The sequence below is a fragment of the Oncorhynchus gorbuscha genome, linkage group LG22 (genome assembly GCF_021184085.1).
Source record: "Oncorhynchus gorbuscha isolate QuinsamMale2020 ecotype Even-year linkage group LG22, OgorEven_v1.0, whole genome shotgun sequence".
NCBI classification, from domain to species: Eukaryota; Metazoa; Chordata; class Actinopteri; order Salmoniformes; family Salmonidae; genus Oncorhynchus; species Oncorhynchus gorbuscha.
In genome coordinates this window covers 6,042,151-6,186,329 of record NC_060194.1, presented here as the reverse complement: position 1 = coordinate 6,186,329, position 144,179 = coordinate 6,042,151, and the positions used below count along the sequence as shown (strand labels likewise).

The following is a 144,179-nucleotide window of genomic DNA, read 5'->3' as shown; positions in this document are numbered from 1 at the left end:
TTATGGTCCTCTCTCTCTAGTCTTTATCGTGTACTATGATATACATGATAAGGTCCGGCAATGGTCTAGAGAGAGAAGAATTTACGTAAACATTGTTAGGTCGTCATTTCATAACTTTACACCCCCAAGACCTTGGCTGACACACAGCATGATTGCATCCATTTGTCAGCTCTTGACCTACACAACTACAACAACAAAAAATAAGCTTTAGTCAAATTTGAATGACATTTATGGATGCTAAGTTGAATGAAATTGGGTTCATATTCAATAGACATCAAACGGTCGAAAATGGACTGAAACGGGGGGAGGACTAATTTGTTTTCTGTTTCCAAACAATTTATTTTTGTTACGTGCCCTGATGAACACAACCCAGATGTATGAGAGTAAATTATTCTCCTGTTTTGAATGAACAGAATGAATGCGGAGGTGTGTAGTTGATGTGTTAAGTTGTGTTATCCTGTTCTTCAGGGTCTACATGGCCTGGAGACGTTCCACTTCCACAAGGTGGGGAAAAAGGGGGAGTTGACTCTGGTGTGGGCCGCAGAGGAACCCGGGAAGCCTAGCGTACGGCAGGTAAGACCTAGGGATCGTGCCAAATGACTTTAAATAAAAATGTAACCGCCATCTAATAGTTTTCCTATAAAATGATTGGAACATTTCATGAACATCCAAGTGAAATCCTGTTGCGGGGCAATGAAGTTTGACCGCAGTCGTACAGTGGGATTAGGCATCTTCACTCTGCTTTGCCCCGACTGGGCAGGTGACACTTTGTCCCGAAGACAACCGCTAAGTGTTCCTTCCATTTGTTATGTCCATTAGTGACTCGCCACAAAAAAAGAAACCTAGCCAAGTGATCACAGGCCTTCTTCCCTCCATTCTCTTTTCCCTCTGGTACGTCTCACTAAATCTCTATCCGACCGCTCCCTCAACGTAAGATCGACTCACCCAAGCTCCCATTAGCCTTTCGGAAATGACTGCTTACAGAATGGGATGTAGCTTCCCGAGTGGCGCAGCGGTTTAAGGGACTGCATCGCACTGCTAGAGGTGTTACTACAGACCCGGGTTCATTCCCGGGCTGTGCCATAACCGGCTATGGTGGGAGTCCCATAGGGCGGTGCACAATTTGGTCTGGGTTAGGGGAGGGTTTGTCTGGGGGGGGGGGGGGGGGGGGGACTTGGCTCCTTGTCGTGGGCCATGTTAAGCTGGCAGGTGTTAAGGACCGCGGTTAGGCGGGTCATGTTTCGGAGGACGCGTGACTCCACCTTCGCCTCTCCCGAGCCCGTTGGGGAGTTACAGCAATGAGACAAAATTGAGAAAAGTGGGGGGGTTTAAAATAAAAGTATTGATACACAAGCGAAACTCTAGATGAGCCATGTTCCAACTGCTGTTTCCAGAGGTCCCAACCATGGTACATTGAATGATTAAGCATATTTGCTACGATAACAGTTCTCTATACAAATCCAAGAGCTCAGCTGAACAGTGTTTTGGTTGGATTGTTTTGAAGGCGCTAGACCGCTAGGACATTTTTAAGCAGGTTTTCTTAAACAGTAGAGCATTGAAGCCCAACCCCATGTTAAACTAGCCGCTGAATGCAAACCGAATGTTATTATTTTGAGTGTCTGTCACTAACAGAGGGTTGTCCTGTTCCGGCCTCTCCTTCTAGGAGATCTCCATCTTTAGTCTGGTGGATGTGCAGCTGAGGGCAGACGGAGCGCCTATGAAATACAGCGCTGTCATCAAGAGGCCTAATGAGACGGCGTAATGAATACTCTCATGTGTCCTGAATAACACACTCGCACACACGCACCATATCACACATTCTCTGACACACACACACACAGCGCTGCCGAATAAGTTTTGCCAGTATTTTGACATTGACTACACAAACACACACGTTCTTGCACATTTTTTTACATGTATTAGAAAAGCAACTTTTTTGTAGTTAAACTTTACAGTTCAGTTACCATTGAGGAGCCGAGGCTGGACCGTAGCACTGAAGCAGTGGTATTGTTGCAGGGGCCTGGCTGCTTAACTGTAAAAGCGCCAAGACTGTGCAATGAACTTTTTATTTTGCAGTTTTTACCTTTTTTTTAGGTCATTTTTAGATATTATAATTATATACACAGTCAATGTGTGAAGATGATGGCTTAAACTATTTTAGGTTTCAAACCAGTTTTATTGAAGCTGTTCCATTAATGTCAAGTGTACTGTAACTGGTCATTTCAGTCGCAATGCAATTGTCATTGTTTATTTGTAGCTGTAACCTTTAGTAAGAGCTTGTGTGCTTTTCCACTTCATAGCATTAATCTACTTTAAAGGCTCGGCGACGCGTTCATAAACCTCTTTCTTGTAGAGGCTTCAGTTATTTTAAGTGAATTCGCACAATGAGCGACATCTGACTTTTTGCCAAATGCTTTGCCACCCTTTTTATATAGCAAGACATTTGCTTATAAATTGTCTGTGAAGCATCTACAGTGTCTTGTGAAGTCGTTTAAAGTGAGACCTGAAATCCTTGTTGACAGAACTTTTAGTTTTTCACTAAGGAACAGATGAACCTACCCTATCCGCTAATATACCGCTGTTTATGGCAGTGCATGCTGGTATTTACAGTGCAGATTCTAAGCATGCTAATCCATTGTGTCTCAAAGTTGTCAAGTGTGTGAAATGGACTTTTATCGTGACAGTTTTGACAGTGACTCTAAAATGATGGCGTACGATGCTGCTGTTGAGAACTACCTTGTGAATGTGAGGCCTTGACCATTTTGTCTCCCATAAAAATCCTCCTAATGGCCTGCATGTCCAAAACAATACTGACTTTTTTCTTTGTTTTTTTTTGTCTTTCATCTCAGTATTGTACATGACCGTAATAATATGATTTATAAATCTCGTATTGTTTTGGAGGGCAGCCATCTTATTGGTCTTGCTCCATAAGCAGGTGTGCCTTTTTCCGTAACATTGTTTTACTCTAGAAGCAATCTTTATCTGTTTTGGTTTACATTGTAAATGACGTTAAGCAAATATGATGTAAGACTATAAATGTTCTGCAAATTGTAAGGTGCCAGTAGCAAGGAACTCCTTTAAACTCTTGATACCATGTTCAAACTCACAAATCAGATGTGTTGTAGTATATTTCTAACGAGTAGCTGTAGCTCACTCCTAAATTCAGTTTTGTCTTTGTGACCAGATGGAGTTACAATCTGGGTTTTAAAAAAAACTACGTTTTTTTCTAAAATAACTAAAACCTTTTTGCCTTTTTACTAAGTAATTACAATTTTGGAGTCCGTTAAATATTAGCAAAAACAACCAATTTCCAGAGCTTTTTATTTAAAGGGGGCTGTTTTGTTGGTGCGATTTAAAAAGCTTGTGATTGTCTTTTGTAATCGGGTCGCCGAGAGCAATTGAGTAGTGGGCCTTTAACAGGAAAGGGAGAGCTAGGCCGCCAGTCCACCCAATACCTTTCCTTTGCGCTTGTTTTACGTAATATATCCCATTCATTTTGCCCACGTAATCTATGCCTTACATGAAAATAAATTGAGCTTTCAGTTGTAAGATTTAGGATTCAAGCATCTTTTCATTTGATTACATTATTATTATTATTATTTTTTACTGTTCCATTCGTGACGTTAGTACTGTAGGTGTACTTGCATTGCCTTGCTCATGGTGATGCCAATGTATAGAATGCAGTGGTTGTCAATGTCTCAAACCTGTAACAGGGTCCACTATAACGAGGGTTATGTTCAATAGGAAGAAAATGTAATAAAACAGTGAAACATGGATATACCACAACTTGTCCAATAAGAAGAAAAAAAAGTTTGCCTTAACAAAACGTTTTGCTTAATTGTGCTCTACTGAACATGACCCAGGTGTTGTCCTGTTGCTTGGGGAATGGGAGAACTGTGCTGTGTTACCATGTTATAATATCCAACTGGACACACTATTAATGTATTAGCAGTGATCACATAGGAATTGGTGTAAAAGTGTACTTGATGTGGCTGGCCCCTGTGAACCAAATAAACATCGGCTTCACTAAATTGTTCTAGTACTGTCCATTTTGTACATTTTAAACATATTAATTTAATAAAGGGTGTACCTATGTGAATTTTTACCAAATCAGTTATTAGATGGCTCTTGTGCAATAAAGATGGAGAAATGAGTGTGTCGAAGTTGAAATGGTAAAGCATTGGTATTTGTCTTCACAGCAATCCCCACACCCTCTTAATCATCATGACAAGGAAGGAACGTTACTAGTTACTACAACGGACTGCCTGCTTAAAGGGTAGTGACTATTGAGGTTAATAGCAACAACGACTGATTTATGGTTCTCTTACCTCGGCTTCGTTCACTACATCGCTTTGGATAAGAATATCTGCTAAATGGCAATGTCATTTTAGAAAACTGACAAATTTGGCTGATTTTGTGTTTTGAGATTAGTGGTATTCTGGCATGCCATAGTCTCTAGTGGGAGTCAACTAACCCTTTCCAGTCTTCACATTTTGCTGCCTTAATTCTACATGTTTTCTTATTGGTCTACACAACCTACTCCATGTTTTCTTATTGGTCTACACAACCTACTCCATGTTTTTCAAAGTGATTAAAAAAAAATGTATTTTCCAAATGACTAAGAAATACAAAATGAGTGTGTCTTGCATAGGTCCAGTGCAGCCATTTTTATCTCTACCAAATAATATTTTAGTTACAATTTTTAAGTACCTTAATGTGATTGATAATGGTCACAGCTTCTCGGCAAATGGAAATTTCTCAACGAATACTTTAGTTTGGACTGTCTGGGAGTGGTCTGAGTTGTGAGGGGAAAACTGAAAACTAGCTTTAATTGGCAAAAAGGTTTGGAACTCTTATTGGTCTATAAACTAATTTACCACCTGGTCACCAGACAGTCCAAAACTCCATCCCACTAAACACCTCTTACCATATAATGGCATTATCATTTACTAAATTTCACAGTATTATTCCAACCTCATAGGGTGGAAATGTATACAAAACATTAACACCTGCTCTCCATGACATGGACTGACCAGGTGAATCCAGGTGAAAGCTATGATCCCTTATTGATGTCACTTGTTAAATCCACATCAATCGGAGTAGATGAGAAGATATTTTTTATGTAATTTAAAACAATTAAGCCTTGAGACAATTGAGACATGTTTTGTGAATGGGCAAGACGACGTGGAAGTGCCTTTGAACTGGGTATGGTAGTAGGTGCCAGGCGCACCGGTTTTGTGTCAAGAACTGCAACACTGCTGGGTTTTTCACTCAATAGTTTCCTGTGTGTATCAAAAATGGTCCACCACCTAAAGTACATCCAGCCAATTTGAAACAAATGTGGGAAGCATTTGATTAACATTGTACCTACCTTACACAACACTTAAGACAACATATAAATTGTTCTTTGTCAAAATGGCACTACCTCAGTCAATTTGTGTAATCATACAATGCTGTGTTTTGCATCATCTGACACAAAATGTATCATACAGGGATGATTTCAGTATTTTTAAAGTTACATATCTTGAAAACATGAGTACTGACAAGCAAAACATTTTTGGGAGTATGTCAATAATGGACTAGTGAAACAAATACCTAAACAAAATATAGGTTTTTGAGAATTTTTCTTTAAAGGTTTGAATATTGCTGTCCATCAGTGATGTCCAACCAAATTTATTGAGCTTGAGCAAATTTGTCAAAAACAATGGATACAGTATGTTTGCACAACGTTGGTAGAATATTACTCAATTATTCCCAGCTGTAATGGCTGCCAAAGGTGCTTCCACCAAGGATGAACTAATATACACAATCAAGACCATTATTAATTTTTATTTTTTATTTAATTAACTTTGAAAATGTGGAATAGGTTGTGTAGATCCGTAGGAAAAACTACAATTGAATCCCTTTTTAGATGTAATATTTAGGCAGCAAAATGTGAAGACTGTGCAAAGGGGTCTATAGACTTCCACTAAGTATTAACCCTTGTCTGTATTAAGGGACAGAAATGACCCGCCACTATGTTTAACAGCAGAGAAAACCCCCTAAATGATATTTTTTCACATTGAAATTTGATGACTTTTCCTAGAGTGACCACAACATTAGAAAAAGTGAAACATCACCTTTGTTCATATTTCCATGAAAGCTGTACACCACCAGGGTACAAAGATTGCCTTAGGGTCATTTCTGACCTGGCAGTTCTAAAATAATTTACACACCACAAAAACCACAAAGAGAGACACACACACACACGACAAATTGAGATTGTGTGCTACTGATTAAACTCAGACAAAACTACATCTTCCTTGTGTCATGTCATAAGGATGACCCCAGGGCCCACAAGACGTGCAGTTGCCCATGCCCAGGACATCGCCTCAACCAACATTCTACATGCTCATCACACCAGCCATCGAAAAAAATCATCCTGGAGATGACACATTTGGAGGGTTTCTGTAAATATGGAGACAACTGGAAAATAATGGATGAGATTGACCTGCGTGCCTACATAGGGCTGCTAATCTTAGCGGGTGTGTATAGGTCCCGAGGCGAGGCTACATGTAGTCTCTGGGATGCAGAGAGTGGAAGTCATTTTCCGTGCCAGGATACCACTGAAAGTCTTTCACACTTTCTCAAGAATGCTGCGATTTGATCACCGTGAGTTAAGACCTGCAAGACGTGTGAGAGACAAACTGGCGGCCATAAGAGAGGTCTGGGAGAAGTGGGTGGAGCATCTGCCATACCTCTACAACCCTGGGCCTGAAGTAACAGTGGATGAGCAACTGGTTCCCCCCTGCCCTCCTCGCAAGGGGGAGAGGGGTCTTCTCATCAAAGTTTGCCTTCACCACCACTCTAGTTTCTTACCTCACAAAGAGGAACAAGAATGTGGTCGTCCTGAGCACACTGCACAAAACGTCTGAGATCAGTGATCGTGAGGACAGGAAGCCAGCTATCATCCCGGACTACAACCACAACAAAGGAGGTGTGGACAACCTGAACAAGGGGATTGGAACTTACAGCTGCAGGAGGATGACTGCCCACTGGCCCCTGGTCATCTTCCATAACATCATTGATGTGTCCTCATACAATACCTTTGTGATATGAAACAAGATCAACCCTACCTGGATGTCTGATAAGTGGAACAAGAGGAGTGTTTTCCTGGAGCAGCTGGGAAAGGCACTTGTAACCCCAAACATTCAAAGAAGGGAGCGCCTCCCCCGCACAGCAGCCTCTGCAGCGCTTGTGAAAGCTGTTCAGGGGGCTGAATCTTGTCCTGATCCACCTGAGGCTGCAGCTGGGGCAGGCAAGAGGAGGAGATGCCAATTCTGCTCCCCAAAGGACTGTAAAGCAAATCCTATGTGCTGTGTGAGAAATACATCTGCAAAGTCCATGCACACACACATGCATACTGTCCTACATGTGCTAATTAGAGTTGATTGATTTATGTTTTTCACATTTTTTTTTTGTATCTCATTTTGTTATTTATTGGTGTTGTTTATACACCTTGTGGGTGGTGGCAATGGTTAAAGTTGAATTGTACAGTATATAAGAATATATCACTATGTTGCCAAAAAGGTTCAATACTATTCTTGTTTCCCTTCAATAGAATGCATTCAAAACTATTTTCTGCGCATTTCTGCTACTTTCGTAGGCTATACAAGTGCTATATCTTGCTAAAAAAGTGTATGTTTACACCTATGCAGTACCTTTAGCAATAATAATAATAATTAACCCCTACTCTAGTAAAGAAAACAATTATGACAGGTGTGTTGTAATAAAAAGATGTGGTGTCCACTGATTAAATGCAGTCTTTCTGAATTGTGAAGATGGAAAACCCAGATATTCACAAAGTTTGTGATGAATGACAGGTTGTTTCTTCATGCAAAATAGATTTGGGGTTTAAAATTCAATTAAGCTGCTTTACACAAGGGTTAATATGACATAACCGTAGAAATCTCTAGAAAGGATGTATTACCCTATGGATACACAGCTCAGTAAAATGTCATAATCGTAAAACGATACTGAATTGTGTAAACAATTTATCAAGATGGCAGATTGCCGAATCTGTTTTATCAGGCGTTTTGTAGACAACGGGGCTTTTTTTTAGGAGATAGAAATACGTTGTACAGAACTTACATGACTCTGAGAGCTTTATATATTTGACTCTGACATGATGGTGTGAGGGATATTTTTTTTTTATCTGGAACATTGTCAAGGTTTCACCCTCATAAATCATGAACCGACAGGGTTCCATGACATCATGGAGGAGGAGACTATCAATGTTAAATTAATAAATGAAAGATTGTATGTAGCAACTCCCATGTATACACCCAGGCCTATCTGTATGTTTCCTCCGCCCCATTGCTCACACGCACTCATTTACTGACCATATCCACTGTGTACCGCTCCTAGAAACTCCATGCAAAGATGACTATATAAACTGGAGAATCCTCCCTGGAGATAAGCACAATATGAGCCTGATAAGATGATTTGGATTGTAGCCACTGACTGTATATCAAGGTAAAGGTCAATGGCAGCAGTGCACTGGATGAACCCATAGCCATAATGAAAGTGGACTCGATCTTAACGCCGCGGCTTAATATATTGGCGTCTTGCAGTTTTCACAATTTCTTCTCAAATAAGTTGAAATATGAGAATTTAGGGGGGGTGGTCTTCAGACCTTGTTATTGGATTTGGAACATTGCCGAGCACATTTTTTGTTGTTGTGGGGGGTGGGGGGGGTGACTTAAAGGGCAATCAGCAGTCATCCATTTTTGGACTGATACATGAATAATATGTACCCATTGATTCTTGAAGAATATAACTTACAAATGCTCAGTTCGACCATCGTACACTGTATCTCCAAACATGGTTAAAACTACAATTTTGATATCATTGATTATCAGTTCTTGCTTCCATAACTCTGTTCATGAATTTGAGAGTGGTTACATTTCTCCAGCCACAACACTCAGCTTTTTTAATTTAGAAAGTGAAAACTAATGGCATTGACAAAATGATTGGCACCGAGGAGCTAGTGCTTGGTTGCACAGCCTTTGGCTAAGATAACTGCCTACAAACATTTATTGTAGCCAAAGAGCTTTCTCCATCTTTCTTTACCGGCAATCTGGCCCACTCTTTAGTGGCAATCTGGCCCGCTCTTTAGTGGCAATCTGGCCCGCTCTTTAGTGGCAATCTGGCCCACTCTTTAGTGGCAATCTGGCCCACTATTTAGTGGCAATCTGGCCCACTATTTAGTGGCAATCTGGCCCACTCTTTAGTGGCAATCTGGCCCACTCTTTAGTGTCAATCTGGCTCACTCTTTAGAGGCAATCTGGCCCACTCTTTAGTGGCAATCTGGCCCACTCTTTAGTGGCAATCTGGCCGACTCTTTAGTGGCAATCTGGCCCACTCTGTAGTGGCAAACTGCTCCATATCTTTTCAGACCTCTCCATCGTTTTTGATGGGATTCAAATCTGGACTCATCGCTGACAAATTTCTTCAATTTCAACTTATTTATTTTATTATTATTATATATTTTTTATTTTACCCCCCCTTTTCTCCCAAATGTCGTAGTATCCAGTTATTATTAGTTACTATCTTGTCTCATCGCTACAACTCCCGTACGGGCTCGGGAGAGACGAAGGTCGAAAGTTATGCGTCCTCCGAAACACAACCCAACCAAGCCGCACTGCTTCTTAACACAGCGCACGCATCCAAGCCTGAAGCCAGCCGCACCAATGTGTCAGAGAAAACACCGTGCACCTGGCGACCTTGGTTAGCGCGCACTGCGTCCGGCCCGCCACAGGAGTCGCTGGTGCGCGATGAGACAAGGATATCCCTACCGACCAAACCCTCCCTAACCTGGACTACGCTAGGCCAATTGTGCGTCGCCTCACGGACCTCCCAGTCGCGGCCGGCTGCGACAGAGCCTGGGCGCGAACCCAGAGTCTCTGGTGGCACAGCTAGCGCTGCGATGCAGTGCCCTAGACCACTGCGCCACCTGGAAGGCCAATTTCAACTTATTTGACAAAAAAATGGGAATTATTTAAGAAATGTGCGATTGTGCCATATTGGACCGCAACTGTATACTTACATTGGTGAAAACACTGCATCAATTTGTGTATCAGGATTTCAGCGGTAAAAAGAAAAACAGCTGATATCATAGTTTACTTACAGTAAACACAGCTTACCCTGACCCTTTTTCAGAGGTGGAAGAAGGAGAGGACCAAATCGCAGCGTGGTTAGTGTTCGTCTTTTTAATACGAAACTGAACACTTCACAAATACAAAACAACAAAGTGACAACTGAAACAGTTCTATCTGGTGCAGACACACAAAGGCTGAAAATAACCACCCACGGAACACAAAGGAAAACAGGCTACCTAAATATGGTTCTCAATCAGGGACAACGATAGACAGCTGCCTCTGATTGAGAACCATACCAGGCCAAACACAGACATAGAAAATATATAAAAACTAACATAGACTGCCCACCCCAACTCATGCCCTACCATACTAAATAAAGACAAAACAAAGGAATAAAGGTCAGAACGTGACATACAAAGCTGATTAAGGTCAGGGCAGTGACTAGAGGCACAGGGAGTTGTTCATTTCGTTTCCTAATTTAATTTCCTTCCAATAAGCAATCCAGGAAATTGACATACCTTTATGATGTCCTTATCAGAACTGGTTACATAAACTTGACTCATTTGTATGTAATATGACTCGTGTGGCGCCTCATCAGGTGTATATCACCTGTTTTGTTTTCTAATTCCACAAGGAAATCTGCTCTCAATCTGGACCCCACTTGTTTCATATCATTTGTGTTCAGTGAAGAAACAATGACTATTTTACGATCATGGACAAAGGGCACAGCAGAGTTTAGATGTCAGTCTGGAGTAGTTTGCCGTTGCTCGGTGAGATGCGCTCTTTGAACGGGACAAGGCGCTTATTGTAGGAAATAAATGTCTTATTGTTGTACAGCCAATGACTGTCCGTGTGTGTGTCGTGACGCACAAGTATTATTAGAGGGAATTCCTCAACTAATCGTTATCAGAGTGACACAGGCAGGTGTGGGGACCGGTCTCCCTCCTAGTACTGTATGAGATGGCTAACTATCTCAGTGCTTTACTGCGTCATTCGTGTTGTAATACTGAGACCAGTGTCATCTGACTTCAACCCATAGGTCCAAAGGGCACTCCCATAAGTGGCGCTAACTCACAAACTCTATCTAACATGTTCTGTAGTTGGAAGTTGTAGCTTTTTAAATATATTATTACGGTGTTTCCACTGTTAATGGTTGGAAGCAGGCCCAGAATTGAAGGGCGAATTGAGCCAAACGCATTATTAGGAGAATGAGTGGGTAGGAGGTGACTTTGCTCCGCTCTTCTTGAGCTGTGAGTCTGCAGCATGACAGATCAAAGTCAAAGTGCCATAAAGGATATGTGTCAAGGGTGCCTCCCACTTCCTTGTTCCTTGTGGCATCCAGGTGGGTTGGAGTGAACGTCAGCTAACAATCATTTGAGCTCCACAACAGCTGCACGGGACTTACTAAAGGACTGGGATTTCAATGAGGACCATCACTTGAGTTGCTATAAGTAAGATGGCTGATGTGTTTTTTTTGTGTGTGTGTGTGTTGGTAACGATCTGCAGTCGTTTCAGTCACCCTTATAGAATCGTTAGGCTGAAGGGTGTAGAGTAACGATGTGCAGTCATTTCAGTCATGCTTATTTAACGAGAAAGGTAGCAGAATTATTGACTTAAGTTCTGTATTGTTTGCCATGTATAGTATGTTGTTTGTATGGATGATTGTAGTCATTGTGCACCATTGTCACCATATAATCACCATTGTCACCATATAATCATCATTGGATCTTAAAAATGGAGTGACAGCGAAGTCTTTCATACATCATTGAGAAGACACACTGAGATCACACTATGTCCAGACTTTTGTCGTCCACAGATATGTTTTAGAAAATGCATGACTTTTGTCTTTCTTGTTTCTTGAATTTAGGGAAAAGGAGGGTTGTAATTATGGTGATGTTGAGAAAGGTAAGATCCTCCACATAATCTTTGTTGACTATTTGATCAATGTAACCCGAATGCCATCCTTTGATTCTAAAAGGTTTTTGAAATGTAATGTAATCTACACTGCCATTGCCATTCATTCTATGGAGAATCTCCAGTTGTGTCTGGATGTGATCATCTAGGGTTTGGAGTCAATGCCATTGCCATTCATTCTATTGTGTCTGGATGTGAATCAATGCCATTGCCATTCATTTGTGTCTGGATGTGATCATCTAGGGTTTGGAGTCAATGCCATTGCCATTCATTCTATGGAGAATCTCCAGTTGTGTCTGGATGTGATCATCTAGGGTTTGGAGTCAATGCCATTGCCATTCATTCTATGGAGAATCTCCAGTTGTGTCTGGATGTGATCATCTAGGGTTTGGAGTCAATGCCATTGCCATTCATTCTATGGAGAATCTCCAATTGTGTCTGGATGTGATCATCTATGGAGAATCTCCAGTTGTGTCTGGATGTGATCATCTAGGGTTTGGAGTCAATGCCATTGCCATTCATTCTATGGAGAATCTCCAATTGTGTCTGGATGTGATCATCTAGGGTTTGGAGTCAATGCCATTGCCATTCATTCTATGGAGAATCTTCAATTGTGTCTGGATGTGATCATCTAGGGTTTGGAGTCAATGCCATTGCCATTCATTCTATGGAGAATCTCCAATTGTGTCTGGATGTGATCATCTATGGAGAATCTCCAGTTGTGTCTGGATGTGATCATCTAGGGTTTGGAGTCAATGCCATTGCCATTCATTCTATGGAGAATCTCCAATTGTGTCTGGATGTGATCATCTAGGGTTTGGAGTCAATGCCATTGCCATTCATTCTATGGAGAATCTCCAGTTGTGTCTGGATGTGATCATCTAGGGTTTGGAGTCAATGCCATTGCCATTCATTCTATGGAGAATCTCCAATTGTGTCTGGATGTGATCATCTAGGGTTTGGAGTCAATGCCATTGCCATTCATTCTATGGAGAATCTCCAGTTGTGTCTGGATGTGATCATCTAGTTGTGTCTGGATGTGGGTTTGGAGTCAATGCCATTGCCATTCATTCTATGGAGAATCTCCAATTGTGTCTGGATGTGATCATCTAGGGTTTGGAGTCAATGCCATTGCCATTCATTCTATGGAGAATCTCCAATTGTGTCTGGATGTGATCATCTAGGGTTTGGAGTCAATGCCATTGCCATTCATTCTATGGAGAATCTCCAATTGTGTCTGGATGTGATCATCTAGGGTTTGGAGTCAATGCCATTGCCATTCATTCTATGGAGAATCTTCAATTGTGTCTGGATGTGATCATCTAGGGTTTGGAGTCAATGCCATTGCCATTCATTCTATGGAGAATCTCCAATTGTGTCTGGATGTGATCATCTAGGGTTTGGAGTCAATGCCATTGCCATTCATTCTATGGAGAATCTTCAATTGTGTCTGGATGTGATCATCTAGGGTTTGGAGTCAATGCCATTGCCATTCATTCTATGGAGAATCTCCAATTGTGTCTGGATGTGATCATCTAGGGTTTGGAGTCAATGGTTTGGAGTCAATGCCATTGCCATTCATTCTATGGAGAATCTCCAATTGTGTCTGGATGTGATCATCTAGGGTTTGGAGTCAATGCCATTGCCATTCATTCTATGGAGAATCTCCAGTTGTGTCTGGATGTGATCATCTAGGGTTTGGAGTCAATGCCATTGCCATTCATTCTATGGAGAATCTCCAATTGTGTCTGGATGTGATCATCTAGGGTTTGGAGTCAATGCCATTGCCATTCATTCTATGGAGAATCTCCAATTGTGTCTGGATGTGATCATCTAGGGTTTGGAGTCAATGCCATTGCCATTCATTCTATGGAGAATCTCCAATTGTGTCTGGATGTGATCATCTAGGGTTTGGAGTCAATGCCATTGCCATTCATTCTATGGAGAATCTTCAATTGTGTCTGGATGTGATCATCTAGGGTTTGGAGTCAATGCCATTGCCATTCATTCTATGGAGAATCTCCAATTGTGTCTGGATGTGATCATCTAGGGTTGGATGTGATCATCTAGGGTTTGGAGTCAATGCCATTGCCATTCATTCTATGGAGTCAATGATCCATTGCCATTCATTCTATGGAGAATCTCCAATTGTGTCTGGATGTGATCATCTATGGAGAATCTCCAGTTGTGTCTGGATGTGATCATCTAGGGTTTGGAGTCAATGCCATTGCCATTCATTCTATGGAGAATCTCCAATTGTGTCTGGATGTGATCATCTAGGGTTTGGAGTCAATGCCATTGCCATTCATTCTATGGAGAATCTCCAATTGTGTCTGGATGTGATCATCTAGGGTTTGGAGTCAATGCCATTGCCATTCATTCTATGGAGAATCTCCAATTGTGTCTGGATGTGATCATCTAGGGTTTGGAGTCAATGCCATTGCCATTCATTCTATGGAGAATCTCCAATTGTGTCTGGATGTGATCATCTAGGGTTCGGAGTCAATGCCATTGCCATTCATTTCTTGAAATGGCTTGAAATGGGAAATCCTTAGTCTTTTCCCATATCTGTTTGCACTGTACATATAACCAACTCCTATGGCCAATAGGAGTTGGCGAGACAGCACAAACAGTGATCTTTAGCACACTTGGAATCTTGACGCTCCACAAATGATTTATTGGCTCTCATCCTCGTTTTACATTTGAGTCATTTTAGCAGACACTCTTACCCAGTGCGACTTACAGTTAGTTCATTCATCTTAAGATAGAGTGGCTAGATGGGACAACCAGCTATCTCAGTCATAGTAAGTACATTTCCCCTCAGTAAAGTATCAGCAGTCAGAGCTAGTAAGAGGTGAACGAAGTCAAGTTCTCGCGTTAGTTCACGAAAGGCTCTTTTATTTATCTTTACTTTCACCAGTTTTGGTGGAATTACAAGCGCACTACTTTCGTCAATTGAATTAAATGAAGAGTAAAAGCGGCATTCTTTCGATGTATGACCCTGACCGTGACCCACTGTGCTTCTTGCTTTCAGGGCGAGTGGGTATGGGTGGACCCTGGTATCGGGGTGCCCATCGGAGCCCGGGTCAAATTGACCGATACTGGACACCAGCTACTGGTGGATGATGAAGGAAAGGTGACCATGGCATTTCTTTATTACATGTGTTGTATTGAATTGTGTGTCTTCTGTATTTGAATATACTGTTGGTCCCAAATGTAAATGCATGTAACCTTTATTTAACTAGACAAGTCAGTTAAGAACACAATTCTTATTTACAATGACGGCCTACCCCGGACGACGCTGGGCAAATGCAACAATATAATGCCAAACCCGCCCAGACTTAAATGGGTGGTATAGAACCAAATCCTTAAGTTTTCAGACCTTCAGACCTCAAAAAAAGTCACGTTGATTTGTAACCAAAGATTTCGAAACAAATCCTACATTGATGTCAATGGAAGATTTGTGCAAAGGTTCACATCACACCGCCATATAACTTCCGGAATTGTCCTATGTTCCATTCCAGGAACACAAGCTCACCCAGAAGGAGGAGGGCTCCATCAGAGTGATGCACCCCACCTCAGTGGAGGGGGTGGACGACATGATCCGCCTGGGGGACCTCAACGAGGCCGGGCTCCTCAGGAACCTGCTGGTCCGACACAGGCAGGGCATCATCTATGTGAGTCCCCTAATGGATTATGATGTACTACACCCACATGAAAAAATACTATAGTGCATTACGGTATGAATATTATTGTATTCACTGACAGCAAAAACACTATGTTGAATATTGTAGTATACTGTAGTATTAACAGTTACCTATAGTATACTACTGTAGTAAAATACAACTGTAGTATATACTATAGTAATTCATGTAGTATTTTTGCGGATTGTAGCATACTGTGAAAACGTGATCACATGTGAAGTGTTCCAAAAACACTATTTTTCACATGGTTTCACGTGAAATTTTGTGTGAAACCATGTGGATTTTATGTAAGGGTGTACATTTCAATGTGTGCTTGTGAGTGTCTCTATGTATGAGCATTCATGTATGATGTGCATGAGTTTGTTTGTGTTGTAATTGCCTGTAGGTGGTGGCATGTGCATCAAATTGAGGGAAGTACTACATAAAAACTATTACATGACGGGTTGAAGTTATTACACTACTCATCAAAAAAGTAGTTACTCACCAGTTAATGTAATAACCACCGGTTAATGTAATAACGTTACATTTAGCTGGTAAAGTTATTACGTTAACCAATCAACATTTTATTACGTTACCCAGCAAGTTATTACATTAACAGGTTTTACTACATAATTTAAAAAAAATGTATTACAAATAGAAAAGTTATTACATTAACTAGTGTTATAACATTAGCCGCTGTTACAGGGTGCTCCAAAACAAATGTGGTCGGCACAAGCCTAAATCGCTGTTATTGTGCTTGTGTCCAGACCTACACAGGCTCTGTGCTGGTGGCAGTCAACCCCTACCAAGAGCTTCCTCTCTACACAGCCGACCAAGTGAGGCTGTACCACGGGCGTAGGCTGGGTGAGCTGCCCCCGCACGTCTTTGCCATCGCAGATACCTGCTACTTCAACATGCGCCGCCACAACCGGGACCAGTGCTGCATCATTAGGTGAGGCCAAAAGTACAATCCATCCCAGACGGGCAACGTTCCCGCTTTTGACACCCAAGTCATTCGGTTGGACAAAAGGAAACCAAGGCAGAAGCGTCACATTCCAATGTTGTGGAAGATGCTCTTTGGAGTGGTTCAGTTATACTTTTTATATTGACATTTACACTGGAATTAAACTGAAATCCAAGAATATGACACACTATCTCTTTCTTCCTGTTAGTGGAGAGTCAGGTGCAGGGAAGACGGAGAGCACCAAGCTGGTCCTTCAGTTCCTTGCTGCAGTAAGTGGACAGCACTCCTGGATAGAGCAGCAGATACTGGAGGCTAACCCTATACTGGAAGGTAGGATTTCTTTACTATTAAAATATCTCTCTCTCTCACATTATCACAACTGTTGCTACCCATGACCCACTTCCCATTTCTGTGTTCCCCCAGCATTTGGGAATGCCAAAACAATTCGCAATGATAACTCCAGCCGCTTTGGGAAATACGTGGAAATCTTCTTCAACAAAGATGGCGCCATCGAAGGGGCTCGCATGGAACAGTACTTACTGGAGAAGTCTCGTGTCTGCCATCAGGTGTGGAAGCGCAGGCTGTAAAATCAGAACAATTGCTGAAACAGGATATTTTGCTGTTGCCCTTATATTTGAATGAAATGTAGAAATCTCATAGCTAATTGCCTCAAAGTGAAATGCCTTCAGAACTATCTCTCATAAACAACAGGTTTATCTCATTTAAGTCTCATTGACATGCTTTGTTCGTACATGGAAGAGGGCCAAATCCATTGCTAGATTGTTCAGTCACCAGGCAAAATGGTGTAATGTCAAGAGATGTTGTCTCTCATACTCGTTTACATTTGAGTCACTTAAGCAGACACTCTTATCCAGAGCGACTTACAGTTAGTTGTAACACTACTGTTCCTTTGAACTGATTAACTCTAGGCCATGGAGGAGCGGAACTACCACATATTCTACTGCATGTTAGCGGGGATGACGGCAGAGCAGAAGAAAACACTGTGTCTGGGAAATGCCGCCGAATTCAGCTACCTCAAGAGGGTAATAGCAACGCACTACTAAAACATCATCCCTGACAGGTTTTACCACTTATGTCTTCCTCATTAACGACATTTTTACTGAGTACAACTAAGTTCTACTGACGTCCTCTTTACTGACGTCCTCTTTACAATGCCCCTAGGAAACTGCCCCAGAGCTGGAAAAACAAACTCCTGTATGATTTATGATTTGCTTTCGGATCACCATTTTCAGAGAGATTGGGTGATTTGTAGCTACAACTTTACAGAACGCTGTAGCCCCTGACAAATATGCTTTGCTTTCGGATCACCATTGAAGAGAGAGACGGGTCGATAGTAGGGCTGTTGTGCTGACCGTATTACCACCACACTTGCAGTCACCAGTCACAAAGGCAGTCAAATTCCACATGACCATTTAGTCACAGTAATTAGGCTTCTCCAAGCTCTGATGCTGCTGCTGGTCATTAGTAGCCTACCAAACTTGCCAACTGCCTCGTACTCGGCACTCTATTGTCCCTCGAATCACTCTGGCATCAATTCAAATGTAATCGAAAATCTAATCAAACACTTCATGAGAGCCCATGAGCTCATGTTGTGCAACATTTCTATAGGCTATGCAACTGCGTGAGAAAACAGAGTGATGGCCTCTATTAAAAAGAGGAGGATCCCATCAGTTCTCTATAGGCTAGGCCTACTATATTTATTTCTCAACTTTCCTAATATTAAGCACATTGCTTCTCTTTACAACAGGAGTATGGCTTACCGTGAAAATTAACCACATGAAAAGCGTCCTCCATTCGCTATTTAAGTGCAGAGATGACATGTATTTTTTTCCCTGCCCCTGTTTTGAGACAGGTGCATGATAATGGTCTATTCTAAATCAAAACAAATTTCACACATATATTATTTAGTACATGTAAAGACAAGATTAGATCAAGATTAGTCTGATTGGGGACAATATTAGCCTATCACTTGTGAATGATAAATAATAATAATAATATATGCCATTTAGCAGACGATTTTATCCAAAGCGACTTACAGTCATGTGTGCATACATTCTACGTATGGGTGGTCCCGGGGGATCGAACCCACTACCCTGGCGTTACAAGCGCCATGCTCTACCAACTGAGCTACAGAAGGACCCCAATGATATATTATCACTTGTGAATGATGCCCAGCTTAAGGCAAGAAACAATTACTTAAAAAAAAAAACATTTTCGAATCATGTAGCCTAGCCGGTAGACCTATACGTTTTGATAAGGTTTGTATCACAACTAAAGTGGTCAAATAACTTAACAAAATTAAGCACATTCATCTGCTTTTACAAGGGGTGTAGAGCCCAACTGTCATTCATAAGCAGCGTGTGAGTTTCAAGTTTGGGGAAGATAATTTTCACCATAAAAATGCAACTTTATAATATAAGCATTACATGCATAATTGCATTTGTGGTCACATTTAATAATGGTGTTTTCCAGCTGATGGAACATTCACACTTATAACCTACGGCCGTGTGCACATTGCTGCACTTATCGTGTGAAGAAATAGCCTAATAGTTTAAGAACGTTCCGATCTGTTGCGTCTGCCTCATTGCATAAAAAAGTTGTATTTTTTTATGCTAACGGTTGTATTCATTTGGGATTTATCGCATCCCACAACTTTCTCAGACTATGTTTGGAATATTTATTTCTTGCACAGAATAGAATAGGTCAATATTGTACTATGGGGGATAGTAGACATAGGCTAGTGTTTTTGCTGTTTGTTTGGCCTACTCATCCTGTTGGTTGATGAAAAGTAAATGTGGACAGTTCTTCCAATATCTTCAATATGCGTCCCTGATGTGTTTGTCTTCACTTGTAGCCTGTGAGAAAGACCCAATCACGTGACGGAGAGCCACGGAATAGAATAGGTCAACCTTTGTATTATGGGGGATAGTAGGTTGACATAGGCTAGTGTTTTTGCTGTTCGTTAGGCCTACTCATCCTGTTGGCTGATGAAAAGTAAATGTGGACAGTTCTCCCAACATCTTCAATATGCACCTTGGATTTGGATAAGGATGCGCACACTTGCGCCCCCATTGTGTCTGTCTTCACTTGTAGTGAGAGTGTGAGTGAGAGGTAGCACTCAGGTTGAAGGGCTTTAAAAGGCATGGATCTTTTTAGGGTGCATTATGGGAATGCCGGCCAGACAATTCACGGCATTATCAAGTTTTGAATGAGAGACTGACAACGTGTGTACAGCCTGCGCCAAAAAAAACAAAACAAAGCAGAGCTCGTGCCTTTTCAAGCAACTTTTTTCTAATCGTCATTAGAGTCGCATCATGAAGCCTTACAATGTATTATTAATCAAAACATATAGCCCTAAGTTTGTAGAACAACTAAAGTTACATTAATAACTCTAAAGTAAGCATATAGGAGGACCCATTTCTCTGTTAACCGCTCAACACAGAGTGCATGTGTGCATTCCCTCAAATGGTTTGGAGAAAATATCCTTTCTATTTTATTCAGCTTTGTTCCATTGTATTCTTCATACTATCAAATAATATAAAATAATGCCACGGAATTCTAAGCAAATGTTGACTGCTAAATGAACTAGTGTAGCCCACAGCCATATGGCATAGCCAGATCAAGGCCTAACATAAGGACAACTCAGAGGATGCTATTCTGTTCTTCTGAAATAGACTACATTTTCTTCATATCATGCATCTTTAGACCTGTCTAAAATGAATAATTGATTTTTTGTGAAAGTGTAGGCTACATGGATTTATTAGACTCTTTAAAATGTAGACGTTCCAAAGGTCCACATCAGTGGCTCGTGTGGAAGCCAGGAGACGCTAAATGTGTTTATGTTAATTGACGGTAATTACCGTGAGACCGATAGTTATTTGCTTGACAATCACCGGCTGTCGTGACCGCCACAGCCCTTGTCGATAGTAGCTGTAATTAAGTGGAGAGATGGGGCAATAGCTACAACCGACAGTATAACCTCTGACCCTGTGTTCTATAGGGTGACTGCATTGTCTGCGATGGACGTGACGATGCTAAGGACTACACCCGTATCCGCACGGCCCTGAAGATCCTCGCTTTCACTGAGACCCACTGCTGGGAGATCCTCAAGCTGCTTGCTGCACTCCTCCACCTAGGCAATGTCAGCTTCGAAGGTGGGGTCCTCTCTGGGTGACTCGGTTACTGTCTGAGTGTATGATCTATGACCGGAGTTCTTAGGGAACATGACCTGCGCCTTGTCACCCCCCCCCCCAACCCCAATGGCCAAATGTATTGAGACCCTGAAATACTTCAATGTTGAAAGGAAAGGGGGCTGGATACCTAGTCAGTTGAACAACTGAAATGTTTATGTTGTAGATTTGTTTTCTACATGAAAGCTGTGATTGACCAAGTTTTCTTTTGTTATTTGCCTTGCAGCCACCATCTTGAATAACATGGAGAGCTCTGATGTCAGTTTGTCGGATCACTTCACCTTTGCTGCCAAATTGCTGGAGGTATGTATGTTTATTGGCATTTTCATTCTTTGCTGGTACGTTCTGTAATAACTTATGAACTGGGAAGTTCGAGCCCTGAATGCTGATTGGCTGAAAGCCGTGGTATATCAGACCATATACCATGGGTATGACAAAACTTGTATTTTTATTGCTCTAATTACATTGGTAACCAGTTTATAATAGCAATAAGGCAACTCGGGGGTTTGTGACATATGGCCAATATACCACGGCTAAGGGCTGTGTCCTAACACTCTATGTTGCATCATGCATGAGAACAGCCCTTAGCCGTGGTATATTGACCATGTACCATACCCCCTCGTTCCTTATTGCTTAAATATACAGTAGTTTATTTACAGTAGCTTTATTTAACTAGGGAAGTCAGTTAAGAACAAATTCTTATTTACAATGACGGCCTACTATATACATAGTCTTTGTCTGTTTCCTACAGGTGCAGCCTGCGGCTCTGGCTGTGAGCCTGACCTACCGCTCCTTCATGACCAACAGAGAGCGAGTGTCCAAACCCCTCAACTCTGAACAGGCGGCCGACTCCAGGGACGCCTTCGTCAAGGTAATGAGGCCGCTCCTTTTTGAAGTTACCAAGGCAAGATAGACAATAGGCTGAAACAAGAGAGGAGCCATAAACATAAATATTCACAAAGGCACATAGGCCCCGAATCCTAACTTGAGATCTGTGTGGGCGAATGGACTTAACTCAAGTCTTCCATTGACATCAATACATGATTTATTTGCACATTTCAAGTTAGGATTTGGCCCATGTTCTACTCAAGTGTGTCGTTTGTGTCGTGATTTCGTCAGGCGATATATGGCAAACTCTTCATCTGGATCGTTGGGAGAATCAACAGTGCCATCCATAAGACTCCCACCAACGGTCCCAAATATGTCCGTAACTCCATCGGATTGCTGGACATCTTTGGTTTTGAGAACTTTGACTCAAACAGGTATGCCAGCCAATGTCAAATACTAATTCGCCTTGTCGTTTGTGTGGGGCAATATACTCCTTGTATGTCCTTCATCCTCTCTCCCTGATGGCATATAACCAACCAGTCAATAACACAAACCTTTCCCCCACGCTTTTTCGCAGCTTTGAACAGCTATGCATCAACTTTGCCAATGAGCAGCTGCAGCAGTTTTTCGTGCGCCATGTGTTCAAGCTGGAGCAGGAGGAGTACACTAAGGAGGACATTGTTTGGAAGAACATCACCTTTAGCGACAACACGGACACCCTTGATCTCCTCGCTGTGAAGCCCCTCAACGTGTTGGCCCTGATCGACGAGGAGAGCCACTTTCCCAAGGTGAACGATCTCGCGTTCCTCTAGTCAACCATGTTCCGGTGGCAGTTTTGAATTGGCGAGGTTTGTGACAACCTTGAATGTTTCTTCCAGGGCACAGATGTCACCATGCTGAACAAGATGAACAGGGCTCATGCGAAGTGCAACAAGTACATTCCGTCCAAAAACACCCACGACATGGAGTTTGGGATCCGCCATTTCGCTGGGGTTGTTCACTACGACTCAAACGGTAAACGGAAGAAAAGGGATCACACCTATACAACATTTAGTTGACTCGCTCAAACATAGGAGTGCGATCAATTGGATATTGTCACGTTTTTTTAGGAGGGGGGGGGGAGGCACCATTTGATCCTGTCTGCTTTTCCTCCAGGATTCCTGGAGAAGAACAGAGATGCTCTTAACTCAGGCATCCTCAAGTTGATTGAAGCATCCACCAACACGCTGCTGCAACAGCTCTTCGAGAAGGAGCTCTCTGCGAATGTGGCGAAGAACCTTGCAAGCAACAACAGGATCGTTATGACACCGAAGAGCTCTCTACGGGTTCGTAGCTGTTGTTCCTATTACGATTCTGACTCTCACGCCAACTCCCATTTAGCTATATCCACCAGTTTCTTCACATAGCTTTCCTGCAGAGATAGTCACTGACAACGGTCCAAAAATCCATGCAGTTGATATTGTGGTTTTTCTCCCCGAAAGGTGGCCCAGACGGACGGCAGGAGGCAGGTGTCCACGCTGAGCGGTCAGTTCCGCCAGTCCCTGGACTCCCTCATGAATGCCCTGTCCAAATGCCAACCCCATTTCATCCGCTGCTTCAAACCCAACGACGATAAGAAGTCCATGGTGAATAAGCAGCCATTTTGTAGCACTGGGCCAGATACAGGAAGACATGATTCATTGTTTTGTAGCACTGGGACAGATACAGGAAGAAATGATTAATTGTTTTGTAGGACTTGGCCAGATACAGGAAGACATGATTCATTATTTTGTAGCACTGGGCCAGATACAGGAAGAGATGATTAATTGTTTTGTAGCACTGGGCCAGATACAGGAAGACATGATTCATTGTTTTGTAGCACTGGGCCAGATACAAGAAGAGATGATTCATTGTTTTGTAGCACTGGGCCAGATACAAGAAGACATGATTCATTGTTTTGTAGCACTGGGCCAGATACAGGAAGAGATGATTAATTGTTTTGTAGCACTGGGCCAGATACAGGAAGACATGATTCATTGTTTTAACGGTGCAATGTCACAATCGGTAGAGGTCAAACTCCCACAAAACAGAAACAATATAGGCCGTTATACAGAATGAAAATGGGACAATTCCACGAAAGTCCAATTTGTCCATACTACAGTGCACTCCACTCTACTAGTCAAGCTTAGGAATGTCTCTGTCTTCAGGTTTTTGACAGAAACCTGTGCATACGTCAGCTGCGGTATTCTGGAATGATTGATACCATCAGAATCCGGAAACTGGGATTTCCGATCCGTCACACGTTCAAGCAGTTTCTGCAGCGGTACAGAGTGCTTCTGAATACAACCGTCTGTGACCCCAAAACTGTGAGACATACACCTTCATTATTTTGAATATGATGATGATGATGAAGATGACAACAATGATGATGATATTTGTTAGCACAAAAAGCTCCACGGTTACAATTGCTTTCTGTGGGGTGGATACGGTTCCCAATATCCTCCTCCTTGTCCTAACTCAGGAGTCAGCCGTAGCCTGCTGCAATGCCGTCTGCAAGGCCGTGATCACAGGGCAGGATGGCTGGAAGATCGGCACGACTAAGATTTTTCTAAAGGTACAGTTATATCTACCACACTAGACAACCACAAACATTGGCATGTTGTAACAGTAGTGATGGAATCCACAAATGTCAGTCACAAGAAGCAATTCAAAGATGCTGGAATGATGTCGGTAAACCCTCACCCAAAAAAGGTCATATTCACCCTCTATAACCGGTTTCTCACTTTCGTCCCACTCAGGATGCCCATGACTCCCTACTAGAGCGGGAGCGAGAGCGAGAGCTCAATAGGAAAGCCCTCATCATCCAGAGGGTCATGCTTGGCCAAAGAGACAGGTAAGGGATGAACACTGAGACACACCGCTTGGGGCAGAACCCAGGATAGAGAATGACGGGGGACGTGTCATAAACCTGACACAGGTTTGGGATGTCTGTTCTGCTCTAACACCCCAATCTAAAGCTTTACCCCAGAGTTGCTTCAGTTGTTCCTATTGCAATACAGTAGGTGTTAACAGTCAGTAAATATTCCAGTTTGGTTTAAATGTATTCCTCTTGTAGGAAGAGCTTTGTGAAGAAAAGGAGAGCTGCCGTGGTTATACAGAAGCGATGGAGAGGTTATAGAGAGAAAAAGGAATACAGAAAAGTAAGTCACTGGCAGTCAAGGTCTACTAATATCACGTCAACATGGGCACGGTAAGGAGTCAACTCAGATACACTTCTGAAGACAAACGGAGATGATATTGATTCATTGCCGTAGCTTAGGAGTGCACAGTATTGTGCTGATGGAGATTTGCTCATATTTACTTTTTTATTTTTATAGACTAGATCACATGTGCCTGCTGCTTCTGGAATCATTTCTACTCCTCTCTGTCTCGTTCAATCAGCTCCAGCTTGGCTTTGAGCGTCTGCAGTCTACGATCCGTGGCCGTCTGGCCCGAGGGCGTTACCTGAAGGAGCTGGCGGCGGCCGTCACAATGCAGTCCCAGGTGCGCGGGTACCTAGCCAGGAAGAGTTATAAGAGCAAGAGAGAAGCTGTGACAGTCCTGCAGGCCCACACCAGAGGCATGCTGGCTAGGAAGACCACCAACAAGATGAAGACAGATGTGAGTGCTGTCATTTGAGAAAAGTGGGTTTGTGCACCTGTGTGTGCAATTGTGTGAGTTCAATATTTATGTGTGCTTGTGTGTGTTAGGTCTTCCTATCTGCCCAGGAGCGGATGGCGAGGGAGCGGTCAGCCGCGGAGCTCCAGCAGAGGCTAGAGGACGTCCTCAGCCAATCACAAGAGGCTGCTGCCAAGCCGGAGCCAGTCAGTGAGCAGGAAATGGTGGAAACTATGTTTGGCTTCTTGCCCAACACAGTGGCAGTAGGAGGACGGGAGGGAGCAGCTCCCGAGGGCTTTGAGGTTAGGCTCACAACCAATGGTGGATCTCCACAGTATATCAACAAAGGCTTCTTGCTCAATGATTAACACTGCTAATAGAATGACCGAATTGTTTCTTCTCATTGAAGAAGCATTATACTATTTTACTATTCCCTACCACTTAAAGAAAACAAAAAAAAATGAACTGAGTATCCAACTGCACTCTCTCTACCCGTCCTCAGGACTTGGAGAGAACGCTGACCGTCCCAGAGGTGATTGAGGAGAGCCGAGAGGAGAGTCCAGCTCGAGAGGAAAGCCCAGCTCCAGTAGTAATACAAGTACCAGTACCAGCACTAGCTCGGACTGTACCAGCTCCAGAACCCGTACCAATCGCAGTACCAGAGGAGCCACCAGTGGTGGACTACGATGATGAGAATGAGGAGTTCTCCTTCACCAAGTTCAGTGCTCTGTACTTCCAGGGCTCTGCTACCCACAGTCACATCAAGCAGAGGCTGCGACAGCCCCTGCTCCACCACGAGGACGAGGGAGACGCACTGGTGAGTACTCAATATCAGGCTTCAGTGTGCTAATCTCAGAGGAATCCAAAGCAAGTATGACATTTTTCTTCCTCAATGACGTAGTCCATATTTCCCCTCCTCTTTTCTCTTTGTGTACCTTACTTACTCCTCTCCTTATTCCCTTTCCTCTGCTTTCCTTCCTAATTTTTTGCATTTTATTTTTGTTCCTCACCCCTTTTTTTCTCCCTTTCTTTTTTTCCTTCCCTTCCCCACTTTCTGCTCTGCTCCTCTCCTCTCCTTATTCCCTTTCCTCTGCTTTCCCCACTTTCTCCTCTGCTCCTCTCCTCTCCAGGCCTGTCTGACAGTGTGGTGGATCATCCTGAGGTTCATGGGGGACATAGCTGAGCCAAAACTGATCAACCAGGAGCCCGCCGCCCTCACTCCCAACCAGAATAACCTGGGCCAGAGGCAGAACAGGAGGCTCAGCAACCTGGTGGGCCTGGATCAGGTACTGTACATTAGGACTCAACCTCAAATTCAGTTCAATTTCATTCAGTACGACTTTATTCATCCCTGATTGTCATTTTACGTGCTTCCAATAGGTTACTGTTGTTACTGAGTTTGACACACTATAACAGTTTGTCAGATGTCTAAATATAATAGATGTCATATCCATTATTCCATCAGAAAATACTAAGGAAAAATAGAAAGAAACAAGGAACGGGGAATAGAAAAGCTTCGACCATTATAGAGGAGGTATGCTACATAAATATTATTTTGTCCTAAGAACTCAAATTCAGCGGAATATCCATGATACAACAACATAGGATAATTGTCTCTTCTCACCACCTTCAGTCAGAGACTATGACGGAGGAGAAAGACATTCTGATTGGAGAGGGGCGCACCTTGGATCGGCCAATATCCGACCTTGAAAAACTGCATATTATTGTTGGATACGCCCTATCCAGAAGAGATATAAGGTACCAAACCAAATAACACGTGAACAATGTCACCCAGAAATGTCCCAGTTATCAATGTCTAGAAAGGTGACTTGCTTTAATACCAAGATTGTTCAATTCCGAACTGATTGTAGATTACAGTTGCAATGCAAATGAATTGGATCCCTCTAAACTGGATCCCTCTAAACTGGATCCATCTAAACTGGATCCCTCTAAACTGGATCCCTCTAAACTTCTTGAGGCCTTGTCTGTCCTTGTTTGTCTGTGTAGGGATGAGATCTATTGTCAGATCATTAAACAGCTGGTGAACAATAAGAACCAGAAGAGTTCTCTCAGAGGCTGGGTCCTCCTCTCTATCTGTTTGGGTATCTTCCCCCCAACAGAACTCCTTAGGCAGGTCAGTCTAAAGTTTTTAACTTACGGCTATTCTCTATGTCTTAAGGCGCTGTGTTTTTATGCATGACAATAATAATTTTATGCATAATCATCATTTTATGCACAGTCAATCAATTACATACTCTGTAATTATATTGTGTTCTATTCTATTCTGTTTGATTCTATTCCACAGTACCTGGAGAGCTTCCTGGGCAGAGGACCAAGTAGCTACGGTCCGTACTGTGCTGAGCGTCTGCGTCGCATCGTGGCCAATGGGGAGCGAGGTGAACCACCCTGTTGGATAGAGCTCCAGGTAAGACACAACATCCGAGACATGGATACTCATCTGGGTGCCATCTCCCCTTCTGACACAATGCAACAGAATGGGGGGGGGGTAGGCCTGTCAGGACTCAAATCCCGGGTCCTTTCGATTGTCAGTCCAACACTGTAGCCAAAGAAGCTTACCTCTCTTGACAATGTTGCTATGTGTGGACTACTGCTGCTGTCAAGCAGTGTCAGCATTACAAGTCATGGACGGTATTATTCTTGACTCGGGTTTGGTCCGACGACAAAGGAACAGAAACACACCGGCACCCATCCACCCACCCACCCACCCACCCACCCACCCACCCACCCACCCACCCACCCACCCACACTCTACCACGAGAGATAGCATCAGAGTTATCTGGGAGAACGTTGCTGAACTACAGCTACATTAACCAGTGTTAATGTCTGACCTGTCAAATCGATCCATTCTCTGTTTTTTGCTCTTCCGACATACCTTTATTTAGGGGGGTTCAGCCTTGTGTGCAATTGGCAAATAAAGCGATCTTAGTCTTAATCTTATGACAGTGACTGTATTGCTAAGGAGACATATACAGTATATATACAGAGCATTTATGGGCGCTGTTGTAGTACATCATGCTACAAGGACGACGTCCTTCTGTAGCTCAGTTGGTAGAGCATGGCGCTTGTAACGCCAGGGTAGTGGGTTCGATCCCCGGGACCACCCATACGTAGAATGTATGCACACATGACTGTAAGTCGCTTTGGATAAAAGCATCTGCTAAATGGCATATATTATTATTATTATTATTATTATTATTATTCTTACCACGACTCCCATCTTCTCATGTGTAGGCCGTCAAGACCAAGAAGACCACGCAAGTGTCTGTGGCCCTGACTGACGGCCTTAGTGTCTGCCTGCCGGTAGACTCAGCCTGCACCTCCGCCGAGGTGTGCCAGGCTCTGGCCAAGAAAGTCAACCTCAAGGACCTCTACGGATTCTCTCTCTACATCGGCTTCTGTGAGAAGGTGCGAATCAAATCAAATTGTATTTGTCACATGCACATGCCCCGTATACAAGCTTACAGTGGAATGCTTACTCAACAAAGCCCTTGATCAACAAGGCTTTAAGAAGTTAATAATAATAATTATTCAACAGCAGCAGTAATAGAACAAGCGAGGCTTTATACAGGCGGTACCGGTACAGAGTCAATGTGCGGGGGCACCGGTTAGTCAAGGTAATATGTACATGTAGGTAGAGTTAAAGTGACTATGCATAGATAATAAACAATTTTTAGGGGAGGAAACCCCCAGGGGTTTTGGGCACACCTAGCCATGCAACTAAAAGAAGTACACATTAACGAAGAAGAGGCATAATGAAAACAGCAGTGTCAATAGGAAATTAGTCTTGACATCATTTGACGAACATTTATTAGCATATTCGCTAGCTTTCAGAACTTGCATTGACTAGCCCTGTGGCATGTTTTGACTAGCCCTGTGGCATGTTTTGACTAGCCCTGTGACATGTTTTGACTAGCCCTGTGACATGTTTTGACTAGCCCTGTGACATGTTTTGACTAGCCCTGTGGCATGTTTTGACTAGCCCTGTGGCATGTTTTGACTAGCCCTGTGGCATAGAGCTCCAGGTAAGACACAACATCCGGGGCGGCAGGGTAGCCTAATGGTTAGAGCGTTGGACTAGTAACCGAAAGGTTGCAAGTTCCAATCCCCGAGCTGACAAGGTACAAATCTGTCGTTCTGCCCCTGAACAGGCAGTTAACCCACTGTTCCTAGGCCGTCATTGAAATTAAGAATTTGTTCTTAACTGACTTGCCTAGTAAAATAAAGGTTAAAAAAAATAATGTCTTGTCACTGTGCTTTTTCCAGGTGTGGTCCCTGGGCAGTGGCGGGAGGCACGTGATGGACGCCATCTCGCAGTGCGAGCAGGAAGTGAGGCGGAAGGGCGAGGAGGAGCAGCACGCCCCCTGGAGACTCTACTTCCGCAAGGAGCTGTTCACGCCCTGGCATGATTCCTCGCTCGATGCCGTCAGCACGGATCTCATCTACAGACAGGTCATCAGAGGCCTCAAGTCTGGGGAGTACCATTCTGAGAAGGTGAGCCGTTTTTTGACAGTGCACACGTCTAAGAGCCCACCCACCCAGACAATGTGGATACCATATCACAGATACGGCAATGGTGTAATTGTGAATGTGGCCTCCACGTCTCTCTCTCTCTCAAGGTAGATTGACTATGAACCAAACGTGGATCTTAGGAGTCACATTGTGACACTGGACTCTATGTGAAAAGTCATGAAAGAAAAACAATGAGCTCTATTGTTGAAAAAAAATATATAAAGACTGTTTGAAGTGGATTATTTATTGTTTTACCCCCTTTTCGTGATATCCAATTGGTAGTTACAGTCTTGTCCCATCGCTGCGACTCGGGAGAGTTGAAGGGCAAGTGCCATGCGTCCTCGAAACACAACCCTGCCAAGCCGCACTGCTTCTTGACACACTGCTCGCTTAACCCGGGAAGCCAGCCGCACCAATGTGTTGGAGGAAACACCGTCAAACTGGCGACCGTTGTCAGCGTGCAGGCGCCCGGCTCGCCACAAGGAGTCGCTAGAGCGCAATGGATCAAAGAAATCCCTGGCCGGCCAAACCATCCCATATTCCAGACGACGCTGGGCCAATTGTGCACCGCCTCATGGGTCTCCTGGTCACGACCGGCTGTGACACAGCCTGGAATCGAACCCGGAGCTGTAGTGACGCCTCAAGCACTACGATGCGGTGCCTTAGACCGCTGCCCCACTAGGGAGGCCTGAAGTGGAAATTCTATTAACTAAACAAGACAGTCTTTCTTTGTAATTGAACCTAAACAGATGTTTTGTTTGATTTTTTGTCATCCAGGAGGATGACTTTGTGCAGCTCGCAGCGATGTACTACTATGTGACGTTTGGGTCTGCCATCAGTGGGGAGAATGCCAAGAAGGTGGTGGAGGAATGCATCACCACTGAACTTATTGAGACCAAGTCACAAGGAAAATTGATTCAGCTGGTCAACGCAGCACACACACAGGTAAACTGCTACTCACTGGTAAAATAAGTAATGGCCAGACAATTAGCATTTGATTAAAAATGTCCTGCAGTTAAATGTTAATTAGTGTATGTTATCCCAACCAACCATGGCAAAGTTAAGTAATGTAAAGGGAAGTCAAATAAAAAGTTATGTTAAGTTACTGTTAAGTTATGTAGAGTAGAATAACGTTGATGCCAGACAAAAATGTACCAACAAATAAACAATCATTCTTCCAGGGTCCTTACATAAACAGCAGAAGGAGCACAGACAGCGTGAAGGGGGACGTGGTTGACTACGCGCGCCAGAAATGGCCCATTTACTTCTCCAAGTTCTACGAGGTTACGCAAATGTCCGGTAAGTCTAACAGGAATACGTCTGCAACAGTGGACCAGGTGAGGCTGGTTTCATTTCACACGATGAACCGTTTACAGTAGCTGGTTCACATCAGGCAAAATAGAAATGGTCTTTGTCAAAGACGATTTTATTACTAAGCTATTTACACATCCACAGGACCTCCTCTACCCAAAAGCAAATTTATTGTGGCCATCAACTGGAATGGGATCTCCTTCCAGGATGAGAAAGAGAAGAAGCTCATTGAGCTGTCCTACCCGGATGTGACTGGGGTCAACAAGTCAAGGTATGGACAAGGTCCTGTTCAAATATTTCAGCAGTGCGTCCTTGTTTCTTTCCTTCGTTCCTTCTGTCAGGTTCTAATTCTTCTGAGTAAACACTCTACGGACACTCTATGAAACCAAGTTTATTCTTCCCAGAGGATCAATACAGCTGCATTAGACAATGACATATTCACACAAGCACTGATATTTTACCGTTCCTCATAGGCTGAGTCTCCTCCTACACATCTGAACAGCCAATGCATCTCTGTTGCTAGACAGAACCTTAGTGATATCTGTTCTTCCTCACTTCATCTGACCTGACCTCTGCCCCAAACTGCTCACTCTTCCCCAACTCACGCCTGTTATGGTGACCGGTACCAGACTGTGTCTCTTCTCCTCCCAGAGGATCCCTCCCATAGGATCCCTGATGACTAACAATAGCATATCCTGACATAATCTAAACGTTATACATGAATAAGTATATTTCATATTCTCCGAACCCAACACTTCCTTCTTTCAAGTGATCACTGATCTGAGTTGGTTGGATTTGTGGAAGCAATAGAGGGATAAATGTACTTTCACCTATACAATCACTTATAGATCTGTACTTACCTCAAGGAAACAAGAAAGGATGCATTTGTTAAGTTTTCAAACAGGGCCCAGAATACACAATCCAAACTAGTTTTCTACAGTGGCAGTTTATTGTTCAGTTGTCAAGTAGTGGTGGTCGTCACCGTTCACATACTCCCTCATACAGACTCCCGATCCACCATGAAGTTATCACATATATTTCACATATGTTTCACATACACTTCACACGTTTCACATACACTTCACACGTTTCACATACACTTCACACATGTTTCACATACACTTCACACGTTTCACATACACTTCACACGTTTCACATACACTTCACATGTTTCACATACACTTCACACGTTTCACATACACTTCACGCGTTTCACATACACTTCACATGTTTCACATACACTTCACATGTTTCACATACACTTCACACATGTTTCACATACACTTCACACGTTTCACATACACTTCACACATGTTTCACATACACTTCACACGTTTCACATACACTTCACATGTTTCACATACACTTCACATGTTTCACATACATTTCACACAAGTTTCACATACACTTCACACGTTTCACATACACTTCACACGTTTCACATACACTTCACACGTTACACATTTCACATACACTTCACACATTTTACATACACTTCACACATGTTTCACATACACTTCACACATGTTTCACATACACTTCACACGTTTCACATACACTTCACATGTTTCACGTACATTTCATATGTTCCTCAGTGATGATGGCAGGATTGACAGTGGTCAGTCGGTGAGCCTGGCCACACTGAGAGGGCAGTTCCTACTGCAGTCTGTGGATGCAGGAGAGATGGCTGACCTGATCCAGTGGTACCTGGAGGGCCTGAAGGAGCGCTCCGTCTACGCAGTGGCCCTGCAGGACATCAACAAACAGGGTTAGGAGTATGACGATGAATCAATTGATCACCCACTTCACAGCTTAGATTGACTGATTTTGGATAGGTTTGTCTTGGGTTAAACTGTGTATCTGTGAGCTCCAAAGGGTTAGCTAGGTGGATGCATTTGGCAGAATCATAGTATATCAATAGGCAGTGTACGAGTATGACAACTCGTGGTTCATCTATTTTGGATGAGATAGGCAAATGCCATGCTGTATAGCACTGCTTAAGAAGGTTGTGTATCTGGATGTATTCCATAGAATATGCTGTAAATTGTACTGTAAAACAATTTGTTTTATCCCTATCAGACAACACAGCCAGTAGGTAGTCAGTGTTTAATAAAAAACAAGGATATCAAAAAAGGACCAGTCATAGACAGTAGGTGTTTTTTGGGCTGGGGATCGTGCATGACCATTATGGTTCGTCTTATGTACGTGGGTGAGTTACTGATGTCTACTCTCTCTCTCTCTCTCTCTCTCTCTCTCTCTCTCTCTCTCTCTCTCTCTCTCTCTCTCTCTCTCTCACGTGCGCTTTCTCTCTCGCTTTCTCACACGGCAGACGACCCCACGTTGCTGAGCTACAAGAGAGGGGACGTGCTGGTCATCGTGAAGGATGGAGAGTACTCCCCCGCCCGGGGATGGATCAAAGGCACTAACGAGCGCACCGGGAACACCGGCGCCATCTCCACGGACACTGTCCTGGTTCTGCCAACCCTTGAAAAGCCCAGCGATACCACACTGGTAAGAAGGTTCATTGACTCAGTTCAAACACTTGTTCGTATGGTTAGAAGAATAGGCCGTGGAACAGTCAACTGGTCCCAGATCTATTTGTGCGGTCTTTACAACACACATAGAAGTTGGCAAGACGACACAAACAGATCTGGGACCAGGATAAAATAAACAGTGCAAAGACAGTTGTACAAACACAGAAGAGGGCGATAAAAAAATATAAAAAAATGGGATGGGACTATATTGAGATACGAACATAGTGCCAACGGGGATGTGCAAGGGTGAATGATAAGAGTCTCATATGTAAGGTAATACTGGCACGTGGCTGCATTCCATTCCAGATCGTTGACCTTTGAACTGCTGTCTGTCTGTAGAGATGAGATAGGGGAAGACAATACAATGGAACCGTGGTAGAGTACATCTACATGTATGTTTTTGTATGTTTATTATGTTGATTGTTGGTCCCATGTTCCGTATCAGCATCTCCTGCACTGATGAAAGGCGACTCCAAACTCTGTGCTGTGTACAAGCCTGCGAATGGAACGTGCCTGACCATATGGTGGAAAGACTACTTAATTTCTACTTTTGCGTTTTACTAAGAAAAGGATGGATGTTTTATTTAAGTCGTCAGCAAGTGGAAATGTGTCTAATAAGCTATAAGAAGTTTGTGATTGGATATTTTTTTATTTTGTGTTTTAAGTTGTCATTTCAGTTTTACTTGGTGTTTTCACTGTTTCAAATAATACGCTTATGGTGGGGTAAGTCCACATCATGTCCAGCCTACATTCTCAGGAGGATTGCGGCAGGGGAAGACTACCCTCTACTGGTCGTACTAAAGTTGTGTTTTTCTTTGTTTGAACCATCAGAGTCTGCTGAATCTGAGCCCAGACCAGAAGAAGACAGTGCCTCAGAACGCCCACGAAAGGGAAGAGGCAATATCCCCCGTCTCACTGAAAGAGTTTGCCCTTGAGTACTTTAGGTAGAGAAAACCCTTCAATAAATCCACTCTCACTTTTATTTCAATTACAGAAGCAACCACTAACTCACCATTTCAAATGTAATAATTACCATGATGTTTTTTTAAATGATTCCAATGTCACAGTAACCTGACCAATTATCTCACTACCACATTTTGCGTGGTTTACAGTCTATTTTACAGTTACACTTTATTCTCAAGGCAGCAACTTAACTTTGTTTTTCTTTGTTCCCCCAGGCAGCCTGGTAAAGAGGGCGGCCGTGGGGCGCAGGCCAGAGGGGCAGGCAGGGAGAAACTGTGGGCTGCCTCCAGAGAACCCATCAAACAGCCCCTACTGAAGAGTCTGGTGGGCAACACCGACCTTAGCCATCTGGCCTGCATCTCCTTCACTGATATCCTTTACTGAAATACATGATTTGTTAAAGGGGAAGTTCAGGATTTTGCAACATGATTGTTAGATGGTTCCTCACCCTGAAAGTAGTCTGTAGGCTATGATAACTGAACCAGGGATTACAGTTTTTCTTTAAACAGCCACTACAAACTTAGGCTAACTTTAGCCACCACTAGTTACAAATCAATTGAAATGATAGGTTATTGTGTTCATGTATTTGTGTAAATGGCCAAATCACCTCTAAAGGCCCAGTGCAGTCAAACATTTGGTTGTCCTGTATTTTATATATATTTTCATATATGAAGTTGGTATAATACTGTGAAATTGTGAAAATTATGCAAGAGCTGTTTAAAAGGACCACCTGAAATGTCATCCTGTTTTGGTGGGATGGAGTTTTGTGCTGCATGGTGACATCACCAGACGGTATAAATTAACAGACCAATAACAAAGAGAGTTTGAAACCTCTCTGCCAATAACAGCTAGTTTTCAGGGTTCATATCCCTCCTATTAGGCTCGTCCAATTAGACCCCACACTCAAACCACTCCCAGACAACCCTAGCAAAAATCTTGCTTGAGAAATGGCTTTTAGCAAAGAAAACTGTTTTTGTTTCTTTTTGCCCGTTTCGATTGAAAACAATCACAGTAAGGTACTTAATTGTTACCCAGAAAGGATTTTGATATTGAGAAAAAACCATCTGCATTGGACCTTTAAATCTGCCATCCTTAATGGTAAAAACTACCATATCCCTTTTCGATATTACAACAACAAAGAAGTTGCTGCAAACCACACACACTGTTTCCCACTCTATTGCACGTGCGATAGAGCAGTAGCATATGTACTGCATTTGATTGATTTATTTTTCACCTTGATGCATGATTCTCCCCAGCTCTGCTTTTAACTAGCTGTGGCTAAACTCCTCTGAAATTTGTAGTGGCGGTTCAGAGAGTACCGAACCACCGATTACAGTTTTTCCTGGCCCTTAGATTACTCTCAGGGTGAAAACCCCATCTAATATCAAGTTGTAAAATCCTGAACTTCCCCTTTAATTTAGAGCCATTTGTTGATGTTCATGTTGCTATTGAGGCTAACACTGGAGATATTTGAAGAAGACACTCGGGACTGATTATACCTGTGTTTATTAGAACTGAAGACCTCTAAAAGTGAATAAAAAGAATAATAATTCAATGGAGTAGCATTTACCGAATTACCCCACAAAAATGTCTCTCTAAGTGGAGTTTTCCTGTTGTCCTTAACCTTTCCCTCACCTATCCTAAAGTACATGGGAGATTACCCTATCAAACAGGTGCGCCAGCCCATAGAGCTGACTGACCAGATCTTTGGTCCGGCCACTCAGCATTTACCTTTACAGGACGAGGTCTACTGCCAGATCATGAGGCAGATGACCAGTAACAGCAGCAGGTATGTGTGGTAATGACCAACTATAAACTGTCATGTCAGCTATTGCACATGTATTACTAGGAAATAATCATGTATGTATGTATGTATGTATGTATGTATGTATGTATGTATGTATGTATGTATGTATGTATGTATGTATGTATGTATGTATGTATGTATGTATGTATGTATGTATGTATGTATGTATGTATGTATGTATGTATGTATGTATGTATGTATGTATGTATGTATGTATGTATGTATGTATGTATGTATGTATGTATGTATGTATGTATGTATGTATGTATGGTGCTGGATTTCTTATTCTATGATAAAAATGCTCTCTATCTCTTGCTATCTTTCCCTTCTCTCTCTACTATCTTCCCTCTCTCTCTCACCCCACCATTATCTCCATCTCCATCTCCTCTCTCTCTCTCTCTCCTCTCTCTCTCTCTCTCTCTCTCTCTCTCTCTCTCTCTCTCTCTCTCTCTCTCTCTCTCTCTCTCTCTCTCTCTCTCTCTCTCTCTCTCTCTCTCTCTCTCTCTCTCTCGCTCTCTCTCTCTCTCTCTCTCGCTCTCTCTCTCTTTCTCCCTCTCCCTCTCGCAGGATGAGTGTAGACTATGGTTGGCAGCTCATGTGGCTGTGCACCGGCCTTTTCTCCCCCAGCCAGTCCCTGCTGAGGTACACCCAGCGTTTCCTAGAGTCACGGCCCAGAGAGCCCCTGGCTGCAGACTGCCTCCAACGGCTACAAATGCTGCTCAGGTACGGCTCCAAAACACACTGCAGTGAATTTGGGGGGCGACTGGGACTCGAACCAATGCCCCTGTGAATACAACACCTAAGCCAAGTTACCAAGAGGTCTCAATCTGAATCACTTGGACAAGGTTTCTGGTGTTGTGCTAACGATGCTACAATATCTCGTATTGAGGGATTACGTACTAAAATGAGTGGGGGGAAATTAACGCTACCATCCTCTGGTTGTAGTATGGAGCCCAGGAAGCTGCCTCCCCATCAGGTGGAGGTGGACGCCATTCAACAGAACAGCAACCAAATTTTCCATAAAATCCACTTCCCCAATGACTCAACTGAGGTGAGCCACATAATTCCATTGTACTTGTTTAGTACAGTTATCTTATGTCTATCACAATATAATGTATCTTGTCTCATGTGTTACTCTTTAATTTAGCTCTTCGAGGTGACTTCAACAACTAGGATTCGTGACCTTGTTCGTAATATTGCCTACAAGCTCATTCTGGCCTCAGCTGACGGTTACGGTCTCTTCATGAAAACGCCAAACAAGGTTGATTTCAAGTCCTTATCACAACTTTTTGGAGAGAAAAAAAACAAACATTTTCAAGCCACAGCTTAAGTTTGTGTTGGTAGTGCGAATGAGTGCACTTAAACATTTTCTTGCTTTGTTGCTTTCAGGTGATGAGCTTGGAGGATCAAAATTACTTCTTTGACAGTTTGAGGCAGACCACAGACCAACCTAAAAAAACAAAGAAAGTCAAAGAGGCAAGAAAAGGTGGTAAAACGGAGGGTAAGGCACATTATTGAATTGAACAGATACAATGAACATGTGGCCACCAAATTGTCAGTGCTTTAAGATGGTTGCGCAAAACAACAAACAGGCAAAAGCATAATATAATGTATGCAAAATATCAAAGTAGACCATTACACCCACCAAGTTGTCAGTGGATTGAAACTGCTATGCTATGCTATGCTATGCTATGCTATGCTATGCTAGAAGGTCTGAGGGTCACTGTTTTTCAGGAGCTCCGGCCACCATGCCCTACCTGGTCATCTTCATGAGGAAGCTGTGGTTCAACGTGACCCCAGGAAGAGACCTGACCTCTGACCTTACTTTCCACTTCCCACAGGTCGAGCAGAAAACACACATACACATACGCGCACAAACACACACGCGCACATATGCACACGCGCACACACACACGCACACACGCACGCACCCACCCACCCACCCACCCACCCACCCATCCATCCATCCATCCATCCATCCATCCATCCATCCATCCATCCATCCATCCACCCAGTTCTTCACCATCACTCATACACAAACCTCTCCCCCTCAGGAGTTGCCAAAGTACCTGCGTGGCTACCACAAGTGTACCAAGGAGGAGCTGATCAGCCTGGCTGGCCTGCTGTTCAGGGTCAAAGTGGACACGGACAGATCCCAGTTTGTCATGATTCCCAGGATGCTGAAAGAGCTGGTGCCGGCTGATGAGATGAAAACCATGTCCCCAGAGGACTGGAAGAAGGTAGGAGGAGGAGGAGGAGGAGGGAGGAGGAGGAGGAAGATGACACAAATATGACTTTTACAGTTGAAGTTTACATACACTTAGGTTGGAGTCATTAAAACTCATTTTGCAACCACTCCACAAATTGCTTGTTAACAAACTATAGTTTTGGGAATTCAGTTAGGACTTTTACTTTGTGCATGATACAAGTCAATTTTCCAACAATTGTTTACAGACAGATTATTTCACTTATATGTCACTGTATCACAATTCCAGTGGGTCAGAAGTTTTCATACACTAAGTTGACTGTGCCTTTAAACAGCTTGGAAAATTTCAGAAAATGATGTCATGGCTTTAGAAGCTTCTGATAGGCTAATTGACATCGTTTGAATCAATTGGAGGTGTACCTGTTGATGTATTTCAAGGCCTACCTTCAAACTCAGTGCCTCTTTGCAAACAACAACACAGAGTTACACATGGAATAAACAAGCATACAGTCAATAACACAATAGAAAAACAAGAAAATCTATATACAGTGTGTGCAAATGGCGTGAGGAGGTAAGGCAATAAATAGGCCATAGTAGCGAAGTAATTACAATTTAGAAAATTAACACTGGAGTGATAGATGTACAGATGATGATGTGCAAGTAGAAATACTGCTGTGCAAAAGAGCAGGAAAGTAAATAAAAACAATATGGGGATGAGTTAGGTCGATAGCGTGGGCTATTTACAGATAGGCTATGTACACCTGCAGAGATCGGTTAGCTGCTCAGATAGCTGATGTTTAAATCAATCCCAGAACAACAGCAAAGGACCTTGTGAAAATGCTGGAGGAAACAGTTACAAAATTATCTATATCCAATGTAAAATGAGACCTATATCGATATAACCTGAAAGGCCGCTCAGCAAGGAAGAAGCTGCTGCTCCAAAACCTGCCATAAAAAAGCCAGACTACGATTTACAACTGCACATGGGGATAACGATTTTTGGAAAAGTGTTCTCTGGTCTGATGAAACAAAAATAGAACTGTTTGGCCATAATGACCATTGTTATGTTTGGAGGAAAAAGGGGGAGGCTTGAAAGCCGTGAAGCATGGTGGTGGTTTCATCATGTTGTGGGGGTGTTTTGCTGCAGGAGGAACTGGTGCACTTCAGTCAGGAAGTTAAAGCTTGGTCGCAAATGGGTCTTCGACATAGACAATGACCCTAAGCATACTTCCAAATTTGTGGCAAAATGGCTTAAGGACACCAAAGTCAAGGTATTGGAGTGGCCATCACAAAGCCCTGACCTTAATCCTATAGAAAATTTGTGGGCAGAACTGAAAAAGCATGCGCGAGCAAGGAGGCCTTACAAACCTAACTCAGTTACACCAGCTCTGTCAGGAGGAATGGGACAAAGTTCACCCAACTTATTGTGAGAATGTTGTGGAAGGCTACCCAAAACGTTTGACCCAAGTTAAACAAGTTAAACAATAAAGGCAATGCTACCAAATACTAATTGAGTGTATGTAGACTTCTGACCCACTGGGAATGTGATGAAAGAAATATAAGCTTAAATAAATCATTCTCTCTACTATTATTCTGGCATTTCACCTTCTTAAAATAAAGTGGTGATCCTAACTGACCTAAGACAGGGAATTTTTACTAGGATTAAATGTCGGAAATTGTGAAAAACTGACTTTAAATGTATTTGACTAAGGTGTATGTAAACTTCCAACTTCAACTGTATTTCTATCTATTGTACACTGCTACACTGTCAGTCCTTCATGTTATTTAGCTTTATATGAGATTTGGAATGCCTCATGACCTCAAGTCTAGTTATTCAGCCAATACCCCAACAGTGCATTAATAGCATCACTATGACACATTTTGCCCAGATTTATATCATGCATATGGTAATTAATGAAAGCATATAGTAGTAAAGAAATACTGAAACTCGCATTTCTGAATCTGTTATTTTCTTCTTCCCTTAAAGCACATCATCTCCTCCTACAACAAGCAGGCTGGGATCACCTTGGACGAGGCTAAAGTGGCCTTCCTAAAAGGCATCTGCCACTGGCCAACGTTCGGCTGTGCTTTCTTTGAAGTAAAGGTACGTTTGGGAGATAGCTCAAGTCAAAGGTAGCTTAGTGGTTAAGATCGTTGGGCGTCGCTGGTTTCAAATCCCTGAGCTGACTAGGTGAAAAATCGGTCAATGTGCACTTGAGCAAGCCACTTCACCCTGGTCAAATCCAAAAAAGGTCCAATCAAATCAATCGTTATTTGTCACATGCGTCGAAGTGTAGACTTTACCGTGAAACGCTTACTTACAAGCCCTTAGCCAAGAGCGCAGTTCAAGAAGAAGAGGATATTTACCAAGTAGACTACAATAAAAAGTAATAATTAAAAGTAACACAATAAGAATAACGAGGCTCTGGATAAGAGTGTCTGATGTAAATCTGAAAATGATGCCACACCGAACTTTGCATGCCAGTGTTGACTTTCTGTATGCTCTTGCTTCACAGCAAACCTCTGAACCGAGTTACCCGAGTATTGTCCAGATTGCAATCAGCAAGCAAGGAGTCAGCTTTATCGACCCCAAAACAAAGGTAAAAGCACAATAGTTGTATATGATTATTTCCATTTTATCACCATTATCAGATCATTTGACTTACATCTAGAGGGCATTTACTGCCAGATGGTCAGACGCAGTAACGATACTGACCTTTTCTTAAAACCACAAATCTGAGATGCTTACACGTGAACTCCATGCTGCACCACAACACCAAGCTAGGATCCCACTTCTGCCACCATCAGCACAATAAAGTATTGACCTTCCCTGTTTAACCAAACATGCCCTTTTGATCTTACCCTAAACCTCAGGAGTTGCTGGTCATGCACCCGTTCAACCGCATCACCAACTGGTCCAGCGGGAGCACCTACTTCCACATGACCATTGGCAACCTGGTCAAAGGGAACTCTTTCCTTTGTGAGACCTCATTGGTGAGTGGCCATTACGTCTTCGCTCTCAAACGAGAGGCAGAATGAGAGATGTTACCTCCTATAAACCGGCACGTGTACATTTTGTGTGAATCCAAAGTGCTGATAGTGTTTGTTGAGGGCGCACTAAGTGACCTTCACAAACACTTGTATTGTAGTGACCTCACTGGAGAATGTGACTTAACTTTGCCTCAACGTGCACACCCCAACAACTGTGTTTGTCTCCTCTTCAGGGTTACAAAATGGATGACCTCCTATCATCTTATGTGAACATGTACGAGATGCAGAGGCAGTCTGTGCGACCCAGAAATAACTCCATGTTCCCTACCTAATGCCTGCTGGGAAATAGGGAGGACAAGGCAGATTAATTTATAAAACAGTAAACCAAGCATGAAGGGAAACCCAATGGATACAACTTGTAATTTGACGGAGGGGTTACTTTTCATCTGGTCTAAACCCCTTTGCATAGCTTTGTAATGGTTGCCATATTGAATTGGCACTGTGCCTTGTCTTGTGTTGTGTGTAAAAGGGTTCTCGTCACCATTTTGAATACCGGTATCCACAGTGTGGAACTAGACAAAATGACAAATCATGTGTATATACAAACAAGGCCTCACAGAACACAATTAATAAACACATTTTTGAATTATGAGATGGCAGCTCACGTTGTGTGTGTGTGTGCATAAATTGGACGTTTTTTTTTATTCTTCCTTAAAACGTTTGGACCTTTTTTATTGGCCCACCCACCAACTCTTCAGAGGACCAAAGCTATTTTGTGTTTTTGTTTTTACAGCTTTTGTGTTACATACACACATTTGACACACATGGTACTTTCATACACAGTAGTTACGTAACAAAGATATATCGTTTTTTTATATACATAGACATTACATTTAGGATAGATAGTACTCAGACATCTCCGTCATACACCGATTATCTATAGTAATAACTATTAACAATCAGGAGCTTTTTAATCCCACCCCTCAGCTCCTCTCATTTTTTTGCCAACGAAACTCTTAGACATATTCATGTTGACATGGAGGTGCAGATGAGGCAGAGGCCAAGTGGTTCATTTTAGGAAGATGTTGTTGTTAAGAAGTGGCAGGAGATGTGGAATCCGGTGTGGAAATGCTAGATGGGCGTGTCCATTTTTAGCCTAGTGAGCCAGTCTAAATGGGAGGGGGGGTTTGAGCATTATTGTCATTATTTGCCTAATAATGGGGGCCTTGAGGCAACAAAAAAATGGGCAGGTGTGGGGGGGCCTTGAGAGGAAGGAATGGGCCAGTGTGTTAGAATTGCCCGGGCTGATTTCTGGTCCCAGTCCACCCCTGTGTGGAATAAAGAGGGAAAGGGCTAACATCTTTATAAGATCCTGGGAAAGGTGGGGGCAGGGAGGTCATCAGGTAGACAGAAGGGAGACCATCATTTCTAGGCCAAGAGTGGGTCAAATGAGGTTGAAAGCATACTACGTTGAATAGCATAGGCAGCACCCATCAAGGAGGAGAGATCATGGCCAGGTGGAGACAATGGAACATGTCAGCAATATGGGAGGGAAAGGGAGAGTTTCCTGGTGAGTTTAACAGCATTCAGGAGGCAGATATAAAAGAGATGCTTAGTAAACCACCGGATATGTGATTTCTATATTTAAATGTTGTTTTCTTAGGGAGTTGGTGGGGGCAGAGTTCTAACACCATATTGTCAAGGTTTCTTCCCTGCCACTGGTCCACTCTCCAGTCCAGTAGTGGGCGGTAAATCATTCACCATTGAAATTGACAATAAAATCCACAGAAGAAGAAGAAGAAGAACACAGAAGAAGAAGAAGAAGAAGAACACAGAAGAAGAAGAAGAAGAAGAACACAGAAGAAGAAGAAGAAGAAGAACACAGAAGAAGAAGAAGAAGAAGAAGAACACAGAAGAAGAAGAAGAAGAAGAAGAAGAAGAAGAAGAAGAAGAAGAAGAAGAAGAAGAAGAACACAGAAGAAGAAGAAGAAGAAGAACACAGAAGAAGAAGAAGAAGAACGCAGAAGAAGAAGAAGAAGAACGCAGAAGAAGAAGAAGAAGAAGAACACAGAAGAAGAAGAAGAACACAGAAGAAGAAGAAGAAGAACACAGAAGAAGAAGAAGAAGAAGAAGAAGAACACAGAAGAAGAAGAAGAAGAACACAGAAGAAGAAGAAGAAGAAGAACACAGAAGAAGAAGAAGAAGAAGAACACAGAAGAAGAAGAAGAAGAAGAAGAAGAAGAAGAAGAAGAAGAAGACAGAAGTAGATTGGAGGTGAGTTTCTTAGGATTTTTATATAATTACTTGATTTTTGTTTTGTTTTGGCAAAAGTCCGTCCTCAGTCCTTTCTCCTCCGTGACCTGGAAACTGATACGTGGTCAAGGAGTGTGTTAATTCGTTAGTAGGCAAACGAATCACGGTCCTCCCCTCCTCTATAGCCTCTCTTTGGCGAGGAAGCACAAGTGTATCCTATCTGAGTCCTTCACAGAGTTCTGAAATCTGCCACACACCCTTTGAATCGGCTATTGTTTCTTGAAGGAGAAAAGCGTGCAAGCATTTTCAAACAGTATGCTACTTATCCTTTTATCTATAAAATGTCTTGCACAACTAGCTACATTTGTTTGGATCACATTATACATTTATTTGCAAATGTATTTGCCTGATGATGTGCGATTGGAAGCGCATTTTCTTTTTCAAAAGGAGGCCAGAGGACGGAGGAGAGAGGATGCAAGTTGATCAAATCTAATTGAGAAAAGGCCCATGTGGACTACGCTAGCCTGAAATATAGAAGCTAATTTGCTAACATTACACTCCTTGTACTCCATGTCATTGCTAAACATGACAGGGAGTGGCAAGGAATGGAGTCATAGCTAAACAGACTGGTACCCAGATTAAATATCAACTGAATACCTCTCTTGGTCCACTATCTGAAAATTACAGTCGTTGCGTGTGTTTTTCAATGAGCTTTTATCAGCAGCTGCCATTGAGATGTTTGGGGCACTAGAGAAAGCAGTAGAGGAGTACCAGGAGGAAAATGATCAGCTAACTATGTCATCTACTAATCCCGCTAGCTACAGTTCTACTCAATCAAAGTGTTCAATAAATATTTTTAAGACATTTTTTATTTATTTGCGATAAATATCTGCATCACGAACAGCATTTTGAAATGGCATGTCATGACACTAGGCACTAGGCCAGGGTACGTCTAAAACGGTGACATACTCGATAGGCCTCTGTTCCTCTCTACTTCCTTCCAGACACCCTGCAGCTCTCTCTTCCTGTCCCTGTAGAGGAGGTTTCCCCTGGACAGCCGCAGTGTGGGGCAAGAGGACCCAGAGCCCACACAGATTACAGGGGAAGGGGAGGAGACAGGTTGCAGAGTGGCGCAGCGGTCTAAGGCACTGCATCTCAGTGCTAGAGGCGTCACTACAGACACCCTGGTTCGAATCAAGGCTGTATCACAACCGGCTGTGATTTGGAGTCTCATAGGGCGGTGCACAATTGGTCCAGCGTAGTCTGGGTTCGGCTGGTGTAGGCAGTCATTGTAAATAAGAATTTGTTCTTAGCTGGCTTGCCTAGTTAAACCATTTTAAAGAATTATTTTTAAGTCTTGATTCAATTGAGACATGGACTGTGTATGTGTGCCATTCAGCGGGTGAATGGGCAAGATTTAAAAGATTTACGTGCCTTCGAACGGGTTATGGTAGTAGGTACCAGGCGCACCGGTTTGAGTGTATCAAGAACTGCAGTGCTGCTGGATTTTTCACATTCAACAGTTTCCCGTGTGTATCAAGAATGGTACACGACCCAAAGGACATTCAGCCAACTGGACACAACGGTGGGAAGCATTGGAGTCAACATGGGCCAGCATCCCTGTAGAACGCTTTCGACACCTTGTAGAGTCCAAGCTCAAACGAATTGAGGCTGTTCTGAGAGCAAAAGGGGGTGCAACTCAATATTAGCAAAGTGATCTAAACAGGTGAGAAAGCTGTGGTTAAAGCTTCAATCAGAAGGAAAACCTGACAACACATATACAGTTGAAGTGGGAAGTTAACAAACACTTAGGTTGGAGTCATTAAAACTTGTTTTTCAACCACTCTACAAATTTCTTGTTAACAAACTATAGTTTTGGTAAGTCAGTTAGGACATCTACCTTGTGCATGATACAAGTCATTGTTCCAACAATTGTTTGCAGACGTATAATTCACTGTATCACAATTCCAGTGGGTCAGAAGTTTTCATACATTAAGTTGACTGTGCCTTTAAACAGCTTGGAAAATTCCAGAAAATTATTTAATGGCTTTATAAGCTTCTGATAGGCTAATTGACATAATTTGAGTCAGTTGGACGTGTACCTGTGGATTTATTTCAAGGCCTACCTTCAAACTCAGTGCCTCTTTGATTGACATCAAATCAAAAGAAAGATGCTGGAGGAAACAGGTACAAAAGTATCTATATCAGCAGTAAAACTAGTCCTATATCGACATAACCTGAAAGGCAGCTCAGCAAGGAAGAAGCCACTGCTCCAAATCTGTCATAAAAAAGCCAAACGACGGTTTGCAACTGCACATGGAGACAAAGATTGTACTTTTTGGAGAAATGTCCCGGTCTGATGAAACAAAATAGAACTATTTGGCCATAATAACCATCATTATGTTTGGAGAAAAAAAGGGGGAGGCTTGCAAGCCGAAAGGTTAGAAGGGTAGACCCTCTACCAGGACAAAATGGCAGTTGTTCGTTGACTGTCAGATGGTTATGTGTGAAGTATACGTGACCTTGGCTGAATCTCAAATGGCACCCTATTCCCTATTTGCAATTTGGGAGACGCAGCCCTTCCCATCTTCCTCAGAGTTAGGGTGGTCATTCTGGTCCACAGCCAGACCTGCATAGAACACGTGTGTTGAAATGCAAGATCGCGTTTATTATTGACTACTAACATTTTGAGTTTCTCCTAACCACGGCGCTTCTGGGGTTTTTAGGCTGAGTATCTGTAAAGCACTTTGTTACAACTGCTGATGTAAAAAGAGCTTTATAAAATACATTTGATTGGCATATTGAATTTGATGAACCAAGCTGGTCAGAGCCACTAGGGAGCAGCATTTCGTTTTAGTATATCGTTAAAGCATGTCAAGGGCAAAACCACTGGTACAATGGAGCATTCGCACAATGTAGATTTCTCCCTTTTTCCTTTTAATGCTCCCTGAAAACGTTACATTGTAAAGACTGGCGGTCATTGATTCTGGCCCCATAATGCTTAGAGACACATACTTTCCCACAAGCTTTAGCTTCACTCGCTCTTCACTGAGGGATGTTTGGACAATGTTTCGCTGTGTGGAGAGGGGAAATGTGGCAGTGAGAGGTGGGTCCCAGATGAGTGTGAAGGACAGGCGGTAAAAAACTGAATTTTGCACCCAAAATAAAACAACACTTGTGCTTGTGTTAACATTGTGGGTGTATAGTGGGGAAAATAAGTCAAGGAAAATTCCTTCTGGAGTTATTTAGGCCTATTTTTTTGCCATCCCTTGTCCTTGCTGAAGGATTCCAAATACGAAAGCTCAATTGTAAAATTCCGGTCAATTCATCGTCAACCGTGTCTGCCCAATGGCCATTTCCCCTAGTGATCATCCATAGACATCGATTAACGTGTCGTTTTTTTAGTTCCCTAATTAGGTCTACCCAAGTTCCAAATTGGTTCACACTCACTAAATGGTACGATCACATTAGAACTAAGTGCTCACAAAAAAAGCTTCAAACCTAATGAGGGAGTGAGCAAATGGGCAAATTAAAAAGGGGCTAGAGTTGCCACTAACAGCTTTTGGCTTTAGTAGGCGAATAGGTGGTGCCAGTTACCTCCCTCAAGCATTACCTAAGGTCCAAAATATGTTTTGGTTTGACGACAAGAAAAACAAATGTCGCGCGGCTAAGTCAATTCATTTCCCCTTCGGGTGTTTTAGAAATCCCAATAAACTGGAGCAGACCCGGGCTCTGAACGTTATTCCATGTGTCCATTAATCAATAGTGGAAATGTCTGCCCTTGGAAAAGGGAATCAATCTCACCACTGAAAGCGTCACAACAACATACTATGAGCTCAGCCCCAGTGGGGCGCTTTCACGGGGACTTAATTGGACACAATCCGAGTTTGGAAGATCAAAACTGGTTTGCGCAAACTTCAAACAGAGATGACTGGAAATGACATTGCTTCACAGCATTCCTACCAGCATAGAGCAGAGAGCCCATCCCTCGACAAAGGCAGTAGACTGAAATGTTGAGTATTTCTTTGTGGTGTCTAATGTTTGGAAAAAAATAAATAAATGAATCAATAAATATGTGTTCTTCTCTTGAATCACTTTCAAGGATTATACTTTTACAACACTTCTTGCCAAAGCCAAAGTGAGTTTGAAATGGAGTGCTATGCATAAGTGCATCTAGCGACGCATACCATGTGTTGATAGGCTCAATATAAAGATCTCTAATCTCCACTGCCTGACTCACACGATCAACCCGCAACATATTGTGCTGGCTCTGGGATTTCCTTTTCACATTGTCACTTCTAGCATGGTTGCAGCAGCTATGGTGGATGCCTAACCAGGCCAGCCTAGCACAGCTCGGCTTGGCTCAGCTTGGTCTGGCTGTAATGTGACTTCCAAACCTCCTCCCACAACACCCACTGCTCTGATATCACTTTTTCCCATCAGTTTTCTAAGCCCATCAGTGTTCTATTACAACGCCTCTTCTAGCCTATTAGGCATACATTGTAAAACGTAAAAGGGCCCAAGAAGCCACAAATGCTACAAAATGCTCAAGCGTACATCAAATCATTTCCTGTGTATAACACATCAACTGATTTGATCCTCGAATCACAATTGACGGAGGACAAGGCCGAGCTTTCAAGTGGTTGAGTAACAAAATAAAATGTATTCTCTCCTGACATGCTAGCCCCACTGCGGAATTTTCACCTGTTACCCTGTCGACATTCCTATCCATCATTTAAAGTCTGGGAAAGAGAATCTTGGTTGAAACATGTCAACCCGCCTTGAAGAGAATCAGAAAGAATGTTGGCAGCTCCTCAAACTACTGTCAGTGAAAGGGGGAAGAAAAACACACTCAGTTCATAAATAAGATTGATAGCTGTGCGGCGTGCGCATACCTCCAGTTCCTGTGTTCCCATAGAGGCTTTTCCACTCCTATTAAATCAGCCATATCTTGCCATCTGATTTCTGCTGGCTTATACAAGAGAGGGCCCTGCCAAGTTCATACTTGTTGAGGTGCCAACCTCTAACTATCAACCAACCTACAGTACCTCTGCCTGTTGGAATCGTGCCTGCCTTGGATGCTTGTATGTGAAAATCTGGGCACACCACTTTATTTAAACGTACATAATTGGGCAATATTTGGTTGAGACCCTATAATTCATCCACTCAGAAAGACAGTCAAAAGTTAGGTTGAATTTCCAAAGTGTCATTACTGTGCTTTCAGCCATCTAAAAGCCCAACCAAATTCCAATGGCAAAACAAAGTCTGATTTTTGGTTGAGTTGTCACCCAAATGTCTATCGCTGCGCTTTCAACCGTTTAAAAGCACAGCAAAGTTGAAATGGGAACGCAATGTCAGACGTTTTGTTTATTTATACGAGACGAATGTATTGTCACTGTGCTTCATCTAATAGCGGATCCAAATAACCTGGATTGCAGTCGAGACATTAAAGGTACAGTGCCTATAGAACGTCTCTGGATTGCAGTCGAGACATTAAAGGTACAGTGCCTATAGAACGTCTCTGGATTGCAGTCGAGACATTAAAGGTACAGTGCCTATAGAACGTCTCTGGATTGCAGTCGAGACATTAAAGGTACAGTGCCTATAGAACGTCTCTGGATTGCAGTCGAGACATTAAAGGTACAGTGCCTATAGAACGTCTCTGATTGATTGCAGTCTGGAGAGACATTAAAGTTACAGTGCCTATAGAACGTCTCTGGATTGCAGTCGAGACATTAAAGGTACAGTGCCTATAGAACGTCTCTGGATTGCAGTCGAGACATTAAAGGTACAGTGCCTATAGAACGTCTCTGGATTGCAGTCGAGACATTAAAGGTACAGTGCCTATAGAACGTCTCTGGATAGACTGAAATGTTGAGTATTTCTTTGTGGTGCAGTCGAGACATTAAAGGTACAGTGCCTATAGAACGTCTCTGGATTGCAGTCGAGACATTAAAGGTACAGTGCCTATAGAACGTCTCTGGATTGCAGTCGAGACATTAAAGGTACAGTGCCTATAGAACGTCTCTGGATTGCAGTCGAGACATTAAAGGTACAGTGCCTATAGAACGTCTCTGGATTGCAGTCGAGACATTAAAGGTACAGTGCCTATAGAACGTCTCTGGATTGCAGTCGAGACATTAAAGGTACAGTGCCTATAGAACGTCTCTGGATTGCAGTCGAGACATTAAAGGTACAGTGCCTATAGAACGTCTCTGGATTGCAGTCGAGACATTAAGGTACAGTGCCTATAGAACGTCTCTGGATTGCAGTCGAGACATTTAAGGTACAGTGCCTATAGAACGTCTCTGGATTGCAGTCGAGACATTAAAGGTACAGTGCCTATAGAACGTCTCTGGATTGCAGTCGAGACATTAAAGGTACAGTGCCTATAGAACGTCTCTGGATTGCAGTCGAGACATTAAAGGTACAGTGCCTATAGAACGTCTCTGGATTGCAGTCGAGACATTAAAGGTACAGTGCCTATAAACGTCTCTGGATTGCAGTCGAGACATTAAAGGTACAGTGCCTATAGAACGTCTCTGGATTGCAGTCGAGACATTAAAGGTACAGTGCCTATAGAACGTCTCTGGATTGCAGTCGAGACATTAAATGTACAGTGCCTATAGAACGTCTCTGGATTGCAGTCGAGACATTAAAGGTACAGTGCCTATAGAACGTCTCTGGATTGCAGTCGAGACATTAAAGGTACAGTGCCTATAGAACGTCTCTGGATTGCAGTCGAGACATTAAAGGTACAGTGCCTATAGAACGTCTCTGGATTGCAGTCGAGACATTAAAGGTACAGTGCCTATAGAACGTCTCTGGATTGCAGTCGAGACATTAAAGGTACAGTGCCTATAGAACGTCTCTGGATTGCAGTCGAGACATTAAAGGTACAGTGCCTATAGAACGTCTCTGGATTGCAGTCGAGACATTAAAGGTACAGTGCCTATAGAACGTCTCTGGATTGCAGTCGAGACATTAAAGGTACAGTGCCTATAGAACGTCTCTGGATTGCAGTCGAGACATTAAAGGTACAGTGCCTATAGAACGTCTCTGGATTGCAGTCGAGACATTAAAGGTACAGTGCCTATAGAACGTCTCTGGATTGCAGTCGAGACATTATAGGTACAGTGCCTATAGAACGTCTCTGGATTGCAGTCGAGACATTAAAGGTACAGTGCCTATAGAACGTCTCTGGATTGCAGTCGAGACATTAAAGGTACAGTGCCTATAGAACGTCTCTGGATTGCAGTCGAGACATTAAAGGTACAGTGCCTATAGAACGTCTCTGGATTGCAGTCGAGACATTATAGGTACAGTGCCTATAGAACGTCTCTGGATTGCAGTCGAGACATTAAAGGTACAGTGCCTATAGAACGTCTCTGGATTGCAGTCGAGACATTAAAGGTACAGTGCCTATAGAACGTCTCTGGATTGCAGTCGAGACATTAAAGGTACAGTGCCTATAGAACGTCTCTGGATTGCTTCACATTTTAATATGATACTAAGTGGAATTGAAATTGATTTAAATGTAATAAAATAAATGTTTCACCCCCCCTGAGTCAATACCAGTGGCGGTTCGTGCCGTTTTAGATGAGGGAGGACGATTTTCTTTTGTTCATGAACATGGCCTTATTTCTATTACAGCATATTGGATGGCTGTCATTCATATTCCATTCACCCAGCTCAATGTAACATCGATAGGTTTAGCCTACTATGAGGTTGCTACAACCTAGTCTATGAATCAACGTTTACAGTGTAGGTGCACACAGGTCGAGAGAAAAAGTTGAGGTGACATACAGGGACACGTTCAATAACGTCTTGCCTGCATCTGGCTGACCTACAGCAGGGTGTAATCATAATCCCTTCGCCTGTGGCCTTCAATGCATAACAAACTAGCTGTATGTGACCAGGCGATTAAAATCTTTCCAAGCCAAACCATGTCATAACCGCGACACACAGCCTACATCGTTGTCTCCATATTAGGTAAAGTAACGTTCTAGTCAACATAGCTAATATAACTAATGTGTTAGTAAACCCGCTACAATCATGCAGTAACGTTACAGTGTATAGTCAGTAAGCAGTTACACCGGCGGGCCACGGTGGTAATAACTTAATAAAACCAAAAGCTTAACTTGACTTGGAAGAGTTCCAATGTTGATAGTCATAGCCAGATAGCTAACATAGCATCCCTATGTTTGAGCCGGATGTTTGAGTGGGCTAAACAAGTTAGCTGCATTTGCTAGCTAAATAAGTGAAACCAAAGTGAAAAGCTCTTGCTTCTCCTTCATATTTGAAGAAATTCATTTCAACTATTGTCTGTCTCTTTGAGTCAACTACTCATCACATGTTATGCACTGCATTGCTAGCTAGCTGTAGCTTATGCTTTCAGTATTAGATTAATTCTCTGATCCTTTGATTGGGTGGGCAAAATGTCAGTTCATGCTGCAAGAGCTCTGATAGGTTGGAGGATGTCCTCCAGAAGTTGTCATAATTACTGTGTAAGTCTATGGAAGTGGGTGAGAACCAAGAGCATCCTAGGTTTTGTATTGCAGTCAATGTACCAAGAGGACTGAAGCTAGCTGTCCTCCAGCTACACCATGGTGCTACCCTAAAGAGTGCTTCCGAGGCTACTGTAGACCTTCATTGCAAAACAATGTTTTTTAATCTATTATCATGGCTAGACAGCCATTTTCAAGTCTTGTCATGGATTTAAGTCAAATCTGTAACTTTGCCACTCAGGAACATTCACTGTCTTCTTGGTTAGCAACTCCAGACTGTAGATTTGGCTTTGTGTGCTAGGTTTTTGTCCTGCTTAAAAGTGCATTTCTCTCAGCGTCTGGTGTAAAGCAGACTGAACCATGTTTTCTTCCAGGATGTCGCCTGTGCAGAGCTTACATCCCGTTTCTTTTCATCCTGAAAAACTCCCCAGTATTTGTCGATGTCAAGCATACCCATACCATGATGCAGCCACCACCATGATTGAAAATAAGGAGGCAGTTACTCAGTGTGTGTTGGATTTGCACCAAACATAAGGCTTTGCATTTAGGCCACAAAGTGTATTCCTATGCAGTGTTTTTTGTCAGTGTTCCATTAGTGGCTTGTTGCATTACATATGCATGTTTTGTATATTTGTACTCGTATTTTTACTCTGTTATATAGGTCATTATTGTGGAGTCACTACAATGTTGTTGATCCATCCTCAGTTTTCTCCCGTCACATTCATTACATTTTGTAGCTGTTTTAAAATCACCCAGGGTCTCATGGTGACATCTCTAAGCAGTTGTCTTCCTTTCCTGCAGCTCAGTTCAGAAGGACGACTGCATCTTTGATGTGTCTGTGTGGTTTAATACATCATCCATAGCATAAGTATTAACTGTAACATGCTTAAAGATATTTTTTACTTTTATTTAATTAGGCAAGTCAGTTAAGAAGAAATTATTATTTACAATGACGGTCTAGGAACAGTGGGTTAACTGCCTTGTTCAGGGGCAGAATGACAGATTTTGTACCTTGTCAGCTCAGGGATTCGATCTAGCAACTTTCGGTTACTTGCCCAACACTCTAACCATTAGGCTATTTGTTATTGTTACCCATCTACCAAACACTACCCTTCTTTATGAGGGAAAAATCTCCCTGGTCTTTGAGGTTGAATCTGTGCTTGAAATTCAATACTTGACTGTGGAAAAGGTAGTCATTCAAAAATCATGTCTACCGTATTTCACACAGAGTCCACATACAGTGGGGAGAACAAGTATTTGATACACTGCCGATTTTGCAGGTTTTCCTACTTACAAAGCATGTAGAGGTCTGTCATTTTTATCATAGGTACACTTCAACTGTGAGAGACGGAATCTAAAACAAAAATCCAGAAAATCACATTGTAGGATTTTTAAGTAATTAATTTGCATTTTATTGCATGACATAAGTATTTGATACATCAGAAAAGCAGAACTTAATATTTGGTACAGAAACCTTTGTTTGTAATTACAGAGATCATACGTTTCCTGTAGTTCTTGACCAGGTTTGCACAGACTGCAGCAGGGATTTCGGCCCACTGAATCTGGGAATTAATTGAAACAATAGCTGTTGAAGACTTAGCAGAATCTAATAGCATCATTGATGTTAAAGTATGGTCACGTTTCATTTGCTCTGTTAAACCTACCCTTTGGAATGTTTTCGATAGCGACAGTGAATCTATTTCGATTTTAAGTACAGATTTCTCAACAATTGTTCTCACGATAGCACATTGGTAATATTTAGTGACATATCATTGTTAAGCTGGGCTTGGTTAAGACACTGGATGGGTGGCCAAAGGGTAGCAGATCAACTCTCCAGTAGGAGGTGCCGTTTAGACTATTATTTTATGATAGTAGATATAACATTGAAGATTTGACATTGTTTTAAAGGGTCCCCCCCAGAGCAAGTTGCTGCCAATATTTCTACGTTTTTCCCCAAATTTGTCCTGGAGAGGAAATGCACGTTTAGGTTCCACCTCCAAAGAATGATGAAATCTACTTATACATATTCATGAATTGGGTGTGGGAAATTCCACATGGAGTTGATAAACATCAACAAATAGGGCTAGCACGCCTATCTTATCTAGCTAGCTAGCTATCTTGCCAACCTTATCTAGCTAGCTAATGTTCTCTGCTTTTGCTGTTTTTATAAACTACACTGTATTCAAAAGATTAGCCAGCTGGCTCTATGGCTGGTTCTACAGCTGAATTTGTCAGCAAGTTTAGGCATCTTCCAGAAATTTCCGCCGTGAGTCTGCCATAGAAATAGTTAGTAAGAATTAAAGGAAGCTCCAGTAATATGGATCACTATTGAAAGATAGCTGATATGCGTTTTTCTTAAAAGGAAGTAAAAAAGTACAACTTATCCTATCGATTATGATCATTTTCCATTAAAAAATTAAGTGGATGTGCAAAACCATACATTTGCAACCCCTATTGCGCCATGTCTCAGGCACCCAAGTGGGCACAAGGCTGTTTGTCTCATCTCAGTTGTGAAGAGGAAACACTTTGCAGCTGTTTCTGATTCATAAACAATGTCATGCTGGTGGGTGGTAACATTCATATAAAATCATTTGTATGTCATATCACAGGAAAAGACACAGCATTAATACAGATTTGCACAAAGTGGGCAGTTCGGATTTGTCACCAAATATATCACACTTTGACAAAACACGATGACTGCATTTGGAAAGCATTCAGAACCCTTCACTTTTTCCACATTTTGTTACATTACAGTTCCAAAATGGATTCATTTAAAAAACAAATCTCATCAATCTACAAAATACCCTATAATGACAAAGCAAAAAATAATTTAAAAAAACAGAAATACCTTATTTACATAAGTATTCAGACACTTTGCTATGAGACTCGAAATAGAGCTCAGGTGCATCCTGTTCCCATTTATCATCCTTGAGATGTTTCCACAACTTGATTGGAGTCCACCTGTGGTTCATTCAATTGATTGGACATGATTTGGAAAGGCACACACCTGCCTATATAAGGTCCCACAGTTGACAGTGCATATCAGAGTAAAAACAAAGCCAAGAGTTTGAAGGGATTGTCCGTAGAGCTCCGAGACAGGATTGTGTTGAGGCACAGATCTGGGGAAGGGTACCAAAAATGTCTGCAGCATTGAAGGTCCCCAAGAACACAGTGGCGTCCATCATTCAACCACCAAGACTTTTCCTAGAGCTGGACGCCCAGGCAAACTGAGTAATTGGGGGAGAAGGGCCTTGGTCAGAGAGGTGACTAAAAAACAATGGTCACTCTGACAGAGCTCCAGAGTTCCTCTGTGGAGATGGGATAACCTTCCAGAAAGACAACCATCTCTGCAGCACTCTACCAATCAGGCCTTGATGTTAGAGTGGCCAGACGGAAGCCACTCCTCAGCAAAAGGCACATGACAGCCCGATTGGAGTTTGCCAAAAGGCACCTAAAGGACTCTCAGACCATGAGAAAAACAACATTCTCAAGATTGAACTCTTTGGCCTGAATGCCAAGCGTCACGTCTGGAGGAAACAGGCACCGCTCATCACCTGGCCAATACCATCCATCCAGTGAAGCATGGTGGTGGCAGCATCATGCTGTGGGGATGTTTTTCAGAGGCAGGGACTGGGAGACTAGTCAAGATTGAGGGAAAGATTAACGGAGCAAAGTACAGAGAAATCCCTGATGAAAACTTGCTCCAGTGCGCTCAGGACCTCAGACTGGGTTAAAGGTTCACCTTCCAACAGGACAATGACCCTAAGCTCATGGCAATGCAGGAAAGAGTCTCTGTTTGCCCTTGAGTGTCCCAGCCAATCGCCCGATCGAACATCTCTGAAGAGACTTGAAAATATCTATGCAGTGACGTTTCCCATCCTGACAGAGCTTGAGAGGATCTGCCAAGGAGAATGGGAGAAACTACCCAAATACAGGTAGAGTCATACCCAAGAAGACTTGAGGCTGTAATCGCTGCCAAAGGTGCTTCAACAAAATACAGAGTAAAGTGTCTGAAATGTGTAAATGTGACCTTTATTTATTGTTGTAACTTTGCTAACATTGAAAAAAATGTTTTTTTCCTTGTCATTATGAGGTATTTTGTGTAGATTGATAAGGGGATAAAACGGTTTCATCCATTTTAGAATAAGGCTGTATCGTAACAAAATGTGGAGAAAGAGAAGGGGTTTGAATACTTTCCGAATGCAGTGTATTGACTTAAATCATGGTGCAACATCATGGCTCTGGCCACCATCTTTCAGCTCGAAAAGTGTAGTTTTACTGGTGTGGGCGTTTCAAGATACAAATTCAACATATTTTGTAAAAGGTTTGTCTGTTTGTCTGTTTGTCTGTGGGTTCTGACTTGACTTGAAATTAGTGTAGACAGCCCGGTATCTATGTGTCGGTTGCGCAACTATGGATCAGTTATGGATCACATGGAACTGAATAAACAACTCAGGATACACAGAGGTCAACATGAAGTCATGGCGTTTGACATCCTTGCTCACTAGAGTTAGTCAAAACTATAGAACGGTCTGGCTTGTTTTCCACATGAATATCTGGGAGCTCATAATGACACACACACACACACACACACACACACACACACACACACACACACACACACACACACACACACACACACACACACACACACACACACACACACACACACACACACACACACACACACACACACACACACACACACACACACACACACACACACACACACACACACACACACACACACACACCTTATTGTGGTGTACAGATGAGCGCTATGAAAGCTGGGTCATGTTCAGTAGGGCAACCCTGTAGAAAAACATTTTGCAACGGAAAACAAAAATCACAGTTCTTATTGGCAAGTTCAAGTAGTACCTTCCCGTTTCCCTCAGGTTCAAAATGTTATTTGTCACGTACACTGTTCAAGGCAGGTATAAAAGGTGCAGTGAAATGCTTATGCGCTAGCTCCTTCAATAATGCAGTACATTTAATCAATTACAATAATAACAGTCAAGTCAAAAATAACAAGTAATAGAAGAGGTAGTATGCATTGTAATAATGACTGTTTTTACAACTATAAAGTGAGTAATGACTTGGTGTAACCCATTGCAGACAGGTGCATAAAATCGAGCACACAAACATTGGCCGTAGAGTGGCCTTACTGATGAGCTCAGTGACTTTCAATGTGGCACCTTGCCAACAAATTTGTTTGCCAAATTTCTGCCCTGCTAGAGCTGACCTGGTCAACTGTAAGTGCTGTTATTGTGAAGTGGAAACATCTACGAGCAATAACGGCTGAGCCATGAAGTGGAAGGCCACACAAGCTCACAAAACGGGGCCGACTAGTGCTGAAGCGCATAGCGCATAAAAAAATAATCTGTCATCGGTTGCAACACTCACTACCGCGTTCCAAACTACCTCTGGAAGCAACGTCAGCACAATAACTATTCGTCGGGAACTTCATCACCATGTGCAATGCCAAGCGTCGGCTGGATTGGTGTAAAGCTCCTCACCATTGGACTCTGGAGCAGTGGAAACGCGTTCTCTGGAGTGATGAATCACGCTTCACCATCTGGTTGTCCTACGGACAAATCTGGGTTTGCCTGATGCCAGGAGAATGCTACTTGTCCCAGTGCATAGTGCCAACTGTAGAGATTAGTGTAGGAGGAATAATGTGTCTGGAGCTGTTTTTCATGGTTCAGGCTAGGCACCTTAGTTCCAGGGAAAGGAATTCTTAACGCTACAGGATACAATGACATTCTAGACTATTCTGTGCTTCCAACTTTTTGGCAACAGTTTCGGGAAGGCCCTTTCCTGTTTCAGGAAATGGTTTGTCGAGATCTGTTTGGAAGGACTTGACTGGTCTGCACAGAGCCATGACCTCAACCCCATCGAACACCTTTGGGATGAATTGGAACGCCGACTGCGAGCCAGGCCTAATTGCCCAACCTCACTAATGCTCTTGTGGCTGAGTGGAAGCAAGTCCCTGCAGCAGTGTTCCAACATAGAGTGGAAAGCCTTCCCAGAAAAGTGGAGGCTATTATAGCAGCAAAGGGGAGACCAACTCCATATTAATGCCCATGATTTTGGAATGAGATGTTCGACATGCAGGTGTTCACATACTTTTGGTCATGAGGTGCAATGGAACAGCTGTGTGTGTGTGTGTGTGTGTGTGTGTGTGTGTGCGTGCGTGCGTGCGTGCGTGCGTGCGTGCGTGCGTGCGTGCGTGCGTGCGTGCGTGCGTGCGTGCGTGCGTATTGACAGCAGTATTGACTGTGTGTGTAAGTGTAAGTGTTGGATGTGTGATTAGTCAGTGCAAATAATCTCAATCTTTTGGAACTTCCTCAGACACTGCCTGGTGTACATGTCCTGGAGGGCAGGGAGCTTGCCCCCAGTGATGTAATGGACGCAGAGGACGCAGCCGGTCACGTAGCCGGTCAAGATGCTTTTGATTGTGCAGCTGAAGAACTTCTTGAGGATCCATGGCACCATGCTGAATTTCTTCAGTCACCCGAGGTTGAATATGCATTGTTGCGTCTTCACCACAGTGGTGTGATTGGACCATGTCAGGTCTTCTGTGATGTGCACACCAAGGAACTTGAAGCTTTTGACACTGTACACTGCAACGCCGTCAATGACAGTTGACCCCCCCGTTTCCTGTAGTCCACGATCAGCACCTTGGTTTTGCTGACGCTGATGGAGCAAAACCAATCCCTACTGAACACGACCCCAGTAAAGCCAATCCCTACTGAACACGACCCCAGTAAAGCCAATCCCTACTGAACACGACCCCAGTAAAACCAATCCCTACTGAATACGACCCCAGTAAAGCCAATCCCTACTGAACACGACCCCAGTAAAACCAATCCCTACTGAACACGACCCCAGTAAAGCCAATCCCTACTGAACACGACCCCAGTAAAACCAATCCCTACTGAACGACCCCAGTAAAGCCAATCCCTACTGAACACGACCCCAGTAAAGCCAATCCCTACTGAACACGACCCCAGTAAAGCCAATCCCTACTGAACACGACCCCAGTAAAACCAATCCCTACTGAACACGACCACAGTAAACCAATCCCTACTGAACACCCCAGTAAAGCCAATCCCACTGTAAAGTAAAACCAATCCCTACTGAACACGACCCCAGTAAAACCAATCCCTACTGAACACGACCCCAGTAAAACCAATCCCTACTGAACACGACCCCAGTAAAACCAATCCCTACTGAACACGACCCCAGTAAAACCAATGCCTACTGAACACGACCCCAGTAAAACCAATCCCTACTGAACACGACCCCAGTAAAGCCAATCCAGGCCAATGTGGAGCAATCTTCCCTTTCAGACAGAGTTGATTCCAATGCAACACCCTATCAAATGACAGAAAGCATCTAAAAAGGTCTGTTTATATATATACAGCATACAAAAAAATTAAAGACACCTGCTCTTTCCATGACATAGACTGAACAGGTGAATCTAGGTGAAACCTATGATCCCTTATCGATGTCACTTGTTAAATCCTCTTAAATCAGTGTAGATGGAAAGGGAGAAGACTGGTTAAAGAAGGATTTTAAAGCCTTGAAACAATTGAGATACGGATTGTGTATTGTGTGCCATTCAAAGGGTGAATGAGAAAGACAAAATATTTAAGGGCCTTTGAACGGGGTATGGCAGTAGGTCCCAGGCGCACCGGTTTGTGTCAAGATTTGCAACGCTGTGTTTTCCCCACTCAACAGTTTCCCATGTGTATCAAGAAGGGTCCACCACCCAAAGGAGATCCAGCCAACTTGACACAACTGTTGGAAGCATTGGAGTCAACATGGGTCAGCATCCCTGTACAATGCTTTCGACACCTTTTAGAGTCCAAGCCCCCAAAGAAATGAGTCAACATGGATGGGCCACCAACATGGGCCAGCATTTTTCAAACAGAAATGTGTATGCTGTAGCACAAATTCCAACAGGTTCTGGAATAAGAACACCTCCTCCCAGCTGCCCACTTGCACTGAGGCTAGAAAACACTGTCGGAACCAATAAATCCACGATAATTGAGAATTTCAATAAGCATTTTTTTTTTACGGCTGGCCATGCTTTCCGCCTGGCTAACTACTACTCACATATTCAACCTCTCTTTCGTAATGTCTGAGATCCCTTCAGAGGGGGAGACACTCTAGACCCAAACTGTTAAAGATCTACAGTTGAAGTCGGAAGTTTACATACATTTAGGTTAGAGTCATTAAAACTAGTTTATCAACCACTCCACAAATTTCTTGTTAACAAACTATAGTTTTGGCAAGTCGGTTAGGACATCTACTTTGTGCGTGACACAAGTAATTTTTCCAACAATTGTATACAGACAGATTATTTCACTTATAATTCACTGTATCACAATTCCAGTGGGTCAGAAATTGACATACACTAAGTTGACTGTGCCGTTAAACAGCTTGGAAAATTCCAGAAAATGATGTCATGGCTTTATTGACATCGTTTGAATCAATTGGAGGTGTACCTGTTAATGTATTTCAAGGCCTACCTTCAAACTCATTGCCTCTGCTTGACATCATGGGAAAATCAAAAGAAATCAGCCAAGACCTCAGAAAAAAAATTGTAGACTTCCACAAGTCTGGTTCATTCTTGGGAGCAATTTCCAAACGCCTGAAGGTACCACGTTCATCTGAACAAACAATAGTACACAGGTATAAACACCATGGGACCACGCAGCCGTCATACCGCTCAGGAAGGAGACGTGTTCTGTCTCCTAGAGATGAACGTACTTTGGTGCAAAGTGTAAATCAATCCCAGAACAACAGCAAAGGACCTTGTGAAGATGCTGGAGGAAACAGGTATAAAAGTTTTTTTTTCCACAGTAAAATGAGTCCTATATTGACATAACCTGAAAGGCCACTCAGCAAGGAGAAGCCAATGCTCCAAAACCATCATAAAAAAGCCAGACTACGGTTTGTAACTGCACATGGGGTCAAAGATCGTACTTTTTGGAGAAATGTCCTCTGGTCTGATGAAACAAAAATCAAACTGTTTGGCGTTTGGAGGAAAAAGGGGGAGGCTTGCAAGACAAAGAACACCATCCCAACCATGAAGCACGGGGGTGGCAGCATCATGTTGTGGGAGTGCAGGAAGGTGCTGCAGGAGGGACTGGTTCACTTCACAAAATAGATGGCGTCATGAGGAAGGAAAAGTATGTGGATATATTGAAGCAAAATCTCAAGACATCAGTCAGGAAGTTAAAGCTTGGTCGCGAATGGGTCTTCCAAATGGACAATGACCCCAAGCATACTTCCAAAGTTGTGGCAAAATGGCTTAAGGACATCAAAGTCAAGGTATTGGAGTGGCCATCACAAAGCCCTGAACTCAATCCCATAGAACATTTGTGGGCAGAACTGAAAAAGCATGTATGAGCAAGGAGGCCTACAAACCTGACTCAGTTACACCAGCTCTGTCAGGAGGAATGGACCAAAATTCACCAAACTTATTGTGGGAAGGTTGTGGAAGGCTACCCAAAACATTTGACCCAAGTTAAACAATTTAAAGGTAATGCTACCAAATACTAATTGAGTGTATGTAGACTTCTGACCTACTGGGGATGTGATGAAAGAAATAAAAGCTGAAAAAGAATAATTCTCTCTTCGATTATTCTCTCTTCGAAATATGTCTCTTCGATTATTCTCTCTTATTCTCTCTTCGATTATTCTTTCGATTATTCTTTATTCTTAAAATAAAGTGGTGATCCTAACTGAACTAAGACATGGAATTTTTACTCTGATTAAATGTCAGGAATTGTGAAAAACTGAGTTTAAATGTATTTGGCTAAGGTGTATGTAAACTTCCGACTTCAAATCTATATATATCCTACCCTGCCTTTCTAAGGACTTCGAAAGCCAAGTTAACAAACAGATCACCGACCATTTCGAATCCCACCGTACTTTCTCTGCTATGCAATCTGGTTACCGAGCTGGTGATGGGTGCATCTCAGCCACGCTCAAGGTCCTAAACGATATCATAACCGCCATCGATAAAAGACAATTCTGTGCATCCGTATTCATCGACCTGGCCAATGTTTTTGACTCTGTTAATCACTGCATTCTTATCGGCAGTCTCAACAGCCTTGGTTTCTCATATGACTGCCTCACCTGGCTCACCAACTACTTCTCAGATAGAGTTCAGTGTGTCAAATCGGAGGGCCTGTTGTCCGGACCTCTGGCAGTCTCTTTGAGGGTGCCACAGGGTTTAATTCTCTGGTTTAATTCTCGGGCCGACTTTTCTTTGTATGATGTCGCTCTTGCGGCTGGTGATTCTCTCATCCACCTCTGCGCAGATGACACCATTCTGTATACTTCTGGCCCTTCTTTGGACACTGTGTTAACTAACCTCCAGATGAGCTTCAATGCCATACAGCTATCCTCCCGTGGCCTCCAACTGCTCTTAAATGCAAGTAAAACTAAAAGCATGCTCTTCAACCGATCGCCTACCCGCCTGTCTAGCATCACTACTCTGGACGGCTCTGACTTAGAATATGTGGACAACTGCAAGTACCTAGGGGTCTGGTTAAACTGTAAACTCTCCTTCAAGACTCACATTAAGCATCTCCAATCCAAAATTAAATCTAGAATCGGCTTCCTATTTCGCAACAAAGCATCCATCACTCATGCTGCAAAACATACCCTTGTAAAACTGTCTATCCTACCGAACCTTGACTTCGGCGATGTAATTTACAAAATAGCCTCCAACACTCTACTCAGCAAATTGGATACAGTCTATCACAGTGCCATCTGTTTTGTCACCAAAGCCCCATATACTACCCACCACTGCGACCTGTAAGCTCTTGTTGGTTGGCCCTCGCTTCATTTTTGTCGCCAAACCCACTGGCTCCAGGTCATCTATAAGTCTTTGCTAGGTAAAGCCTAGTCTTTTCTCAACTCACTGGTCACCATAGCAACACCCCCCCGTAGCACGCGCTCCAGCAGGTATATTTCACTGGTCACCCCCAAAGCCTTGGCCAGGTTGCAGTTGTAAATGAGAACTTGTTCTCAACTGGCCTACCTGGTTAAATAAAGATTAAATAAAAAATTATTTACAAATAATAAATCCCCGTGGAAGGCTTTCGACAACTAATTGAGGCTGTTCTGAGAGCAAAAGGGTGTGGTGCAACTCAATATTAGGAAGGATCTCGTCACGGTATCTCTGTGCATTCAAATTTACATTGATAAAATGCAATTGTGTTCGCTGACCGTAGCTTGTGCCTGCCCATAGCATAACCCCAACACCTCCATGGGGCACTCTGTTCACAACATTGACATCAGCAAACCCGCTCGCCCACACAACGCCATACTGCCATCTGCCCGGTAAAGTTAAATCCGGGATTCATCCGTGAAGAGCACACTTCTTTAGAATGCCTGTGGCCATCGAAGGTGAGCATTTGCACACTGTCAGTTACACTGCCGAACTGCAGTCAGGTCAAGACCCTGGTGAGGACGAGCACGCAGATGAGCTTCCCTGAGACAGTTTCTGGTAGATTGTGCAGAAATTCTTTGGTTGTTCAAACCCACAGTTTCATCATCTGTCCGGGTGGCTGGTCCCAGACGATTATCCCACAGGGGAAGAAGCCTGATGTGGATGTCCTGGTTACATGTGGTCTGCGGTTGTGAGCCCGGTTGTTCATACTACCAAATTCTCTAAAACGACGCTGGAGGCGGTTTATGGTAGAGAAATTAACATTAAATTATCTGGCAACAGCTCCTTCAAAACTTCAGTCATCTGTGGCAACATGCACATTTTATTATCCGCCAGCACAAGGTGCACCTGTGTAATGATCATGCTGTTTTATCAGCTTCTTGATATGCCACATCTGTCAGGTGGATGGATTATCTTGGCAAAGGAGAAATGCTCACTAACAGGAATGTGAATACATTTTTGCACAACATTTGAGAGAAAAAAGCTTTTGGTGTGCATGGACAATTTCTGGGATCTTCTATTTCAGCTCATGAAACATGGGACCAACACTTTACATGTTGCTTTTATATTTTTGTTCAGTGTATATACATATCGAATTGCCTTGAGGGAAAGATGCACATGCCAAATATATATATCCATATACCTGTATATATAGCAAACCTAACTCAAAACTATATGGCACATACTGTAAATATACACACATGGGTGGTAAAGCATTCATTTACTATAGGTGTTGTCTGAACTTCAATGTGCGTGGCAACTTCAACCAGGATCAGTTACAATCTTTTGTTTGTTATTTATATTGTTCCATGTCCGTTTAAGAATGCTAACCATTTCAAATGTATTATTATTTTTTGACTTTTTTTAAAAGCCTGTCACATCTGTGAATGTGGAATGTGTTTTGTTGGTTGATTGAAAATCAAGAAAACTTAATAAAACTTTAAATTGAAAAAAGAATGCGAACCATGTCAAGCGTGCTCTTAAAAGGTGCAAAGGGATAACAACAGAGCTAGCCATTTGGGAAAATTGAGCCTGAAGAATGCTTCTCTGGCTTTCATTAACTAACGAGAGCCCTCAATCCCTCTATTCCTCCGGAAAGAAGGAAGGAACGTGTGAAGAGAAGATGAGAGGTAGATTGAGGGAAAGAGATCAAATAAATAGTAAAAAAAAATTGCCCAAAAGTTTTGCGTCGACGCCAAAATTCTTCTCAGAAATATGTTTTTTTCCAAGAAAAATATGTCAACAAAGTAACAGGAGTTATATATTAGAATATTTTATTGCTTTATGAAATGTTGTTTGAATTCAAATTCACAACCTTCATATTGTTAGGAGTTCACAGAAATGTATTTGCTGGAGGTCAACGCTTTGTCTGTTGTTGGACAGCTGGACATAACCATGATTGTCAGCACATAACTTACAACACACAAACCTCTTTGGCATCCTGTTCATAGCACTACATATCTAAAATAATTATACAAACATCTGTATAAAATATATTAACCTGTTAGTTCAGAAAAAGGCTCACGGTAAACTAAAACCAAATGGCGTAGTTTACAGCTTAAATCCCTATGATGAATCTGACCAGCGGATTCACCACATCAGAAAATACACACAAAGAAACATTTGGAAAATAACAATAAAATAACTTGGTGAAAAGCAAAAAATCATATTTAGAAATCTAAAGAAGAAAAAAAAAACAGACCATCACAAGTTATATTTCTAAACCCGTAGAACCGGCTACTGAGGCTTAGGGAATATGGCTGGTGAAAATATGAACGTTAAGAGTTGTTGGCATTTTTATTCAATTATGGAGATGAGGGAGTTTTGCTCAACTCTGAAGAATTCCATGGCACAGGAATGTGGCCAGATTCACTCGACATTTCTGCACAGGGAGGGAACAGGGGTTAAAAGTCCATAAAAAGATAACCGTGTCTGTAGAATTTATCTGGAAAAGCGTGAGGCTTTCAGTTAATGTTTGGAAACGAGAAAAAAAAAACTGATCCAATTCATTAAAAAGAGAATATGAAGTTCCCGAACTCCATGGATCATTGTACACGACAGAACATGAGAAAGGTGTTTTGTGAATATGTGAAAAGCAACAGATATAAATACATTGGCATATACACTGACACGACAGTAGTATGTTGCCCATTACCAAACAGCAATACTGTCCAAGTACCTAGAATGTTTCACATTTTGTCTCATAGACCCAGATGGCTAGCCTGCAGTCGCCTGGCTAAGAGAGAAAGAGATAGAGGAATAGCACCGTTCCCCTCTAAATGTGAAAGCACAAGTCCTTTTTCCCCCCATACGTTCCTCTCTCATTCTGCATCATTCTTGTCTTTTGTACATTTTTCATTCAGAACTCTGACCATTGACGTAGTCGGTACTCTGCGCAGCTTCCCGAGAGCTCACACCCCCTCGGAGTGAATCGCTTGTCGAAGATCAAAAGTCTTGACTTCCTCAAATGAAGATTTCCACTGCCTCTGCCTCCAAGTCATCCAGGCCTCTCAATGTGTTCAAGGAGGAGGACTTCAGTTGTTGAGCAGCAGCGTTGTCTGGAAAAACAGAGAGAGGTCAAATGATTAGAGGAATGTGTGGGAAGAGGGGAAATGGTGGAAAAATACCACTATACCACTATTACAGTACATCATCTTTAACCAAAGAAACATGCTGATTGTTCTACATTGGGATGAGCCATTCAGTTAAATCAGTGCAGTTAATAATCAGGGCTAAGTGTGACAACATAGCACATTCCGGCAGCCCACAGATGACCTCCGACCTACAAGGCCATCGCCGATTGGCTGGTTCTACGGGGGTATGGTTGGTAAATCAATGACTGCTCTGACAGAGTGTGATGCAATTACAAAGAATGGTTTGGGTGTTTGGGTAACTGTGTGTGCGTGTGTGTGTATGTGTGTGTGACAGACTACTCACCAATGCTGAGTTTAGAACCAGTGGTTGGCTCCTTGACCTTCGCTCCATCCTCTGATCCACAGCTCTGGCTGGGGTGAGCTGGGGAGGAGCGCCGGAGAGGAGAGACAGGAGTCTGGTCGTCTGACAGACTCTTACCTACAACACAGAGCATGTGAAATGTGAAATATCAACCACTGTCTGGCACACATTTAAATGATAAACATGTGCTCTAATTCTACCCTCAATCCACTTCAATGTCCATCAAAATGAAATTTGACAATAACTCCCTAGTTCATATTCCGATTAGATTGCATGTATGAAGCGAACAACAATGCCTCCTGAACAGAGCCCTGAGAGACCCCTCAAGTAATAGTTAAAAAGGTGTTAAAACGTTTTTTTTTTTTTTTTGTCTCTGACAATATCGTGACTCGTCCTTACCTTTGCTTACGCTGGCGCACTTGGCCGTGCTAATTGAAGAAGTGGACATGGCGGCGCGCAGACAAAACCCACTCTTCTCGACCTGGTCCTGGTGCAAACGCTGGTGGAGTACCTTAATGACAGCATCTTTCTCCAGGACATGGGCGTAGAGAGCACGGATCCTACGTGCAGGAGAGAAATGGCGTCAGAGTAGACAAATGGTGGCTCTCGGAGCATTGCTATCTGATACAACGAAGTAGATCAGAAGTATTAAATTAATACAAAGGGTCATGACGGCAATAACGCTGCAAATGGCGGATCATTTCTCGGGAAAAAAGTTCCATCTTCATACCGGTTTTCCATCTCCTGGTTTCGGTAGTCAGATACAGGCAGGTCCTCGTTGAAGCTGTTGTTTGAAGAGTGACAGGGGGAATGGTTGATGATGGTTGTGTCTCTGGAAGGGAGGAAATAGATTCCGTTAGGAACTGGATGCAGGTAAAAAAAAATGGGAAGTACAATAAACGCATTTAGCCCAGACGTTTTGAAAATGTTCTCTCTCGTATGTGCATACAGAACACAACCCTTGAACCATCGATCCCCTAACGTTAAACCTCTGACCCTCACCTTTGAGCGGCGGCAGTGGCAGCCACGTCCATGGCGAACTGCCTCATGGTGCTCTCCTCCAAGTACTTCTGCTCCCAGCGCATCATGTCCGCCTCCAGGGCGAGGATACGCTCCTCTCTTTCCCTCAGACGCTCGTGCAGCGAGCCCACCGTCACGCCCGGCGGGTGAGACTGCCTCTGCTGCGCCCTCAGGCTCTTCAGCTCTTGCTCCAGACGTGTCCTCAACCTCATCTCCAGGCCCTCGCGCTTCTCGCAGGTGGCCTGCAGCTGAGCCAGGGCGCTCTGCAGCCGCTCCACCTTCTCCACGTAGGCCCGCTTCCGCCGCAGTTCCTCTTCCAGCTGCCGGCCCCTGCACCGCTGGGCCTCGAGGGCCTCCTCGAGCTGCTCCGCCCTCAGGCCCTGCTCCTCTGCGAAGTTGCGGAGCCTCTGGAGTTCGCGCTCGGCACGCTCACGCTCAAACTGCTGCTCCTCGCCTGATGGGGGGGAAAGAAAGAGGAGAAGAGAAGGGGGGAAAGAAAAGTCAGACACGGTAAAGCCACAAAGCTACAAACGGTACAACATTCACACACAGGATAAATTGACAGGATACATCAGGATACAAGCTAGTCTTGGGTACTGGGACGGACACAAGGAATGAACCAGTCTAAGGCCACATTAAGCTATTTCGAAGGTGGAAATGAGAGCTTGGTCGAAGTCTTAAAGCCATCACACTACCATCGCTCTAACCCAGCTAATACGTCCCAGAATTCAGCCATCACGGCCAACGGTCTTCATTTGCTCAAGCATTTGTGGAATGTCGAGGGTTAGAAAGAGGAGGGGAAGCTCCTATCCCTTTGACCCACTTAACAAGGAACATTCCTCCAATCAAGGCCGTACACCTCCAACCCTCTCTCATCTGGCCCTGGGAAAGGCCCACTGCTTAAATAGACAACGTAAATCAAAACCAACGACCCCAGGAACCTGATGTTAGTTCAACAGTTCTCATTTATAGCTCCCCTTCCTTCCTCGTAGCTGGGTTGCGTTTACTAATTGAGGCGTTCTCACCAAATAAGCGGAGGTTATGCAATGGAAATTCATCCATACAGGATGTAGCTTGACTACAGAGTGGCCCTGTGCTATGCTCCAATCCTGTGAGGAATGTGCAACATGGCTGAAGTGGGTCTAAGACTTGGAGTGGTAGGAAAGGAGATGGGATGGGTGACACTTACCTTGCTCGAGCAGTTTGGTCATGATGTGCTGGTTGTGGTCGGCAGCTTCCACTTCTTTTGCGGCCTGTGTTCTGGCATTTTCCAGGCTTTCTGTAACGCAAATATTGAAAGTTAAGCATTATACACTAAACCTGATTTGGGGAATAGTTTTTCCGCAACCAGTTCCACTCTTTATAAACCAGTATAATCTTTAAAAAATGGCTCTGGACTAAAAATGCTAACCAACCTGAGATTTTCTGGTATTTGTGGTCCTTACCTCTAAGGTCCGTGTTGAAGTCCTGCAGCCTCCTGATCTCGGCCACCAGTCTGCTCCTCAGGGTCTGCTCCAGGCTCTCCCTCTTACTGCTGCCCTGCATCAGAGCCTCATAGGCCTCAGAGATCCTCTGGATCTCCTGCTCCAACTGAATGGACAGAGAGAAGCAAGGAGAGGAAAGAAAAACATTCTTGGTCAGCCATCTTGTTTGCTTGTTTAATATCTTTATGCGTGCTGGAGATGGGGGGGGGGTGTTGGTTCAGACCTAGCACATCTGTATGTGCAGTACAGCACATAAACATGTGGGCACGTATATAAACATACATATGGGCATATATCCATAAATATACCTGCACATTCCTTACATGTGGGCACATAGCCTCATACTGTGTTTATACGGTACATACACTACATGCCTATAATCCAGAGGAATTTGAGCTAACACCACTCCCCGTGAGTGGTTTATATCTGCATTCCTGGGAGCTAACAGCCATGGTTCTAGGTGTGGGTGGTTCACGATCACACGCACAGACATACAGACATACACAGAGAGAGAGAGAGAGCGAGAGAGAGCGAGAGAGAGCGAGAGAGAGCGAGAGAGAGCGAGAGAGAGAGAGAGAGAGGTATGGGCGGGTTGTCAATGCGGGGAAGGTGTGCACGCCTGTGCTGTGGAAACAGAAACAGGCAGAGAAGTGAAGAAGTAGAAACGCCCACCATTACAGCAGCCACTAAGGCATGTTTACTCAGGGCTGCGGCCCGACGGTCAGGGGAAATTTTCCAACCCAGTAATTATCATTCTTTAAGGCTGAGGGAGCACAAGAAGTGGGGTGACGTAACTCCACAGGAGAGCAGCAAAGTCTTGCTACAGTATGCATTTACCAGAAGATACAGGAAGATGGGTATAACCTATTTTAGTCCTCCATCTACCTCTATTGCATCTACCAAGATAAATATGTGAAGTCTGTCATCTAATGATGTTGCCACTATCTTGATTTATAAGAGGCAATAACATACTCAAGTAGTGATAGCTACATATCGCAATATTATTTTTGCGCTAGTTGGCTGTACCTGCACCAAAACTCCAGTATTTTCCCTTTATAGCTTGATCTTGATCTTTTTAAATCGGGAGCCAATTTGTTTCCAGCACTTTTATTCCCCCGACTCATCAAAACGTATTTTCTCGTGTTCTTTAGTCTCTTTGCAGCAGACGCATAGTTAGCAATACGTTTGGAACATCGAATCGCAATACATAATCGCATCTGCACCTAAGTATCACGGTAAAAATTGTGACGTCCCTGGCAATTCCCAGTTTCAACACACAGTAGCCCTGCCACCTGCCATGGCGAACAGAATATCTCTCTCTCTCTCTCTGGGCACTCTTGAGCATGTAATCTGTGCCAGGGCTTTTACGACCCTATCGACTGCTGTCTGACATGCCCTGGATAGGACCAACAACACAAAATCTATGGCTAAAGGGCTCACAACCCCTTGGCTGCAGCACAATGCAGGGAGTGTTGGACACAGTAGCAGACTCTGGCCTCTATATGTTCTCTATTTGCAGCCAATGGTAGCAGCAGTTGTAAAGATGGGACAGTGTGCCTGAGGTGGCTCTACACAAGCCATCTGCTACTTGGGTTTCCCTCCATTCCCTTCATTAAGCGACACATGTTGCAGACTACAATCTCTTTGCTATTCGGCGTGGGCATGCCTACTTCGGAAGTCCCACGTGTCGTGTGTCACTCAAAAGTTGTGCATTCCATCATGCATCGATTTCAATGGGAGATTTGCCCAAAGTTGAACATGATTTGTTTCTCCAATAGAATATCAGTCCTTCGTGCATATAGCAGTGCAAACGTATCCAATGGCATGTCGCCATTTTAGAGAGGGACTGAAAGGAGAATATTCCCACCGTATAGCTACAATATAATTATCTTCAATGGAAAATGTGTGATTCTCACCTTGTGGATGCGGCAGGCCTTCTCTCGGTGGCCCTCCAGCTCCTGCCTCAGCCTCTCGTTCTCCAGCATCAGCAGTTCCACCTGCTTGGGCTCCTCCACGACACCAGGGGGCCGACTGGTGAACATGCTGTAGCAGGTCTCCGTTTGCTGCTGAACTGGGGCCACATACCTGTGAAGAAGGACGTGTGTTGTTAAAATATGAGTGTGACTGGCCACTACCGTCTCCCCATGAGTGTGACTAGCTAGCAATAGTACCGTAGCTGATCTACGTATGTCGGGTGCATGTGGGTGGAGTGAGATTTTTTTGGGAGTCGCTGACACCTTTTGGTAACATATTCATGCCAGTCCCACTCCCATTCACAAGGGGGCGATTCAACGTTTTTTTGTTTTTGTCTTTTCATTTTGTGAAAGCAAGAAAGAGTCGCCATCCCTGGGCTAGTGGTAGATAGCTGGCAGCCTGGCTAACTGGCTTTAGCCTGGCTAAAAAAAAGCTAGCCTTTTCAGCTTCCCACATCTCTATGTAAATAAATATGCCCCGGCAAGTATTCTTATAAAACATTATCCCAGTTTGATATGCTGCTTTTGTATTCATTCCCATATCGGCTAAAAATAGAATGTCATGTTTTGGTCACAGAGAAAAAAAGCACATGGCTAGCCAGTTGGCTACCGCAGGTTCTACCCTTTGCAATAGCCTGTAATTCCTAGTTTTTGGGTGGATTCTTGTCATTTGATTTACTGTTTGAACAGTCGCTGAGATTATATTTGGTTATCAATGCATAATTGGCTACTTTGATGAATTGCCTATAGCCAATTAGGCATTGATATAGATAAAAGAACCAAGAGTCAACACTGCCCCCACTGCTGTGAGTTCTGCCCAGTGTATCATTTTCAGGTAGTAAAAAAAGTATGTTGAATGCCGGCGCGTATTACAAGAAGCCGCCCCTTTTTTGTGATGAAAAACGACATTGCGACATTCCAAAATTGGCATCCACAGATATCACCACTATCTTATATTATAATGAACACATCAACTCCACCCTAGGTGGGTTGACATAATAGTGTTTCAGAGAGGCGATCGGAATTCCAACCTACGCATGTAATGATTCACAATGCATGCTAGGGAGGTAAGGAAGGCACGACGCACAATGACAAGGCTTGGAATCCATTATGCGAGCGGCCACGGCCACAGAAATTAGCACACTATTTAATGTGTGATCGCTGTTGATTCATGGCAAAGACACTGGGAACACACCAACAGTGGGAACACCTTTACATGATCTCACTGTATGGCCAACACCCACACACACAGTTGTGCTTTGCCGTAATGCCTTAGTACCTGTGCTGCTCGGTCTGGATTGGCTGGGGAATGTCCCTGTACACACACTGGGGCTCTTGGGCGTGGATGGGCATATATCCTTGGGACATGATGGGAACAGATGAGTACTCTGGGTGTGGGCTGCATTTGTCCTGGAGGCCTTGTGGGGGGGCGCAGTAACCCAGCTCCGGGTAGCTATGCGAGGAGCTCCTGACCGCCTCAGACTTCGCCATGGCACAATTCCTCTCCAGAGACAGCTGCAGGAGATGCTCACTCAGCGATCGCATATGCCCTCGCTTCAACTCAATCAGCTCCTCATCCGCTGCACGGTAGTCCCGTTCGCGCAGCTGCTTGTGGGCGCCTGTGGCGGGTGCCCAATGCTGAGCCAGGTACTGAGAGTGGGCTTTGGCCTGCTCGTAGGTGGGCAGCTCCTCGCCGTGGAGCTGGTAAAGCTGGTAGCTACTCTCCGAGTGCTGGTAGTCTCCCTGGTGTTCCTGGCCCTGGGGCTCCTGGCGGGCTGACAGTTGGAGGAATGAGGAGTCTTCCTGGGTGAGGCTCTCCAGAGAGGAGCGAGGACTTCCACCAGGGCCCTCTCCTGCTCCACTCCCAGGCCCTCCACCAGGGGACCCTCCGCTGCCTCCGCGCAGGGCCTGCTGCTGGATGGCCAGGAGGGTACGTGCGTCTGTGGGGTTGCCGTAGCGTAGTTGTTCCTGGATGAGGCGGTGCAGGACCGTGCCAGACGGCTCTTCTGTGGATGACATGATGGTTCTGGTGTTTGAAGCTAGTGATCAAGTGGAGACAGAATTGTTATAGATGGCTGTGAACCTGGAACAGGATACAAATAAATGAATCAATAAACATACTTACAAGTAGTCCTACACCTAAAACAGTATAGTTGATCATTGCTAATGTACAACATTTATAAGATCATGCAAATGATTTGTGCTCCTCCAAAACCCTACTGTAGAATACTGTAAAGACCGCAAAAAAATAACATAATATTCATGATTTGTTGAATATCCCATACATTACTCAAGGCCTTTTGTCGTCCAGGTAGAGTGAAGCAAAAATCAAGTATGCTCTACTTTTGAGTGATGGCATTCCATGAATTTCCTAATGGAAATGAATTTCCCCTCTTAAATTGTATAAGTATGCCATCACTATTTCACTATCAGATATGATTTTTACTTAAACATGTTCCATTTTACATGAGTTAAATTGTCAACATTATGGATCAAATGTTTGTTGGTCGTGAAAAGTAACATTTATACAAGCCACATAGCGACAGAAGGGAAACGTGGTTGCTCCGTGGTACTACTGCAGTTAAAATGTGCGTCGAAATTCTATTCTCACCCAGGAGTCAAGCGCATAATTCTACAAACAGTTTTCAGAACCAACGATGGAAGAATTGAGTTGCATAATAAATTAGAAACCACAATACAATATGTTTTGTGTTAACGCGCGATAACCGACTGTTTACAATTCAAGCCTCGAATGTTACAAAGTAGCCGAAAACAAACAAATCTTACCAGTTCACGCTGTCATCCCAGCAAAACCGTTTTTTTTTAAACGTTCAACTTTAAAATAAGGTCAAAAGTAATGCACAATGTTTCGCTTAAACAGTTATCATCCTTCCACCGCGAGTTTGTGGTTTACTCTGGTCAGAACTTGCTCAACACTGAACCGGTTGTCGAGAGCTGAGCGATAATAAGTAACTGGGGACGGAGGGACTGAGGTCGGGAATGCCAGGAATGTGAGAGCGCGAGTTCCCTCGGGGATCAAAAGCGTAACCCACACGGTTCCAATATGAGAGAGGAGGCCAAACGGAATAGCTGCAATTCTCCTCACAACCATGAGGACAGCGATAGTGTTCCAGGTAATAAACTACAAATGGGAATTAATCACAGGGAAAGCAGCAGGCAGAAGTTACAACAGCATGCCAATAACATGTTATAAAGATGATAATAACCTGAATGTAGATAGTCCACGTTGACATTTTCCTTCCATCTCTGAGTGTCTGTCTGCTATTGGCAATTTGCAGATACTGATTGAGCGGATAGGAATAGCCTATAGACTAACTCTATAGATCTGTTTTGACATTTCATTCAAGGGCAACTGTGCATGTGACCTTGTCCTGTCTCTGTTTGCTCGGGGGGGGGATAATGATTGCACATAGATTATTATTTTTTGCCACTATCCAGTGTTTTCAGTCAATATGGCTCTAAGATTTAGCTAAAGAAAAAATGCCTATAGATTCAGGGCCACTAAAACTATAATTATCTAGTGATGAAAGTAGCCATTGACTCTTGTATGGGTGATGAGCGTCTCAACAGGACGGGACCGAGTATATAGATCGGCAGCTGTCCATTGGAATCTGTGGCTTTTCCCTGTGACCAAAGACATAGAAAGTCATTGAGCCCAAAGCACTACATGATGCAGAGTGGTAGAGAATGTCAAACAGAAGCACCTGATTGAACTATGGGTTCAAATCTCAAATATGTAGGAGCATAAGGGCTGTGGAATGAGACATGAGGTTAGCATGCTTCAGGAATTAACATAATTTGCCTCCATAGCCCAATGAACTAAGAACACAAATTTTAGTGGCAGTCTGTGAGGCCCCAAAGCTTCTAAACATTTCAAAACACACAATGAGGGCAAAAAAGGCACAATAAACCACCATCTTGATGGTTTTTCTCTGGAAGTTTACAGCACACATTCCACACATGTTTTGGGTGGTGGTAAGCACAGGAGGTTGGTTTCACGTTAATTGGGGAGGACAGGCTCGTGGTAATGGAATTGGTATCACATACATGGTATCACATACATTAAACATGGTTTGATGCCATTCCATTTGGTCCATTCCAGCCATTATTATGAGCCGTCCTCCCCTCAGCAGCCTCCACTGGTGGTAAGTATTCTTAAACATGTTTTTACACAGCCAAGTTGTCTGACTGAATGTCTAGGCGGCCATTTGCAAGGTATTAAAAGCGTGTTTGAGTTTCCCCTCAAATGGGGACAGTGGTGATAGTGGAAGCACCCTTTAAAAGCGTGGCTTTTCATTTAACACCACCCCACTACTTCCTCTTCCACCACCCCCCCCCACCCCACCTTCATCTCCACTGGTTAACTCGCAGCCTCTAGCCATTTGCCCCCATTGTGGCAGACTTCCTGTGAACTTCCAAAGGAATGCTGAGTGGAGTGGCCCTTTGAAATCATGGACATTGGAAGGAGCCATTCCTGGTGTTAGTGGACATTCAAAATCGCTGGCCATAAAAATTCCTGCTGTCTGCAGACTCAGGCGGGCTTCAGTTGACCAAAGGGTTATAGGTTATACTTTATACGATATGTGAGAACAGCACTGCAAGAAAGATGTCACGTGGTTCTATTTAGTCCTTTTTCCTTATTCCCTCATGGTTGATTTATTTTCAATTGATTTACTTAGAAGTGCTTCAATATTAATTTATTCCTATCAGGTGCTGTGTTTTGGTTTACTTCTTATTCACTTATTTGAGTGACTTCCTTGGAATTGGTTAACCCCTTTTGAGTGTTTGTCTTGGTGTGTGAATGAGGGCATTTGATTAACCCGAGCGCCCGGATAGGCATAGTTGGAACCGGACTGCCTCCCGGGTATGAGCCGTGTGCCCCGATCTGGCCGACGGCTAGGTTGGCTCAAAACAAATGTGATTTAGGTTAAGCACATGGAGTAATGAGTAGAATTCTGCGTTTTCACATGCAAAAGTGAATGCCGTAGTTTTTTATATATTTTTTAAATCAATCTCCCTTCCTAATTAAAACTAGTTTGAAAATTCAAACATCTTTTTGATGGAAAAGAGACGTGTGTTTCCGAACAATGCACCATGCTGCCTTGTTGACCACATGACCAAGCGGCACAGATGGCTGTTTACTTGAGCAGGGCGTGCCTCCCTCACTGGCTTCACCCAGAATCCCCCCAATGGGGGAATGGGTGAGTTAATTAGAGACCTGAGCTAGACCCCCCCCCCCCCAACCCTGAGAAGTGTCGGGGTTAATGAGCACAAAGGCAGCTCTCAGTCAAAGTTTGTCAGATGCCTAAGAGGATGGTATGGAAAGTGGTGGTGCAGAGCTGGCAGGAGCAGTGGGACAGAGACACTAAGGACAGGCGTCTATTCCAAGTATAGAGTAAGGGAGGGGGGGGGGGCGACAGGAAGAGACAGAAGAGAGGAGGCCATCTTTAAAAGGCTACGGGTGGGACACAGGCGGTTGAATACGACGTTAAATGTGATCAAACAGGATCAAAACAGCATCAAACAGGAAGGTGTGATTACTGCCAGGAAACCGAGACAGTGGCACAGGTATTGATACAGTGTGAGCAGTAGCAGAGGGAAAGAGAGGGACTGATAACCAGTATGAGGGAAAAGGGGATGCAGGAATTGAGTTTATAGAGCATACTGAGTAGAACATCATTAGATACAGTCTCAAATATGTAATATTTCTTAATAAAAACATGGCTGGCAGGTGGGATTTAGTTTGTGCCTGTCTCTGGCCCACACTCCAGTACAGTAGGTGGCGGCAATGCACCATAATGTTGGATGCCAACCGCCGAAAAAACCCCACAGAAGAAGTTTGTCAGATTCTAGCCAGCAATAGGAGAGGACAGGTGCCACAGGCCGTGCTCAGCCACACACCTACCACTACCGCCACCGCGTCTGGGGGAAAGGGGAACCAGATGAGTGTGACCCTAATCGGGACCTGCTGGGGATGAAGAGCCAAATGACGTGTGAGTGCGTACCAATGGTTTCCAGTATGATGACGTTACTGATGAAGCTTTCTCCACCCTCCCCAGAAGTGGCCTGCTACGACTATGGACTGTAACGTGTGTGTGGTGTGAGTGCCTGGGCCTGTGTGTTCTGTGTCGCTTTTATCCTGTAACCCCCTTTTAATACTGAGAAAATACAATTATTAAAGAACCATAAACTGATTGCTTGCCTCCTGCCTCTCTTTGTGATTTTGGGATTGAAAGAACGTTGTTTTTTTGACAAAGACACAATACTTTGCTGTTAAACCAAACCGTTTTTCTTTGTTGTTTTTATGTCACAATATGACATTATTCCATTTGTTTTTTTTGGTCAAAATGAACACAATATTACACTGAACAAAAGTTCCAATTCATAAAAGGAAATCAGTCAATTTAAATAGGCCCTAATCTACGGATTACACATGACCGGGAATTCAGTTATGCATCTGTTGGTCACAGATTCCTTAAAAAAAGGTAGGGGCGTAGATTGTCATGCTGAAACATGAGGTGATGGCGGCAGATACATGGCACAACAATGGGCCTCAGGATCTCATCTCTGTGCATTCAAATTGCCATCGATAAAATACAACTGTGTTTGTTGTCTGTAGCTTATGCCGGCCCATAACATGACCCTACCGCCACCATGGGGCACTCTGTTCACAACGTTGACATCAGCAAACCGCTCGCCCACACGACGCCATACATGCTGTCTGCCATCTGCACAGTTGAAACCGGGAGCACATTTGTCCAGTGTGCCAGTGGCCATCGAAGTCGAGCATTTTCCCACTGAAGTCAGCTACGATGCCGAACTGCAGTCAGGTCAAGACCCTGGTGAGGACGACGAGCATGCAGATGAGCTTCCCCTGAGACGGTTTCTGACAGTTTGTGCAGAAACGATTTGGTTGTGCCCCAACCCACTGTTCTATCAGCTATGCAGTGGCTGGTCTCAGACGTTCCTGCAGGTGAAGAAGCCAGATGTGGTGGTCCTGGTCTGGCATGGTTACGAGGCTGGTTGGACTTCCTGACAAATTGTCTAAAACAATGTTGGAGGCTGCTTATGGTAAAGAAATTAACATTCAATTCTCTGGCAACAGCTCTGGTGAACATTCCTGCAGTCAACATGCCAATTGTATGCTCCCTCAAAACTTGTGACATCTGTGGCATTGTGTTGTGAGACGAAACTGCACATTTTAGAGTTGCCTTTTATTATCCCCAGCACAAGGTGTGATGATCATGCTGTTTAATCAGCTTCTTGATATGCCACACCTGTCAGGTAGATGGAAAATCTTATCAAAGGAGAAATGTTCACTAACAGGGATGTAAACAAATTTGTGCTCAACATTTGAGAGAAATAAGCTTTTTGTGCATATGGAACATTTCTGGGATCTTTTATTTAAGCTCATGAAACATAGGACCAGCACTTTTCATGTTGCATTTATATTTTTGTTCAGTGTACATTATTCAAACTAGCAGTTGTAGGACGGAATACATCCTGAAGAGGGACTGTATTTTGGTCCGTGTTCAGCATGCTATGATAAATTACTTTCTAAAAAAAAGAGCAACACAAAATGCAATGGATTTTGATTTGACAAAAGACATTTTGGAAGGAAGGAGCTTTCACCGAACTGTGATAGGCCAAACAGGTTGGCATTACTTCACTGAATGACTTCCTCTAAAAGAGAGTAGGAAGAGAGGCCATCTCACTGATGACTGGGTTTGTGCCTCGAGGCTCGGAGTGGAGTGGACAATGGAATGGGATTGAAACTGGACCTGACAGAACCGGGTAGAGTAGAATTCTAAAGGGGTGAGATACAATGGGATAGGATAGTGTGGAAAATAATTGGACTGAATGGAATAAAGAGTATTACGATAAGGTGGGGTTGGATTTGGGTGGGATGGATTCCTTCTCTGGGCATTCACATTCAAACAGAGAGCAATAGATGTGATGGAATGTGTTGTGATGGCATTTTGTTCTGGTACGCCAATGACATTGTATTCATATTTCAATACAGAACTAAGAACAGATACAGCCCTTGGTTCACTCCAGACGTGACTGCCCTCGACCAGCACAAAAACATCCTGTGGCGGACTGCAATAGCATCGAACAGTCCCCGCGATATGCAACTGTTCAGGGAAGTCGGGAACCAATACACGCAGTCAGTCAGGAAAGCTAAGGCCAGCTTCTTCAGGCAGAAGTTTGCATGCAGTAGCTCCAACTCCAAAAAGTTCTGGGACACTGTGAAGTCCATGGAGAACAAGAACACCTCCTCCCAGCTGCCCACTGCACTGAGGCTAGGGAACACGGTCACCACCGACAAATCCATGATTATCGAAAACTTCAACAGGCATTTCTCAACGGCTGGCCATGCCTTCCGCCTGGCCACTCCTACCTCGGCCAACAGTTCCGCCCCCCGCAGCTCCTCACCCAAGCCTCTCCAGGTTCTCCTTTACCCAAATCCAGATAACAGATGTTCTGAAAGAGCTGCAAAACCTGGACCCGTATAAATCAGCTGGGCTTGACAATCCGGAACCTCTATTTCTGAAACTATCCGCCGCCATTGTCGCAACCCCTATTACCAGCCTGTTCAACCTCTCTTTCATATCGTCTGAGATCCCCAAGGATTGGAAAGCTGCTGCAGTCATCCCCCTCTTCAAAGGGGGAGACACCCTGGACCCAAACTGTTACAGACCTATATCCATTCTGCCCTGCCTATCTAAGGACTTCGAAAGCCAAGTCAACAAACAGGTCACTGACCATCTCGAATCCCACCGTACCTTCTCCGCTATGCAATCTGGTTTCCGAGCCGGTCACGGGTGCACCTCAGCCACACTCAAGGTACTAAACGACATCATAACCGCCATCGATAAAAGACAGTACTGTGCAGCCGTCTTCATCGACCTTGCCAAGGCTTTCGACTCTGTCAATCACCAGATTCTTATCGGCAGACTCAGTAGCCTCGGTTTTTCGGATGACTGCCTTGCCTGGTTCACCAATTACTTTGCAGACAGAGTTCAGTGTGTCAAATCGGAGGGCATGCTGTCCGGTCCTCTGGCAGTCTCTATGGGGATGCCACAGGGTTCAATTCTCGGGCCGACTCTTTTCTCTGTATATATCAATGATGTTGGTCTTGCTGCGGGCGATTCCCTGATCCACCTCTACGCAGACGACACCATTCTATATACTTTCGGCCCGTCATTGGACACTGTGCTATCTAACCTCCAAACAAGCTTCAATGCCATACAACACTCCTTCCGTGGCCTCCAACTGCTCTTAAACGCTAGTAAAACCAAATGCATGCTTTTCAACCGATCGCTGCCTGCACCCGCATGCCCGACTAGCATCACCACACTGGATGGTTCCGACCTTGAATATGTGGACACCTATAAGTACCTAGGTGCCTGGCTAGACTGCAAACTCTCCTTCCAGACCATATCAAAAATCTCCAATCGAAAATCAAATCAAGAGTCGGCTTTCTATTCCGCAACAAAGCCTCCTTCACTCAAGCTGCCAAGCTTACCCTAGTAAAAACTATCCTACCGATCCTTGACTTCGGCGATGTCATCTACAAAATCGCTTCCAACACTCTACTCAGCAAACTGGATGCAGTTTATCACAGTGCCATCCGTTTTGTCACTAAAGCACCTTATGCTACCCACAACTGCGACTTTTATGCTCTAGTCGGCTGGCCCTCGCTACATATTCGTCGCCAGACCCACTGGCTCCAGGTCATCTACAAGGCCATGCTAGATAAAGCTCCGCCTTATCTCAGTTCACTGGTCACGATGGCAACACCCATCCGTAGCACGCGCTCCAGCAGGTGTATCACACTGATCATCCCTAAAGCCAACACCTCATTCGGCCGCCTTTCGTTCCAGTACTCTGCTGCCTGTGACTGGAACGAATTGCAAAAATCACTGAAGTTGGAGACTTTTATCTCCCTCACCAACTTCAAACATCAGCTATCTGAGCAGCTAACCGATCGCTGCAGTTGTACATAATCTATTGGTAAATAGCCCACCCATTTTCACCTACCTCATCCCCATACTGTTTTTATTTATTTACTTTTCTGCTCTTTTGCACACCAATATCTCTACCTGTACATGACCATCTGATCATTTATCACTCCAGTGTTAATCTGCAAAATTGTAATTATTCGCCTACCTCATGCCTTTTGCACACATTGTATATAGACTCCCCCCTTTTTTTCTACTGTGTTATTGACTTGTTAATTGTTTACTCCATGTGTAACTCTGTGTTGTCTGTTCACAGTGCTATGCTTTATCTTGGCCAGGTCGCAGTTGCAAATGAGAACTTGTTCTCAACTGGCCTACCTGGTTAAATAAAGGTGAAATAAAAAAAATAAAAAAATACAGAATGACTGACTGACTGTTTATGTGCATTTGAATGATTCTGGGAAGTGGTCTCAGATAGGACTGGCTAGTGTTGTTGATTTGGTTCAAATTCCTCATCGTTAACTTCTGAGAAGAGCCATCATGAGGAAAGGCAGACATATTCCTGCTATTACTACAGCAAGTTATTGAGCAATCTCCTGCTTGCTCCATCCACTCCAGTGGAAGGTCAGAGAATTTCCAGCACATTTTCTGGCAGACACATATCAGACAATGACTCGTAGGACCGGAATCCCAGAAGTCTTTCGCTAGGCCACACTGCTGTTGCAGGATTGTGTAAATACAACACTATTCTTGGCTGGCCTACATCTTGGAAACAACTTGAAGGCTTAAAGCAAATCTCAAACCTGTTAAAAGAATTCAGGAACCTTTTGAAAGAATTTAACTAATGCGTGCTTGTGTATTGTTATTTGCTGCGTGTACTGTTTCTGAACACACGGTAAGCAGCATTCCCCCTATCGCCTGACTTTCTGTCTCAAACCGGACTGGTGACATTTTTTTTCCTGTGCCTTGATATCTGAGATATCTCTTCTCATGAACGCATTAGCTTACGCAGGATGAGGCTCAGTGCCGTTGGGAATGAATGCAGCGAAGGAAAACGAAAAAGTCCTAGGCCATTTCCCACTTTTCTATAGGAGCATTTGACTCTTCCTGCTTTGTACTTAAGCTCTTACGCCACCATTCCTCTCCTCCATATTGAAAATACAGAGAATGTCATGACATCGCCATGGGGACTTGATGGTTGTTCCCCTTTTGTCTGAGAACACTCTAAATAGTTGGCGTCTGCTCTCACACATATTAGTCACACGCCTCTGATCGCAAATAGTTGAGCGTCACCGTAATGATGTTCTCTGTTCCCCCTCTCTCTATCTATCGCTTTCACTCACAAACACATACATGTGGCCTGCCTTCACTGTTTTTAAGTAGCTCGGAAAACACCAAAGAACTTGACAAGTTTTTGAAAACTTGACAAGTTCCTAAGTTATTTTTTAAATTGTTTAAGTGTTGCTTAGTTCTAAAGAGGGGAGGAAACAAATCATTAAGACAGACATGACAACTCTGGTGAGAACGAATGCTGTTTGAATGCTCATGAACTTTTCAACCAGGGTTTTGCTTGTGGAGCAGGGAAGGGCAACTTTGATGAATCTGAACTCATCATGAGCGGCTGAAGTGGCTCACGGTTCTGTGTACCCACATCCAAATCCGGTCAGAGCCAGCCCTAGCCTTTTGGGGTCCCTAAGTGAACTCGCGAGCAAAACATTTCAGCGGCCCCCCCTCTTGACAGGGGAGAGAAAAACGTTTACTGCAATTCTACACATTTTGCCATATGGAGTGGATTGTTTGTTGTTGTTGCAGTTTTACGGCTAATGTCCTGCAATTCTACAAAACTTGCCATAGGGTGGAGATGTTTGGCGTTATTAATATAATATCAGAGTGAGGGTGACTAACGATATCAATGGGGGGCCCGGTCGGTAATTGCGCTACAAGTTTAGAAAGCTGGCGAGACTAGTTTACCTTTATACTGCTTTTTTTGTGCACATGAGGCTTGTTCTTTGCAGTCACTCATCCAAGTGAGAGACAAATGACACAGCAGTTCTGTGTCCAACGATGACATCTGTTCCTAAAACGGTCCTCCAACCAGCCAGGGGAGGGGGGAGGGGGTAGATCACAGGAATGCCAATCATTCAGCCACGCTCGGCATGTGTGCCCACCAGGACATATAGCTGTCTGCTGCCGCTGCTTCCTCTGGCATTGCTGACCCGGCACATTGCGGAAGAGCATGTTGGCCACCGGCAGCGTGGTGGAAAAAGAGAGAGAGCCCTTTACGACTGGAGCTGGGAGCCGCCGAGGGACTTTCCGTCGACATGCATGGCCTGGAGGGGAGTTTAGACGTGTTTGCGGATTCGTTGATCATTGCTATGCTCCGAATTTGATTGGACGACGGATATCAAATGAAGTGAATGTAGTTTTGCCCCTAAGAAACAGTGATGGTTGACACATTGACTTGGACTGATGTAGGGTGCAACCTCTAAGTCAGGCACACTGAGAGTTGGAGTCTCTATAAGTTGAAAGTGACTCATGACTCTCTCCATGTGTAACTCTGTGTTGTCTGTTCACACCGCTATGCTTTATCTTGACCAGGTCGCAGTTGCAAATGAGAACTTGTTCTCAACTAGCCTACCTGGTTAAATAAAGGTGAAAAAATATATATATATATTTAAAAAATGTGAACATGATTCAGCCATGAAGCATGTCAATGGAGGTACCTCGTAGCTCAACACGTCAGCTGGTCTCACATGAGGCACCGTGTATTGTTTGGTGCGCAAAAAGAGGGGCATTGTCTATTTCCGACAGAGACTATTTTCAAGACATTGGGGGGAAAAAACATCTATTTTGGGATGAATCAAAATCGAAAAATGATGTACGACGTGCAGTGCAACATAAACACATTCAAATAGTTCTGAAGATGAGGAGATGAACAGTGCTACTGTTCATTAACCACGGTGGACAGAGAGGGCCAGTTAAAGTTGAACTCGGGTTGAAGTTTGAACTCCATACTTCTGTTGTACACAGTTCGTTGTGTTAAAATAGAACAAGTGGGCTCCTGATGCAGCCTGTTACAAAACTTAAGTTCCTGTCAATCACATTTGATTATCACGATACCGTAGATCCCTTAGAAAGGAGTACCTTTATTCATTATAAAGGAATTAGATGCAGTTGTCCTAGTCCACTGAAAACACATGGATTCACTCTATTATTGAACAGCCAGTCAAGTTTTATCATACTAACTTGGGAACTCTAAGATCGCTCCAACTAGCTGCCACAATCTAATATACTATGTTATATTTCATCTAGGAATTCTGTGCAGCTACCTTCATAGAGCATCAATGTCTAGGGCCAGAAGTTTGGCCCTTAAATGGGGAGGAGTGTTTGCTGACCACCTGATCTGACCATGAAACGTGGGCCCTAGTTACAGTAAAATGTGGGCCCTAGTTACAGTAAAATGCAGGCCCGAGTTAGAGTAAAACCTCAAATTTGTTAATCTGGAGTTTAATCCCAGTCAAGTCCCATGGTCAGGAAAACTCCTGGCCCAGCTATGTCCTAGTCCAAATTCCCAGAGACGCACAACATCGGCAAGCCTCCACTTCCAACCTCATCTATAATTCTCACTCAGGACAAGGCAATGATCACAGGCAAGCACTGTTAGCACCACCACTCCACGTCTCTGGGGGAAGAATGCAAACACGGAGCGCTTCCAAGAATCCCAGGGCCATTCCGGAATGCCCAAATGGGATTCTACGGGTCGGTGTTTACCGTTCCAGGCCGACGTTATCCTACAATTTCCCTCCAACCATGTCATTATCTTGGCCTTGCTTGGGGGAGAGTTGGAGTACTTTAACATTTTCTCCTGTCTTATTGGATGTCGTGGACGTCTCCCCATCTCACCCTCTTACGCCGGAGAACACAGACTTAAACCACAGACAGCTATGTGTGTGTCTCACACCAAGTCTCTTTAAGATGCAGTAAACACTATTAGGAGGAGATGTCTAGACAAGCATCTGGGCTCTTCTGTTATGTTGCATAGTTACATGTCACACTAGAAGGCTATACTTGTCATGCCTGCTGTTGGGTGGTTTCGTCACATTAGTAGTATGCCACCTCTTGTCATTGCATTTTTTAAAGAATGTTTGAGGACATTGTCAACCCAACCAATGAGCATTAACTTAGTTTTACTCACAGTAGCGATATTGTTGGTTGTCTTACAAAGTACATCTTTACAGTCCTTCCTTATCTTTGCGTACTGTATCAAAATAATACAAACAAAACGCAGGACAGAGCTAGAAAGTTGGGAGGCTGCGTAGCCTAGTGGTTAGAGCATTGGACTAGTAACCAAAAGGTTGCAAGTTCAAATCCCCTAACTGACAAGGTACAAATTTGTCCTTCTACCCCTGAACAAAGCAGTTCCTAGGTTGTCATTGAAAATAAGAATTTTTTCTTTACTGACTTGCCTAGTTCAAATAAAAGTGGAAACATACTTTTTGCCTACCCTTATAATGGAGCAGCTAAAGCAAAAACAATTGTGCATTTTGTGATATAAGCAGTCAATTTGATTTATGGACCCTGAAAATATTTATATATGGCGCCACCCCAGATTTGACCCCTGGGGGGCTTGGCAGCCATTTAAAAAAAACTGCCCCTCCCTACCTTCAGGCTATGCTGAAACGTTTCAACTCAACCCGAGTACTCCGTTCTGCCATCTCTGGTCAGTATGAAGAAAGTATGAAAATGTATGCACTCACTGCTGTAAGTCAATCTGGATAAGAGCATCTGCTAAACGACTAAAATGTCAACTGTAAATGGTCTCTTGGCCCTCCAGCTCCAGCTCCTGCTCAACCCAATTAAAGCTCATTTCTATCCTGACACCCCAATGGTGGAACCTGCTTCACCCTGAGGCTAGGACAGCTGCCCTGCCCGTCTTCCGAAAACATCTGAAACCCTACCTCTTCACAGAGTATCTTAAATAATCCTCATTCAGTGTGAAAGTAATGTTGGCAGGCTGGTAGGGATAACGTTATCAGGCTAGTAAGGCTATTGTTAGCAGGCTAATTGGCTAGCAACCTTGCAAGTTATTTTGTAACAATACATTCGTAAAGTATTTGCTTGTAAAAGTGAACACTCAGTAGTCGTGAGTGCAAATGATTTTATTTGATTTGAAGTTATACATGGAGTTTACATTACAGGGAATAGGTTGGCTTGCCGGGTCCTCCATATTGAGTCACACCCCCTGGAAAAACATTTTCGGACATGACTTCGACATTCTTCACAATTCTGATCAGTTGTATGTCAAAAAAAATCTAAAAGTAGAAAAGTGAGGTGTAACTTTGCATTGGGACTTTTGATGCGCATGAAAATGTATACTAATGCAAATCCATATGTTGCATGTGGTTCCGTTTATGCTTACCTACCCTTTTAAGTTGCAGGCAGTGCTACCTCATCCCTAGAGCATTTTAACTCACGTCCGCTACACTCATTCGAGAAATGTTTACTTTCTTCTACAATTTGGCCTACATGACTGCTGTGTTTCACTCTGTAATATTATACTGTAATATACTTTGTGTTACTGTTAAACCTTTGACTTTCAGTAGATACAGGGCAAGGAGTATAGGCAAGAAATATGACTTTCAAAAAATAATTAAGTATAGGCAATTACTTGTTGTAGATTAAAGGTTTGTAAAATAGTGGTAAAGTCTGCAGCCTTTTAGTAGAAAGGCTACCATGGCCCCCAGGGGCCAAATTTGTAGTGGCTTCATATCTAAATATTTTCAGGGTACCTAAATCTACCTCAGTGCCAAATTTGGTGTGTTAATCTCAAAATATGCCTTCTAAACTTTCAGTGGCCATTTCATAAGATGACTGCCAAGGCCCCCAGGAGCCTACCACGCTCCCCAAGGGCCAAATCTGTGGTGGCTCCAAATCAAAATCTTTTTAAGCTACATGAATCTACCTCTGTGACAAATTTGGTGTGTTTACATCAAAATAGTCCTTCTGAATTGTAAAATAGTTTTACCGTATAGGTCCATTTTGGATATTGGCTACAACGTCCCCCAGGGGCTAAATCAGGGTTGGCTTCATATCTAAATCTTATCAGGGTCTATAAATTTAACTCTTTGCCAAGTGTGGTGCTTTTATCACTAAATGCACCATTGTTTCGATTGTGTGTATGCACGCGTGTGTGTGTTAGCGCTTGAGTGTGTGTGTGTGTTTGTGCGTGCCTGCGTGTATTTGTGCATGTATCCGCGTGTGTGTTCGTTCATGTGTGTGCACGTGCGCAAGTTCGTCGTGTGTGTGTGTGTGTGTTGGCAGGGAATTTGCCCCCGTGACTCTATGTTCTGTTCCACTTCAGTGAGATGTGAAAGAACAAAAAGGAACACAGTCTAGCTGGCTTGATTGACTTTTAAACACGGTTATATAATAGAGTAGTAGTAAATAGAGTACAATACTATACCAAAGCTGGCTTCAGTGTCACATTCCACAGGAAATGGAATGTACAATACAAAATCCCTGAGTTAGGCCTGTACTGGATCCATGTAATAAATTATCTCTACCTCAACAAACTATCCATTCACTAGCACTTAAATACCATAAATGTACATGTACAGTACCTGTAGGGCTCAGTTCAATCAAATAAAATTGCTTGACATGTTTCAGTACTGTAAAAACCTACTGGTACATCTACTATTACTACTACTAATAATACTACTAATAATACTACTAATACTAATACTAATACTAATACTAATACTAATACTAATACTAATACTAATACTAATACTACCACCAGACTTCACAGGTAGATACTATCAGTTTTCTGGCTAAGATGTGTTGATCTGGTAGTAGTTTGTAAATGACGGCTTTGCTTTGGCAGCTTTAATTGAATTCCAGCGTCAAGTGTCAACTGCATGTCTGTTGACTTTTAAGTCTTTTACCCCCCAGTGTCAGCCCCAGAGCCCACCCAACCACTGCCCTGCCGATCACTGATTGAGGACCCCAGCCTAGGCTGGACCCACAGAGGCAAAGACAATAAGCGCCACTTCATCTCCATACCAATGTTGGTGTTGCGAGAGAGGGGTCCTGCCTGGAATTCAAGCTCACCTCATCTCCCTCAGATCAGTCATGGCACAACAGGAACACCCGTGTGAAAGCTTGCACCCAAATAATGCCTGAGTAGATTCTCTGCAATGTCCAAAAGCTGTGAAAAGAGTTAGAATTTAGGTTATTCCATTATTGCATAGAATTCCAGGGCATGAGCAACAGCACGGTGACAGGGTCTGGTGGAAGCTCACCTTGAGAAGTAGAATCAGAGATCACCTCTGGATGTGCTCGCACACATATGGCCCCGTTTTATCACAACTCACAACCCAAACATGAAACAAAAATGGCGGAGAAACATTCCAGCCTTTCAAAACAAAGATGACTTAAGCGTAGGGTTGAACCACAAAGATACTTAGTGGCAGAGGGAGTACAGTAGTTTGGACACTTTTAAACAGCAACATATACAGATGTAGAGTTTGCTACAGCATGAAAATAATCCCGCAGCTACAGGAAATGTGAATTATTATGTGGATTCTACTTCATAGAAAACATTTTTAAGGGTTGATACAGTTTTCCTTAGGGGAAATCAAGTCTGATATTTTAAAGTGGAAATTACTAACTTTTTAAACCTCAAATACTCTACCTGTTTGCATTTCCAAGAACATTCTCACTAACAAACAATTCTACATCTATCTGTATGTAGTTTTGTTCCAAGCTGTATGTCTTAAACTTGTCACGGAAGGCTGGCATACACAGTATACTTTAGTCTGCAGAAAGATGTAACAGTGTCTTGTTCTTTGGCAAATGTGGCATGACCCTTTTGCCACCCATGACATGTGCTTAAGAACAATTTCTGCATAATCTATATACGCTTTATAAAGAGTTCATGAAGGCCTTGTTTGGAGAGTTTTATTTGATTAGGATCCACATTAGCTACCCATCCCCACAGTACTCTGCCTGGGGTCCACAGAAAACATACACATGCATGGCAAAGTACAGAACAGTAATAGACAAGAGCAACATAAGATATTACATGAAATTAATCATCTAAATTAAATAAGAGTTATAGGAAAGATACCAAGAGGCTAGAAAAATACTATTTACACACAATTCATATATACGTACATATACATATTCTTATATACAGTACAGTTAAATTAGATCTTTAAAAGAGGAGGGGCACAGTGATACAATTTTTTTTTACCTCTTGTAGCAGAGCATTCAACGATGACATAGCTCTATACTTAACTAAGCGACTCATTAAATCTGTTTCTGGTTTGGGTACAGAGGCACACAGAGGCGTGTCTGGTGGGGTATGTATGTCTGTTTGAAGTGTATGCAAATAGATTGTAGAAGTGTTTTCAACACACACATTTTTCTTAAAAGGACTGGAAGACAAGTAGTCAATTTCTCCTCAACCCTCAACCGTGAAAGACTATCATGCATGTTGTTGATGTTAGTTCTGTGTGTGCAGGTAAGGGCAAAGCCCTTTGTTTTGAGCCAGTTGCAGTTTTTCTAGGTCTTTCTTTGCTGTTTCTTTGCTGCACACAGAACATATTTTTATAACACAAATACCTGTCCCAATCTTTACAACAACTTGTCAATATGACTTGATAACTGACCATCCAATGTTACTCCTAGGAGTTCAGCTTCTTCAACGTGTCGTAGGTTTAGGTCTAAGAGAATGCTTTGAACCAAATACAATTATTTTTATTTCAGATGTTTTTAAGACCAGTTTACTGTTATTTACCCATTACTTACCCAACTCCTTGCTAAGATTCTCAGTGAGCTCACTGGCTGTAGGTGCTGATGTGTAGAGTGTGCATTCATCAGCATATATAGTCATTTGAGCTTCTTGTAAGACAAGTGGTAAATAATTTGTAATAATAGAGAAGAGTAACGGCCCAAGGCAATTGCCTTGAGGGATACCGTACCCACATATCTATTGTTAGAGAAGCTTCAATTGAAGAATATTCTGTGAGTTCTATTGGATAAGTAACACTCCAACTATGTGATGGCAGGTGATATAAAGCCAAAACAAGTGAGTTTTTCAATAACAAACTATGATCAATAACTTCAAAGGCTGCACTGAAATCTATCAATACAGCTCCAACTATAACCTTATTATCCATGTATTTCAGCCAATCATAAGTCATCTGAGTCAGTGCAGTACAAGTTGAGTACCCTTCCCTACATACATGCTGAAAGTCAGTAGTTAACTTGGCCTATAAAAATAGCATTGTATTTGTTCAAACATTCTCTACATCAGTTTACTAAGAACCAACAGCAAACTGATTGGGAGGCTGTTAGGGCCAGCAATGAGTGCTTTACTATTTTTAGATAGTGGAATTACTTGAGTTTCCTCCCATGCCTGTGGACACACACACACTCCTTTAGGCTTTGGTTAAAGACATGGCAAATAGGGGTGGCAATACAGTCTGCTACCATTCTCAATAGTTTGAGAATGGGAACATTATTGATGGATAACAACCATTTTTCCACCTCTTCCAGACAAACTTGACCAAATTCAAACGGGCAATCCTTGTCTTTCATTATTAGATCTTATATACACAAATATGATGGTTCACTGTTCGATGTTATGATTTTCACTGCTCAGTTTGTCCACTGAACCTATGAAATAGTCATTGAAATGATTGGTTATAAACGACCCATCAACTTCAATGAATGATGGAGCTTAATTTGGTCGGCAGGGTAGCCTAGTGGTTAGAGTGTTGGACTAGGAACCGAGAAGTTGCAAGATCCTTCACTACATATCCATTGCCAAACCCACTGGCTCCAGGTCATCTATAAGTCTTCGCTAGGTAAAGCCCAGCCTTATCTCAGCTCACTGGTCACCATAGCAACACCCACCCGTAGCACGCGCTCCAGCAGGTACATTGCACTGGTCAATCCCCAAAGCCAACACTCCTTTGGCTGCCTTTCCTTCTAGTTCTCTGCTGCCAATGACTGGAACAAATTGCAAAAATCTCTGAAGCTGGAGTCTTATATTTCCCTCTCTAAATTTAAGCATCAGCTGTCTGAGCAGCTTACTGCATCTGTACACAGCCAATCTGTAAATAGCACACCCGACTACCTCATCCCCATATTATTACTTACCCTCTTGCTCTTTTGAACCCCAGTATCTCGACTTGCACATCATCATCTGCACATCTATCACTCCAGTATTATTGCTATATTGTAATTATTTTAGCCTATGGGGCCTATTTATTGCCTACCTTCCTACTCTTCTACATTTGCACACACTGTACATAGATTTTTCAATTTTTCTTTTTTTCTGTGTTATTGACTGTACGTTTATTTATGTGTCACTCTGTGTTGTTGTTTTTGTCGCATTGCTTTATCTTGGCCTGGTCGCAGTTGTGAATGAGAACTTGTTCTCAATTGGATTACCTGGTTAAATAAAGGTGAAATAAAATTTCAAAAAATAAAGAAGGTCACCAAGAAAATAAATGTATCTGTTAGCATCAGAGACCTTATCAAACATCACACACGTATTCTCCAGATACTGACAGTTTGCACTTGGTGGCCTGTAGCAGCACACTAAAAGAAGAGGCTTCAGATGAGGCAGGTGAGGCAGGCACTTCTACTTCATTTGTCATGAGATCCTCTCTGAGCTTTACAGGAATATGGCTCTGAATATATACCGTACCAGTCAAACGTTTGGACACACCTAAGGTTTTACACTGTAGAATAATAGTGAAGACATCAAAACTAGGAAATAACACATATGGAATCATGTAGTAACCAAAAAAGTGTTAAACAAATCAAAATATATATTATATTTGAGATTCTTCAAAGTAGCCACCCTTTGCCTTGATGACAACTTTGAACACTCTTGGCATTCTCTCAACCAGCTTCAGCTGGAATGCTTTTCTAACAGTCTTGTTAGAAGACTGTGCTGAGCACTTGTTGGCTGCTTTTTCTTCACTCTGCAGTCCAACTCATCCCAAGCTATCTCAATTTGGTTGAAGTTGGGTGCGGAGGCCAGGTCATCTGATGCAGCACTCCATCACGCTCCTTCATGGGCAAATAGCCCTTACACAGCCTGGAGGTGTGTTGGGTCATTGTCCAATTGAAAAACAAATGATAGCTCCACCAATGGGTGGCTACTTTGAAGAATCTAAAACATAAAATATATTTATAGTTGTTTAACACTTTTTCTCGGTTACTACATGATTTCTTATGTGTTATTTCATAGTTTTGATGTCTTCCCAATTATTCTACAATGTAGAAAATAGTAAAAATAAAGAAAAAACATTGTATGTAGGTGTAGGTGTGTCCAATCTTTTGACTGGTACTGTATTTAGCAACACCTCCCCCATAGACATTCCTGTATTTTCTATAGATGTTATATCCTTGTATTCCTACTGCTGTATCATCAAAGGTACTGTTTAAGTGAGTCTCAGAAATGGCAAAATTTTTAATGTTATCTAAGATTGGCAAATTACTATTGAAAAACAGTGGAAACACATGACATAGAGGGTTGCAGAACTTAACAGAGTCAGGGTACATCCAGGCCTGATCTTGTGCAAATACCAGATACATTAAACCCATCTGGTTCACAATGTTCACATCTCCTGTTTGTTTTGGAAATAAGAAGAATGGCAATGTCCCCCTGCTCTGTGCCTTGGCAAGTCCCCCCCCCCGTCTCTCTCTCTCTCCTTCAGAGTCACTCTTCTGACGGGCCTCCAAAAAGACATTGAGTTATTTTTTAAACAGTGCTGGTGATACGGTTTATTGAGAGTTATCACAAATGTTTGGTTTCAATGAAGCATGACAGATTCTACATGATGTTGGGCCTTTCATAGATTGAGTGACTCACTAACCAGGTTTTAATCCAACCTTTATTGGCTGGAGCACACGTGCCATGACTAGAGTGGCCACAACATTTTTACAGACCAAAACCAACAGTAGAGGGGAAAATGCGATACATGGGAATTGAAAGATCTTTTTATGTGCACTACGTCACCCACAGCCTTTTATCCGCAACCACTCAGTGGAATGGAAACACCCCATTAAACCTTATGGTATGTGTTCATTTGTGGATGTCCGTCATCCATTTCGTATGCAATGTTAAGAATGACCATTTCTATGATACGTTACAGGATTTGCAGGATTTGCAATTTGTACAATATGTTACAGATTTACAAAATGTATGATATGTCATGAATTCCAATTTCTTGTGGCTGAAGTTAGCTAGGTGGCTAGCGTTAGCTAAGCTAGGGGTTAGGGGTTAAGGTTAGGTTTAGAGTCGTAAGTAGTTGCAGTTGCTACAAATGTTACAGTTGTCTGTGGTGAGATTCTAACCCGCAACCTTTGGTTTGCTAGACGTTTGCTTATGTGTCCATCCATCCACCCCGACCGACCACTCTCCTTTCATTTTAGCCTTAATTAAGTAACCATACCATACCAAACGTAACATATCGTATTCATTTGAGCGTCCCGGATTTACTACATGACATCTAGCCTATGAGAAGTGAGCCCCCGCTAGGAGACGGTTTCTTTAATGTCCCGTCGAGAATAAACGCCCATTGCACTGCATCCCTCGTGGAGTTATGCTAAACTCCTGAAAATGTACAAAAACAACATTCCTGAGCTAAGTGACGGTCTTCAAGAAATTCTAGAACTGAGGCATTCTCAGTGTCTGGAGCAATAGAAATGAAATCATCTGTTATGTTGAACTGTGGATCCTTCATTTAAGGAGGAGAGAGATAGAGAGATACAAAGAGAGAGGGATCGTGTTTGTGTGAGATCATAACATGTGTTGTGAGCTTGTTATGTGTGCGTGTGTATGTCACTGGAAGTAGCCCTGAGTGTCCGAGAGAGGCCTGGAGATGTTATGGAAAGCCCACTGCAGGATCCCATCTATGGAACTCTGCTGAAAGAGGACAAATATACAACATTATTAAATAATAGTTCCCTGCCACAGACATGTCTATTGTCTATCACCGAGAGATAGACAATAGACATAACAGAGATAACTTTCTCTATATGAAATAGCGGAGGGATGTAATGACGTGTTATTCATATCTTATATCACTTATCTTGATTCACATGAAAGTCTGATTCACCTCTCCCATGATGGAGTCTAGTTCATCCTTGTGTAGGATGGGCTCTGAGAGAGAGGAGTGCTCCTGAGTGTGTGGAGTCAGACCAACCTGGGTGTACAGTGGTTGAGAGAGAACATAAGACTGTATAATGACCACACACACACACACACACACACACACACACACACACACACACACACACACACACACACACACACACACACACACACACACACACACACACACACACACACACACACACACACACACACACACACACACACACACACACACACACACACACACACACGCACACGCACACGCACACGCACACACACTGTACCTGTAAGCCCTTGCATTCCGCCTCTCTGTCTGTTGAGCTGCCCCAGGGCCTACTGCAGGAGGAGCAGATGGACCTCCCACTGTCACAGACAAAGACAGAGGAATGCTGACTGATATGCTGTTGAACGTTCCATTACTAGCCATTAGCGTCACACAGATGATCACGTGACCAGCTTGGTGAAGCTTATAATATTGAATGAACTGGTGAATACACTATCAGAAACAGAAGATATGACTTGATAGGTTAAAAGAGTAATACTCAGAGGTGGGACGAGATGGATTTAGAGGTGGTCTTACTTTGGGAAGTGGCAGTAGGTGTGGTACTTCTGTAGGCACTGGAGACAGAGGGTCAGGTCTCCTCCACTGAGGAGGCAAACCCCACACGTCTCCCTGACCTCCACCACCTCGCCACCTGCACACTGGTACACACAAATGCACGCGCACGCACACACACGCACGCACGCACGCACGCACGCACGCACGCACGCACGCACGCACGCACGCACGCACACACACACACACACACACACACACACACACACACACACACACACACACACACACACACACACACACACACACACACACACACACACACACACACACACACACACACACACACACTGTTAGCATACTGTAGCACTTATACTGTAGCACTTATAACACCTTGTCATAAAGCATGTATAATGAAATAGTGAATAGTTTATTCATCATCTATAAATCATTACTCACACATTAGGTAATGTTAATAAGCTAGTTATTCACTAATGCAATTGTACACGAGAATGCGTACTAAAGTACTTTTTTTTAGCACAGCCGTTTAAAAAAAAAGTTGTTTCGCACAACCTCGAATGTGTACAGTTGCTTTTCTAATATGCGTTTCCTATTAAATAAAATGTGTATTTTTATAAATGCAGTCATCGGCTACTATTTCAGCCCTCAATGAAGATATAGGCCTGGTCCCGACACATCTATGGTTGTAAGTGTAACGGATGTGAAACGGCTAGCTTAGTTAGCGGTGCGCGCTAAATAGCGTTTCAATCGGTTACGTCACTTGCTCTGAGACCTTGAAGTAGTAGTTCCCCTTGCTCTGCAAGGGCCGTGGCTTTTGTGGCGCGATGGGTAACGATGCTTCGTGGGTGACTGTTGTCGATGTGTGCAGAGGGTCCCTGCTTCGCGCCCGGGTATGGGCGAGGGGGACGGACGTAAAGTTATTCTGTTACATTGATGCTGTTGACCCGGATTACTGGTTGCTGCGGAACAAGGAGGAAGGTCAAAAGGGGGGTGAGTGTAACGGATGTGAAACGGCTAGCTTAGTTAGCGGTGCGCGCTAAATAGCGTTTCAATCGCTTACGTCACTTGCTCTGAGACCTTGAAGTAGTAGTTCCCCTTGCAAGGGCCGTGGCTTTTGTGGAGCGATGGGTAACGATGCTTCATGGGTGACTGTTGTCGATGTGTGCAGAGGGTCCCTGTTTCGCGCCCGGGGTATGGGCGAGGGGACGGTTTAAAATTATACTGTTACATAAGCCAGGCCGGCTGGCCGTTCATTCTATCAGTTAGGTTGCCATCATTCTATCGGTTAGGTTGCCATAGACACAACCCAGCCGTGAAGTCTTTTTGTTCTATATCTATATCAGTCGTTCTAAATGTTTGGTTGCCATGCCTGCTGGCAACGCTCTTATCCCTTGCTAGCTAGCCAACTCCAGCGAACCCATTCAGGTCAGGCAGTGCAGCTAAAATAACAGCAAAGTAGCGGCATTTGCATTTGTTTAAGCTGTTTTGGATACGTCCATGGAAATGAACCAATGACGCGTGATTTGACTTGGCATAGAGAATGTGCTCTCTCTTCAGGACACTGTTCAGAGGAGCTAGCCAACTACACAGCTAATGTAATCATTTCAAACTGAAGCTGGTAAGACAGCAAAACATTCGCAAAGTATTTTTGTTGTCTATCTATGGACGCGACCCAGTCGTTTGTTCTAACTGTTCTATTGCCATTCTATCTGGCAAAGGTTAAAGGTTAAAGGTTGTACATGCCACATTTCTACTAGCAAGTCATACATATAACATTCTACCTCAGTCACATATCGCTAGTAAATGAAGGATCGTGTGTCGACTAACTCCCTGTGATTTGTTCGAGGTTGACAACGACAGCAAAACATTTGCATTTACAACTCATCCCCATGTCCTTGGAACAGTTTTATGAATGAAATGGTTGCTAGATTTCTTTCAAACGTTCTGTGTTGACCACGACTCCACGACTCCATTTAGTTGCTTCCAGCCTATAGACAGAAACTAAAACAGGAAGCTGCCGCTCTCAGGTCTGTTCGACGCTGGTCCGACCAATCTGATTCCACGCTTCAAGATTGCTTCGATCACGTGGATTGGGATATGTTCCGCATTGTGTCAAACAACAACATTGATGAATACGCTGATTCGGTGAGCGAGTTCATTAGCAAGTGCATTGGTGCCGTCGTACCCACAGCAACTATTAAAATATTCCCCAACCAGAAACCGTGGATTGATGGCAGCATTCACGTGAAACTGAAAGCGCAAACCACTGCTTTTAACCAGGGCAAGGTGACCGGAAACCTGACCGAATACAAACAGTGTAGCTATTCCCTCCGCAAAGCAATCAAACAAGCTAAGCTTCAGTATATAGACAAAGTAGATTCGCAATTCAACAGCTCAGACACAAGAGGTATGTGGCAGGGTCTACAGTCAATCACGGATTACAAAAAGAAAACCATCCCCGTCGCGGACCAGGATGTCTTGCTCCCAGACAGACTAAACAACTTCTTTGCTCGCTGTGAGGACAATACAGTGCCACTGACACGGCCCGCTACCAAAACCTGCGGACTCTTCTTCACTGCAGCCGACGTGAGTAAAACATTTAAACGTGTTAACCCTCGCAAGGCTGCAGGCCCAGGCGGCATCCCCAGGCGCGTTCTCAGAGCATGTGCAGACCAGCTGGCTGGTGTTTACAGACATATTCAATCAATCCTTATTCCAGTCTGCTGTTCCCACATGCTTCAAGAGGGCCACCATTGTTCCTGTTCCCAAGAAAGCTAAGGTAACTGAGGTAAACGACTGCCGTCCCGTAGCACTCACTTCCGTCATCATGAAGTGTTTTGAGAGACTAGTCAAGGACCATATCACCTCTACCCTACCTGACACCCTAGATCCACTCCAATTTTCTTACCGCCCCAATAGACGATGCAACAGACGACGCAACAGCAACCACACTGCACACTGCCCTAACCCATCTGGACAAGAGGAATACCTATGTGAGAATGCTGTTCATCGACTACAGCTCAGCATTTAACACCATAGTACCCTCCAAACTCGTCCACAAGCTCAAGACCCTGGGTCTCAACCCCACCCTGTGCAACTGGGTACTGGACTTCCTGACGGGCCGCCCCCACGTGGGAGGGTAGGTAGCAACATCTCCACCCCGCTGATCCTCAACACTGGGGCTCCACAAGGGTGCGTTCTGAGCCCTCTCCTGTACTCCCTGTTCACCCAAGACTGCGTGGCCATGCACGCCTCCAACTCAATCATCAAGTTTGCAGACGACACTGCAGTGGTAGGCTTGATTACCAACAACGACGAGACGGCCTACAGGGAGGAGTTGAGGGCCCTCGGAGTGTGGTGTCAGGAAAATAACCTCACGCTCAATGTCAACAAAACAAAGGATATGATCGTGGACTTCAGGAAACAGCAGAGGGAGCACCCCCCCTATCCAAATCGACGGGACATGTATCACAGCCTGGTACGGCAACTGCTCCGCCCACAACCGTAAGGCTCCCCAGAGGGTAGTGAGGTCTGCACAACGCATCACGGGGCAAACTACCTGCCCTCCAGGACACCTACACCACCCGATGTCACAGGAAGGCCATAAAGACCATCAAGGACAACAACCACGAAGGCGAGGTCAGTACAGGTGCATCAAAGCAGGGACTGAGAGACTGAAAAACAGCTTCTATCTCAAGGCCATCAGACTGTTAAACAGCCACCACTAACATTGAGTGGCTGCTGCCATACATGTAAAAAATGTAGCACTAGCCACTTTAAACAATGCCACTTCATATTATGTTTACATACCCTACATTACTCATCTCATATGGATATACTGTACTCCCTACCATCTACTGCATCTTGCCATCTTTATGTAATACATGTATCACTAGCCACTTTAAACAATGCCACTTTTATGTTTACATACCCTACATTACTCATCTCATATGTATATACTGTACTCTACACCATCTACTGCATCTTGCCTATGCCGTTCTGTACCATCACCCATTCATATATCTTTATGTACATATTCTTCATCCCTTTACACTTGTGTGTATAAGGTAGTTGTTGTGATTGTTAGGTTAGATTACTCGTTGGTTATTACTGCATTGTCGGAACTAGAAGCACAAGCCTTTCGCTACACTCGCATTAACATCTGCTAACCATGCGTATGTGACAAATAAAATTGGATTGGATTTGATTTGATATGTTGTGTCCTTACTCTTTTTACCATTGATATGTTCTAGGCTATTTTAAAGAGCATCAGGTACTGCTGGGAATGTCTAGCAATGGCGATGTCTACCAATGGCGATGTCCACATTTTTGTGAGAAATGACACTGGTCACTCGAAACACAAACATAAAGTAACGATTTAATAAATGATGAATGAACTATGTACTAATCATTATAAAAGCTTCATTACAAGGTGTTATTATGAATTGCACAAACTAATCTGAAAGAGACTTTGAAATGACTAACGATAACACTAACCGTTTGGAGAGAAAAGAGAGACAATAGAATAGACAATTGGAGGAGACTAAAGGCCACAAAAATAAAGAATCACCTGATATGCACAGACCTGACCGCTCTTGGTTGTGGTGACACCGGAGAGAGAGGTGGAGGATAAGGAAGAGAAGAAGGAGAAGTCGATGGTGGAGTTACTGGAGCTGGTCTCTGTCAACTGGCTCTGAGCCAAGGGCTATGGGAGAGAAGACGAGAACTGTCATACCTCAGTATCATACTGAGATCGAACCGTTATGCGTTAATGTCACACTGAGGTAGAACCGTTACACCTCAATATCATAATGTGGTATAACTCTTTCACATCAACGTCATAGTAAGTTAGAGCCGTTATGCCTCAATGTCATATTGGGGTAGAAACAGGGGTTGGAACCTAAATATATTTTCTAATCATTTCATTCTGAATAGAAACCCCCAACATTCTGTTCCATTCCACTGTTCCCACCAGCATAATAAAGTTCTGAACCGTTTCGAACCCCCAAAAAGTAGCTGTTTATAGAGTTCCGTTAAGTTCCTTCTTCAACCTGCGAAATAGACATTTTTTAAAAACATTTAGCTCGACAAATAACTTCACAAATCAGTGCAGATAGAGCAGCTTGCTATGGACTGGGCAAGCTAGTTGTTTACTAGTCTGAGTTCCGGTCTCTGTAACATTCCACTCCTTGTGCAGGTGGGAGTGCCAGAGAGAGGTGGACATTAAGGAGGCTTGGCTTGAAGCGCTAGGCATCATGATACGCCGTGCATTATAATGTGTTAAGGATATTAGGCAGACCTATCGTTACTTCACTGTATTACATAATTATCCTTAATTACATAACTTTGAACATCCAAGAGTTGGCTCATGCTTTTAAAAAAGTGTTATTTTCCAGAACACTATAAGATCACTTTTGTTCCCGATTCTGTTTCCATTTGTTGAAATGTTCTCTTCTTCTCCGGTTTTCTGTTTTGTTCCCTGAACCGGTTCCAACCCCAGGGTAGAACCATTATACCTCATCATCATGAGGTAGAACCGTAATACCGAGTTGGAACCATTATACCTCAATATCATACTGAGGTAGACCGTTAATACCACAATATCATACTGAGTTAAAAATCATATACCGCAATATCATACTGAGGTACACCACATTATAATACTGAGGTAGAAACATTATACCTCAATGTCATAGGGTGGAAGTAGTAGAAATAGTAGTGGAAGTACAATTATATGATATTGAAGAAAATACCAACTTTTGACACTGACCTGAACAGGTAGTACTGGGTAGATTCTCTCTCTTCTGACCTTATTGCTATGGCATGATTGACAGCGCCAAGTGCCACTAGAGAAAGGAACAAAGCTTGGGTCTTATGAAAGATTTTGACTTTTGTTGGCCTAATGTAAAAAAAAAAACACACACAAATAAAACAAAGTTATATGCACAGAAGTCAAGTAAGGATTCTGTCCACATAAAGTATACCTTGGTATTGTGGTGAGGGGAGGGTCTAGGCAGGACAGGTGGTAGGCCCTGGGACAGCCATCACAACAGATGAGCTCACCTCCATCTTTACACACTGCACACTCATCATCATTACGCTGGGCCTGGATACACACACACACTGATAGACACTCATCTTTCACATACAATCTATTTTCAAATCAATGTGAAAATGTAAATGTTGATGAATGTGCATTTTCTTTGTCAACTACATGAGGCAAATACAGAAACACAATCCCTCTCAAAATGGTTGGTTATTTACCTGAGAAAATCATGTATGAATACAACTGTATTGCTTGAACAGTCACTTACGTCTCTAACCCTGGTGCTGGACTCCTCCATGTGGTGGTATTTAGTATTTGCAGACTGTGTCTTGTGTCCTCCAGTCAGCTCACCGAATGGCCCAGAGGTGTAATACTCACCACCCACTTTAATGCACTTTTTGGCACTTCCTGTAGAAAGACAACTAAATGTAGTCCTACTCTCCCCTTTTGTTCTTAATATTTAAATTCCTACAATGAAACCTGATATGGTGTCTGTGGAGGTTCATTGGCTGACGGCTATCTAGATTAGATTCAAATCAACTTTAGTATCCCACCAGGGGGGAAATCATTTGGTTATGTGCTTAAAAAGAAAAAGTACATAATACATAAAAAACATAGAATAATACACAATCAAATTAATATGGAAGTGCAATAAGCCACATATTTACAGCGCAACTGCAATGCACATTTACTGTGCACTCCTATAAACTCTCTATTGGCGCATAAATTGGTGCTGACAGTGAGGGCTACCGTGCTTTTAGCTCTTAGGAAACTTTGCAGTATTTTATTTTTGTATGTATTATGTTTAACTTTATCAGCCCAGAGAATTGTTTGTGTTATTACAGAACTAATGGATATCAGAACGGTGGTAACTCACCAGCACTACCAGCATTATGAACAGGAATATGACTTTCCCGAATCAGATCTTTTGTTCGTACCCCCCAGGGCAATTGAACTGATTCCAGAGGCCGACCCAAAACACTGCCTGCGGAGGAGAGGTACTCGGAGCGGACTTCTAGTCCGACTTAGGAGGCATGCACACCACACACTGCTTTAGAGTATATTACTTGCAAATGTTCAGTTTCTGGATAATAATATTGACGAGCTCAGGGCGAGCAATTCTTTCCAGAGAGACAACAGAGACTGTAACATACTCTGTTTCATGGAAACATGGCTAACTCGGGATATACTGTCTGACACCGTCCAGGCAGTTGGGTTCTCAGTTCATCGCGCAGACAGGAATAAATATCTCTCTGGGAAGAAGAAAGGCGGTGTTGTTTCATGATTAACGACTCATGGTGTGATTGTGATAAAATACAGGAACTGAAGTCCTTTTGTTCACCCAACCTAGAATACCTCATAATCAAATGCCGACCGTATTATTAACCAAGAGAATTCTCTTCAGTTATAGTCACAGCCGTGTCTATCCCCCTCAAGCCGATGCCACGACGGCCCTCAAAGAACTTGACTGGACTTCATACAAACTGGAAACCACATATCCTGAGGCCGCATTTATTGTAGCTGGGGATTTTAACAAAGCAAATTTGAGAAAAAGGCTGCCAAATTTCTGTCAACACATTGACTAAAGTACTCGCGCTGCTAAAACATTCGATCACTGCTACTCCAACTTTCAGGATGCCTACAAGGCCCTCCCCCGCCCACCTTTCGGCAAATCTGACCACGACTCCATTTTGCTCCTCCTGTCCTATAGGCAGAAACTCAAACAGGATGTACCCGTGCTAAGGACTATTCAACGCTGCTCTGACCAATTGGAATCCACACTTCAAGATTGCTTGATCACACGGACTGGGATTTGTTCCGGGTAGCCTCCGAGAAAAACATTGCTGAATATACTGATATGGCGACTGAGTTTATCAGGAAGTGTATAGCAGATGTTGTACCCACTGTGACTATTAAAACCTAACCTAATCAGAAACCGTGGATAGATGGCAGCATTCGCGCAAAACTGAAAGCGCAAACCACCGCATTTAACCATGTCAAGGTGACTGGGAATATAGCAGAATACAAACAGTGTAGTTATTGTCACGATAGTTGTAAAGAGGAGACCAAAGCGCAGCGTGATTAGAATACATTCTTCTTTTAATGAATGAAGAACACGAAGAACACTTAAACAAAAAACAACAAAACGAACGTGACGCTATGACAACGAGTGCAGACACAGGCAACACATAGACAATAACCCACGAACTACAATACATCACAGGCTACCTAAATATGGTTCCCAATCAGAGACAACGACAAACACCTGCCACTGATTGAGAACCATATCAGGCCAAAACACATAGAAATAGACAAACTAGACATACAACATACAATGCCCACTCCTATCACACCCTGACCAAACAAAACATAGAAACAAACAACGCAAATCATGGTCAGAGTGTGACAGTAACCCTCCTAAGGTGCGGACTCCGGCCGCAAAACCTAAACCTATAGGGGAGGGTCTGGGTGGGCATCTGGCCACGGTGGCAGCTCTGGCGCGGGACGTGGACCCCACTCTACCATAGTCATTGCCCTCTTCAAGGGCCTCTTTAGAGTGACGACCCTTGCGTCCGACCTTGGGCCTAAGGCCCTATTTAAAGGCCCCACTGGACTGAGGAGCGCCTTTGGACTGAGGGGCAGCTCCGGACTGAGGAGCAGCTCCGGACTGAGGAGCAGCTCCGAACTGAGGAGCCGCTCCGGACTGAGGGGCAGCTCCAGACTGAGGAGCAGCTCCAGACTTGCTGACGGCTCTGGCAGCTCCTGGCTGGCTGACGGCTCTGACAGCTCCTGGCTTGTTGACGGCTCTGGCAGCTCCTGGCTGGCTGACGGCTCTGGCAGGTCCTGGCTGGCTGATGGCTCTGGCAGGTCCTGGCTGGCTGACGGCTCTGGCAGGTCCTGGCTGGCTGACGGCTCTGGCGGCTCCTGGCTGGTTGATGTCTCTGGCAGCTCCTGGCTGACTGACGACTCAGGACAGACTGGCGGCTCTGACGGCTCAGGACAGACGGGAGACTCTAGCAGCTCAGGACAGACAGGAGACTCTAGCGGTTCAGGACAGACGGGAGACTCTAGCGGCTCAGGACAGACTGGCGGCTCTGACGGCTCAGGACAGACGGGAGACTCTGGCGGCTCGGGCCAGACGGGAGACTCTGGCGGTTCGGGCCAGACGGGAGACTCTGGCGGCTCAGGACAGACGGGAGACTCTGGCGGCTCGGGCCAGACGGGAGACTCTGGCAGCTCAGGACAGACAAGGAACACTGTAGGCTTGGTGCGTGGTGCCGGCACTGGTGGTACAGGGCGAGGAACAGGGAGCACTGGGCTCTGGAGACGTACAGGAAGCCTGGTGCGGGGGGCTGCCACCGGAGGGCTGGTGCGTGGAGATGGCACCGGATAGACCGGACCGTGAAGGCACACTGGAGATCTTGAGAGCAGGGCTGGCACCATCTGCCCTGGCTGGATCCTCACCCTAGCCCGGCAGATGCAGGGAGCTGGGATGTAGCGCACCTGGCTAAGCACTCGTACTGCGGACACCGTGCGCTCCACCGCATAACATGGTGCCTGACCAGTACAACGCCCGCCACGGTAAGCACGGCTCGGAGAACTGTAATGCCGAGCTGGCACAGGACGTGCATGGCTAGGGAGGCGCACAGGAGGCCTGGTGCATGGGGCTGGCACAGTCTTCACCAGACGGCTAGCACGCACCTCAGGACGAGTATGAAGGGCTGACCCAGGTGACATCAAATCCCTGACACGCTCCGTCGGGCGGATGTCGTGCCTCAGGCACCAACACAGCACCTCCCTCATAACTCTCTCCTCCAATCTCCCCATTAACTTCTTCACTGTCTCTGCTTCGCTCACCTCCAATTCCGCCCTGACCGGCTCTGGTTCCATCCTTGGCTCCTTACGGTAAGCAGGGGGAGTTGGCTCAGGTCTGACTCCTGACTCTGCCACACTCTCCCTGTGCCCCCCCAATACATTTTCGGGGCTGCCTCTCTGGGTTCCAGCCGCGCTGCCGTGCTGCCTCCTCATACTGCCTCCTCATACATGCCTCTCTGCTTTCGCTGCTTCCAGCTCTGCTTTGGGGTGGTGATATTTCCCTGGCTGTGCCCAGGGTCCTTTGCCGTCCAGAATCTCCTCCCAAGTCCATGAGTCCTGCGTTCTTTGCCGCTGCTGCTGCTGGCCGTTACCACGCTGCTTGGTCCATTGTAGGTGGGTTATTCTGTCATGATCATCGTAAAGAGGAGACTAAAGCGCAGCGTGATTAGAATACATTCTTCTTTTAATGAATGAAGAACACGAAGATCACTTTAACAAAAAACAACAAAACGAACGTGACGCTATGACAACGAGTGCAGACACAGGCAACTACACATAGACAATAACCCACGAACTACAATACATCACAGGCTACCTAAATATGGTTCCCAATCAGAGACAACGACAAACACCTGCCACTGATTGAGAACCATATCAGGCCAAAACACATAGAAATAGACAAACTAGACATACAACATACAATGCCCACTCCTATCACACCCTGACCAAACAAAACATAGAAACAAACAACGCAAATCATGGTCAGAGTGTGACAGTTATTCCCTCCGCAAGGCAAACAAACAAGCAAAATATCAGTATGGAGACAAAGTGGAGTCGCAATTCAACAGCTCAGACACAAGCAATATGTGGCAGGGTCTACAGACTACAAAAGGAAAACCAGACGCATCGCTGACACCGGCGTCTTGCTTCAGGACAAGCTAAACACCATCTTCGCCTGCTTTGAGGATAACACAGTCCCACCGACGCTACCAAGGACTGTGGTCTCCCCTTCTCCGTGGCCGACGTGAGTAAGACATTTAAGCGTGTTAACCCTCGCAAGACTGCCGGCCCAGTCGGCATCCCTAGCTGCGTTCCCAGAGCATGCGCAGACCAGCTGGCTGTTGTGTTTACAGACATATTCAATCTCTCCCTATCCCAGTCTGCTGTCCCCCCATGCTTCAAGATGGCCACCATTGTTCCTATACTCAAGAAAGCAAAGGTAACTGAACTAAATGACAATTGCCCCGTAGAACTCACTTCTGTAGTAATTAAGTGCTTTGAGAGACTAGACTACTTTACCTGTCACCCTAGACCCACTTCAATTTGCTTACCACCCCAATAGATCCACAGACGATGCAATCGCCATCGCACTTCACTAGCCCATCTGGACAAGATGAATACCTATGTAAGAATGCTGTTCATTGACTATAGCTCAGCATTCAACACCATAGTACCCTCCAAGCTCATCTTTAAGCTTGAGGCCCTGGGTCTGCAACTGGGTCCTGGACTTCCTGACGGGCCTCCACCAGGTGGTGAAGGTAGGAAACAACACATCCACTTCACTGATCCGCAACACTGGGGCCCCACAAGGGTGCGTGCTCAGCCCCCTCCTGTACTCCCTGTACACCTATGACTGCGTGACCATGCACACTTCCAACTCAATCATCAAGTTGCAGATGACACAACAGTAGTAGGCTTGATTATCAACAATGACAATACAGCCTACAGGGAGGCTCTGGGAGTGTGGTGCCAGGAAAATAACCTCTCACTCAACGTCAACAAAACAAAGGACATGATCGTGGACTTCAGGAAACAGCAGAGGGATCACCCCCCTATCCACATCGATGGGACCGCAGTGGAGAATTTGGAACACTTCAAGTTCATCGGCGTACACATCACTGACAAACTGAAATGGTCCACCCACACAGACAGTGTGCTGAAGATGGTGCAACAGCACCTCTTCAACCTCAGAAGACTGAAGAAATTTGTCTTGGCACCTAAAACCCTCACAAACCTTTACAGATGCACAATTGAGGGCACCGGGACCACCCATACGTAGAATGTATGCACACATGACTGTAAGTCGCTTTGGATAAAAGCGTCTGCTAAATGGCATATATTATTATTATTATTATCCTGTTGGGCTGTATCACCGCCTGGAACAGCAACTGCACCGCCTGCAACCGCAGGGCTCTGCAGAGGGTGGTGCGGTCTGCCCAAAGTATCACCGGGGGTAAACTACCTGACCTCCGGGACACCTACAGCACCAGATGTCACAGGAAGGCCAAAAAGATAATCAAGGACAACAACCACCCGAGCTTCTGCCTGTTCATCCTGCTATCATCCAGAAGGCGAGGTCAGTACAGGTGCATTAAAGCTGGGACCGAGAGAATGAAAAACAGCTTCTATCTCAAGGCCATCAGACTGGTAAATAGCCATCACTAGCACATTAGAGGCTGCTGCCTATATACATTGACTTGAAATCAATGGCCACTTTAATAAATGGAACACTAGTCACTTTAATAATGTTTACATATTTTGCATTACTCATCTCATATGTATATACTGTATTCTATTCTATTCTACTGTATCTTAGTCTATGCCGCTCTGACATTGCTCATCCATATATTCATATATTCTTAATTCCATTCCTTTACTTAGATATGTTTGATTTGGGTATTGTTGGAAATTGTTAGATATTACTTGTTAGATATTACTGTACGGTTGGAGCTAGACACACAAGCATTTCGCTACACCCGCAATAACATCTGCTAAACGCGTGTATGTGACAAATAAAATTGGATTTGATTTGTACTTGCAACACAAGGTTTACAGTCATCAGGTTAGGGTTGTGCTCAGGATAGTGTTGTGGTTCCAGTGTTACCTACCAGATCCAAACACCTGTTTGATGAGGATCTCCTCTCTGGCCCCGCAGCTGACCGGCAGCTCACTGGACGACAGAGTGACTGCCCTCTGGACCGAGGTGGACACCGCCTGGACACCTGCTAAATGGTAATAGCACAGTAATAATGGTCAGTTTATAGTGATGATGTTGATACCTTTAGGCTGATATAAAATATTTTGTGCCTTCCCCAAATCATCACAGAATCACAAACAGAGAATGGAATATAAAACAGATTTGATGACCCTTTCCAGCAGGTATCTGAGAGACCAATGCAGCACCTTCACTTTTCTTCACCGACTTCACTTTGCCACCTGGAACAATGACACCAAAACATGTATAATGAGCTTGGTTAAGAAACACTTGAGTTTTCATCGCAGCGCTAGTTGTGCCACCAGAGACTCTGGGTTCGCGCCCAGGCTCTGTCGCAGCCGGCCGCGACCGGGAGGTCCGTACAATTGGCCTAGCGTTGTCTGTGTTAGGGAGGGTTTGGCCGGTAGGGATATCCTTGTCTCATCGCGCACCAGCGACTTCTGTGGCGGGCCGGGCGCAGTGCGCGCTAACCAAGGTAGCTAGGTGCACAGTGTTTCCTCCGACACATTGGTGCATTGGTGGTTGGATGTGCGCTGTGTTAAGAAGCAGTGCGGCTTGGTTGGGTTGTGTTTCGGAGAACGCATGGCTTTCGTCCTTTGTCTCTCCCGAGCCCGTACGGGAGTTATAGCCATGAGACAAGATAGTAATTACTAACAATTGGATACCACGAAATTGGGGAGAAAAGGGGGTTAAAAAATTCAATTAAATAAAGTAAAGAAACACTTGAGTTTTGAGTATATTGTAATACAAACTGTTGTCATATGGCTACGGAGTGCATTATAATGGGTATCTGGAACAATATCTTATATCACACCTAAACTGTTGTTACTTTTGCCGTGGTGCTGAGAGTGGTGAGGGTGATGAGGGTGTCTCTCCCCCAGGCCCCTCTTCCTGCTGTGGGACTCTCGAGACCCTCGTGGGGATCTCTTCCCCTGCTTGGAGCCCACCATCTCACTACCTGACAAAATGGAACACCACCCACAGAATAAATCATAATTATAATAAACGTAAATTCTTGTTAATCTAACCACACTGTCCAATTCACAGTAACTTTTACAGTGAAAGAATACCATGCTATTGAGGAGAGTGCACAATTATGAACTTGAAAATATATTAATAAACCAATTAGGCACATTTGTTCAGTCTTGATACAACATTTTGAACAGATATGCAATGGTTAATTTGATCAGTCTAAAACTTTTCACATACACTACTGCCATCTAGTGGCCAAAATCTAAATTACGCCTGGGCTGGAATAATTCATTATAGCCTTTCTCTTGCATTTCAAAAATGATGGTATTATCTTTTACCAGATCTAATGTGTTATATTCTCCTACATTCATTTCACATTTCCACAAACTTCAAAGTGTTTCCTTTCAAATGGTGTTAAGAATATGCATATCCTTGCTTCAAGTCCTGAGCTACAGGCAGATTTGGTATGTCATTTTAGGCGAAAATTGAAAAAAAGGGTTGGATCCTTAAGAGGCTCCAATGTCACTTCAACTAAACTCCGTCACTTCAGGGACACAGCCTTTCAATCAACTGTTTTTCTCTGCCCAAAGTACCCCCTCATATGCAATTGATCACTACACCAAGTACCCCCTGAGGATAAACCAAGTACCCTCAGAGGTTCTAGTGCCACAGGATGAGAAACTGCTCAAGATGGGGTTACCAACCTGGTTGAATGCTGGTCAGGAGGGCCTGCAGTCTTGGGTAGCTGTGCTGGTTGTAGTCCTTGGCCAGGTTGGTCCAGAAGGCCTGGATGGTGGTCCTACTCTGCTCCAGGAGCCAGGAAAGCAGGGAGTACATGGCCTTGTGGATCCCCTCTCTGCCCTCCCTCTCCAGGGTATCCTATGGGTGGTCATAGCAAATTTTTATGATAATAATACTTTTTAGCAAACACTTTTATCCAAGGCGACTTACAGTCATGCGGGCATACATTTTTACTTGGGGCTCGTGCCGGGAATTGAACCCACTATCCTGATGTTGCAAGTGCCATGCTCTACCAACTGTCATTCAATGTTCCGTGTACTGTAGAAAATGGTACAGTGAAATATACACCGATTTTTTGTTGTTGTTAATAGATAAGAATACGATTTAGATGATCTGCAAGGTCTTCTAAGCACCCAGAACCAAATCAGTTAAGGCTGTTACGAGAGACAATCTCCAGGGCGATGTATTGAAGAGAAAATATTATAATTGTACATGACGTCCAAGCTAACATCAGGAAATGCTCAAACTTTCTCCATAAGAGCTCTTACATCAATATGAAATATACCATTATTATTATTATATACTCCCCATAGCTCACCTTCAGAATTTGGTCGCTGATGATGCTGCGGTCCACCAACCCATAGAGCAGTGGGAAGGGATCATCAATCACCATGGAGATGTCCGTGCGGAATTCCTTGAGCTGGGAACGGGGGTCAGGATCCTCAAAAGCCTCGACTCTGGACATGGCTCACAGTTTAGTATGTGTGGTGTTCATTCATACAGTATATTCAAGTGGTCTAATGTTGTCTGGCTTTTATGTGTGGTGTGTTGCTGTTAAGTCGCACCGGCGAAGTGTAACAGGAGAATCTGAAATGATTGAAGTGACCTTTGGTTTGAGCCCTCAGTGTTGGAGGTGTGGCTAGTCCAGGTGAGGGTCACTTGATGGGTATGTCCTCCATGGTTGCTCAAAAGTGTTTCTGGTTTCCTTTTTCCAGATGAACACACACACACACACGCACACACACACACACACACACACACACACACACACACACACACACACACACGCACGCACGCACGCACGCACGCACGCACGCACGCACGCACGCACGCACGCACGCACACACACACACACACACACACACACACACACACACACACACATTTGAATGATTATTTAGAAAGTCCTCAGTTAAGCCACTGAGGTTTGCTCTGCCACTCACCTCTCCAGGGTCCACATGTACATTAGTACTCTAACCGCCTTGCCTGTGTCCACCTGTCTCTCGGGGGGGGGGGGGTAACTAAAGACCACCACTATCTCCTGCAGGGGAATACCTGATTCTAGTCTCACTAGAAAAGCCCAAACCCCTGGGGACTGAGAGCCCAGATGAGTGGCAGTCTACACGTCACTGTGATACGAATCTATTAGAAGGTGCTTTCCACTTCAACTTCCCCCAAAATGTGTCTGCTATGATCGCGGCCACAAGTATTAATCGTGACTGTGTGGTCATATTGATACCGTCACCAGATGGGTAACATTTGACATGTAATTACATAATTCATGGTTTATTTAATCATTTCTAAATGTGTTATAAACCATTCATAAACAGTGACTATTCCCCACAATGTGTTTTATTTACAGCATTTCTATGCCATTTAAAAACTCTAAATGCTGTTTGGAGAACTGCAAAAAACAAGCAAAAATGATCATTATCACCCTTGGATGCTGTAGCTTCATTCACCTCAGTTGATCTACAGACACATGGCCTATTAGCTATACAATTACCCGCCGCACATTAACTCACATTAACTCATAACTATAATTGAATACGTTCTCTGAGTGCCAGGTCAGTGATGATTACTACAAGTTCAGATAGCTGGCTATCTTACATAAGGTTAATTGAGTGACTGTCAAATGAGTGACATATGGAGGAAAACAACCCATTTTTGAAATTGCGTCTTCTACCTAGATGTTGTTGTCTTTTAATGCCCCCCAAAAAATAAACGAAACAGTCTTATGTCGCTACGGCCACGACCTCAGATACTCTTATGATGAGAGCCACCAGAAGTACCTCCGGAAAAGGCATACATTTCAACGTGTATATTCTTCGGGGCAAACAAAGTAATTGAGACTGAGGACGGAGAAAAAGGGAGATAATCGCCCGCGTGCTGACGAAAGGGACAGAGTCCTCATTGTGACCGTCATCCAACTTGACGTCAAACGACGCTGGAACATACTGGTGTGGCGCGAAACGATAACGACATTGAAGTCAACCCTTGACGTCTCGAAAGGTACTGCAAACACCTTTGTGTCGCATCCTCAAGTACTTGTCACTCCCTCAACAGATGGCATTATAACATTCCTAATCGGGCCTCTGCTTTTGGCCCGAAACCTAACTTGAGATCCCTTCCCAGTACTCATTTTTCATTGACTCGATGCACGATTGGCGTGATTGTCATCATCCTGTATCTCAAGTTAAGGGGTTCCACCCTAAATGACTACGCCAAGGTCTTTTCTTGTCTTTTCCCCACTAGCACTTAGCTGATAAAAGAAAAAGAAATAGTCGATGGGATAATGTGCTTGGTATGAGGTGTTGTTGTCTCACCTAGCTATCAGATGTCCTTCTGTAGCTCAGTTGGTAGAGCATGGCGCTTGTAACGCCAGGGTAGTGGGTTCGATCCCCGGGACCACCCATACGTAGAATGTATGCACACATGACTGTAAGTCGCTTTGGATAAAAGCGTCTGCTAAATGGCATATATATTATTAAAATGAACGCACTAATTGTCCAGTGGCTGTGGATAAGAGAGTCTGCTAAATGACTAAAAATATCAAATGGAATTTCAGATATAACCCATTCCAACTATTGTGCAAACAGTGCTGTGTTGTCATTTTCTTTCCACATTGTCCTTTCAAGCACGGTTCCAGCAACTGTGTTGGAGATGTAGCCAGGCCAGTGCTCAGGTTGACTCAGTAGTTTAAAAATGAGGTTCGGGGCCAATTCTGAATTGAGTTGTGAGTTGCTCTTTTAATTGCAATTCATTCTTGAATTTCAATTGAATTTCAATGTGCCACACCTTACAGGTCTGCATTTTAAATAAGTAGAGTCGTCTGGAAATATTCTAAGGTTCTTTTGTAGGTTCATAATAATGCATCATTCACTTTTGACAGACGAGACCATTTCGCAATGGGTAAGTGTGGATGGTTAGGGAAGTGAAGCCCTTTTAATCTTTCATTTATTAATAATTAAACATTATTACATTATTCATACCAGTGAACAAGGACCACTTCTACCGAGGGACGTTCATAAACATACATATGACATTATTATATACAGTGCAGTGCAGTACAGTAGAGCTTAATGTGTATTACCAGGGGGAAAGGAGGAAGGAAGAGGGAGGAGAGGGGGAGGGGGAGGCCTTGTGAAATTCCATTTGGCTTTTTTCTTCTTCTTTTACCACAGCACAGGTGTTCTATAAAAGTTGCCCATTGAGAGTGACATATTTTCACAGCTATAGTACTGTAAGTAAGGGTGAATCTATGGTAAATCAACGCCTGTGGGGAATATCAAATGGAACACATTGTTGATATGAGTATGCTATCATTATGCTATAAAACATTCTAAGTTAGTCGAGCCACTCCAGGGTTGTAGGTTTGAGATCAGCGTGCATGCGTGCTGCAGATATTCAGACAGGGCAGCCATCTTGGGAATGGACTTCCCCACTTTTCCCAATTTACGTGTCATTTTTGGTGCTTTCCCTTTTATATAAAAAAATACAAAACATAACGGCGAAAAGAATTCGAGTTTCACTCCATTTCCTCCCTTTTTTCATTTTCTAAAACTTTTTTTTCTCTTTTTTTTCCTTCTCTGGCACTTACATATTGACAAAGTATACACTATTTTACAACTGAAGACTGAAATAACACTTGATTCGTCCAATCAGATATACGGTACGCAGCCCATATCCAATCAGAAAAGTCAACTGGAAGCTAACCAGTAGGAAGCAACACAACAAGCCTATGGTGTGAAGGAAGCTGTCCGACAGCTCTGCATTAACACAAGCACCCACCCTCAGGGACAGTGGGTTCTGCTGGTTTGTCCAGCTTAATGTCAATCACTGGAAAGTCTCCAATTAAGGAAAAACTTAGGGAATAGAGAAAACATTATCTGCATATTCCATTCTCAACAAAACTCTGGTCCAAAAGAGTCAACAGAGAGGACTATAATGCAACATAATAGACACTCCATTCTCTCTCTCTCTCTCTCTCTCTCTCTCTCTCTCTCTCTCTCTCTCTCTCTCTCTCTCTCTCTCTCTCTCTCTCTCTCTCTCTCTCTCTCGCTCTCGCTTTCTCTCTCTCGCACACATCGTCTATCCTTCATCATGTTTCCCTAGGCACAGGGTGCTACTCTGCTATACCGTCACTAGGGGGCATCCTCTCCCCCTGTCCTATAGAATTCATACCAATCAACTACGTAATATTCCTGGTTCACTGCACTGAAGACGTCTGCCTATTTCTACTTGTTTCTTTGTGACAGTGCCAGCAACCACAATGAGTTAAACCATTTTTTCTCTGCACTGAGTCTCTCTTTGCTGTTCTGGGCCTTGGTTGACAGATTGTTACGTCACTCAGTGACCCTCTGTTCTAAAGGATACTGCCTTCAGGGTTCGCATCGTCCAAGCTCTCCATCCCAGGTAAGGCTGCTGCCACACGTCGAAACAGCTAGAGATAGAGAGAGGAAGGAAAATACATTGAAAAGACATAATACAATTAACAGAAAGCCACATCTTAAAAGGAATTTCCACTACGTAAATCTTACACACTATAAACAAATGGTTCTGTATAGTGCCAAAAACAGAGTTATTTGGCTTGCAAACACAGCAGAACCCTTTTTGGTGCTATATGTAACCTTTAAAGAACTATGCTCATCGGGTTCTAATTGGAAATGTCAAGTTCCACAGAGACATGTGACTAACATAAATGGAATAATGTGTCCCTAAACAGTAACAGTCAGTATCTGGTGTGGCCACCAGCTGCAGTTGTTTGGATATTTACAAATTATCTTTGAAAGAGTTGAGTTTAGAACCCTCATCTTTCCCTAAAAAACCCTTGAGGAACCCTACTTGTTTGTGTGTATTCTTGAGTGAGTCAAACCTGAAGCATATAAAGTGCCTAATTAAGAAATTGAAAATGTTTATAGGATGAATCACCTGTTTGACATTGGTGCCTGTTTTGGCACTGGTTTCGATGAACATCACGTTCAGTTCTTTGGCTCTCTGTTCTCCCTCTTCAATAGTGATTTGTCTGTGGGAGAATCAGACCAAAGCATACATTCAGATGTTAAAGGGGAATATCTTGCTAGAAATCTTTAACAGTTTTAGAACCAATGGCGTTAAACAATTGATGCATTAAATCAAATCAGGCAACTTATGTTCATCATTTCAATCCATATGTAATCCATTTTAAAGGACTTAAAAAGTCAAAATAAGGCAGACAAAAGACCCTGATAGGATTGTCCAAGTTCAAAGCATTCAAAAAACAGATACAGATGTACTATCTGAATTTGATCCCTCTTTTGTCGAAGAGCATTTTGCAAACTTGTAGTGTATTTGAGGTTTAAAAGGCTTCTAAAGTTTTTAATTTCCACCTACAAACTTTGGAAGTCACAAAAATGTCCTAACAAAAAAATGTATCAACTCCTATAAAAATGTCCATTCATTATAATCCACATAATAATTCACATGTCCTGTTGCTGCAGGATTCTTTTCCTGCTGTGAGAAACTGGTCAAATTAAGATAGAACACCTGTATACAGCATTTATTCAGTATGCAGGCCGAATATGTAAATAACATGTGCACCAGACGTAAACGATAGCCCACCTCTTCTCCTCCAGGTCTGTCTTGTTGCCCACTAACATGATGATGACATCACTGCCCCTCTCTGTTCGAACGTCGTCAATCCACTTACAGGTCTGCTGGAACGAGTTCACGTCTGGGAATGGAAATATATCATGTACCTTTCTACTGGATGTTACTGTGTGTTACAATGTATGCCATTGTAGGGTGTGTGTGTGTGTGTGTGTGTGTGTGTGTGTGTGTGTGTGTGTGTGTGTGTGTGTGTGTGTGTGTGTGTGTGTGTGTGTGTGTGTGTGTGTGTGTGTGTGTGTGTGTGTGTGTGTGTGTGTGCGTGCGCGTGCGTGAGTGTGCATCCATCAGGTTCTGCTTGTCGTGTGAGTTCTGCCACTCACTTGTAATGTCATACACAACCACAGCGACAGTAGAGTCCCGTATGTAGCTGGGGATGAGGCTCCTGAAGCGCTCCTGACCTGCTGTATCCCACAGCTGCAGTCTCACCTAGACACACACAAGCCCACTGAGCTGCAGTACTTGCTAAGCAACACGGTTAAACTACAACAAGCATTTACAAACATGTTTATTTAACTTCATTTCACCATAATACTTTATGAATGACTCATTTACATTACGCAGTAATATGTATAGTATGTATAGTTAGTATGTGTAGTATGCAAGGACAAATTAGGGTGCTTTGTACTAGTTAGGGTGCTAGGCCCCTAAAAAAATTGATAAATAATGTAGTCAATGTTGATCTGTGTTCATTTCAGGTAACTGACAGAGTTTCTTACTGTTCGGTCCTCCAGGTACATGGTCTTTGATAAGAAGTCGATCCCAATGGTCGCCTGTCAAAGAAAACAACAGGAAAGTGATATTAGCAATAATAACTGTGTCACAATAATAGCACACAGGTTACACTGTTTCACAATAATAGCACACAGGTTACACTGTGTCACAATAATAGCACACAGGTTACACTGTGTCACAATAATAGCACACAGGTTACACTGCGTCACAATAATAGCACACAGTTTACACTGTTTCACAATAATAGCACACAGGTTACAGTGTCACAATAATAGCACACAGGTTACACTGTGTCACAATAATAGCACACAGGTTACACTGTGTCACAATACTGTGTCACAATAATAGCACAATAGCACACACAATAATAGCACACAGGTTACACTGTGTCACAATAATAGCACACAGGTTACACTGGTTACAGGTTACACTGTGTCACAATAATAGCACACAGGTTACAGGTTATACACTGTGTCACAATAATAGCACACACACAGTCACAATAATAGCACACAGGTTACACTACACTGTGTCACAATAATAGCACACAGGTTACACTGTGTCACAATAATAGCACACAGGTTACACTGTGTCACAATAATAGCACACAGGTTACACTGTGTCACAATAATAGCACACAGGTTACACTGTGTCACAATAGGTTACACTGTGTCACAATAATAGCACACAGGTTACACTGTGTCACAATAATAGCACACAGGTTACACTGTGTTACACTGTGTCACAATAATAGCACACAGGTTACACTGTGTCACAATAATAGCACACAGGTTATAGTGTCACAATAATAGCACACAGGTTACACTGTGTCACAATAATAGCACACAGGTTACACTGTTTCACAATAATAGCACACAGGTTACACTGTGTCACAATAAGAGCACACAGGTTACACTGGTTACACTGTGTCACAATAATAGCACAGGTTACAGGTTACACAGGTTACACTGTGTCACAATAATAGCACACAGGTTACACTGTGTCACAATAATAGCACACAGGTTACACTGTGTCACAATAATAGCACACAGGTTACACTGTGTCACAATAATAGCACACAGGTTACACTGTGTCACAATAATAGCACACAGGTTACACTGTGTCACAATAATAGCACACAGGTTACACTGTCTCAATAATAGCACACAGGTTACACTGTTTCACAATAATAGCACACAGGTTACAGTGTCACAATAATAGCACACAGGTTACACTGTGTCACAATAATAGCACACAGGTTACACTGTGTCACAATAATAGCACACAGGTTACACTGTGTCACAATAATAGCACACAGGTTATACTGTGTCACAATAATAGCACACAGGTTACACTGTGTCACAATAATAGCACACAGGTTACAGTGTCACAATAATAGCACACAAGTTACACCGCGTCACAATAATAGCACACAGGTTACACTGCGTCACAATAATAGCACACAGGTTACACCGCGTCACAATAATAGCACACAGGTTACACTGTGTCACAATAATAGCACACAGGTTACACTGTGTCACAATAATAGCACACAGGTTACACTGTGTCACAATAATAGCACACAGGTTACACTGTGTCACAATAATAGCACACAGGTTACACTGTGTCACAATAATAGCACACAGGTTACACTGTGTCACAATAATAGCACACAGGGTACAGTGTCACAATAATAGCACACAGGTTACAGTGTCACAATAATAGCACACAGGTTACACTGTCTCAATAATAGCACACAGATTACACTGTGTCACAATAATAGCACACAGGTTACACTGTGTCACAATTGTTATGCAGGTGAATGAGGACCCAAAAGCGACTTGGCGAAAACAGAGTCTTTAATCCAGTTTAAGGAAATAGCAATACTCCTAGACAAATCGGAGCGGTAAATAAAGCATAAAAAACAATTTCACTCGTAATCACGAGAACTGACTGGAGACTCGATAATAAACTGCAGGTTGCCTCGGGAAGGCACTTGACCGTAGCAGACTCAGACACCTGCTCACCACGCAGCATCTGAGGGAAACACGACACGACAGGGCGATACAAAGACACAGCACGGTGAACAATATACAAGGATCCGACAGGACTGAAACGGAAAACAAGGGGAGAAATAGGGACTCTAATCAGGGGAAAAGATAGGGAACAGGTGTGGGAAGACTAAATGATTGATTAGGGGAATAGGAACAGCTGGGAGCAGGAACGGAACGATAGAGAGAAGAGAGAGAGGGAGGGAGAGAGAAAAAGGGGAACGAACCTAAAAAGATCAGCAGGGGGAAAACGAACAGAAGGAAAAGCAAAATGACAAGACAATATAAGACAAAACATGACAACAATAATAGCACACAGGTTACACTGTGTCACAATAATAGCACACAGATTACACTGTGTCACAATAATAGCACACAGGTTACACTGTGTCACAATAATAGCACACAGGGTACAGTGTCACAATAATAGCACACAGGTTACACTGCGTCACAATAATAGCACACAGGTTACACTGTGTCACAATAATAGCACGCAGGTTACACTGTGTCACAATAATAGCACACAGGTTACACTGTGTCACAATAATAGCACACAGGTTACAGTGTCACAATAATAGCACACAGGGTACAGTGTGTCACAATAATAGCACACAGGTTACAGTGTGTCACAATAATAGCACACAGGTTACACTGTGTCACAATAATAGCACACAGGTTACACTGTGTCACAATAATAGCACACAGGTTACACTGTGTCACAATAATAGCACACAGGTTACACTGTGTCACAATAATAGCACACAGGTTACACTGTGTCACAATAATAGCACACAGGTTACACTGTTTCACAATAATAGCACACAGTGTACACTGTGTCACAATAATAGCACACAAGGTACACTGTCACAATAATAGCACACAGGGTACAGTGGTTCACCCTATATCTTTTGTTATTCACAAAGGAATGGGATCTACTGTGATAGATAGGAAGCATAAAAAAATATATTTTGTGTGAAGGCCAAGAGCGCAAATCTAATCATGGTCTATTGTCATTAGATTTGCATTGCCCTTTGTACTCTAATTGTTGTCCTATCATCTGATTGTACCAGAACAGGAAGTAAAGCAGCCAGGTCTTACCTGATATGTGTTGTCGAAGCTGTCGTACATAAACCGGGTGATCAGCGATGTCTTCCCCACTGGAAGAGGAACAGAACACAGGGTTGAATATTAAAGTTTATTTAAAAAAAAAAAGAAGCCGCATCCACCAATTTTTCACGAGTCTTTTTTCATCCGAAATGAATGTTTATGGGTACCTTTTTGTGGGTGTGCAATATTACTGGTTTCAGAATTTCTATTCCTAGATTTTAGATGTGTATTAAAATGGGTGTTGTTGCAAAGGGCTATATATCATTTTTTTTGCTGGAATTGAATATTCGTATACTGTATATTTAACACATAAATTCAACCCATCATAAATCTAGCCTCATTCTATAGTGTTTGGTTAGAGTTATGTCTCGTCCCAAATGGCACCTTATTCCCTATATAGTGCCCTACTTTGACAAGAGCCCTATTCCCTATATAGTGCCCTACTTTGACCAGATCCTTGTTCCCTATATAGTACCCTACTTTAGACCAGAGCCCTATTCCCTATATAGTGCCCTATTTTAGACCAGAGCCCTATTCCCTATATAGTGCCCTATTTTAGACCAGAGCCCTATTCCCTATATAGTGCCCTACTTTAGACCAGAGCCCTATTCCCTATATAGTGTCATACTTTGACCAGAGCACAGATCACATATTACTGTATATTCAACATTGATGTTACAAATGTATCATTTCTACAGTTCTTTATTAAAAATGTAATTTTTTTTTATATCCCATTTGACTTTTTTCTCTGAGAGGAAGGTGGCTATATCCAGTTATGCAACAAATTGGGATCGTTTGTCTCTCTGAAATAAAACCATCTAGTGTCATTTAACAACCCCATGCCATGAAACCCCAATCTCTTTCAGAAGTTCTTTAAACAACAAAAAAAAAACATTTCTGAAAATTGATATACTGTATAGTATTTTTGGGATGAAACTCTTCATTTACATATATATATATATGTATGCATGTACAAGCATGCACACATGCAGACACACACACACACGAAACCCACAATCACAGGTACACTGAATGAGAGCCTAGTTAGCACCCATTACCCAATGTTCATCACTCACAGGCCAAAACAATATGAGGTTAAGCAATTTATTAAAACCTGAAGATCTAAAGATCACCAATGGTCTGTGAGTGTTTTAAGGGACACTCATCACAATTAGTAGCCTACAGAAAACAATTGGCATTGGCCAATACAGGCTTGAAATCAGCACCACGGACAGCTACATAACAGCATACATTATGGAAAGCCACTAGGCTGCTACACACAAATGCAATAACACACATGCACACACAGAAACAAACACACACGCACACAGTACCATGGACAGCTACATCTCAGCATCCTTTTCTATGGAAAGCCATGACAGCTACCATTATATACACACAAACATACAAGAACATACACTCAGTTATGGAATAGACATGACACACACACACACACACACACACACACACACACACACACACACACACACACACACCTCTCTCTCTCTCTCTCTCTCTCTCTCTCTCTCTCTCTCTCTCTCTCTCTCTCTCTCATATACACACACACACACACACACACACACACACACACACACACACACACACACACACACACACACACACACACACACACACACACACACACACACACACACACACACACACACACACACACACACACACACACACACACACAAATCCATTACATTATATTATAAATGAACCATTATAATGCCCAAATGTATACTATTTTACACTTCAACTCCATGATCGAGCAGCGGTGGATAGCCACTCCGACTGTCTGCTGTCTGACCACGTATTCTAAGAGGTTTATAGCGCTGAACCATTATCGATCTCTTGAGTCTTTGCCATATCAACCACGTAAACAGTCATTGTTCTCTAAATTATTGAATTATTGAATAAATCATCATGTTATGACACTAACAGACCATTCGTGATCATTAGGATATTATGATTTGGAACGGTGAGTCAACGGATTGGAGACAGTGACTGCGAGGTTTATAAATTCGACAGACATCGCCAACCTGGGTGTGTCCCGAAATGACACATGGTAACTATTTATCTATATAACCATTTTACACCGGGTGGGAAAAATCATAGCTAATCATATAATAAGTTTAAATGTTGAAGTCTATAGTCAACGATTGAACTGTTATTAAATGTTATTATAATCTTGAAACAGAGCGAATATTTCTGCCGGCCACTGCACCACATCAAAACATCCAAATTCTTATATCACGTCGCTTACTGTATCTGTAATACCAATGATGATGAAATACAATGAAACATGATTAAATAGAGAAATTGTTTGAAATAAAATATTCATATCGGTAAAATGCGGAGGATAGCCTACATTGTATTTCATGACGTTTTAGATCGAAATGGATGACTAATCAGATTTTCAACAGAAACAAAATCGTGACAGGAACCAGTGAATTGGTTGATTGAGTTAACATTTGACACAAACTCTCAACACATTTACAAAATAGTGAAAACTTTCAAATAGACCAAAGAATACAGTTATGGCCTTCAAGATGCGTTATCGTGTTTGGCAACTGATAACCAAGCCTCCAAGGCGTTCCAAAAGACTCAACTCACCGCTCTGTTCTCCTAAAAAGACCAGTTTGAATTTCCTCAGAGGGTTCCCCAAGTCTCCTCCGGCGGACATGATTACAGCGATAACTCTATCGGATTATAATAGAGGTTTTCTGATCCAGAGGCGTTGGTTCGATCACTATCGGTGTGTCGGGATCCTCGTCTGCTCATAGAATGATGGGAATGCAGCTCAGCATCGTCCTGTCAATTTAGGATGCGTGTGCGCCTGCGTGACCTCACCTTATTCATCCTCTCACCTTCTTGAATATTATTGCACTTTCTCCCGTTAATTACACAGTGTAGAGCTACTCAACAGTAAAGTAAGTAACATAATACAATATTGATGCTTTCCGGTTAGTTTTATTTTCAAACAGAATGTGTTATAAACCATTTGTTATAGTAATATGACATTTAGATTCATTCACAAATAGTGTCATTCATGCACATAAAAACAATGTAAATACTGCACAATAAAACAGTAGTGTATACAGGTTTTCATGATAAGCAAACCAAAAACATTCCTTTATCAAAGTAGCATATGAAGTTATCAAAAGTCCCTTAAAATAATGGAAGAAACTATGTCAATTTTGATTATAGTCCAAAATAAACCACTTTCAGTGTTGATACTACATAATAATAACATTTAGCAGACACTTTTACCCAAAGCGAATAAGACAGCTGTCGTTAACGGCGACACATACTCCGTTTAATTGGCCGATGCGGGAATTGAACCTGCAACCTTTCGTGTTGCCCGTATTGTGCTCTAACTTGAGCCGTAAGAACCAATGGTCTTGACCCTTTCCCCAGTGGCCCCTCAGGGTCAGTGCTGGCCTCTCACACCGGCACCCCTGGCTCCTTCTCAATACTCAGACAAGGCGTGTGCTGTACTCTCCAGCCTGCCAGGGCTAGCAGCACCAACCCCAGGCACTTATAACCCAACTGCAGCCCAAAGTACCTGGGAGAGAGGACACAGCAAGAACAACATGTACCTTATTCAGTATATTCATCATGATAAGTGTATTTATTTATTCCCAATCTCGATTTAAAAAAAAAACACTCACAAGGACAACAAGACTTTGTTCTCAGTGACCCCTAATTTGCAAGCACATCAAGTGCGGGCGCACCTGTTCCGAAGGATGTTGTTGTCGTAGTAACCACAGGCGCCCTGTTTTTTCCCACAGGCGTGCTTCCACCAGACACAGGAGTAGTCAATGGCCAGCCCAAACACAGCAGGGGCTGGCAGCCAGGCTGAAACATATATACCAAATATATTCAGACATTGGATTTTTTGGGGACTGGAACATAATGGTAAATTAAGGATAGGGCACTGTTGTCCAGCAATCACATGCGCTTAGAGGCTAACCTACCTAGCATTCTTATCAGCAGGAACTGGACTCCAATTGCGAAGGATTTCTCCTCTTGAAAGACTGTCCTGAAAAAATAAAAAATAAAAATCATGCATACATATCATCGTCATCATCTTCACCCCGCCACCACTGTCATCGTCATCATCAACACCATAATCATCATCACCACCAGCATCAACACCACCATCCTCATCATTGCCACCACTATCAACACCATCATCACCACCACAACCGTCATCGCCGGTACCTGAGCACCATCATATAGATGGGGTTGTGGGAGAGGCTGGCAATGAAGCCAGCGAAGGCGATGAGGAGAATGGCAGGCAGGACGAGGTGAGGGCAGCTCTTGGTGCAAGAACCTGGGAGGGCCCTGCCCATCCCCATACCAGCCGCGCCAGCGGGCACAGCAGACAGAGCGGTCACACAGCTACACATGGTGTAAGTCTAGGGAGGAGAGAAAGGGTACATTATTTCAACAGTATTTTCTTACAGTCTTAAAGGATGTCCCACACTGCATACAGAATTAGGATCTTAATTTGAGCCAGTTTGCTGACAGCAGGAAAATGATCCCATCAGAAGGAAATATGACTTACTATGTGCAATTATAATCAATGGACAGTTTTTGTAGGTTTTTTGTTGATACATTTTCGATAGGGCAAATCAAATTTGACGTTTTAGAGTGGAAATCACAAACTTTAAAAATCCTTTTTAAACCTTGAATAAACCACAAGTTTGCATTCACAGCTGTGCAGGAGAATCCTCAGCAACAAAAGAGTGATCAAGTTTAAGATCCCACGTCTGTAAGCAAAAGGACAAGTAGCACTTTTACTCGTTTATGAGATACAAGAGGCTACCAAATATCTTTTGAATACCAACTTTCACATAGTTAGGTTTCAAATTGGTTCGTGCTATCTCGCCACAGATCTGTTGACCAGGGCTGGGCTTCACATACAGTCTATCTCAAGGATGACCTAATGTCGTACCTGGACTCTGTGAGGGTTTAGTGTGTCGACGGAGACATCGGTGCAGCCAGCGTGACAGGGAGAGATGTACTCTGTGTTGTCCTCTCCACACACGGGGTTAAACACGTTATTCAGACAGGAACAGTTGGAGTTACAGAGAGATAGGGACCTGGGGGGGGGATAACAGCACAAGTGAGATCGGGTGGTCCTCAGATAGAATCACAGAGTTTGATGATGGCTGACTTGTGCCTTTCAAGATATACTATTTGAGTTAGTGATAGAATGGAATAGAATATTTGCCAACATTTCAGTGATGGTTGATTAGGAATGTATTGAGTGAAGGCTACAATGGTGCAACGTGTTGAGTGTACAATAAAGTCAGTGATCTGTAGAAAGGTCGTGATGTAGAGAGAGTATAGGGAGACTTAACATGAATAATTGAGAGCAGAGGATTTGTGCTGCCGATTATTATTATTATTATTTAATTTTTTAAATCACACAGTAGAATACGGCACAGTAATGAGGGCTATTTTTGTATAGACAGATCCCGCTCACCTATTAGTCCACTGGTCCTGTGTGTCACCGTAGCCTGTGTTGACCCCCGCCACTCTCTGAGTGGAACAGCCCATGAAGAAGAGAGGTACACAGAGCAGTATGGAGAGGGAGAGAGGTGCCAAACACAGCCAGAGAAGGGTCCGCACAGGTGGTCGTACACACTTCATCACCACCCCGCCCAGCAGCAGCCCTACAGCAGCCATGGGCAGGTTGATGGCCCCTGGAGAAAGACAACAGGATGGAGGTCACAGTTGGTTATTGAGAAAAAAACGATGGAAAGTTGAAAACTACTTAGAGGACATTGTGTGTGTGTGTGTTTGTGCGTGCGTGTGGTGTGTGTGCGCGTGCGCGTATGTTTCGTGTGCATAGGTTTGTGTACGTGTGTAACTCCTCACCGATGAGTAAGCTGCTGTAGGCGGCGGTAGTGCCGTACTGGTGCTCCAGGAACTTGCTGAGGAATGTGGCGAGGCCGGCGATGGAGGAGGAGAAACAGCACTGAGACAGGATCAGCAGCAGGAAGACGGGCCGCAGCAGAATCCTCAGGAGCAGACGCGGGAACACTGGGATATGCACAAGAACACACACACACAACGGCCACACACATATACACTATACATACAAGAGTATGTGGACACCGCTTCAAATGAGTGGATTCGGCAATCTCAGCCACACCCGTTGCTGACAGCCAAATTGAGCGCACAGCCATGCAATCTCCATAGACAAACATTGTCAGTAGAATGGCCTTACTGAAGAGCTCAGGGACTTTAAATGTGGCACCGTCATAGGATGCCAACTTTCCAACAAGTCACTTTGTCAAATTTCTGCCCTGCTAGAGCTGCCCCGGTCAACGGTACGTGCCGTTATTGTGAAGTGGAAACGTCTAGGAGTAACAACGGCTCAGCCGCGAAGTGGTAGGCCACACAAGCTCACAGAACACGACCGCTGAAGAGCGTAGCGCGTATAAATCGTCTGTCCTCGGTTGCAACACTCACTACCGAGTTTCAAACTGCCTCAGGAACCAACATCAGCACAAGAACTGTTTGCCGGGAGCTTCATGAAAGGGGTTCCATGGATGAGCAGCCGCACACAAGCCTAAGATCACCATGCGCAATGCCAAGCATCGGCTGGAGTGGTGTAAAGCTCGCTGCCATTGGACTTTGGAACAGTGGAAATGCGTTCTCTGGCCGTTCTCTTCATCATCTGGCAGTCCAACGGACAAATCGGAGCTTGGCAGATGCCAGGAGAACGCTACCTGCCCCAATGCATAGTGCCAACTGTAAAGTTTGGCGGAGGAGAAATAATGGTCAGTGAAAAACACTGTTTTTCATGGTTTGGGCTAGGCCCCTTAGTTCCAGTGAAGAGAAACCTTAACGCTACAGCATACAATGACATTCTAGGTGATTCTGTGCTTCCAACTTTGTGGCAACAGTTTGGGGAAGGGCCTTTCCTGTTTCAGCATGACAATTCCAGTGAAGAGAAACTCTCGTGGCTGAACGGAAGCAAGTCCCCGCAGAAATGTTCCAACATCTAGAGGAAAGCCTTCCCAGAAGGGTGGAGGCTGTTATAGCAGCAAAGGGGGGAACAACTCCATATTAAAGTCCATGATTTTGGAATGAGATGTTCGACGAGCAGGTGTCCCAATACTTTTGGTCATGTAGTGTATATTAACATACACAAGAACATACACACAAACATCGACTTAATCCCTTTAAAGGAACTTACTCTTTAAGAAGTCAATTAAAGAGGTCTCTGAAGAGGTCTCGTCTTTCAAAGGGTCACTTTCAGTCTTAGGTGCCTGAAAAAAGCCAGATAATCAGTCAATAGCCTGAAACATTTTGAGAATGAGGTATTAGTTATCTCTTGAATCGACTTAGAATAGAATGAACCCAAAATTAACCCCTTAGATTAGAATGAACCCAAACCCAGGAAGTGGTTGACCACCTACTTTGGCCTGGGCCGGTACCTTGACTCTGGGGAAGAAGAAGTAGGGGATGGAGGCCAGAGCCAGACATCCAGATGAGACCAGCAGGCCCATCCACCATGCCCCAACCCAGCGAGGGTCAGACGGGGTTAGGTCCAATGGACTGTCTGGGATGGGATAGAGGGGGATCAAAGGGATGGGGGAGACAGGGAAGAAGGAGGGGATGGGAGAGAGGGGTGAGTGGGGATGGGGATAAGCATTGGGATGATGATGAATGGATGGATGGATGGATGGATGGATGGATGGATGGATGGATGGATGGATGAATGGATGGATGGATGGATGGAGAGGATGGAGAGCACGGGAGAGAAGAAGAGGGATGGGGCTCAAGAGCAGGGAGAGAAAGGTAGAGAAAATGAAAGTCATTGCTTCATATTTTGTATACTGTATATGTTCTTCTCATTCTCACAAACAGGATCTAACGGTTCAACAGTGACTTACCTAAACCTATCTTGTCCACATCGACATAGATTCGGAGCATCATGGAACCCAGGAGGTACCCAAAGGCTGGCCCAAACACAGAGATGGAGAACAGGATGGCTAGAACACAGAATAACTCAATTATGACTTAAATTCCAATCAGGTGATACTTGAAATATTCTCCTCACCAGGACCAGATTCAATGAATCCCCATAAATTATTTAATTGATAATATCCTCAGATCAAATCAAAATCATCAACACAACATTTAAATCTAACAAATGTTTCAATTAACGGTTTGTCTTGTTCTCCTGCCAGAAACATATTTGTATTTTTTATTCAGCCTTTATTTCACTAGACAAGTGTGTTAAGAACAAATTATTATTTACAATGACGGCCTAACCCGGCCAAACCCTCCCCTAACCCGGACGACACTGGGCCAATTATGCGCCGCCCTGTGGGACTCCCAATCACGGCCGGTTGTGATACGCCTCTAGCACTGATCCCTGATCATAACAGATTCAAGTAAAGCAGCACTCAGGCAGCACTGTAGCAGTATCTTACCAATGTAAAGAGCTGAATTGCCAGGCTCAGCAAAGTCATCTATGTAGGAGATGCCAAAGGGCTGGATGGGCACCGAGCCAATGCCAAACAGCACCTGGGAAGCTGCCAAGGTCAGCCACTGGGTCCGCGCCTCAGAGGGGTCCCCAGCGCCCCCCTGTCTGCACACTTCAGGGGCAGAGGAATTCTCTCTTGGAACACACATGTCCCATGACCCACCGGCTAAAAGCACATTCATATATATATTTCTGTGTGGTGATCAGTTCAGTCCCGTTGAGAAACATGCATTGAGCATTATCATTACTTGTGCCAACAAAAAATATATATACGCTCAGTGTACAAAACATTAAGGACACCTTAATATTGAGTTGCACCCCCCCCCCCCCTCGGTTTCCCAGAAGTACAATTATCTCAGTAAAGTTTTTAATTTCCTGTTTTACTTCTGGGGGGAATGCAGTTAACAATTGTGAATTCGTGAGGAAGGAGACTTCCTCGCGAACGGAAACTCTCGCCCAAACACCTCTCTTTAAACACTGTGTTTATCATGGCCAAGAATCACATTTTTGTTTTCATACATTTTTGCAATACAGACCATTTTGACTTTGTAGCTGTGGAATCTAGTGGAAAACGTCCGCACACAGGCTTGAAAATCACTGGACCATTTCACACACCGCCTTCAGCCAATCCTGTTTAGTCCACTTTTCTTTTTGTTTTTTTTTACCAAACCAAGAACTAACTACTGCTGCTCGTAATTAACATAATTCTATGTGAGCCTTAACAGATTCTCACCGTTTCATCTGTCCATGAGAGATTAGTTGAAATATAACTCAATTGATAAGTGTTGATAAAATCTAACTTTACATTTTATACATTTTATACATACATTTTCTCCTCTAAAGTGTACTATCTCGAGCCAGCCTGCACTGTAATGCATTGCATTTTGGCAAAACTGCACTGTAATATTCCCTGCACAGTAATATATTGAGAGTAATATATAGGGTTTTGTCTTCTTACCAGCTGACATAGAGTGGTACTGGTAGGGCTTGGACAGGAAGTGAGGCAGGGCCAAGGTGGCAGCAGCACAGGACATGAGCAGCCCCCCAAAGCCAATGAAACGAGGCCGGTTGACCCGGCTCCCAAAGTAACTGACAAACACCACCAGCACCATGTTCCCCATCTGTAGGACACAGTCACAGCCCAGCGGACATACAGTTGAAGTCGGAAGTTCACGTACACCTTAGCCAAATACATTTAAACTCAAGTTTTTCACAATTCCTGACATTTAATCTGAGTAAAAAATCTCTGTCTTAGGTCAGTTAGGATCACCACTTTATTTTAAGAATGTGAAATGTCAGAATAATAGCAGAGAGAATGATTTATTTCAGCTTTCATTTCTTTCATCACATTCGCAGTGGGTCAGATGTGGACATAAACTCAATTAGTATTTGGTAGCATTACCTTTACATTGTTTAATTTGGGTCAAACCTTCCACAAGCTTCCCACAATAAGTTGGGTGCATTTTGGTCCATTCCACCTGACAGAGCTGGTGTAACTGAATCAAGTTTGTAGGCCTCCTTGCGCACACATGCTTTTTCAGTTCTGCCCACACATTTTCTATAGGATTGAGGTCAGGGCTTTGTGACGGCCACTCCAATACCTTGACTTCGTTGTCCTTAAGCCATTTTGCCACAACTTAGGAAGTATGATTGGGGTCATTGTCCATTTGGATGACCCATTTGTGACCAAGATTTAACTTCCTGACTGATGTCTTGAGATGTTGCTTCAATATATCCACATACTTTTCCTTCCTCATGATGCCATCTATTTTGTGAAGTGCACTCGTCCCTCCTGCAGCAAAGCACCCCCACAACATGATGCTGCCACCCCGTGCTTCACGGTTGGGATAGTGTTCTTCGGCTTGCAAGCCTCCCCCTTTTTCCTCCAAACATAATGATGGTCATTATGGCCAAACAGTTCTATTTTTGTTTAATCAGACCAGAGGATATTTCTCCAAAAAGTATGATCTTTGTTCCCATGTGCAGTTGCAAACCGTAGTCTGGCTTTATTATGGCGGTTTTGGAGCAGTGGCTTCTTCCTTGCTGAGCGGCCTTTCAGGTTATGTCGATATAGGACTCGTTTTACTGTGGATATAGATACTTTGTACCTGTTTCCTCCAGCATCTTCACAAGGTCCTTTGCTGTTGTTCTGGGATTGATTTGCACTTTTCGCACCAAAGTACGTTCATCTCTAGGAGACAGAACGCGTCTCCTTCCCGAGCGTTATGACGGCTGTGTGGTCCCATGGTGTTTATACTTGCGTACTGTTGTTTGTACAGATGAACGTGGTACCTTCAGGCGTTTGGAAATTGCTCCTAAGGATGAACCAGACTTGTGGAGGTCTACAATTTATTTTCTGAAGTCTTGGCTGATTTCTTTGGATATTCCCATGATGTCAAGCAATGAGGCACTGAGTTTGAAGGTAGGCCTTGAGATACATCCACAGGTACACCTCCAATTGACTCAAATGATGTCAACTCGTCTATCAGAAGCTTCTAAAGCCATGACAAAATTTTCCAAGCTGTTTAAAGGCACAGTCAACTTAGTGTATGTTAACTTCTGATCCACTGGAATTGTGAAACAGCGAATTATAAGTGAAATAATCTGTCTGTAAACAATTGTTGGAAAAATGACTTGTGTCACGCACAAAGTAGAAGTCCTAACCGACTTGCCAAAACTATAGTTTGTTGACAAGAAATTTGTGGAGTGGTTGACGAATGAGTTTTAAAATGACTCCGACCTCAGTGTATGTAAACTTCCGACATCAACTGTAACTGGTTGGACTGTCATTTCAGCTAGGTTAAGGTGTACACTGGTTGTAATTATGTCTTTTCAATCAGCCATGGCTGCTGGGAGAACAGGGGAGAGACCCTTCTAAAGTGGGAATGGAGCACCACATAATATGTTACAATAAATCCCTTTTTTATTTAATAGAATTTCAAAGAATGTGACTTCAAAGTGGCTCTTATACCTGTGTATTGACACTATATTTCCCATGGATTTTTGACGTATCTATACTGTCATACATATGTCTTAAAAAAGACATTCTTTCGTGATTTCAAGTATTGCTGTGCTCATCCAGGCTATATAGAAGTGCTGGAGTGCATTGACAGTTGCACATGCAGGTGTTTATCCCAGTGGAGACCAGCAGGGGTTGCAGTACCTCGTGCAGAGAGGAGACGGTGCCCATAGACATGCTGTTGAAACCGAAGCGCCGTTCAATGGTGGTGATGCAGCTCTTGAAGTAGGCACTGTGCAGCAACTGGGTGAGCTGGAGCAGACTGTGACACAGCACAAATATCTATGTGTGTGTGGGGGGGGGGGGGTAGTAGTCACATGGTAAAGAGGGAAATAGGGGAAGGAGAGAGACAGAGGGAGAACCAGAGACCGAGAGAGGAATAGGGGATGAAAAGAGAGATGTTGGAAGGAGGAGAGAGAGAGCAGACATAACTCAAACTGTCAGCCCACAGCAAAGAAGGTATTCGCTGCTACTGCTACTACCTGAATCCCATCAGTCATGGAGTTACCTGCAGATGTTGGTACATGGAGGTCTTCACTGCCTATAGACTTTCTCTTGTGTACCAATAGTAAGTCGATAGGCACTGAAAACCTACATGGCATTCTTTGTCCTTGTGTGTTCTGTTTCTTCCTCTGGTAAAACCTTTGTTCTACCTCTTATGTCTTGCTGTGACTGAAGAATGAGGGGAAACGGTTTTTGATCTCGACTTTGAGCCTAAGTATAGAACGTTTGCAGTCCGTGCAACAAGTGGGATCCAGAAGCAATATTTGTGTTGATCTTCAAAGTCTTTTCCCTCACCACAAAACACTTGCACTTTTCCTCACCCCCCCCCCTTTATTCTTGTTGGACAGTTGAATTAGTCATTTCAAAATTGCTTGCTTGCTTAATGGACATTTTAGCGTTCCGCTGCAGATATAAATGAAAGGGATGTTCAACTCCAAAATCAAAGTTTGTCAGATGTTTACAGACCTCAGATAAGTCCACATCCCAGGCCATCTGTTTTGTAGATCAAGCTATAACGCCACATTTCAAAATGAATGGAAAACATAAAGCACCACGCAAATTTACAGACATGCTTATCTTTGACATTTATTTGGTTTTGAGGGAGAGCCGGATCTACACAGCCGATGTCATGCACTCATCTAGAGACTCTAGCATTTTTGAGATGTAAAAACAGCTGAGAATGTCCCAAGAGCACACGCATTCATACATACCTTGACGTTGCAAGATGGTTTTGACTTCTCTTTTTTCTCCTCCTCCATTCTGACAGCTTGGCAACGTTCGCTCACCCCAACAGGCGGAAAACGATCCAAACTTCCACGCTTCTTGCCGACTGCGTGTGAGAGTGTGTGTGTGTGTGTGTGTGTGTGTGTGTGTGTGTGTGTGTGTGTGTGTGTGTGTGTGTGTGTGTGTGTGTGTGTGTGTGTGTGTGTGTGTGTGTGTGTGTGTGTGTGTGTGTGTGTGTGTGTGTGTGTGTGGATGTCAAGGTGGAATCGTGGTGTGCGTTGGGTGGTCACAACAAATTCTTCGAGTTAACCCTTAGATGCCTCCGAGAACAAAAAGTCCCTTCCCAAACCACACATGGACAGGAATGTGATAACACGTCCTATGTGTCAGACAGTGCAGAAACAGAGAGTTGTCGCAAGCACATGGTAACATCTGAGTCAGTAATTGGCTGAATGGGTCCCCACCCACTTCCCCCTTCCCACGGATTGGCATGACTGCCATTTGGCTTTAAAAATGTGAGCAAAGCAACTCCAATCAAATCCCGGGAAGGTACATGTTTCGCCAACTGTATAGCCCAACCTTGATTGTTGTGCATTCTGGTCTAAGATCTGATGGACATTCTGGTCTACACCCAACAGAAGAATGACTTAACATCAGAGAACATCCAGAGGACTTGATCCTTCAATGGTCATTCGACATAAGGTGCTTTATAGTGGTTCAATAAAAAACAGTTTGAGCTGCAGTAAATCATGTTGTACCTTGGCCGTGGGAAGACCTTAGGTCATGTTGTAGGGACGTATGCTCTTGGTCTTAATATTTGCAGTATCGATATCATAATATACTCATTATGGAAGCAGAGCCAAAAAAACATTTGGATTTGGATTTAATTACAGTAGACTCGACTTCTTTCATTTGATTCACAATTGCATAACATGTACGCACACTCATAAACTGTATTTAGAGCATTCAATCTTCCAATTTACCCTCTGAAAGCACCAGATTGGCAAAGAAAAATCCAGAAATGCAACAACGTTATACAAAAATATCAAAAGGCAAAGTGAAAACAAGGACTAGTGTTTGAAATCAAACAGCTCAGCTTCTTTCTCCTTCCAGAAAGCAAAGCTACGGTTGATGTATTTACAGATCTCGTCATTGCTGAAACAGGAGAAGTCCGTGCCGCTGCTACACTTGAGAAGCTCTTCTTCTTCCGGAGTGGCAGTCTGCACTATGACCTTGGGCACTAGCCTTGTGTCTGGATACTGGCACTCTCTGGCAACCCCGGGATGGGACCTTCCAGGTACTACAGCATCCCCAAAGAACCTGGCTTTGATGTCCTCAAATCCGTCACTCCACTGCCGCTTCCCTTCTTGGATCTCCTGGAGGATGGCCTTGTGGAAGTCCCTGACGGTCTCCCACGGGAAACAACCTACATGATCGAAGACCTCGAAGCACAGCAGGTGCCTCATTTTCCGCTCCTCAGCCAGCAAATCCTGCTCCAGGATGTGGAAGTAGCCCAGCATGAAAAGGTCAAGGGTCAGGCTGTCATAGGCAACCGGCGCGCCGTCCACCTGGAGAGGCAGGAAGTGCTCGGGGGAATAGGTGGTGGGGCACCACTGGCTTAGGGATACCGGCGAAGACTGTATTTTGGCGCTCCGCCAGGTGTTGAGCATCTTGTCTACTGCAGTTTTTTGGCGGTAGAAGAGAAAGAGAGAGCTGGTCCGGTGTGGCGTCCCCATTTGTGTCGTCCAATTTTGTATCCCTGATTGTATTGTTGTTGTCTGATGTGGTGTCCCTGACTGTGTCGAGTTCCTTATTGTGTCGACCACGGCCTCTGCTCTTTCGACTGCCTCCTTTCTCACCCTGGCTCTCACCGAGATGGCGTATGCTGACTTCTTCCAGTGGCTCAAGAACAGGACAACAATGCGTTCTTTTCTCAGGCTGGTCGTCTCCATGACCCGGATTGGGGTAGGGATGTCATGGCGGGCTAGTTCAAGTTCACAGCCTAGAGCGGTGTTAGGGGTTTGAACAGCGATCTCAGAAGCTTCCACCCTCCCTCTCGGAGTCTGGCTCCTTGTGTCCGGTCGATGCGAGTCATTCACAAACCCCCCAAACGGGTAAATCCCCCCAATTTGACCTTCAAAGTTGGACCTCAAACTCCTCACCGACACCCCGGACTGCTGGATCTCCCTCTCCACCCTCTCCCTCCTCCCTTTGCTGTAGCTCTGGCTCTCCAAGCGGTGGCTGAAGGATGACACCATCTCAACACGCTGAAGCCTACACATGCCCCTCTCAATCCCCGCCCCCGCCCCCACCGTTTCCATAACCACTTCCTCATCTCGGCTCGTCAGACTGGCCAGGAGTTGGTACATGCTCTTGACAATGCCAGAGACACGACTACACCACACAGGAAGAGGTAGATGTCCGTCTGCGTCCATCTGCTGGAGGAACTCATTGTTGACGGCGATGTTGCCGATGGGGTCGGGTAGGATGGCGCGGAGCTCCTCGGTGAGACGTGCCAGCTCCAGCTCGTAGACCTGGCAGCGCTTCTGCATGGACACGTTCTCAATCTGCCTCTCAAGGTAGAGCAGGTCGTCCTCAGTCAGCAGCTCGCCGAACGGGCCCAGGATGGCGTTGTGGGCCTGTGAGTACTTCCAACCATCTGCTTCGGTGTAGCTATTAGCCTTGTCCTGGTGGTGAGCAAAGGAAGGAAAGGTCTCAACTTAAAAACAATGGAAAGGTTGAAGCTAAAATGGTTAGCATCATCAGCTACATGCTACTTTTAGCTATCTACATGCTAAACAAAACTAGTGTTACACATGAAAAATACTTGTTTGTGACGATGTTAGAGTTTCTTCCACACTATAAATGGCACAATCCTCAGACACCCAATGGTAATTTACTCCAGTCCATATCCGGAAAACTATGGAAGCAAATTTGTATTTTTTGGGCATGAATCTGCTTCCATCGCAGTTAACAACTGTACAGAATGCTACATGCATGTCGGTGAAAACATACCTTCATCCTTTGCTCCTCCTCGTCCTGTAACCTGGCCTTGAGTTGGCGCACCATAACCTGCCTCTTCCACTCTGCAATGGGCCGGCCACTCTCGTCGTGGGTGGGCACCAGAGAGTCTATGTCAGCCAGGATCACCTCCTCTATGGGAATGAGCTCCAGTAGCTCCCCCTCACTGTCAGCCCTCTGAGGAGATAATATACCATCAACACATAGTTTATTTCCAAAAAGCTTTCTCCACCAATTTTTCAACAGAATTAAATGCTTATGGGTACATTTATGTGTATGTAAAATATTATTGTTCTCAGATTTAATAGTTTTTTTCGTATTAAAATCGGCTTTGTTGCAATATGCTATATATCCATTGTTTAGCTGGAATGGATATTAATATCGGTATATTTAAAATATAAATTCAACCCATCATGAATTGAGCCTCATTCTATAGTGTTCGGTTAGAGTTAGGCCTCGTCCCAAATGGCACCGTATTCCCTTGTGGCGTAATACCAAGACGTGCTTTTGACCAGAGTCCAGATCTCATACTACTGCAAAAAATGTTTTTTTTTTTTTTTAAATATTGACACAAATGTATAATTTGTACAGTTCTTTATGAAAAATGTAATTATTTGTCACCTTTGACTGTGTAAAGCCTTGCAGTGCTACTTTTCGCATACAGTGCATTCGGAAAGTATCCAGACCCCTTGACTTTTTATACCATTTGTCATGTTAGAGCCTTATTCTAAATTTGGATTAAATAAATACAAATCCTCATCAATCTACACACAATACCCCATAATTGTCACGATCGTGGTGCAGCGTGTACATTTTACTTTTTTTAAATGACACTGAAAAAACAACAAAATACAAAAACGAAGCTACATGCAGTGCAGAAAGCAACTATACGCAAACAAGATCCCACAATCTAAGGTGGGGAAAAAGGGCTGCCTAAGTATGATCCCCAATCAGAGACAACGATAAACAGCTGCCTCTGATTGGGAACCATACTAGGCCAACAAAGAAATAGAAACATAGATTTGCCCACCCAAGTCACACCCTGACCTAACCAAATAGAGAATAAAAAAGGCTCTCTAAGGGCTGGGCGTGACAATAATGAGAAAGCGTAAACAGTTTTTTTGTGCAAATGTATTAAATATAAAAACAGAAATACCTTATTTACGGTATTTAAGTATTCAGACCCTTTGCTATGATATTCGAAATTGAGCTCAGGTGCATCCTGTTTCCATTGATCATCCTTGATATGTTTCTACAACTTGATTGGGGTCCACCTCTGGTAAATTCAATTGATTAGACATGATTTGGAAAGGCACACACCTGTCTATATAAGGTCCCACAAGTTGACAGTGCATGTCAGAGCAAAAACCAAGCCATGAAGTCGAAGGAATTGTCCGTAGAGCTCCGAGACAGGATTGTGTCGGGGCACAGATCTGGGGAAGGGTATCAAAAAATGTCTGCAGCATTGAAGGACCCCAAGAACACAGTGGCCTCCATCATTCTTAAATGGAAGAAGTTTGGACCCACCAAGAGCTGCCCGGCTAAACCTTGTAATCGGGGGAGAAAGGCCTTAGTCAGGGAGGTGACCAAGCACCCGATGGTCACTCTAACAGAGCTCCAGAGTTCCTCTGTGGAGGTGGGAGAAGAAGGATAACCATCTCTGCAGCACTCCACCAATAGAGTGAACAGACGGAAGCCTCTCCTCTGTAAAAAAAACAAGGCACATGACAGCCCACTTCGAGTTTGCCAAAAAAGTACCTAAACGACTCTCAGACCATGAGAAAGATTCTCTGGTCTGATGAAACCAATATTGAGCTCTTTGGCCTGAATGCCAAGCATCATGTCTGGAGGAAACCTGGCACCATCCCTACAGTGAAGCATGGTGGTGGCAGCATCATCCCGTGGGGTGTTTTTTTTCCGTGGCAGGGACTGGGAGACGAGTCAGGATCGAGGGAAAGACGAATGGAGCAAAGTGAAGAGAGATCCTTGATGAAAACATGCTGCAGAGCTCTCAGGACCTCAGACTGGGGCGAAGGTTCACCTTCCAACAGGACAATGACCCTAAGCACATGGCCAAGACAACGCAGGAGTGGCTTTAGGAGAAGTCTCTGATTGTCCTTGAGTGGCCCAGCCAGAGACCAGACTTGAACCCGATCGAACATCTCTGGAGAGACCTGAAAATACCTGTGCAGCGACGCTCCCCATCCAACCTGACAGGGCTTGAGAGGATCTGCAGAGAAGAATGGAAGAAACTACCCAAATACAGGTGTGCAAAGTTTGTAGTGTCATACCCAAGAAGACTGGAGGCTGTAATCGCTGCCAGGGTGCTTCACCAAAGTACTGAGTAAAGGGTCTGAATACTTATGTAAATGTCATATTTCTGTTTATTTAAAAATAAAAAAAAATAAAAAAATGTCATTGTCATTATGGGGTATTGGGTGTAGATTGATGAAGGGAAAAACATCTATTTCATCCATTTTAGAATGAGGCTGTAAACGTAACAAAATGTGGAAAAAGTAAAGGGGTCTGAATACATTCCGAATGCTCTGTGTATCTTGTTTGGCAATAAATGTGATAGTCTCTCTGGAAAAAAAGTGTCTAGTGATCGGTTTCAAACAAACACATGTCTGTCATTTAACAACTCCATGCCATGATTAGATATGAAACATACACACCGATCTCTTTCGTAAGTATAAAAAAATACAGAATTACCAACATTTCTGAAAATGGATATAGCGTTTTGGAATCATAATAGAGCATTATATTACACGGAGCATACAAATGATATTTGACTTTATTTACATTGACTTGTGTTGCTCAACACTCGGTGGGTGAAAAGGCAATGAAACAATAGTGCATCATCTATCTATCTATCTATCTATCTATCTATCTATCTATCTATCTATCTATCTATCTATCTATCAGAACAAGCTCCATGAAATGACTGACGTTTTGTCCAGTGAAGACAGCAGTGATCCCAGCCTGTCTCAGAGACTTGATAGGCTTCATCTGGGAAAACAGGGTTTGGTCCCTCTCTGGAGGCTTCAGCAAATTAAAGGAGCCAACAACTACAAAGACAAACACAACACAGTCTGTTATATCACGCTTCAACAAAAATGTATCTTTGTGTCAATTTTGATTTGAGTTGTTTTGGATACTTTAAACCTTGTGGTTTATTGTAATGTACGAATGGTGTATGATTACTTGGGGGTTAATAGGTTTTTTGACATGTTAGCTAGCATACCCAAAGTGAAAATGCTAGCTCAAACTTCCCCTGGTGAGAGTGTCGCAGCTGACTTGGCCCATTCAAGATAACATGTTGCAGATCAATAAAATCTGGTTGGTTTAGACACAAAATAAATATCTAGCTAGTTAGTAATATAGTACTATAAAATTCTAATTTATACAAGTGGGTCGGATATAAAAGAATACAAGTGAAGAATACAAGTGAATACCGTTTGCTGGAGTTAACGGTAATCCATTAATAAAAGAGGTTCACACTTGCATTAGCTGGCCAAAATGACATGAAAAGTGATCAAAATGTATGAAAGAGCAGCTGAGCTGACTGATTTACACTGTTTCAATCCTACTCATTAGGAAATGTGACTGAGAATGAGATTTGGGGGCTTGGAGACTTGCTTTGATGTGGGTGTCTCTTGTGTGTGTGTTCGCACGCTGGAAGTATTTGTACATTCACTCTGCCAAAACAGTACACAGTTGCAGTCACTCACCCTTCTAAATAACTTGAAACAATTTAACCAGTTCTTGTGTCTGGAAGTCACCTAAGCAAACTAGCCAACTTCTTTCAGGCGGCTTGGTTTGATTTTGGGTAGCCCATCTGTGGGGCTAGTTAGGGACCGTCAATAAATTACACAATGTAAATGAGCAATATTTTCATCTTGTACACCTTTTAGTTTTCTCGTTAAATGCTTTCAATATTTATATATGAGTTTCTACCATTTATAAGTTGTTTTTAGGTTTTTTAAGTATTTAAATTGACATTTTTTGATATTGCACCATGTACATTGTGTAATTTACTGACGGCCCCTAACTAGCCCCATGGGATATTCAAAGTCAAACCAAATTCACCATGGTCGGCGTGGGCATAGCTATTGGGTTGCGTGCAGCTTCGCTCTGAATTGATGATTACTTGGATGCTGACAGCTATGGGCATGTGGGCAGGATAGAAATAAACCCAACACAAGGAAAACTGATACGCACAATGTATTCCTTACATCTGCAAATCTCCGTTTTGGACGATACTGACTTTATGACAAAAATTGTCCTATTTACACTTTGTAGCCAATTCTGACTAGAATGAATGTTTCTGACTCATACCAGAGAAGGTGATTGTTCAGCTCAGTCGCTATTTAACAGTATTGCAGTAATTTCAGCAATTATTTTGATTTTAGACAGCAAAGCAGTCGATATCCTATCCTAAACTTTTTGGAAGCGAGAGGCATCTTTTTAAAATGTATTTAAATGTTTTTTGAGGGGGTCGATCAGCTTTAATATTTTATATTTCTACTACCAGTCCCTTTCTATGTATAAACCTACCTTCACCACTCCAGTGTGATTCTTTAGAGGGTAGATCAGCTTTAATATTGCAGATAGTTTGTAGCTTCCATCAATGTAATTGTCTGCATCCTTTCCAATCCCCTATATATTTTTTGTATATATATATATATATATATATATATATACACAGTATATACACACATACATACAGTGGGGAGACCAAGTATTTGATACACTGCCGATTTTGCAGGTTTTCCTACTTACAAAGCATGTAGAGGTCTGTAATTTTTTTAATCATAGGTACACTTCAACTGTGAGAGACGGAATCTAAAACAAAAATGTTCTGATGTATCAATTACTTATGTCATGCAATAAAAGGCAAATGAATTACTTAAAACTCATACAATGTCATTTTCTGGATTGTTGTTTTAGATTCCGTCTACATATAGACATATACATACATATAAATACACACACATATATATATATATATATATATATATATATATATATATATATATATATATATATGTACTATATATATATATTTAGGGTTAGTGAAAAATAATGACGTAAAATATATTTTTAAAAGAAATGCATGGATGTATATATATATACACACACTACCATTCAAAAGTTTGGGGTCACTTGTTTTTGAAAGAAAAGCACATTTATTGTCAAATTTATCATTTTAAAAGGCTAATTGATCATTAGAAAAACCTTTTGCAATTATTTTAGCACAGCTGAAAACTGTTGTCCTTATTAAAGAAGCAATAAAACTGACCTTCAGTCTAGTTGAGTATTTGATTATAGGCTCAAAATAGGTTCGATTATAGGCTCAAAATGTCCAGAAACAAAGACCTTTCTTCGGAAACTCGTGAGTCTATTCTTGTTCTGAGAAATGAAGGCTATTCCATGCAAGAAATTGCCAATAAACTGAATATCTCGTACAATGTTGTGTACTACTCCATTCACAGAACAAACTGGCCCTAACCAGAATAGAAAGAGGAGTGGGAGGCCCCAGTGCACAATTGAGCAAGAGGACAAGTACATTAGAGTGTCTATCCCGGAGTTGCCTCTTCACTGTTGACGTTGAGACTGGTGTTTTGCGGGTACTATTCAATGAAGCTGCCAGTTGAGGACTTACCCACAAAACACCAGTCTCAACGTCAACAGTGAAGAGGCAACTCCGCGATGCTGGCCTTGTAGGCAGAGTTGCAAAGAAAAATCTCAGACTGGCCAATAAAAAGAAAAGATTAAGACGGGCAAAAGAATATAGACACTGGACAGAGGAAGATTGGAAAAAAGTGTTATGGACAGACGGATCTAAGTGTGAGGTGTTTGGATCACAAAGAAGAACATTTGCGAGACGCAGAAAAAAAATTAAAAGATGCTGGAGGAGTGATTGATGCCATCTATCAAGCATGGTGGAGGCAATGTGATGGTCTGGGTGTGCTTTGGTGGTGCTAAAGTGGGAGAGCTACATATGGACATTACCAAAATAAATGATCTAATGACTGTCTCTTCGCCGCAAAATCTACAGAGCTGGGAAGGTTGTGTCTCCCATATATATATATATAACATTCTATTGTTTCCAAGAATTTTGTATAAAAATTTAATAGAAAAGTTTTGAATCCGGTGTCATTTTCCGTATCAGTTCCTATGGAATCGGTACATCGAAAATCTCTTGCCAACTATTTTGCAATCTATATGGCACAGCTGTCAATTATGGTTTGGTGAATCATGGATGACTCCATCATTTGTAAAAAGTTTCAGTAAATTATTTTTGGTATCATTTCCATGTTGAAGATTAAAAAATAATTTGGTGCATTTTTCCCCATATTCCATCCAGTTCGAACAATTATCTGGAGGTGTCTTGCAAAGTTCTCAATGCTCCTTACCAGAAGAGGCCACCTGTACATGTTGCATGGAGCCAGTAGCGTTTCTCATTGAGGGGGAGTATATCGGGGTCAAAGATGAGGATGATGCCAGGGGCGGGGTGGGGTAGCGAGGCTGGGGAGGCACCTCCTTCACCGGCTGCTGGGGACACATACGGGACAGGATTGAGGAGTATGTCAATGAATAAACAGTAATAGATAAATATATTGGAACAAAGATATATTACAAATGAATTACACATATATTTAGTATTGTAATGTATATAGAGAAATATATATATTTACAATATATTTATGATATTATATACTCTGTATGTATATGTGCACTGAGTGTACAAAACATAAAGAACACCTTCCTAATATTGAGTTGCACCCCCCCCTTTTGCCCTCAGAACAGCCTCAAATAGTTGGGGCATGGAATCTACAAATTTGGCTGGATGTATTTTGGGTGGTGGACCATTCTTGATACACACGGGAAACTGTTGAGCGTGAAAACCCCAGCAGCTTTGCAGTTCTTGACACAAACCGGTGCTCCTGGCACCTACTACCATACCCCATTCAAAGGCACTTCAATCTTTTGTCTTGCCCTACACCCTCTGAATGGCACACATACACAATCCCTGTCCCAATTGTCTCAAGGCTTAAAAATCCTTCTTTCCTGCAGTGGGCTAAATCAGGGTCACACAGAGTGTTTCTTGGTAGTCTTAACCAAATCTAATTTGAAACAAAAGTATACACCTCACACGCATGGTTATGGGCTTACAAGAAATACCAGGTCAGATATAAGAGTTGAAATGTATTAAATGTAGAGTTTTCATCACAATATTACACTTTATATACATCACAGAAGACTGAAATATAACAAAAAAATTGACAATTTTGAGTAAAAAAAAAAAGGTTTATTAATTACTAAATTATGAAAAATAGGAACAACATTCCAACCATGAGGCCACTAGGTCATTTGACGTCAGGAAAAGGCTACCCTGTCTCTTCCCCTTCATCTACACTGATTGAAGTGGTTTTAACAAGGGACATCAATAAGTGACATCAATAAGTGATCGAAGACGATAGCTTTCACCTGGATTCACCATGTCTGTCTATGTCATGGAACAGCCAGTGTTCATAATGTTTTGTATACTCAGTTTAGAAACATATAATATGTATTACAACACAATCACTAGCAGAAGGAGACTGGGAAAGCTGCCGTTAACGTCAATATTGCATGTTTGTAAACAACAGCTGGTGCAGGAAATCTAAGGAAGTCTCTAGATTCGGCTCGCTTGAAGTCGAGTATCTTGTGATAAAATGCAGACCACTATTTGCCTTGAGAGTTTTCAGCTATACTTTCCGTGGCTGTTTATTTACCCCCACAGATGGATGCTGGCACTAAGACCGCACTCGGTCAGCTGTATAAGGAAATAAGAAAACAGGAAACAACTCACCCAAAGGTGACACTCCTAGTGACCAGAGATTTTAATGCCGCTTACAAGCAAAAATTAAATCAGGTAGCACCAGTGACTCGGTCTATAAAAAAGTGGTCAGATGAAGTAGATGCTAAACTACAGGACTGTTTTGCTAGCACAGACTGGTAAATGTTCCGGGATTCTTCCGATGGCATTAAGGAGTACACCACATCAGTCACTGGCTTTATCAATAAGTGCATCGAGGATGTCGTCCCCACAGTGACTGTACGTACATATCCCAAACAGAAGCCATGGATTACAGGCAACATTCTCAATGAGCTAAAGGGTAGAGCTGCCGCTTTCAAGGTGCAGGACCCTAACCCGGAAGCTTATAAGAAATCCTGCTATGCCCTCCGATGAACCATCAAACAGGCAAAGCGTCAATATAGGCCTAAGATTGAATCGTACTACACCGGCTCCGACGATCGTCTTATGTGGCAGGGCTTGCAAACTATTATATACTACAAATGGAAGCACAGCTGCAAGCTGCCCAGTGACATGAGCCTACCAGACGAGCTAAATCTTCTATACTCGCTTCGAGGCAAGCAACACAGAGGCATGAATGAGAGCATCAGCTCTTCCGGATGACTGTGTGATCAAGCTCTCCATAGCCAACGTGAGTAAGACCTTTAAACAGGTCAACATACACAAGGCTGCGGGGCCAGACGGATTACCAGGACGTGTGCTCCGGGCATGTGCTGACCAACCTGCAGGTGTCTTCACTGACATTTTCAACATATCCTTGATTGAGTCTGTAATACCAACATGTTTCAAGCAGACCACCATAGTCCCTGTGCCCAAGAACACGAAGGCAACCTTCCTAAATGACTACAGAGCCATAGCACTCACGCCCGTAGCCATGAAGTGCTTTGAAAGGATGGTAATGGCTCACATCAACACCATTATCCCAGAAACCCTAGACCCACTCCAATTTGCATACTGCCCAAACGGATCCACAGATGATGCAATCTCTATTGCACTCCACACTGCCCTTTCCCACCT

General features: G+C 43.3%; 6 protein-coding genes across 12 annotated transcripts in view; 2 read left to right on the top strand and 4 right to left on the bottom strand.

Moving 5' to 3' along the window:
* dis3l2 (DIS3 like 3'-5' exoribonuclease 2) overlaps nt 1-4,031 on the top strand; it is a 17,913-nt gene extending 13,882 nt beyond the window's left edge. The window contains exons 20-21 of the mRNA XM_046321377.1: nt 469-573; nt 1,664-4,031. Of these exons, the coding sequence (XP_046177333.1) occupies nt 469-573; nt 1,664-1,762 (204 nt within the window). The 3' untranslated portion in view covers nt 1,763-4,031. The remainder of the gene's footprint in view (nt 1-468; nt 574-1,663) is intronic.
* Nucleotides 4,032-11,471: 7,440 nt separating this feature from the next.
* LOC124009642 (unconventional myosin-VIIb-like) lies at nt 11,472-42,369 on the top strand. Of its 2 annotated transcripts, none has more exons than XM_046321645.1 (48): nt 11,472-11,590; nt 12,007-12,044; nt 15,088-15,189; nt 15,578-15,730; nt 16,504-16,688; nt 16,909-17,030; nt 17,124-17,266; nt 17,630-17,743; nt 20,722-20,875; nt 21,138-21,214; nt 21,663-21,782; nt 22,031-22,173; nt 22,317-22,527; nt 22,618-22,753; nt 22,895-23,064; nt 23,221-23,364; nt 23,926-24,084; nt 24,240-24,332; nt 24,517-24,611; nt 24,834-24,918; nt 25,160-25,378; nt 25,468-25,677; nt 25,878-26,192; nt 26,506-26,661; nt 26,841-26,909; nt 27,009-27,133; nt 27,383-27,509; nt 27,681-27,800; nt 28,628-28,801; nt 29,660-29,887; nt 30,683-30,850; nt 31,087-31,204; nt 31,361-31,487; nt 32,812-32,984; nt 33,546-33,727; nt 34,582-34,694; nt 34,929-35,083; nt 36,349-36,502; nt 37,088-37,243; nt 37,466-37,571; nt 37,668-37,781; nt 37,910-38,021; nt 38,255-38,361; nt 38,575-38,760; nt 40,714-40,830; nt 41,243-41,326; nt 41,601-41,720; nt 41,951-42,369. In XM_046321645.1, the coding sequence occupies exons 2-48, from the start codon at nt 12,027-12,029 to the stop codon at nt 42,047-42,049; spliced, it is 6,558 nt and encodes a 2,185-aa protein (XP_046177601.1). In that variant the 5' UTR covers nt 11,472-11,590; nt 12,007-12,026; the 3' UTR covers nt 42,050-42,369. The 2 variants fall into 2 exon arrangements, with proteins under 2 accessions (XP_046177601.1, XP_046177602.1); XM_046321646.1 differs by lacking the exon at nt 11,472-11,590 and adding an exon at nt 11,649-11,735.
* Nucleotides 42,370-65,119: 22,750 nt separating this feature from the next.
* On the bottom strand, nt 65,120-74,423 carry LOC124010119 (angiomotin-like 2a). 3 transcript variants are annotated; one of them, XM_046322477.1, is made up of 10 exons: nt 74,170-74,423; nt 72,662-73,421; nt 71,326-71,494; nt 69,371-69,515; nt 69,115-69,204; nt 67,908-68,379; nt 67,636-67,737; nt 67,305-67,465; nt 66,888-67,022; nt 65,122-66,508 (listed from the first exon to the last, which is right to left on the bottom strand). In XM_046322477.1, exons 2-10 carry the CDS (start codon nt 73,399-73,401, stop codon nt 66,414-66,416), a joined length of 2,109 nt encoding a protein of 702 aa, XP_046178433.1. In that variant the 5' UTR covers nt 73,402-73,421; nt 74,170-74,423; the 3' UTR covers nt 65,122-66,413. The 3 variants fall into 3 exon arrangements, with proteins under 3 accessions (XP_046178434.1, XP_046178433.1, XP_046178432.1); XM_046322476.1 differs by having other exon boundaries at nt 65,123-66,508; nt 72,662-73,465; nt 74,170-74,422; XM_046322478.1 differs by lacking the exon at nt 74,170-74,423 and having other exon boundaries at nt 65,120-66,508; nt 72,662-73,415.
* A 19,133-nt stretch (nt 74,424-93,556) lies between these two features.
* On the bottom strand, nt 93,557-110,440 carry aire (autoimmune regulator). The gene is made up of 13 exons (XM_046322698.1): nt 110,294-110,440; nt 109,659-109,833; nt 108,812-108,940; nt 108,135-108,203; nt 107,876-107,989; nt 101,440-101,579; nt 101,110-101,231; nt 100,902-100,971; nt 99,711-99,818; nt 95,129-95,250; nt 94,833-94,911; nt 94,511-94,597; nt 93,557-94,314 (listed from the first exon to the last, which is right to left on the bottom strand). The coding sequence occupies exons 1-13, from the start codon at nt 110,438-110,440 to the stop codon at nt 94,234-94,236; spliced, it is 1,443 nt and encodes a 480-aa protein (XP_046178654.1). The 3' UTR covers nt 93,557-94,233.
* Nucleotides 110,441-112,865: 2,425 nt separating this feature from the next.
* Nucleotides 112,866-122,325, bottom strand: LOC124009883 (ras-related protein Rab-6B-like). Of its 2 annotated transcripts, none has more exons than XM_046322103.1 (8): nt 122,133-122,325; nt 119,505-119,563; nt 116,328-116,393; nt 115,944-116,049; nt 115,576-115,687; nt 114,907-115,000; nt 114,352-114,418; nt 112,866-113,814 (listed from the first exon to the last, which is right to left on the bottom strand). In XM_046322103.1, exons 1-8 carry the CDS (start codon nt 122,200-122,202, stop codon nt 113,750-113,752), a joined length of 639 nt encoding a protein of 212 aa, XP_046178059.1. In that variant the 5' UTR covers nt 122,203-122,325; the 3' UTR covers nt 112,866-113,749. The 2 variants fall into 2 exon arrangements, with proteins under 2 accessions (XP_046178059.1, XP_046178060.1); XM_046322104.1 differs by having other exon boundaries at nt 112,867-113,814; nt 116,340-116,393.
* A 148-nt stretch (nt 122,326-122,473) lies between these two features.
* On the bottom strand, nt 122,474-132,611 carry LOC124010021 (solute carrier organic anion transporter family member 2A1-like). Of its 3 annotated transcripts, none has more exons than XM_046322323.1 (14): nt 132,265-132,611; nt 131,195-131,332; nt 128,990-129,152; nt 127,979-128,197; nt 127,436-127,534; nt 126,959-127,101; nt 126,736-126,808; nt 125,409-125,573; nt 125,014-125,233; nt 124,480-124,627; nt 123,744-123,940; nt 123,497-123,561; nt 123,254-123,377; nt 122,474-123,084 (listed from the first exon to the last, which is right to left on the bottom strand). In XM_046322323.1, the coding sequence occupies exons 1-14, from the start codon at nt 132,310-132,312 to the stop codon at nt 122,964-122,966; spliced, it is 1,923 nt and encodes a 640-aa protein (XP_046178279.1). In that variant the 5' UTR covers nt 132,313-132,611; the 3' UTR covers nt 122,474-122,963. The 3 variants fall into 3 exon arrangements, with proteins under 3 accessions (XP_046178279.1, XP_046178281.1, XP_046178280.1); XM_046322324.1 differs by having other exon boundaries at nt 122,961-123,084; nt 123,191-123,377; XM_046322325.1 differs by lacking the exon at nt 131,195-131,332.
* Nucleotides 132,612-144,179: the final 11,568 nt, after the last annotated feature.

Coding starts and splice junctions, on each gene's coding strand:
- LOC124009642 (XM_046321645.1), top strand. Junction 15,190..15,577: donor TGGTGGATGATGAAGGAAAG/GTGACCATGGCA, acceptor GTTCCATTCCAG/GAACACAAGCTCACCCAGAA. Junction 15,731..16,503: donor ACAGGCAGGGCATCATCTAT/GTGAGTCCCCTA, acceptor GCTTGTGTCCAG/ACCTACACAGGCTCTGTGCT.
- LOC124010119 (XM_046322477.1), bottom strand. CDS start 73,401: ATGTCATCCACAGAAGAGCCGTCTGGCACGGTCCTGCACCGCCTCATC. Junction 69,516..71,325: donor AGGCCTGCCGCATCCACAAG/GTGAGAATCACA, acceptor CTGTCCATTCAG/TTGGAGCAGGAGATCCAGAG. Junction 67,023..67,304: donor GTGCGCCAGCGTAAGCAAAG/GTAAGGACGAGT, acceptor TCTGTGTTGTAG/GTAAGAGTCTGTCAGACGAC.
- aire (XM_046322698.1), bottom strand. CDS start 110,440: ATGTCCAGAGTCGAGGCTTTTGAGGATCCTGACCCCCGTTCCCAGCTC. Junction 108,204..108,811: donor CTCTCAGCACCACGGCAAAA/GTAACAACAGTT, acceptor TCATTGTTCCAG/GTGGCAAAGTGAAGTCGGTG. Junction 107,990..108,134: donor TCAGATACCTGCTGGAAAGG/GTCATCAAATCT, acceptor ACCATTTAGCAG/GTGTCCAGGCGGTGTCCACC.
- LOC124009883 (XM_046322103.1), bottom strand. CDS start 122,202: ATGTCCGCCGGAGGAGACTTGGGGAACCCTCTGAGGAAATTCAAACTG. Junction 115,688..115,943: donor GGTTGTGTATGACATTACAA/GTGAGTGGCAGA, acceptor TTCCATTCCCAG/ACGTGAACTCGTTCCAGCAG. Junction 115,001..115,575: donor ACAGACCTGGAGGAGAAGAG/GTGGGCTATCGT, acceptor ATTCTCCCACAG/ACAAATCACTATTGAAGAGG.
- LOC124010021 (XM_046322323.1), bottom strand. CDS start 132,312: ATGGAGGAGGAGAAAAAAGAGAAGTCAAAACCATCTTGCAACGTCAAG. Junction 125,574..126,735: donor TTTAATTGACTTCTTAAAGA/GTAAGTTCCTTT, acceptor TGCATATCCCAG/TGTTCCCGCGTCTGCTCCTG. Junction 123,941..124,479: donor TAAACCCTCACAGAGTCCAG/GTACGACATTAG, acceptor TCTCCTCCCTAG/ACTTACACCATGTGTAGCTG.